We start from the raw sequence: 137846 nt of genomic DNA, 5'->3' as shown, positions 1-137846 counted from the left end.
ACCATTGTTTTCTATTATTATTCAGCTTTTTTTTTTTGCTACAAATTTTTTAAGCAAAGGGAGAAATCCCTCACAACTAAAATCCTAAAAATTTATATAAGTGCTTTGAGAAGGTTAAAGTGTCAGGTATTCTGAAAAGGAGAGAAAAGAAAGGAGGAGGAGATAGTATAAATTCCCAGGCTCCCTGTGGAAAATGAAAACCAGTTGTTTAGTATCAGCGATGCCCAGGCTGTCGTATTTTAAAATCTGCTGTTGGGTCTGCATGTGTCTGAAAGGGCAGGTTTTGATATTTGTTGAAATGACAGGACTAGGAAAGGCCTTAAACCTTGACCTTGATGAAAAAAGACAATTTGTGACCTTGACTTTTGACAGCTCATGAATTGGCCTCAGCTGGATTAGTAGATCAAGGGCGCCACCTCGCGTTGACAAGCTTCCTTGTAATTCTTCAGCTTCAAGGGAATCAAAAGGTCTTACCTCCTTGACTCCTTGTTTTAGAGATTTAGTACTCATTTCTTTGGCACCAGATGGAGCAAATTTGAATATATGTAAGTTATACACGTGCCTGTATATATGTGAATATATATCATATGTGTATACATGTATACATTTGCATATTAGTGCTTGTGTGTGCTTGTATATTTATTTGTAGAATCTGTACAGATAGAGTATCGTTAATTACTGATGACTCAAAATGGTGTAATTTAAGGTGATTTGAATGTTGAGGTCCAAAATGTACCTTACATGTTGAAGTTTTGCTCCTTTTCTTTAATGGCCGAGTTTGATTTGTATTCATAGCAGCTTCCTCTGCATCAGATTTCTGCAGATCTGCTTTAAAGCTGTACGTTTTTGTTACAGTCTAAGAGGTGTTCTTAAATAACCTTTCTTTCTTGGACCTCACCCTCCAAGGTGGTCTACCATCCTAACTAGAGCTGTAAGGGATCTCTATACGGTAAATAAAAAGTTTCAGATGCCTTGCTAACTCTAGAGCTCTAGAGTTACATTTCAGAAATTCAAAGAAACTCACCTCTTAAGAGGTCAGTATGGAGAGCTTAAAGATCTCATATCTATAAAATGACCATAATATGGATGCAGAAGGAGAGTTATCCTGGATAGCTCTGAGTCAAGTGCTGTGCCTGGGTGGTGTGCAATCTTATACTGATGTTTTCTAAGCTGCCATTTGGTTTATGGAAGAAATATATACATTTAATATGAACAACCACCATCAAAATTATACTGGCAATAACAATCATATCTACTACTTATTGACCCCTAACAACACATTGGATGCTATGTTTAGAGTCATAACTAAGACATATGTATGTTTCTATATTTGATATAAACATAAGGTGATGAGTTTTTGTCAAAAACATACTATGCTACGCATATATGCATTGAAATGTTGGTGGAACCAAGATCTTTAGGATGCAGAATTTTGAGATGAGGTGAATTTTGTCTTTATGTTAAGACGAAAGTAATTGTGAGCCGAGTAATCTTATTCATCATTTTATGGAAAATAATATCAGTTGATAACAAACTTGGCTGACGCTGACAGAAACCTCTCCAACCTGAAGACTTAGAACTCCTTTATAGATGGAGAATTATAGAAAGAATCTCTAAAGCTGTCTAAAAACAGCATGGTCTTGAAACATACACATAGAATGGTCTTGTGAAATGCAATCAAGTTTTGCTGCCCTGAGGATTTTCACTCCACTTGTGGAAACAAATGAAAATGGTGCTTCAAATCAACCTCCCCACATCTTGTTCTGCAGCACTCCATTTCTAAATGAGCTGCCACCCAGCCAAAGTAACAACTTTCTCCCAAAATGTTTAGAGTGGTGGAAAATCCCCTCAAAGCTGGATCAAACTGTGTGTTTACGAACAGCTCCAAAGGGGACTCTTCTGTTGATGGGGGATATTTTTCTTTAGATGTAAGGAATATTCTGAGCCTCAGGCCTAGGAAGAAGGCCAACAGCATCTCTGCAGCAGGAATACCACCCTTTTCACAAGCCATCGCCACTGCAGGAACTCTGGGTAAAGTAGTTTTCTTTTTTTTCTCCCTTCAGTTTTTGAAATTAATGACAGAAGATATTTCAGAGGTTGTTTTTTCTCTCTCTCTCTCTCTCTCTTTTTCTCTCTCTTCTGAAACAGTTATTGGTAATGTTGATTTTACCTTTTACTTAAAATTCTCATGGATCTACCGGATAACCTGAAGTAAGCATGGTGTGTGATGGTTCCCTAATACCCAAATAGCAATTAATCTAAACCTTTAGAAAATAGACACCCAGGAGGATGCCAGCCACCATATAGGTATAATAATGCCAGACACTGGGATGGTGTTGTTGAGTCCCTGATTCAAGTATAATTTTTTTTTCCCCCAAAAGGGATACATTTTCAGAGTAAGAAATTATAATATGGAAACAACTAGACACCATTTCCATCTATCAAATTAACAATGATTTTTAATCCTGTAATGGCCTGTCATGTTACCATTTTTTTAAAATTGTAAATATGGGACTTAAAAAAACTACTCTTTCCATCTGCTCTTAATACTGTCAAATTTATTAAGGTATTTTAAGTGGATGATTGTAAAATGCCACTTTGCATTTCACTACTATTTATGCCTGATACAGAGCTTAAGCCATCTATTTAAACTGGTGGTTTTTTTTTTTTTTAACAGAAAACTAAAATTTTCAAGAAAGGGTGAGAAAATTAATCTTTTTAAAAATTCAACCTATTTGAGATATTTTCTTAAAACTTCACGAGGCAGCGACATTCAGCTGAGGGTGATAACATACGTGTGCGGGTAACTAATGACACATTTCACCGTATAATATATGTGTGGATTACATCCTGCTGAGTGTGTTTGGAGGGTTTGTTGAGGATGCGGGTTCTCGCTCCCGTCTGCGAATTCCCGAGTTTCTTTCGTAGCGGAGACGGAGCCAGCCCGGGACTGCTAAGCCCCAGACCGGGTGGGTTCAGAGGCGCCCTTCCGGATTTGCGAACTTCTATGGAGGAGACGCTAGGGGCTCGCTGATTTATGCGCATTCCTTTAAAGTTGATCGAATGCGTGTCAGCAGCCCAAGACCTGAAGAATCAGAGAAATGTGCAGCGAGTTGCTCACATCCCATTTTTCATAAGCAGAGATGTAACGTTATCCAAGAGGCCTGGGGAGATTTATGCTTCGGTTTAGGACACGCACACAATAATTAAGTTTTCATCCGCCAGGCCGCCGTGTAAATAACAGCCGGCTTCATTCTTTATGAAAATACCCACTTGCTGATCGGCTGCTTCAATCCTAGCGCATCTACCTAGCGCCCGACCAATGTCTGAAAGGTGTTTGCTATTTTTAATTTGATTTTCAAGGGAAAGGGAGAAAAAAAAAAAAAAAAAAAGGACGCTGGCACAGAAAAACTCCGTGGAAGCAGCCAAGGCCTCGCCACAGTTGATTTCATTTCTGCCTGGCTCCGTCGCGCCGCCGAAGAGCTGGATCCACCGGGGAGCGGTCATCACAGCGAGGCCTTGGAGATGTGCGAACCTTGGCGGGCAGTCGCGCAGCGGCGCGGGGGCCGCCCGACACCCCTCGCTCGGTGCAGGGACCGAGGACGTGCGGGAGAGGCGCCGCAGCGGACCCGGGAAGCCACCCGATGCCGCGCCCCTCGTGGGCCGAGGAGGCTCAGAAGCCTCCGCGCGTCCCTAGGAACACTCTCCTCAAAATGGAGGCGCAAAGCTTTAGAGAGCCTGCCTCGCCCGGACGGCCAGTGGCCGGAGGGGGCGTGCAGCGGGACGCTAGCCGAGGTCCAGGCCCAGGCCCCCCAGTCCCGCGCGGCGCCCCGCAGCTGCAGGCTGACGTCACCGCTGCCCGCGCGAGCCTTCGCGGGTCTCGCTGGGCATTATTTGATGCAGACAAACCGAGTCCAACGAAAGTGTTGGTGCGGGTCCCTCTTCTCCGCTCCTGCCCCTCCCTCCCCACGAGAATAATCGGCTATTTAATCTCTCCCGGTCTTAATTCTTGGCAGCGTGGAAGGTGGTTTGCAACGGGAAATAAAACTTGACAGGAGCATTTGCTCTAAAAGGGGTTCTGAAACGGGCTGAAAAGAAACCGTGTTTTTCTCCACCAAATACTTCCGCTTTCTGAGCCCCGGCCTGATGGGTGGGGTGGGATCCGAGGGAACCCAGAGCGAGCCGGGCACGTTGCGGACCCAGGCGGCCTAATTCGGGTCTCCCTCCTCGGGGCCGGAAAGCAGGCTCGGCCTCGCTGCGCCCCGCGCCTCGGCCGCGCTGGACTCGGCTGTAGGTAGGCCCGGCGCCGCCCGCAGTCCGAGGCCAGGACGGGGCGCATGGGAGGGAGGTTGGCACGGGCAGGGGCCCGGCTGGCATGCAGAGTAGTACCCTGGCTTTGGCTGAGGGCGGCTGGGGCTAAGGGAAAGAAGAGGGCGCTGGGGTGGGAGGTGGGGGGTGGACTTAGACCGCTCGACTTAAGCTCCGAGCCTTTTGGCCCAGGGGAGATAGGGACAAGAGCTCTCGAAGGCGATGGAGAGACCACTGCTGGGGGCTTTGTTCTGGCTGCGGGTCTGCGGACAATGCACAAAAAGGAGGGGGAAACAGGGGCGAGAGGCATGCGTGGGTGTCTGGGCTGCTATTGGGTGGGAGAGGTTGGAAACCTCAGAACCCCCCTCCTGGCAGCTTAGAGAGCGCTCTCCTCTCGCGCCATAAAGGTCAGGTCCTCTGCGCCACCGCCGTCTCCACGGCCAGGGCCGGTCGCCGCGAGAAGACACAGGACACGCAACCGGCCGGCTGCAAGCAGGTTCTGATAACCGGGGATCGCGGACTGAAGGCAGCCCTTTCCTGGTGACCAACTCCTTCGCCTCCAGCCATATTGAAGCGGAGTTCGCGCAGCCAGAGGTGGCCCAGGCTATGTTCCCGTCGAGTCCCAGAAGAACTGAGCCCGCGGAGGCCTAGCCGGGGTGAGAGGCAAAACCTGCAAGCTCAGTAGAGTGGATGCGGCTGGATCTGAGTTCTGAGCTCTGGGAGAGACAGGGACCTGGCAGGGGCCACCAGGCCAGGTGGGCGTAGAATAGGATGGGGAAGCAAGGAACCTGCTGGGAGCTTCTCTTGAGGTCCCTGAGTCGAGGTCTGCTCCCTCAGTGTATGGCAGGCCTTTGGTGAGAACTTGCCTGTGCTTCTCCTGCCTAAAATATGGGCCACCCTGAGGTGCACTCTGCCAAAGGTAAAACTCTCTGACTCCCAGCCACCCCCCACCCCAACAATCCCGTCACTGTACTGAGGAGGGGTGGGGGTCCCTTCCCTCTGCCCATTGCCTGCTAGCAGCAGGTCATGACTTCAGGCCTAGTGGTCAATCGCTTAAATCTGGTCCTCCTCTGAGCTTATTGCTCCAGGTGAATCAAAGAGGCCCTGTAAATGATTTTGTCTTTTTTTCACAGCATATAGAAAAGCAGGGCTTTATCCCTAGGGCTGCACGTGTGGAGCAGGGTCTTCAGGGGACAGTAGGCAGAAGGACTGTCTGTGAATAGGTACCATCACAGAACTGAGTATTAGGGCCTATGGGGAAGACTCCTAGGGCAGGGTTTGAGGAGGCAGGGGCTAGCTCTTCTCCAGCCTGGAATGTGAGCCATGGATTCAGGCTAAGAAGAACCAGAGGAGCCTGGGGGAACTGCCCTCAGTGGTAGCTGAAGCTTGGGGTAGGGGAGCTTCCTGTGAGCCACAGTGATCAAGACTAAGACACACCCCCCTACCCCAACCCCAGGACCAGAGCTGGCCTTTGGGTTGGGCTGCCCTCTGCCTTTTGTCCTCTTTATTACAGATATCCTTGGCTGGGGAAACCCCGTTTGGGGCGAAGTTGCAGGGAGAATGGAAGGCAGACACTGAGAACCAGGGCTTTGCCCTTCAGCCCCCACGCCCTCATCTATTCCCACTCAGTAGGGGAAAAAATCTTATTTAATGAGTCCACAACAATAAAAATAAAAATAGTTCTTCTCAAAGGAAGTAACTCTCTTTTTCCCATCACTTTGGGACACACTAAACTAAATAGTAACCAGATTGCTTGGGTGTCTGAGACCCTCTGCTAAACCTGATGCCTCAGTAGCCACGGGAAGGATGTGGACTTCTTCAGATGTTTAAGGACCTTGGAGATTTAAACTATGAGTCAGAAAAGAGTCAACTGTAAGTTCAAGTTCAAGGCATTACCTGTTTCTGTGCTTTAGGGAAGGGAGGAAGAGCTTGAGGGAGAGGGGGAACAGGTGTCTCTTCTAGCCAGGGAGATAAATTAACCCCAACATCCTTCGTGATAGAAGGGGGTCTCTTGATATTTTATTGAAGCCTCAGTGTCTCCTCTAGAGAGTGTCTTGAAATGTGATAAGTTGGCCATGATCTGCCAATAGACCATTTCCTAAGAACAAATTCTAGGAGATCTCCTGGGCTTTACCAAGGAAGACAGATGTACCTCCAGGGTATCTCCCACTTGGACACAGAAAGCCTCCAAATGGGAACCTGGCCTCCAACCCTGTGAAGGGCTTGATAGCCATTTTCATCCTGGGTCCTCCATCTGGCTCTTGCACCTGTGTACAATGTGCAAGGGTTGCCACAGTTTTTGCTATGGTTTTCTAGAAACAGGTGTGACATTTGGGAACAGAGGAAGGTAGGGGCTCAGTTCAGCAATTAAAAAAAAAAAAAAGGTACCTTATGTGATCCACAAACAACCACAGATCTTTAGGAGTGAATTTTGGTCTGTCAGGTGGGCCTTGCCCCTCCCAGGCCAGCTGCCATCCAAGATTGCCAGGCCTAGAAAAGCAGGAGCTGAGTTCCAAGAAGAGAAGAAGGGAATGTTGATGAGAGAGGGAGGGAGAGAAAAAGAGCCTGGTAGGGCCTTGGAATAGAATGTTCAGAAGAAGGAGGTGAGAGGTCCAATTCAGACCCCTGGTGGAGGCCTGAACTGGGAGAAGAGTCAGGAACCTAACCAGCTTCCAGAGAAACTGTGTTTTCCGAACCGAGTGGCCTCCAGTGGCACCTCAGCTCTGGCTCAGCATAGGGGAAGTATCAGAAGAGGCAAGAGGCCACAGAAAGGGAGACTTGGCTGGAAAGGGGCAGGGCAGACGACTGGCAAGCAGGAGCCGCAGGGAGATAGAGACAGACGATGGTTAGAGAGGAAACAAAGTGAGCGGGCAGCCTGCTGTTGGCATTCATGTTAAGGGTTATGCACTGAGCAGTCTGAGGGCTGCAAGTGCAGGCGCTGAGACATCGCATTCTCAGATTCAGGGACAATGAGCCACTGCCAGAGTCCAAGTCAGCCCCAGAGAGAGAAGAAGGTGACCCAGGAGCATGATCAGTTAGGGATGAGTCTGAGTCTCCAGAGTCTGGAGGCACTCCCTGCCCCCCAATTCTATCCTCCCTTGGAGTGAACAGTTGTTAGGCTGCCTATCAAGTGACGGTCCTTTCTGCTCATGTCCCTTGAATGACTATGCTTGAAACAACTCTCCGTCCCCCCCCACACACACACACACATGCACACACAGGATAACTCAGGTGAAAAGGCTCACTTTGCCCTGATGTGCACTGACCATGCCAAGGTTACCTAGCCTGGGCACGGCCAGCAGGCACCCTCCAGCTGCTTCCCAGACCCCTCGGCTGCAAGAAGAAGGGGAGGCGGCAGTGCTGGGTAGATGCACCTGGACACACTTTATTCCCATATCCCACCTGGGAAGAGGCGTGGAGTGGAGTGCAGAGCTTAGGAATCCCCGGCAAGGCGCACTCAGCCCGCCTGCCGAGGAAGGTCTGGGAGGCGTTGCAGAATCCCCCAACCCCTGACTTTTAGGGCCAAATCAAATGAAATTTGGAAAGACTTGGTTTACTCTGCTGAGCAAATCGCCTCGTTAGCCGTTTCCGCCTGACGAGGCTGGCTCGGGCGCCAGCCTTCGCCTGTCCGGGTGGCCATCTCCAAATGCTGCACCGGGAGCGACGGGCCGGCCCTGCTAGGGCTGCCTAGACCTTGAAGTTTGGAAAAACAAGAAGAGATTGAAATGGCTCCCTCCCTTCTCCGCAGACACACACGCACCGTCAGGCCGCCGCCACTTCCTGCCTTTGTTTTTCTTCCTCCAAAACATTTTTGGCCTCTCGCAATAGCTGCCGTTGGGCTCCGGGTTGACGATAAAAGGAAATACACGCTAAAGACTGTTTTCTGGAGATGGTCCTGCACTGTGGAGCTTCTGAGAAAGAACAGCTCGTGGGAAATCAGTCTCCAGGGCCAATGTCACAGCCGTGCCCATCTTGGACTCCTCAAAAAAACAAAACAAAACACAACTCGCACTTGGCCTTCCAGGGCGGACTTATACCCCATCGGGTGTTCTCTTGAGCCGGGTGGGCTCAACTTGGCTATTGGTCCTCCTGCAAAGTGGAAGAGTCAATTAGGCTCAGAGCAAAGTTAAAACCAAGGACCCAAAGCTCTGCCTCCCCAAGATTTGGTCTGATCCTCAGAGCTGCGCCCACCTCCGAACACCTCCCCCCCAAAAAACATTCACAGCATGAGTATATTCCAGGCCAGAGGGGGAGAAGCATGCAAAGCTGGGAACTGTTGGCAGCACTGGGGATCTGAGCACCCCCTCCTGTCCCTGCTGCAGAACTAAAAAGCATTCACCGCTCCAGGCAGTTTCCCTTCTTCTGGCATCAAAAGCTTTTATTCTCAACTATCTTCACGGCAGCGCCCCCACTTGCCCCCTTCCAGGCTGCAAGACCCTACCTGCACCCCGTTTCAGTTCTGCCAGCAGCTCCCAGAGCACCTTCCCTATCCCCGCCTCTCCTCGGGAATTCGCCTTTGTCTCCTGCAGACACCCATGGGATCCAGACTGACCAGCACCCTCTTAGCTCGGCTCTCAAGAAAGTGGAAGGCACTGGCTCTGTGGAAGAGAAGGTCCCTATACCGACCTTTCTGGGGTGACCCCCTCCCCCTGGCATCAAGGGGAAAACTGATCTAATTGGGAGAGGGGCTGTGTGCAGCCAGGGTTGATAGCCTGGCGTCCCCCGCTGGCGGGCCACCGCAGCCGGTCTGCTCAGGCACAAGCTGAAGTTGACTGCCAACACTGCTATAAAACCCCAGGTCTGTCTAGAACTGTTTTCGGTTCTCCGAGACGCCCCCAGGCTCAATTATAGTCTTAAAAGCCCTAATACAAGTGCAAGAATTTGTTTGCCTTCACCCAGGGGCGGGGCAAGCCCCGCAGTGGTGGCGCCTTTGTTATGGCAAAGTCACTGAAACCCCTCAAGCATTCCTTTTGTCCGAGGGTCGGGGTGGCGGGGACTGGGTGGGCTGCTGGGAGAGAGTTGGAGAGAGCCAAAATAAGCCTAGGTATGACTTAAATACTGCTGTTTGAAAACCTCTCCTCTCTTTTATATTCAGTCTTCAAGAAAGATGCTGTAGGGAAATAAATATTTTGCCTTGTTGGTCGCCGCTGGAAATAGAAGTTGTTTTTTTTTTTGCTGTAGGGCAATCCTGCAACTGTGATCCCCAGCTTTAGGAGGTCTCAAGCTACCCTTCCCAAACGACGTTCTTTCCCACCAGACCTTCTCACTCTCACCGATACTGCCCTCTGCACAAGCCACTGTGGACAAATATGTCAAGCTGAAGATGCACAAATAATTTTAAGTTCAGCTCTCAGGGATTCAAGGGGCATGGAAGTTCTTGCAGCAAATCCTGAATAAAGAGTTCATTAAACCAATGTGTCCCAGTAGTTTGATTTGTGATATGCAACCCCTGTAAAGGAGGGGGTAGGAGCCACATAAACATGAATGCTAATAAATTAGTTTACTCCACTACAGAGTAATTACCCGATATTATTGATATTTACAGCGGGTATTCAAATGCAATGGTGGGCCATCATTTGGAGAAAATACATAATGAGAAATTTCTTTTCCAGTGCAATACATGATTAGATTTGTTATTGAGTCAGTTACAGTCAGCTCAGCAATAAATAAATAAATCGATGTTGACACTTAAATACCAAAGATCTTAGAATTTATACTCTAAATCTCCCCAAGATATATAAATACCTTCAGCTATTTCCTGGATGGGGAAAGGGAAAAGGTTATCCTTTTTCATTTTTCAACTTTCCTTCAGCGGCATCCAGTTCCTTCCAAGAAGATAGCTGTGGGGAGGCCTCAAAGCTGGACCCCTCCCAGCTCCTGGCCCTGCCTGGCTGCTCTATGCCCTCCTCTTCTTCTTCTCCCAAATATTGTTCATTCAGTCCTGGAGGATGGAAAGCAGTTTTCACCATCTCAAGTTTCTGTCTTTCCTCTTCCCAAGAAACCTAGACTCATCCTAGCCGCCATGACCTCTGTATCTTTAGTTCAGACCTAGCCTTTTCAAAGCGTTCTTTTCATCCAAAGTGCTGGGAGTTTCGGAAGGACATCTCTTTTCTTTGGCATTGTGTCCCTTCCGTGGGATGAGTAGCAGGAAAGGCCTCGGTCCTTTTGAGTTTTTGCCCTGCACATCCCTGGCCCTCAGGCTTTGCAGAGGAAAGGAGGCGCGTTACCTCTTTCTCAGCCACGGCTCCCGGGCCCTCGCCCTACGCTCACTGGCCCCCACTCTCCCTGCAGCTCTGGAGCTTGGATGTGGGCTCCGGGAAGGTGCAGCATACCCAGGAGTAGTCTCCTCGGATGTCAGCGCCTGTGAAGCCGCCCAAGGCTCGCCTCAACCGCATGGTTTCCCGAGTCCTCAGCTCCGGAAGACCCGGCTGGCGGATCAGTGCGCAGCGGCGCAGCCCCCGCGCCTCTGGCTCTGTTGAGTCCCTCCGAACCCCGGCAGACAGCGAGAAGGAGCGGGTTTCTCCAAGGGCAGGGCGTGGGGGGGTGAGGAGGCCAGCAGGGAGAACGAAAGAGAGGTGGATCCCGGGTGAGACGAAGGCCCTTCCGGGACCTGCGGATCCCTGACAAACCGCGGGGGAAGCCGCCCTGGTTGTTGGCGGTTTAGGGACGGAAGGCACTAAAGCGCTTCGGAAGTGACCATGAATGCGAGCGTGTAATCAAGTCACCGTGCAAATCGGGCAAGCCACGAGGCAGTCACATCCACGGCTGCGAACCCTGGCCCCGAAGGGGGTCCAGCCAGGATCGGAGGCAGAGGTGGTTCCCAGAGCAAGCCTGTGGGAGGGGGACAGAGCAGAAGGAGGTGCGAACGCGAGCCTCCAGGCGGATAGATTCCAAGACCACGCACGGGCCACGCAGCGACGAGCTCCCACCCGGCCACCCCCAGCGTGTGGCATCCCTCACCCGGGGAGAGGTGGGTGGCAGTTGAGCTCTCTCATCGCCCTCGGCGCACTCAAAGGCCAGCACCGTGCAGCTGAGCACAAGCAATTGGCACGGGGTAGCACCCAGCCTCGCCGCGCGCCGGGAGGCCCCCCAGCCAACATGAGTTACACCGGCGATTACGTGCTTTCGGTGAGAACACCGAGTGACGATCTGTTGCTTCCCCTGAGGTGGCTACAAAGAAAGGAAGCCGGGGAGGGAGGGGCGGGGGGGAGGAAAGGAAAGGGGGAAAAAAAAAAAAACCCGGACTCGCTCGCAGCTTGTCAATTTCAACATCGGGTCACATGACCAGCACCTCCCTGCTAAGGATGGGGATAGATTTCCACGTCAGCTTACGTCTCCAAATTTCTACTTCACGGATCCGCTTCAAAGAGGCAGCTGCAGTGGAGAATCATGTTAAGCTCGGCTACTGCGGAGAGCCCAAGGTAGCCCAATGATGGATTTTGATGAGCGTGGTCCCTGCTCCTCTAACATGTATTTGCCAAGTTGTACTTACTACGTCTCGGGTCCAGATTTCTCCAGCCTCCCTTCTTTTCTACCCCAGACCCCGTCTTCGCGCCCAATGACATACTCCTACTCTTCCAACCTGCCCCAGGTCCAACCCGTGCGCGAAGTGACCTTCAGAGAATACGCCATTGAGCCCGCCAGTAAATGGCACCCCCGCGGCAATCTGGCCCACTGCTACTCCGCGGAGGAGCTCGTGCACAGAGATTGCCTGCAGGCGCCCAGCGCAGCCGGCGTGCCTGGCGACGTGCTGGCCAAGAGCTCGGCCAACGTCTACCACCACCCCACCCCCGCCGTCTCGTCCAATTTCTATAGCACCGTGGGCAGGAACGGCGTCCTGCCGCAGGCTTTCGACCAGTTTTTCGAGACGGCCTACGGCACCCCGGAAAACCTCGCCTCCTCCGACTACCCCGGGGACAAGAGCGCCGAGAAGGGGCCCCCGGCGGCCGCGGCGACCTCCGCGGCGGCGGCGGCGGCGGCGGCAGCGGCCACGGGCACGCCGGCAACTTCAAGTTCGGACAGCGGCGCCGGCGGCTGCCGGGAGGCGGCGGCGGCAGCGGAGGAAAAGGAGCGGCGGCGGCGCCCCGAGAGCAGCAGCAGCCCCGAGTCGTCTTCCGGCCACACTGAGGACAAGGCCGGCGGCTCCAGTACGTATAAAAGGCAGCGCGCCCAGCGCTTTATGAAAGGGGAGTTGGAAATCTAGCGCAGCACCGCTGTTAAATTTTTATATGCTGTTTTATAAGCATATAAGGTTTATGAAGGGCCTTTAGGTTTCCCCCCAACAAAACTTTGTTATAAAAGGCGGGATCACGTGGCGAGTGCTGAAATTGGCCGTGAAATACCCACCGGCCAAGGCATGCCTGCAAAAAAAAAAAAACAAAACAAAACAAAAAACCTCCCTTTTCCCCTTTTTTTCCCTTCTCGGCTCCAAAGCCCAGCAGCTCGACCCCGCTCAGGGCCAGCTCAGGGCTGGGGAGCCGGAGGTGGGCGCCTGTAAATTCTCCCTGCAAGGGTTCGGGAGCCTTTGATAGCGAGGTAATCCGGAGATTTTTATAAAAGCCATGTGTTGCGCCGGGACTCCAGTCCCGGCCGGGATTCAAAGGCATCGCTGTTTAACGATGGCGCTAGGAGCGTGTTTAACAGATAAAATAGCCCGCTTAGCTCGAGCAATATATTAAAAGAAACAAATTAACCCAAAGTTGGCCTTTTTGTCCAAAGGAAGCCATTTTCCTTGGGCGCAGTGGCAATTGCGTGTGCTGCCTTGTGTCCGACTGCATGTTAGAATTGTTATTCAATCTGTCAAAAGCGGGTTTTGTCTTTACTTCTAGTGGCGTTTTACTGAAAGGGGTGCAAGTCGAGCCTGCCCGCAGCTCTGGGAAACCCCTCTGTCCTCCAGCCTATCGGGGACAGCACCCCAGCCCTGCCAGAGCACCAGGGTGGCTGGGTGGCCTTGGTCCTTAGGGAAGGTCCGGAGTAGGGGGCTTCCGCTGCCACCTCCCCACCCCGCGGAAGCCAGGGTGCTGGCCGGAGAGGCAGGAGCTGGTGGCCAGGACTTAGGCTGACAAAGACCCGGCAGCTGCCCCCAGATGTTAAGGAGGGCCGAGTGCCGCCAAAGCCGGTAAAGTCTGGGGCTGGGGCCGCCTTTACTGCCTCGGGACTCGGCCTCCCAGGTGCTGGAAGGTGAAATGGTCGCGGGCGGCTGTTTGTTTAGTCTGGCTGGGCTGGAGGCAGCCGGCAACCCCCACTCGCCGCTTTGAAAGCGGTTTCCGCGGCACTAACTCGCCTGTTGCAGTGAGGAACCCTCCTTTCTGCTTCGGAGCAGAGTAAGCAGCTTCCCTGGGGGCCTATCTAGGGAGCTGGCTTTTATCCGGAGCTGAGCCTCCTCCCGCAGCCTCTCCCCCAGCCGGCAGTAAGAGCCTGAAGGCAGGGACTTAGTGGGGGAAGCTTGCTTGGGCGTGAGGCAGGGCTTCCAGTCCCTGGGGCCGGCCCTTTCCCTTCACTTGGGGCTCTGGGATGGATTGCAACCGTCACACCTGGCTCACTCCCTGCCTCTTTCGGCCTTCACAGGTGGCCAACGAACCCGAAAGAAACGCTGCCCCTACACCAAGTACCAGATCCGGGAGCTGGAGCGCGAATTCTTCTTCAGTGTGTACATCAACAAAGAGAAACGCCTGCAACTATCCCGCATGCTCAACCTCACCGACCGTCAGGTCAAAATCTGGTTTCAGAACAGAAGAATGAAGGAAAAAAAAATTAACAGAGACCGTTTACAGTACTACTCGGCCAATCCGCTTCTCTAAAGGCTCCAGCCAGCTGGACCTGGGAGGGGGGCTTCATACACAGGAGATTATATGCAGATTTTGCCCTTGACAAGGTCAAGGCATGCGGTGACTTTTGAAGAAAGGAGATGTGCAAGAGAAGGAAGGCAATACACGCAGACAGCCTGGAAGGAGACCGCCCGGTGGTGGTTAAGATTTCTAATGATACTTGGATTCAGAGAGTTGTGCATCAACGAGAATGAATGGTTTGGGGCCTCTGGTGGTTCACCTTTGGAGACTGCTAGAGCTATGGGCTGGGTGTGGTCTCCATCAGGGACTGGGCCCCCTTCCCGCCCCCCCGGGGAAAATTATCCCAACCCAGGACCCTCCACACGGAGCCTGGTCACCTCTAGGACCCCTGTGTCAAGATCGCCAAACCCAATTCAGTTTGGGAAAAGGAGCAGAAGGAAAGGAGAGGATTCCTAGATGTCTGGATTGGGACTGCTTTCCAAAGTTAATGTGAAAGAGGACTGGATTAAGAGGTCGATGGGAGGTGGGAGAAGGCTGTTGATCCTTGAGGGGAAAAATAATCTACCATCCCAGGTGGCATCAGTGGCTCTCCACTCCTCCTAGCCACTCACCGCACTGTCCTAGGCCCGAGCTTCTAGCAGTCAACTGCCTTCTGCAACCCACCTAGTTTTTCCTATCGACGAGGGTCTTCGTCTGGCCTGCCACTTTGGGCCTAAAGCCTGGTAGCAGAGCAGACCATTCCCTGAGGTGGAAGATATCAAAAAGCCTAGAGGCTGCACCCAGGCCGCTGGCCCCCGGATCCCTGCAGGAAATGCCTGTGGAGTGCGGCAATTTGGCAAAGTCTATGCCACACTTAATTCAAGCTTGGATTTGCTCAGTGGAGCAGCGGGCCTGGCCAGCAGTCCCCAGCTATGAGGAGCTTGAGTCCCCCAAACACCCAGTTTCAACGTCGCACTCTGCCCTTCGCCACCCTAGAACTGAGCCTGGAAGCTTTCGGTGACCTTCTAAGAGCTCAAGAGTGATTTGGAATTATTTTAAAAGATAAATATTATATTATATATATATATATATTTCCCTGCAAGAACCAAAGTGAATTTTAAAAGATGCAATGTAGAGGGGGGGAGAAAGATGATGAAGAGAATATTTAAAGGCTCTATCTGTTTACAGTGTTCCACGGTTAAACTCACTCACTGCTAAAAATATTTGAATGTACGCTTCATACAGGGATGGTGTTCAAAAGACTTGTAAATAAAGGAACCATAACCTATTTTGTTTCAATACTTTTTTTTTTTTTTGCCATTAGTAGATTGCCTTTGGGGTATTGGAGGGGACGGGAAGGGTGTTGGGAATGGTCTTTTTAATTTTTTGCAATATTTGAAAAGCATTAGGGAGATACTCTGAGGTAGTTCAGCCAGTCAGGGTCTGGGGAACTCAGCTGAGAAAGGTAGACACCCTCCCATTAAATCTCCTCTGCCTCCCCATGTGAAGAAGCATCTGGTGGCTCTGTGTATAAAGGGAGTGATGGCCTGTCCTCTGTTCTAGCCCACCGCGTAAGTCGCAGCATGTATATAGGCGACAGGGCACAAGGAAAATAAAGACTGTGGAAACTTGAGTATTGGGTCCTGGTGTGACATTCCTCTCCCTACTCGCCTTTTACTGCCAAATGTCACCCCCCCCCACACCACTACCCCCCTTAGGAAAGAGGCAAGTTACTAGGCCCCTGAGGAGGTGGGGAGGTGGCTTATTCAGGGTTTAACTCCATTAGAAGCCAGGCTTAGGAAGTCAAGATGAATGGCCAGGTCCTTTGGGGAAGTGGGGTCTCAGGAATGGGGTATCCCAGGGCCTGGAATATGGCGCTTCATCCCCTCAGACAGACACAGCCCTGGGAGAAAGCCTTGGGACTTGAGTTGGCCAATGGGTCTGATCCCAGGCTGGGCTCACCCATTTCCAGACTAGAAGGCCTGAAGTGGAAGCACTCGGGGGTGCCCTGGGGAGTCCTTCAGTAGGGGGAGACTGGTCTGGGTGCAAGGAGCAGACCCACAGGAGTATCTAAGGGCGCCTTCTCCCCAGCTCCCAGCTGAGGCTGCCTTTCCCCTTTGGGGAAAGAAAGATGCTGGTTTTCTTTGTTTCCTGCCTTTGAACTTCTGCCTTAAATTTGGACATCACCCATAACCTTGAGGGGCAGGGTGAAAGGCCAGTGCCTTTTGTTTGTCCACCCCACCCCCACCCTCCACCCTCCACCCCCCCACCCCCACTGCCCCCCACTCCCACCCCCACCCCACCCCACCCCATCCCATCCCATTCCACCCCATCCCATTCTCTCTCCCTAGCCACCCAGGCAGGATCAGAGACAGCAGCAGAGGGGATGGAATTTGGAGAGAGGCCCCAGACCCCAGACCCCCGCTTTGTTTATTTGTTTGCGTGTTTGTCTAACTGGCGCGACTGGGGAAATCAAGCTCAAAGGGGAATGGGACAGACCCCGAGATGAATGTCTAGGTTGATAGACAGACACACAGAGGTGAACAAGAACTCTCCTGCGGGGCAGGGAGGGAGCGGGCAGGGAAGCCAAAGATTTAAGGAAAGACTTCCTTTGGGACGGTTAAAGATTAACCGAAGTCTCACAAGTTGCTAGGGAGAGTCTAGCCAGGAGGACTGTTCGAGGGCGGGCGGCGGCGAGCGGGCGCGGGTTTGATTTCTGAGCCCTATAAAAGCCCATCCTCCGATGGCTGTGACAATGTGGTCGTAAACCCGTCCGGGGCCGGCCAATTTGCATATTTGGAATGCGCCGCTATAAACCCGGCTGGGGTTTTGCAGCAATTTCTTAGATGTAAAAATGAGATCTCTTTAGCAGCGGGCTGGGCACATTCTCTCCTTGTCTCTGCCTTGAGCCTGCTCTCCTCTCCCGGCTGCGGGCAGGAGTTCGGGCCGGGTCTAGGCGCTCGGCCACCACGAGATGGCGCACTTCCGATCAATGTCAAAGCCGCCGGGGAGCTGGGAACCCCAGCGCGATTCTTGGCCTTTGTTCGCTTCTGATACTAAGAGCAGCACGTTACCTTATTTCACTTGTCCCGCTCTCCTCCGTATCAAAAAAAGGGGGGGCTCACCTTCAAGAAGTGGTTGGTGTTGTAATTTAAAGCAATGCGCCTTCTCTAGGCCTCGCAGGCGTCGCGGCGCGGAGAAGCCAGCTGTCCCTTGGCAGTGATTTCGGAAATGTGTCAAGGTAAGAGGCCACAAGTTTAGCAATTTCAATCTGGCTGGGGCGGGAGCGGGGCCGGGTGTCTGAGCAGGGCTGGGGAAAGTGGCTGGGTGTGTGAGCTTGGGGGTGACGCTATAGGCGCTCAACCCACCCCACCCCCCTTCTCCCATCGCTCCCTAAGGTTGGAAAGCAGGGGGAGGCCCCAGTGGAGAAGTTGACGGTTTTAACTCTCTGCGCCAGCATTTCACCTGAGGCGATCTTTAGATTTTGTAGAAATACTCAGAACGGGATGAACCAGGGATGGGGAACATCCTCCTGGCTGTACTGGCATACCGGCTTATGGTGGTTTAAAAAAAGGGGGGGGGGGAGGAGATGGCGGGATTGGGGAAAACAGAGTTTCTCCTCGAAACAATGAAGTGGTCAGCGACTGTGGTCACTGGGGCGGGCTTATTCCCTTGGGCAGAAGTCAGGGAAGTAGCTGATTTCCTACTAGGTGTGTTCTCTAGGTTTGCCCAACAGACTGGAGGTAACCTTTGTTCTGAAAAAGACTAATACAGAGAAGTCGCATTATATTTTTGAGGCTACCAGAGAAACCTGTGTTGCTTATTTGGACTGTACCGCTATAAACCTGGCTGGAGGTTTGCAGCAATTTCTTAGATGTAAAAATGAAATATTTTGCATATTTTGCAAATGTGCAAAAATTGTATTGGTAAATACCTATACATTTTCCCAAGGCTGGCAGTGAGGATAAACTCTGATCAAACAATCTCTCCACCAGAGTTGTCATAAAACAAGTTTAAAATAATCATATCACTTACATTTTGGAAGTCAAACTCAAATTCCCACTTTTCCTATATTTCATTTTTTTATTCCAGTATGTTTTCATTAGTTTCTTGAAATGGTTATTTTCTTTTTACAAATATACCATGCATGGGTGAGTGGGGTGGGGGGGGGAAATCTCAGAGAAAGTAGACGCTGCCGTGGATGAGTGTATACTTTTGCGATCACAGTCACCAGTCTTTGTTGAGTATGGTCTCTCAAACTCTGCCAGAATAAAGCAAGGAGTGGGTGCCCACACGTTGCTCTTTGCAGCCCAAGCCTTTCCTAATATCGTTTCCAGGCCAGAGGCAGTTTATGATGGACAAAACTGAGGATACTGCAATTGAGGGGTGTATGTGAGGGGTGTACGAAAAGTCTCCAACACTTCCCCCATCAGGAGAGAAGGGCCAGTTCAGTGGTTGGATTTAGAAAAAACTTTTAAGCAGATTATTTAGGGATAGACTGATTCTAAAAGACACATCAAATACTGTATTCCTGAAAATGTTGACATTCTTAAAGACGAATGGGAGAAGCAAGTCTTTGCTCCTTCCAAAATTTAAACTATGGGGTAAATACATGAATCGAAACAGTCCAGAATTTTTGTTAAAGCCGAATATGTCAAAGTAGCATTTATTTTCCCTCTCCGGGGCTGCATCTCAACTCCACAGCCGATCAGATAATACTGCGCCCAGAAAGCACTGAGAGCAATCTCCAGATACAAATTGTTTACTAGCTAGCTCAATCTCAGTACCTGGTACTCTTTGTAAGAATTTTTTTTGTAATAACAGTTTATTATTTCTCGTGGTTTGCAAGGGCCTACTCAGGAGAGGGAATCCACTATCTGGTAAACTGCAGGGTAATTCTCAACAGAGGGCTTATTTCACTAGCCTGGCATTTACTTCAGCTCCATAGCTGAATGGGGGTGTAATGAACCAGGTAGAAATGAGCAATATTTACTCCTAAATAAAATGTGGGCCTCCGGCAACTGCACAGGCCTGGTTGAAGCAGGCAGATACCAAAGAGTTTTAGGTCAAAGGCATTCTGACCACCAAGAGAGAAATTCGGCAGCTGGGAAAGAGGAGGAAAGAGAGAAAAAGAAGGCAAATGGGCGAGAGGGAGAGTGTCCAGAAGCCGCCCATTGAATTGCTTTTCTTAATTTCTTGGGGGTGGGGAACCCTAAGAAAGTTGAGATGATCAATAAATGGAATATTTTATTGAGGAAGCTAACACCTCGGTGTTACAGTCTGGGGAGTATGGAGCCTTGGGGCCGATCGGGATGCTGGGAGCTCCGAGACTAACTGAGAAGGCAGCAGGCATTTGACTTGAGCTTCTGCTGTGTGGATATCTTCTTGTCCAAACCAGTGGGGCAAGCCAATCTGTGTCCCAAGTGCACCCATGGGCTCTCCATTCACTCTCACTCTCGGCTCAGCAGTGGAGGTAGAATGGCAGACGTGGGCCAGAGAGAAGATCCCACGCGGGCTTACATGTATTCTGTTTTGTTTTGTTTTCAAGCAAGAAACAGCACAAACTCAACATTCTATTTGGCTTATTACAAGGGGGAAAGACACTAGGGAGAAACATCCAACTCTCCCCAAAGGTCTGTGAAGACCCAAGTGCCAATGCCATGGTCTGTGAGCCCACAGCCAGCTTTCCACCTCCTCTACTCCTCAGCTGCAGTGGCCTTCTCATAACAGACACGGCACCAAACTGATATTTGTAACCTTGGTTGGAGTGTGCATGCTCTTGGATCCCATTCAGCCTAGAAGGCCATTTGGCCACCCTACAGAGCTCTGACTAGACGGGGCCTGATCTGCCTAAGCCGGGAACCCAGCTTGTCTTACCAGTCAAACTGGCAGGGCTACTGAATTCCCAGAGTCTTGGAACATTCTGGAGAGGCCAAGGAAAAGGCTTTGAGGGGGTCTGTGAATTCCCTGAAAATGACTGGGTCAAATTGTGGGAATGCACAGATTCGCATTTTTCACAGGGTAAGAGAACATGGCCTTAGATTTACCAAAGGGGGTCCAACTTTCAAAAATATTAAGAAAGACAAGTTTAGATCATTGTCTTTCACTTTATTTTATTTAGCCTCCACTATCTCAAGCATTTTTCTCCTGTGGTCACTGGCCCTTTGGAACCTGTGGCCTGGGAAGTTGCTTCCTGCCTCATTTTGACTGAAAAAGCACCCAGTCCTGGCCCACTTGCCTGCTGGGGCTCATTCTTCTCAAGGGACCCTCTCATATACTTGGAACCTACTTCCCCCTGGGCAGAAATTTCCTGATAGGTATGAACAGTACTAAGGGGCGAAGCCCCCTTCTCAGGCAGCCCTTGGCTTTGTGGCATTTCCCAGTAGCACTGCTGAACACAACAGTCCTAGTCAGTTTCACTCTCCTGACAAGCCGGGTAAGGACCAAGCCCATCTGGGGAAAGGTCCTAGGCTGCCTTATTCTGAAACTTCTGCTCCTCAAGTTCGTTGACCTCGTGGGCCTAGCCTGATGAAAATTTGCCTTGGCCTTGTGCGTTCGAGCAATATGGAGAGCGAGGGACATTTCCTGATCTCGGCAACGACCCCTCACTTGATTCTGCGGCGGCGGCGATGCTACTGCCGCTTCAAGATCCTGTCGGATTGGAGAGAGTTGGCTCTCTCCTTTTCTACCTCTCTTTTCTCTCCCTCTGTCCTCTCCTCTTTTCCTTTCTCTTTCTGTTCCTCTCTTCTCCACCCCAGAGGCCCAGTCCGCGGAGCCGGTCACCGCGGGGCGCAGAGGTAGAAGTGGCTGGAGCGCAGCGCAAGCGGTGGCGCGGCCTCCGGGTGCTGCGCGCCGAGCTCAGCAGCCGCTGCCGGCAGAGACCGCAACTGCGTGCTTACATCTCAGAAGCCGGCGCCGGGACTCTGCCGCCTGCTCTCCCGTACGCTCTCTCTGGGTCCTCTCAGGCTCGGCTTCCTCCTCCGACTGGGTCCATATTGGGAAGAACAAGGCCAAGTGCCTGGCAAATCACCCGGGATGCATGGGTCGTTCCCCGCCGCCGCCCGCCGAGGCCTGAGCGGTCTGCTTCCCGGGATGCTGGCGTGCAGTCGCTTGAGTCAAGCCTGCTGCAGGGGCCGGAGCTGGCGGAGTGGGCAGGCCTGGGGGCATCCTGGAGAGCTCTAGCCCTAGCCCGAAGGCCCGGGACAAGGCAGCGACCTCCTGGGCTCCCTGGATCCGGCCGGAAAAGGTCGCGTTTCCTGAGACATGTATGAGGCCCACACTTGGGGGCTAGCGCCCTGGGCCGGCCGTTTCCAATTCACTAAGAGCGCGGTCCCTACGACCAGGGAAGGAGGAGGCCTGGGTGTCTGTTGAGCAAAGGGCCTGGCCTCCGAACGCGCCTATAACTGGGCCACGAGCCCAGCCAGGCCTCACAGGGAACGGATTTCCTCACCGCGGGCCTCGTTAAAATGCTCACACCACGGGAGTGAGTGCTGCCCCATCCGTGGGTTTGGAGGGGAGGGGGGAGGAGGGGAGGGGACAGAAGCAGGAGTGTGGTGACACTGGTTCTTGTCGTAGCCTCTGTGTGCAAATGCCAAGGCTAAAGGGAGAATTTGAGAATTGGGTGGCAGAGGTGCTTGTTGGCCGTCCCCCACCCAAGTTTCCCCCTCCAGGTCTTCCCCTCTGGGTAAGCCAAAGACCCTCAAGATCAACACTTCTTTCACTTCCCCTCAAAGGCATATGAGCTTGGAGGCTGCCAGGGTGATGTGGCTGTGGGGTGCCTGGACCTGGCTCTGGCCTTGGAGTAAGGGTGGGGAAGTCTTTCAGCCAAAGCTGTCAGTCGCCTCGACCCACCCCCCCCTCACTGATGCCAGCCCACCAAGGTTTCACCAACAGGAGCTGCAGAGAAGGCAAGCCAGGTGAGCACACTATAGGCAAAGATCCTAACTGGATCAACCCACTGGTGGAGGAGGAGTGGAGCGGGTTTGGGGCTGAGAGACCAGGGCATTGCATTTTGGGGAAAGTTCGGTGAGGGATGCTAGAAAGAAGTAGCGATTGCCAGCTTCCAGTCTCCTCTGGATTTCGGAAACTCTGAAGATCCTGGCGATCTTAGGACTAGGTCCCCCACCTTGGGGACAGAGCTCCGGGTCTGGGGCTGAATGGGAAGAACTTGAGGCACTGATGGCCCCCCCACCTAAGTGTTTTAAGAGTGCACCCAAGTCTGGTGGTTGATTCGAAAAATTAAAACAGGGAGCCCCCAAAGAGGGCCGGGGTGCGCACCATAAACACCCCACTTGTTAACTGCACGGGGCCCAGGGGCCCTTCAAACAGACCCCAAAGGAGGGCGCGCGCCCGGGCATGGGCGGAGCGAGCCCAGGGGCCAGGCCCCCCACTAGCCACGTTGGGGCAGCCCCCGTCGCTTCTGGCCTTTGGGTTGAGGTATCGGGTGTGCGTCTTGCGGCCCATCAATACAGATTACATATTTATATCAATCGCGGGCTCGGAGGGCGCCCTCGGAGAGCGGCCCCGCGCCTACGAAACCAAACTGGGAGTGGTCGCGCGGAAACTCTGGCTCAGGATTGGCTGCGGGCGCCCGCCGTGGTGCGGGGGGATTGCTAATCGTATTCAGCATGTTTTGCACAAGAAATGTCAGCCAGAAAGGGCTATCTGCTCCCTTCGCCAAATTATCCCACAACAATGTCATGCTCGGAGAGCCCCGCCGCGAACTCTTTTTTGGTCGACTCGCTCATCAGCTCCGGCAGAGGCGAGGCTGGCGGTGGTGGCAGCGGCGCTGGGGGCGGCGGCGGTGGCGGCTACTACGCCCACGGCGGGGTCTACCTGCCGTCCGCCGCCGACCTGCCCTATGGGCTGCAGAGCTGCGGGATCTTCCCGGCTCTGGGAGGCAAGCGCAATGAGGCGGCGTCGCCGGGCAGCGGTGGTGGCAGCGGTGGCCTGGGTCCTGGGGCGCACGGCTACGCGCCGGCGCCTATAGACCTGTGGCTGGAAGCGCCCCGGTCGTGCCGTATGGAGCAGCCCGAAGGGCCGCCGCCGCCGCCGCAGCCCCAGCCGCCGCCCCCACCGCAACCACCCCAGCCCCCGCCGCAGGCCACCTCGTGCTCTTTCGCGCAGAACATCAAAGAGGAGAGCTCCTACTGCCTCTACGACTCGGCTGACAAATGCCCCAAAGGCTCGTCCGCCGCTGCCGAGCTGGCCCCCTTCCCGCGGGGCCCGCCGCCCGACGGCTGCACCCTGGGTACCGCCAGCGGAGTGCCAGTGCCCGGCTACTTCCGCCTCTCTCAGGCCTATGGCACCGCCAAGGGCTACGGCGGCGGCGGTGGTGGCGGCGCGCCGCAGCTCGGCGCCGGCCCGTTCCCCGCTCAGCCCCCGGGGCGCGGCTTCGACCCGCCACCCGCGCTCGCCTCCGGTTCGGTGGATGCAGCCCGGAAGGAGCGAGCCCTCGACTCGCCGCCGCCCCCCACGCTGGCTTGCGGTGGCGGCGGCGGCGGGGGCTCGCAGGGCGACGAGGAGGCGCACGCGTCGTCCTCGGCCGCGGAGGAGCTCTCCCCGGCCCCTTCCGAGAGCAGCAAAGCCTCGCCCGAGAAGGACTCCCTGGGTAAGCAGGGCGCGCTGAAGGGCTCCGCAGTCAGGCGGGCTAGCAGACAGGCAGACCCAGAGAAGGGAAGGAGCAGAGAGCCAGGAGTCGCACAGCAGCCGGCCGGCCTTGGCCCGAGCTGCAGGCAGGCTGACCTTGTGAACTTGCTTTTTTAATATTTGGGCGTGGGGACGCAGTAAAAATTCATGTCCCGGCTTAGCGCCCCACACCGAGACGTTCTCTGCTCTCGCCTCCCCTCACTCCGACTGGAGCCGAGGACACCGGCGAGCAACTCCCCTCTTGTGCATGCCCTTCTCCGTGCCCCGGAGCACCCAAAACCGAGTCTGGGCCCAGCCTGCGAGGCGCGGCCCACGCGAGGGGGAGGGGGAGGGAGGGAAAGTGGCTCGCCCGCAGATAGCGCGGATGTTTGTAAGGCATCCAAAATAAGCAGCCGCCAGCACCAATAAATAAGCCCATTAACCGGCGAAGTTCGAGTTTACGATCCCCCTTGCTTTTTTCAAACTTGCTTGAGGGGCGGGAATCCTCGTTGCGGGGAGAAGAAAAGGCAGATCCGTCCCGGACTCCTGGGCCCTGATCTGAGAGTCAGAGAGGGGTCATTTCGCTTCTCCTGGAACTCGAAACCGCCCAGACTACACGTCCCTGGTTCCTGGAGAGACGTGAGGGAGGGCCCTTGACCCCAATCAGTTTTTTGTGCCTTCCCTAGCTCCCAGCTCTGCCCTTCTCCCTCTCCTCAACAGGCCTTCTTGGGTAACCACGGGGCTGGAGTGAGACACAGCCACGTTGCCAGACCCCCTTCCAAGTGAGCACCCCTGTCCCCCCAGCCTGGGGGTTGCAGGAAATGCTTGTCTGCCTTGGGGCGAGAGGCAAAAAAAAAGGCGTTAAGTTCAAGATATACAGCCTGCCCTCCCAGTCCGTTCCTTCTGCAAGCGCATGGCAGCTTTGTGCTAAAACAGGTGTTTGGGGGGAAAAGTGGAGGAAAATGTAAGAGAGTAGGTGTAGATGGGAGGCCCGCTCGATTTTACACATGACTTCTGGAGGAACTGCTCTCCCTGGGAAAACTAAAAGGGGCGGGAGGGGGGGCATAACTCTCTCTGGGTGACTTAGGGCATCCCTCTTACTGTAGAGACAACCCGAATTACCCCCTGCATGCAGCCCGCATGGCCTCAATTTAACCTTCCCCTCTTTATTCTTTCAAATGCCAGGCAATTCCAAAGGCGAAAACGCAGCCAACTGGCTCACTGCAAAGAGCGGCCGGAAGAAGCGCTGCCCCTACACCAAGCACCAGACGCTGGAGCTGGAGAAGGAGTTTCTGTTCAACATGTACCTTACTCGAGAGCGGCGCCTAGAGATCAGCCGCAGCGTCCACCTCACGGACAGACAAGTTAAAATCTGGTTTCAGAACCGCAGGATGAAACTGAAGAAAATGAACCGAGAAAACCGGATCCGGGAGCTCACAGCCAACTTTAATTTTTCCTGATGAAGCTCCAGGCACTGTGGTTCTTTTCGCGTCCAGAGAACCGTTCTCCTCCCTCTTGTCTTCGGCTCTGCCCAGGAACTCGCACCTGTGCCGGAGCCCCCCACTCCTCCCTCCCACACTCGCCATCTCGCTGGCCGTTACATCTGTGCAGGGCTGGTTTGTTCTGACTTTTTTGTTTCTTTGTCTGTCTGCTTGGTGCTGGTTTATTTGTTGTTTTCTGGGGGAAAAAGCCATATCGCGCTAAAATTCTATAGAGAGATGCTGTCCTCAGTGTCAAGTGGTGACTGGGATGGTTTGCTGTCTCGGGGTTCCACTGCTTGAAATGGCCTCTGTCCTCCGGGTGCAGCTGGTTTCCTGCGGGGCCGGCGACCTAGCCGGAAGGCGGAGGTCCCATTGTAGGCAGCTGAGGTGTCTGGCCTGAGGTCAATGGTGCAAGGAGCCGCCACCGGGCTTGCCTGCCTGGAGTGCAGGGCTGTGTTTAATCAGGGGGCACAGGCCCCTGGGTTTCTTTTCTCTTTTTTCCTTGGCAAAGAGAAGGGCTTGCAGAAATGGACATGCAGGTTGGCAAAAGGGTTTGACTTGGGCTGATTGGTAAAATTTCAAAAGATTCATTTTTCCTTCCTCTGTAAGATAGCTCAGCTTTAAAAGAAGAAGAAATGACCAGGAGAAGGAAACGTCTCTTCCAGTTTGTGTAACGTCTTGCATTGTGGGACTAAATTATTTCAGTTACTTTGAATTTCCATGTCCTTCTGGCTGTAGATAAATAATAGAATGTAGCTTTGTTTATACATGCAGATTTAGTGCATTTTTTGTCATTAAATAATTGTTACCACTGGTAACATACGACAAGCACACCACAGTTCTCCCTATTCTGCAGAGGTCCCCCCCTTCCCCCCTTTTCTTTCCAAAATTAACAGAAGCCGAGGAGGGCTGGAGCAAGCGGAATAGACTAGAGAAGGGAGACATTGCTGGGTTTCCTTTATACTGTGAAGTTACATGCATAAAAGGGTCAAACCTGTAGGTGCAGAAAAAGAAAAAACTATAAAATACAAATCTGTATAAATGTCTATTATTATGAAAAATTGCCAATCTTGTTTTATGCAAATGCATTCTATCATTATTATAAATGTTAGTTCTAGCTCTATTTACTTCTAATCTTAAATCAGAATAAATTAATATTGTAATGCTGCTGTGCGTGGAAAAAAAAAAGATGATGTTTATGTTCTTATAGAAGAATAAAAGCTGTGGAATGAAGCTTTTTAATTTTACCTCTTTTTTTTACTTCTTATCTTCTCCCTCCACTTTATCCCGTCCACCGCTTTTACAACAGGAGGACTAGCCCGCGCCCCCTGCAATTACTTTAGGCATCTATTTAAATATTACCTAGACGGTCGTAATTTGTCTGGGCCCTATAGCCCTGGTGCCGTAAGGTTTGTCGGCTTTTGTTCAGTTTTATGACTTGCTAGTATATCTGGATTGTGGCTGTCTTGGACCAGTGGTTTCAGTTGAGACGGGAGCTGCATAGACAGAGGAAGCCAAACAGGATTTGTTTCGGGAGCCCCCTGGGAGGTTCGCAGAGGCTGACTATTTCTTGGGTCTCTTGGTCCTCGATGACTCCCAGCCTAGGATTCCGGGGAGCGGGATGGGCCCACAGCGGGTCGCTAGCGTCCGCGGCAGCGGTTAGGTAGACCGCGGCAGGGCTGCATGGGTCCTCCCGCCCCCAGCACGGCCTCCCCCACCTGGTCGCTCACGGCGGGGCCACGCGTTTCCTGCTCGCGGGAGGCGGGGGGGGGGGGGCGACAGCAGGGGGGAGGGGGCGCGGGAGCGCGCGCCCCGGCTGGCTGGCTGGCGGGAAGGGAGAGAGGGGGAGAGCGAGTGGCGGGGAGCGAGCGCGGGAGGCCGAGGCCAGACTGGGAGCCGGGCTCCGAGCTGTCCCTGGCGCATGCGAATCGCCCTGGGCTGCAGCCGCTCGGCGCCGCGCCGGCTCGCTGGGCTGCAAGATTTGGGAAACGAGCGCGCATGCTGCTCGTTCCCTCCTCTCTTCTGGCTTTCTCTCCTCCTTCCATCTTTCTCTCTCCTTTACCTTCCTTCTCCCAGGTTTACCTTACCGGGGCCGGCGGCTTCTTCCTCCGCGATGCCTTAGCGGCAGCCCCAGGGGCGCTCGGCGGCAGCGGCGGGAGCAGGTTGGCGAGGGGCCAGGCGCGATCGCAGGGTTCTCACTTGGCGGCGGTGGTGGCGGCGGCAGTAACGGCGGCGCCGGCGGCGGGCGAGGCAGCTCCAAGCGGGCAGCAACAGAACTGGTCGGTGATTTAGGTAGTTTCCTGTTGTTGGGATCCACCTTTCTCTCGACAGCACGACACTGCCTTCATTACTTCAGTTGAAATCGTCTCCAGGTACCTGTGCGCGCGGAGGCCGGGCCGGGATGGGCCGGGCGGGGCATCCAACCCCTGGTTGTGCCAGGCCTGCGGTGGCAACCTCGGCTTATCCCGCACAGGAGCCTGAACCCTGCCTCCTCAACGCTCTGCCAGGCTGCCGGCCTCACACCCCTCCCCCACTCGCCCTACCTGTCTGGTTACCTGCTCCTTCGCGGATGCCAGGGGCGTGGTAGGAATTCTGGGCCCCGGGCCATTCAAGGTCAGGGGCGCACGCCTCTGTCCTGGGCGTCTCCCGCTCCAGGCCTGCGCCTGGCCAGGGACTCTGCCATTCTCCTGCAAGGCTGGGGCACCTCCAGCCCAATCTGGGGTACCAGTTGAGGAAAGATCGCTTTGCCAGTGGAGATTCAGCCTAAATCAGGAAGCGGACAGGGCTGACAGGGGCTGGGATACTGGCCTTGTCACTTACCCTTCTCTCTGTAAACCTCTGTCTACTCCCAAGAGTTGCCTTTGACTCTTTCTTCCTTCTTTCCTTCCCTTCTCCCCTCTTTTTTTCTTGTTTATCCCTTCCTTTTTTCTTTCCTTAATTTTCTTTCACCTTCAGTCTGTGTCCAGTTTTCTTTCTGTCTCCTCCCCAACTATTCCTTGGGGAGGAACTGGGGGAAGAGATAACAGGGCTTGTTTGGGGAGAGTGGGGTGGGGGTGTCTTATTTTTCCATGCGCGTTCAAGCAGAGGTGGGAATCTGCTGAGGAAGAGCTGGAGGGGCGCGGCTGTCTAGGGCTGTGGATCTTGGCCTGGTGTGCCGTGGCCCAGACAAGGCCTCGGTTATGATCACGACCGGATGGCGGCGGCCTGGCGTTCCTACTCCGCGGGTCCTGAACGGCAGCTTAGGCGATCTAATTGGGGGGAATTCTCGCCGTTTTTGTGTGCCCATTCCGAGGGCAAGGAGGCCTTCGCTGACTTCAATGGGGAGATGAGGCTGAGTCCTGGGCTCAGCCAGGCCCGGTGGAACGACACGCAGGGAACTGCCACAAAGCTTCCTCTGCTTTCCCGGCCTGCTGGTCCAGGCTCCGGCTTTAATCGCGATAAGGGAGCCCCGCTAGGGCAAAGATTGGCTGTTTGCTTGCCAGTAGCTTCTATCAGGGTCAGAGGATGTTAGATATGGCATCCGTGTGGGGATATTACTAGAGAAGGGAATCGTTCCAGTGCCAGTGTGTTTCAAATAATAGGGGAAAGGAAGCCTAAATTCTAGACACCGAGTCGGCGTTCCAAGTTGTAGGCCACGGTTTGAAGCCAATGGGGCCATTCTTGCTTCCGAGAACTGAAAACAATTTCCACCCCTGGGAATCCAACATGCCTGCAGGCCTTCAGGCTCAAGCTCACGGAACAGTACTTACCTCCCCAGCTCCAGCAGCCCAGAAACTATTTTCAGTGCCCAGCCTGCCCTCCTGTTATCGGAAAGGCTGTCACAGGGCATTCTCCTCAATTCATCTCTGCCATTTTCAGGACTTGAGTAGTCGATTCGTTTTGGAGGCCAAGGTTTTTGAACTCTCAGTCTAGAAAAGGCAATTTGTAATTACACCCATTTATTGTTTCTTTATGCACACATAATCTCTTTCACCTCCAAAATAAAAGCAAACACAAAGGCCTGAATATTCTCTCCCCAATTCTGTGGGCTAAATAGGGATAATATTTAGTTTTGTGATTTCCCCCTTTTTCCTGACACTGCTTAATTCTTAACGCGGGATAATTATTTAGAAGCCATTCTATTGGGAAAGTCTAAGGTTATTTAAAACAACATAGCCTGTTTTATTTTAAACATTACTAACAATAATTGGTGTCTTCTCTGGTTACCAAAAAAAAAAAAAAAAGGAAAAGGCAACCAGGCGTGTCCAGCCTGTTCCTAGACAATTACAATTAGGGGTGAAGGTTTCCGCCAGAGTTAATTTTTCTTAATGAAAATCTAAGGGGTCGATATTTAGGACACCCTGGGCTGCAGTGGGGGTGGGGATACGGCGGAGGAATTTACAAGGAAAGGAAAATATTAGGGAGGAGGGGGCTGAGGCGGCCAGGACCGGCCACGTCGGAGTTCATTGTGTCGGCCACTTCCCTCTTCCGGCGCGGGCAGAGGAAGGGGCACCCGGTGGCTCTCGGCGCGGCTCCGCAGCCTCATTCTCCGGGAGAGCCTGGCATTTGCGGGTTCCCGCCTGGGACAGGGATGTATCAGGATTTGGGGGGATTACTGGAACTGTTGGGGAGGATGAAGGAAAAACAGAAGATGGAAGAGACCCATGCCGCTCGCCCGCCCTCGCCGCCAGGGAAGAGGGCTAATGAGAAACACACTCTTGCAGGCACAGTGTTCACACGTGAATTTAATTACCCCTTTTTAGGAGTCGCCTCTTTCTGTTCGGATTGGGGGTAGGTTTTGTTTTGTTTCTCAATTAACATACAGGCCGAGGCCTTTTAATTTACCTCTGAAAGACTCTAAGGAGTAAGAAATATCTTCCTCAATTTGGCCAAGCTAAGAAATAGGATTAAAAGTCAATGTCCTGTGCCCCTCCCTGTTTTAATTTCTAGCCCTGGACTTGATCGGCAGCCCGGAGTTTTGGGCCTTGTAACTGCAGAGCCTTGGGTCGGGTGGGTAACCTAGGCGGGTCCAGGATAGTGGTCAGAAAGGAAGGAGCCCAGAAGAACTCATACAGGGGGCCCAGAGGCAACCGCTCCGGTGCCGGCTTCCCAGCTACTAGAGTCAAGGGGTCTCTTAGGCGGAGCTGCTTTTTCGCCAGAAAACTCGCCTTTCATTGATCCTGCCTCGTGTTTTTTCGCAGCTCGGGTTCAGGGAATGACCCTGATAGAAGCTACGAGGCTTGCAGAGCTCAGCGTTAGGGCCTCCAAGGTCGGAACACAAGGCTGGGACGCCTGTTGGGTCTGCCGGGGGTGTGGATAGTGGTGCCGGCGGACCGCGAGCAGGGCGCGGTGGTCAGGCGTATACGCGGGGATGGAGCCGAGCGCGGGGCACAATCAGGTCCTCAAATCCATTGCCCCAGGGAGGACTGGCCGCTGTCTCCCAGGTCGTTCCTCGGTGGGGCCCTCGCTGGAGGATCAGCGGCGATTTTGGGAGCTGCCCGGGCGCCCTGCGCGCCAGTTGGGCAGATGCCGGGGGCGTTCACAATTGATGCTGCCTTCTCGGTGACCTGTCCCTGTCCAGCGCGCTCCAGCAGAGGTGGTGGTGGCTCAGTCTGGGACGGATACTGCGTTGAATTTGACTTTTCTCGACCAGCCCCGGGTAAACTCGCATCTCTAGGGACCGCAAGGATTATTTACAGGGAGCTCGCCAACCAAACACAACAGTCTAATTTAACCTTTCCAAGTCCTCGTAAATTTTTACAGCTGGGAGTCACGAGGAGGCAAACGAATCTGTTGGTCGTTCCCAATTTCCCACCAGCCTGTGTGGCTTCTGAAACAATAACTCCTTATGAAATATCATAAATATAGATTTAAATACAGTAGAGCGAGAATGCGATTTGGCTGCCTTTTTATGGCTTCAATTATTGTCTAATTTTATGTGAGGGGCTCTGCTGGCCGCACTCGCGCGCGGGACCCGCGTCTTGCTGATGGCGTGATTAATTGTGATATAAAATAGTCCGCTTAAGAAGTGTGTGTCTGGTGGTGGCGGTGGGAGGGGAGGGAGTACAGAGGCAAGGCCAGATTTGATCTTTTAATCTTCGTTGGCCACAATTAAAACAAACCCGATCGCGGAGCGCCGCGATCCCTTTGCATAAAAACATATGGCTTTTGCTATAAAAATTATGACTGCAAAACACCGGGCCATTAATAGCGTGCGGAGTGATTTACGCGTTATTGTTCTGCCGGGCGGGCACGTGACGCGCGCGGCCAATGGGGGCGCGGGCGCCGGCAACTTATTAGGTGACTGTACTCCCCCCCCCCCCCCACTGGTGGCACCAAGTTGTTACATGAAATCTGCAGTTTCATAATTTCCGCGGGTCGGGCCGGGCCGGCCGGGCGCGGGGCACGGCAATGGCCACCACCGGGGCCCTTGGCAACTACTACGTGGACTCATTCCTGCTGGGCGCCGATGCCGCGGATGAGCTGGGCGCGGGCCGCTACGCGCCGGGAGCCTTGGGCCAGCCCCCCAGGCAGGCCGCGGCGCTGGCCGAGCACCCCGACTTCAGCCCTTGCAGCTTCCAGTCCAAGGCGGCGGTGTTTGGCGCCTCGTGGAACCCGGTGCACGCGGCGGGCGCCAACGCGGTGCCCGCGGCCGTGTATCACCACCATCACCACCACCCCTACGTGCACCCCCAGGCGCCCGTGGCGGCGGCGGCGCCGGACGGCAGGTACATGCGCTCCTGGCTGGAGCCCACGCCCGGCGCGCTCTCCTTCGCGGGCTTGCCCTCCAGCCGGCCTTATGGCATTAAACCTGAACCGCTGTCGGCCAGAAGGGGTGACTGTCCCACGCTTGACACGCACACTTTGTCCCTGACTGACTATGCTTGTGGTTCTCCTCCAGTTGATAGAGAAAAACAGCCCAGCGAAGGCGCCTTCTCCGAAAACAATCCTGAGAATGAGAGCAGCGGAGACAAGCCCCCCATCGATCCCAGTAAGTGTCTCCTCCTTCCAGGCCGGCCACCGCCTCCACGCCGGCCACCCGGATCTGCCGGCCCTCCAGCTTTCTCCGGAGCCTGCCTTCGCCTTCGCTGGGAGCCTCCTGAGCAAAGGCCGGGAGCCAGAAGTTGCTCTTTGGGAAGCCTCCTCGGATGGGGCCCCCCAAGTCCAGAAAGCAGTGACAAGCCGGCCCGCCGGGCTTCGGGGGAGGGGAGGCGGCGGCTGCCTGGAGAGGGGGCGGGGCAGGCGCTGCGGGACGACCCGAGACCTGGTGACCCTCTCCTTGGCTTGCCCGGGACCAAGACAGAGATACTCTGGGCGAGATTCTTCGAAAGCGACGCGCCAGAGAAAGCCTTTTGTGCGGCTAGATTGTCCGGGAGCGGCGGTAGCAACTGCAGCCCGGGCAGCCTGACCCGGGACGCTGGGGAAGACGGCCGATTCTCTCCACTTCTTGCTTCAGCCAGTGGCGGCGTAAACCCTGCCCAAGATGCGGCTGCAGGCGACCGGGACGCGAGGGTCCCCGTGCTAGATTATTCAAATAAACTGGAGAAGTGATCAACGGCCTTGGGGTGCCTAGGGGCGCCATACCGGCCTGGCCAGCTCCCACGGCCTTCCCGGGAAGTCAAAATAAGGAATGGGGAGAGTAGATGGAAAGGTGGGAAGGAAAGAGAGTCAGTGAGAGGGAGAATAGAATATTAAGCTTGCTAAGGAACACAGGGCAGCGTTGTTTCCTCCTGTGTGGCAAGAAAGAGATCTGTTTGCAAATTTCACTTCTTACACAACGTGTGGAGAGTGGGAGGAAGCAGAGAAGGAGATAGGAGGGTCTGGGGTGGGGGTGGGGGGGAGCCGAGGTTTTCCGGCGTGCAATTGTAAGTGACCGTCCCTGCGTCTGTCTGCCAGGGTTCCATTGTATCCGAGGCTCGGCTGCCTTCCCTAACCAGTTCAGCAGCGCCCTGCACTTTGGCTGAAGACCCCAGGAGTTTTCCTAGCCCCCAGCGGAGGGGGGTGGATGTGCTTATTCGCCTCCTAAATCCCCCCTCTCTGTCCCCCACCCGCAGGTAACCCGGCTGCCAACTGGCTCCATGCTCGCTCCACGCGGAAGAAACGCTGCCCCTATACAAAACACCAAACGCTGGAACTGGAGAAGGAGTTTCTGTTCAACATGTACCTCACCCGGGACCGCAGGTACGAGGTGGCCCGACTGCTCAACCTTACGGAGAGGCAGGTCAAGATCTGGTTCCAGAACCGCAGGATGAAAATGAAGAAAATCAACAAGGACCGAGCAAAAGACGAGTGATGTGACTCGAGTTCATTTAGAAAAGAGAGAGTGAGCTAGAGAGAAAGAATTGCCCGTCCCCTTCTCCTACCCCCACCCCAGCCCACCTCAGCCTCCACCACCCCACACAAGGCGGTTGGAAACTCCAGGCCTCATGTCCTAGGCAAACCCTGTTCAGGCTGGTTCCTTGGCCTGCCACTTTGATGGAGGAGGTATTGTAAGCTTTCCATTTTCTATAAGATTAAAAAAAAAAAAAAAAGGTGGGGGCATTAGCGCTGATGGCTTTATGTGCTAGCTTGTATATATTAAAAAAAAAAAAATCTACCTGTTCCTGACTTCAAACAAACAAAAAAACTACCTTTTTATAATGCACAACTATTGACGGCGGGCTGTATAGTTTTTAGACTGTGTGTAGTTAATTTAATTTGCTCTTTGTGCGGCAGAGTGATCTGCCCAGATACTTGAATACTGTGTTTTATTGTGGTAATTATGTTTTGTGACTCAAACTTCTGTGATGGGTGACGCACCCGTTGTGATTGTGAAAGCTAGAATTCGATTTGAACTCAGGTTGTTTATGAGGGGAGAAAGCAGTTGCATAGAGTATAGCTCTGTAGTGGAATATGTCTTCTGTGTAACTAGGCTGTTAACCTTTGATTGTAAACTAGCTGTAAGGATTTCCCAGTGACATAAAATTTTAAAACAAGAAAAAGAAAGAAAGCATTCTCCGGGACGCATAGATTCATGGTTTTCTCCATTTTTGAAATGCAGACATTTTAGTTTCTACATGCTCTCTAGACTGGTCTTGTCCATTGTATATATACAATCCACATATTAAAGAAAAAGTAAACAAGCTTGAATATTGTTTTTGCACCAAACAGTGAGGAAATTTGGAGCTATACGTATGTGCAGATGGTTACTACCTATGGTTTACGTTTAATTTTAATTGGGGGAAAAATGAATGCTTATTGTAATGGAGTTAATTTTATTGATAATAAATTATACACTATGAAACCGCCATTGGGCTACTGTAGATTTGTATCCTTAATGAATCTGGGGTTTCCATCAGGCTGAACGCACACTGTATATTTTGCAATAGTTACCTCAAGGCCTACTGACCAAATCGTTGTGTTGAAATGATATTTAACTTTTTGCCAATAAAATATATTGATTCTTTTCTAATTTCTGCTGGTCAGCTCTTTGCACCTTCTTCTCCGGGGCAGGGGAGCCTGGGTAGGCTGGGGGTGGCAGAGCGGCTGAAATGCAGGAGGACAGAGCTCAGTTGTGTCTCTGACTTGGGAGCGTGAACCTGCAGCAGCCAGACCCAGGCGACCCTCCGCTCTAACTCCCGCGCTGGCTGCCTAGCGACTGCAGGCAGCGAGCAGAGGAAGGGTGGACAACAAGGGGCGGAGAGGCCCTGCTCCCGGCTTTGTGTCCGGTTGCGGGACTGCGGGGAGGTTTCAGAGAAGTTGGCAGGGCTGGGATGTCGCTTACGGCTGTCCAGTGGCTGGGAATGGCCATTCTTTCGTCTTGGCGCCCCAAGAATTCCCCAAACCCGGGTCCACCGCGACTGGAGGGGGGCCTGGACCTTCTTCTCTGGCAGGGTGGGTAGGGGGAGCTGGGAGGGCGGTGGCAGGACCGAGAGCTGCCTCCTAAGGCCTCTACCAGGAGGGAATCTGGAGCCCGGCCGCCCCAACGTGGCCGCGGGCACGGACAGTTGGCGGCTCCCAGGGGACTGGATTTTGCCCGCGCCCCCGCACCCCGCCCCCCGCATCCTGCCGGGCGGGCCCGCCCCGCACACCTCTCCCAAGCACAAGTCCTGTCAGAGGCAGAGCCGAGGCAACTGACCAGCCCCAAGCGCCATAAAAGAAAATGAGGGCTGTTACCGTTTATGGGGTGTAAAGGGCTGCGGGGGGAACGGCCGCAACTTCGGAGGCCGGAGCGCCTTCTAGATGTGGCGGAGGGTTCAGCCTCCTACCCCACTTCTCTTTTCTCGCCTCCCCGCCCCCCGCCCTCGATTTTTGCAAAGTTATCTGTGTTTGGGCGCGGAAAAGGGGAATGGGGACAACGGAGGATGGGGCGTCCGCTCACCCCCACCCCCACCCTGCCGCCAGGTTGGGACGCCCTCTGTTGTTGCAGACAGAGGAAACTTCAAAGAATGGGCAGTGAGGGTGTGCCATAAAGGCCGGGTCTGCGAACTGTCTGGAATTCGGCTCTTAATGGGTTTACAACTGTCCAGCCCCAATTAAGATTTTCCACCAAAGCCCTTTCATTTCTTGGCTCTGGCTGCCGCCGATAAAGCGGCTGCGGAAACAGCTCTCTTTTTTATGGGCACTGCCCTCTCGGTAGCGTAGATTCCGGGCTCCGTGCAGACCCCCTGGGGATGGGCCCTTGCCCGGCGTGGAGAGTGGTACCCCCGACCCGCGGCGGCTGCTGACGAAGTTCAGGCCGGGCGGGTGGGCTGCAGTGTCAAGGAGAGGCCAGCAGATGGCAGTATGGCTCCACGCAAGAGGCACCCGCGCCGCCATCTCCCGCCGCCGCGACCCCGGGAAGTTCCTAAAATGTCGACTTGATGCAGGCTCTTCTGGAATGGGAGCCCCAGATTTGAGCGAAAGGCGGTCGTATATTTTCGGTGCCGCTCACGCCTGGCCAGAAGCCTCGCTGGGAGACAAAAAAAAAGCAAGCGACTGGGTCTCGCCTGACCTGCACAGTTTGCGCCCGCGTCTCTCCCCATCCTGGGCGGGGGCCTAGCGCTGCGGTGCTGCCGCTGTCCCGAGGCTGCGGGGCGGTAGCTCCAGTCGCGGGGACCGATCTAGGGTGACCGTGCCCATCCTGGCGCAGACCTCGGGGCCTCACGACACTCGGAGAACGCGACCGACCGGCGGACAGACACCAGGATTAAGGCCTACAGCCCGTGGACCTGGTGACCCTCCAGAGGGCGCGCAGAGGGCATACACAGTGGCCAAGGGTCCTGTGGCGACCCGAGAGACCCCCCGAAGGCTGCGTCCCCGTGCAGGGAGAGTCAGCACTCGGAGGCGAGCCAGGACCCCGGGACCCCTCGGCCGCCTTAAAAACGTCACGGGACAATCAGGCGGCTGAGAATTGGGCGTAAAGGCGTATCTTGGTAACTGTCTAGTGTGGTTCTGGAAGGATGGGGAATCCCGGGACTGGGACCAGGAACTGCTTTGGTTATTCTAAAATACAGGATATTTAAAATAATCATATTTACATCCCAGCTCCAGGACAAGAGTTGACGTGGTGAAAGTCGCCCTTGCTTTCTCTCGCCTCCGAATTTCCTGGGTAGTGGAGGCATCAAGGCTACTCTGGCGTCCGTTCCCTGCTTCAGAGGCGAGGACGGGGAGGGAGGGAACCCCAATCCCATTCGAGCCTACCCTCGACCCTGGGCTGGGGTATACGCCTCAGACCCTTCCAGGAGGAGGGCCGGGTGCGTTCCTGCGTTTCCGAGGATCAGCCCCGGGTACAGAATGGTTGCAGGAGGAAAATGCAAAAGCAAACAGGGAACCCCGCCGAAGCAGTCCTGAGCCCTGTGAACACGCCACGCGGTGCGTTTATTTGGGTTGTAATAATCTCCGCCAAGCCCACAAAATGTTTACAACCTGTATCTCGGCGCTGTACACGCTGTAAAACCAGGGACTGCGTTTTTTTGGCTGACATCTCTCCTGGGCGCCACTATCCGTGTGTCTCTCTCTCCCCTCCTTTTTCTGTTTATATACACACGTTGGTATTACAGACACACGCCTTCATTATATTTCCTTACTTAATACATAAAATTTCACAGCCTTTGGTGAAAGGGGTTTTTTATAGTTTCCCCAAGAGTCACCCGTGGCCATGTCTCCAAGCCGCGGATACAAAGCTCGATTTATGTAACTTTAAATAAACGGCGAAGGAGCAGATCGGTGGTTACCAGTTACCGAGGCCCCAGGTCCCAGGTAGGTGCAAGCCGGTCGGGAACTCAGAGGCCTCGTGGACTACCCCGGGCAAGGCCTCTCTTGCCCTTGGCCGGCGGGTGTCCGGGAGGCGTGCAGACGGGACCCCGCCGGGACCCCGCGGCCGCCGGAGTGCCTCTGCACTGCGAGGAGTCGGTGTCCGAGTCTCGATGGAAGACTGCGCATTGGGTGCATAAGAGGCGCGCAACCTGAGCGCGGGTTGCATGTGGCAACGTTTATAGAAGCAAATCTTCACCCGGCCAACCCCTGGCAGGCTCCATTCACCGCCCCAGAGCTGGGTTTACCTTCTTAGCTGGATTTCAGTATTGAGGACCGTTTGGTAAAGAGAAGCAGGGGAAACACTTTGCTAGGTAGGTAGGACCCCAGCTCCAGGAGGGTCCTAGGAAAATGTCTTTATCTAAAGACGATTCGGCTGATAAGAAACCCGCCTTCACGTGGCCTGCTTCAGATTGAGTGTCAACGAGTATTTGTGTGAATATTATCACATTTAATCCAGCGCATGTGAATCTGATCGGCCAAATAAATAGAAAGCCGGAGGCTCGCGAACACGCATTTCAAGAGGCCATATTGAAAGCATAGTCTTGTCTGGCTTTTCCGCTTTAAAACCCCGCTGCAGAAGGCAAGAGATGAGAGAGAAGCTCAGAAACGAAAGGGAGATTTCAGCACCCGTGGGGCTCAGCGGGGTTGGCTGACTTGGGCCCAGAAAGACTGATGCCTTGCTGGCAGTATCTGGATCCTCTTTGGCCCAGGAGGAGAATCAGTGCATTCTGCCAGGATGGCTTGGACCTGCTCCTGACAAAACTCGGGCAGGGATGAGCTTGTGGCACGGGCTCTCAGACCTCTTGGCTGGGAACGGGTCCTTTCCTGCACTCCCAGAAATCGCTCCTCCTCAGCCTGTCGGGTCGCCTCACTAGGGCAGGTTCTACTACAAACGCCATAGCTGTCGGCTGCTCCAGCCCCCGGAGTCTAGACAGACGGCGGCGGCGGGGCCGGTCTTTCTCTTTGCATCTTGCTCTGTGTCACCCGAGGAACAATTTATTGGTCTAAAGCTGTCTAATTCCGCTTCTTTGATCTCCTAGCCTTCTTGTTTGTTTGGTCTTTCTTTAATTTTCTTAGGTTTTTACTTCCTACCGGAAAGTAATGCTATTTGGAATATTTGTTTTTTTCATTCCTACCAATCTTGCCCCCTCCATTCCCCAACGGGGACACGCTGTCACCCTGGTCCTCCATAAAGGGCATCCCTGGATATTGCCGCACCATGGCCCCTGCGCCCCCAGGGAAAACCACCAGGCACCCACCTGCTCAGACAGCCCCCACTTCCCCACCTATGCCTCAGGCAGTCTGTTAGGCCAGAGCTGGGACTCCGTTTTCATCCAAGCGTGAACCCTCCTGTCACCTTTTGTGCTTCTGGGACCCCCTGAGAGCGTGCGGTGAACGGGGACAGCCTGAACCCTCTGAAAGTGATGGGAAGTTCTTTGTACACAAGGAATCAAACTCTATAACTCAGAGGAGAATTTCCGGGGCAATTCCATTGTGAGGTCGGGTTTATGGTGTGCAATCGAGCTGAGCAGTAAAAGGCGTACTAACCCGGCCGCTGGCCTTCCATCGCAGTCTGGGCAGTTTATGAGGCATTTAGGGGAAGGGTCGCCCCACCACCCTCTGGGGTACTCCAACCCTGCACCGGAGATTGGAGGCTTGGGAAAGTAAGGTCCTAGAGTGGGGGCCCTGCGTGGAAGTGAGTGAGACTACTTTGTGCTCCAGTCTTGGAAAAGTAAAGCCAGTCCTTGGAAAGGTGAAGCTGCCAGAGCTGGGTGGCCTTTTGGAAAAGGTCTGAGGGGGGGGGTCCTCCCCTTTTGTTTGGGGGTCTCCAAAAGAAATGGAGGAACATAGGGGTTGTAGTCCCCAGGCCCCTGGGGCCTCTCTCCTCTCCAAATTGGCTCTAAAGCATGTTTGGCGCCCAGGAGAAGGTAGCCGAGGCCCAGGGATGTACCCAGTGAAGGCTACCAGAAACCTTATAGTAACATTGGCACCTGGAAAGGTGTGGGCCTGGGGGAAAAGAGATTTGGTTCCCTTTGAGCGAAGAGGAACCAAGAGTTGCACAGAGGACAAAAGTGTCCACGCATTTCTTCGGCTGCCAGAGGCCAGCCAGGTGCCCAGGAGAGAACGCACAGAACCTGCCCAGCCAGCGGTGTTCGGGAGGAGGGAGGGAAAGCGCATGTTAATAAATCTGCTGGCAAATGAGGCTCATTAATAGATAAATATTTCACTGTTTCCTTTAGGAGGATAAACAGTGCGCCGCCGATTTAGGAAAGGAAGCTGGGAGACCTTGACTTTATTCCAACCACATGGTTCCAGTCTGTGGTGGCCTTCCTGCTGCAGCTGCAAGCGTCGCTGCACCGGCCCCATCTGGATCGGAGTCTAAGTCGGCCTCTGGCCCGCTGGATTTGGGACGGGGAACGTAGGCAAAGAGTCGATTTGCCCAGAGCTGAGACTTGTCCGCTTGGCCACCGATACAGGGCCGGCACTTGGGAGCGCAGAGACCCTCCCTGGGTTGGGTGAGTGGGTAGAAAAGAGGGGCAGGGAGGACCCGCCAGCTTGGTCCAGCGTCCGGGAATAAGCAAGGAAGGGACTGCGCCCGGCCGATTCCACGCGGCCTCCGCCGGCCAGGGGTCCGGGCTGGCGGCGCGCGGAGCCTCCACGCGGCGCCTCGGGAGTCCTTTTCCCGCGGGATGCGCCAGGCCGGCTGGACGCGGACAGATTCGTTGGCCACATATTTGAGCCTGTTTCCCTTCCATTCTAGGCTGCCGCGGGCCCAGCCGGGCGAGACCACCTGTGAGGGCGGCTGAGATTGGCGGAGGCAGTCATGTGGGCGGTCACGTGCTGCGGCGAGCTCCGTCCAAAAGAAAATGGGGTTTGGTGTAAATCTGGGGGTGTAATGTTATCATATATCACGCTACCTCGTAAAACCGACACTGAAAGCTGCCGGACAACAAATCACAGGTCAAAATTATGAGTTCTTCGTATTATGTGAACGCGCTTTTTAGCAAATATACGGCGGGGGCTTCTCTGTTCCAAAATGCCGAGCCGACTTCTTGCTCCTTTGCGCCCAACTCGCAGAGAAGCGGCTACGGGGCGGCCGCCGGCGCCTTCCCTTCGACCGTACCGGGCTTGTACAATGTCAACAGCCCCCTCTATCAGAACCCCTTCGCGTCTGGCTACGGCCTGGGTGCCGACGCCTACGGCAACCTGCCCTGCGCCTCTTACGACCAAAACATCCCGGGGCTCTGCAGTGACCTCGCCAAAGGCGCCTGCGACAAGGCAGACGAAGGCGGGCTGCACGCCTCGGCCGAGGCCAATTTCCGCATTTACCCCTGGATGCGGTCTTCAGGTAGGCGCAGCCGCTAGGCGGGCCGGGTGGGCGGGCGGACTGGGAGCTGGGAGCGCCGGGCTGGGGGCGCGGAGCGCGGAACGAGGCGGCTGCGAGCCGGCGGCCCCGTGACTCCTGGCGGCGCTGCCTTTCTGGTTTTAATTAGAGCCGAGGCGCCATAGCTTGGAGAGCTCCTAGCATTGTATGTAAATGAGGCTCATAAAACTTTTTATGGCCCAATTAATGGGTTCGATCCTCGTAAATTTATTTAACTCCATTTGCCTTGGAATCTCAACATTAAGTTGGTTTGCTCTCTATTCTCTTATCCTCTCTCTTTCTCCCTCCCTTTCTTCTCTCTCCCTCCTCCTTTTCCTTTCAGCCTGGCTTTTCTTCTCAAAAGCAAGGAGAGCCAAACCCTTTAGGGTCCCTCAAGCGCCCTTGTGTCAGGGGCCATTTAAAGGCAGGGAGGGACGGATGGGTGGGAGTGGAGACAGAGAGCCCAGTGCCCTAGGAAGGTCCGGGGATGGGGGCGCGGGCTGCTGGGGAGGAAAGGCGCCCTTGGAGTGAGGGCCGCCGGAGAGGGTCTCCCACTTGCCTAGCTAGGCGGGGAAGCGGCTGGCTCGCCTTTGAATGGCAAAAGCGCAGCGTCTCCCACTTGCCCACACTCTATATTTACAATTTCCCTTTGTCAGGGGGAAGCAGGACATTGTGGAAGCCTAGCCGCCTGGAAAGAGCGGTTGTAAAGTTGGGATTCTGCGCCTTCCCCCCTCACAGAGCTGCCTGCGCAAGTGGCACCGCAGTCGGGGTCTCCCGCTAAGACTCCCGCTCCTCCCCCGGCTCAGGTTGGGGGAGCAGGGCGGAGGGGGACTCGGAGCGGGGTCAGGGCCCGGAGGGAGGTGCGCGCTCCTGGATGGCAGCCGGGTTGATGCCCTGGCCTGTGTCCCTGTCGGCTTGTCTGTCCTTGTGTCCATGTGTCCATGTGTCTGCTCGCAGGGCCGGACCGAAAGCGGGGCCGCCAGACCTACACGCGCTACCAGACGCTGGAGCTGGAGAAGGAGTTCCACTTCAACCGCTACCTGACGCGGCGCCGCCGCATCGAGATCGCCCACGCTCTCTGCCTGACCGAGCGCCAGATCAAGATCTGGTTCCAGAACCGCCGCATGAAGTGGAAGAAGGAGCATAAGGAGGAGGGTCCGGCCGCTTCCGGCGCCCCCGAGGGTGCCGCGCCCGCCGCCTCTGCAGCCGTGGCCGCCGCCACCGCCGCGGACAAGGCCGACGACGAGGACGACGACGAGGAGGAGGACGACGAGGACGAGGAGGAGGAGGAATGAGGGCCCTGGCTGCACCAGACAGTCTGGAAAGCGTCTTTAGAGACTGATTTTATTTACAAAAGTGGAAAAAGAAATAAAATGTTAAAAAAAAAACCACCCACTCCCCAACCTGCATCCAATCTACCCCATTACCCACTCCAGCTCCCAATTTTTTTTGGACTGAGCAGTCACCAGACTGCTGGGGATCCCCTCTGCCTCTGAGGACTCCCAACAGACACCCCCAACCCCAGGCCGACCAGCTCTGCGCTGGCACGGTTAAAATACTACCTAGCACAGGCCTCCTCCGGGAGAGGCACTCCCAAACTACCTATGGGCCCAGCCCCAGAGGGCCTCCACTCCCAGGAAGCCCAGAAGTGTCCCAACACTGTCAGACCCCCAGCACCTCCCCCGGTACCGGCAAGGACCTGATTCTCAGTACTACCTACTCGCCCCAAACTACCTATTTTATGCTCGCTGGCTCGCCTGCTACCTAGTGCCGAACCCTCCCCCCTCCTCGGCCAGGCCTCTGCTGCTTCCGGCTAGTAGCCTTTGGGGTCCCTGAGGCTGCGCTGAGAAGGCGCTGGGATCCGGGGACCAGGGCATTGGCTTCTATTTAAATGGAAAAATAATATATTTATTCCAAAGCATTCTAAGTGCTACAATCTATAATCCCTCCTTCTTTGGTCTGGGCACCTCATGTTCAGGCCCATCATCCCCTCCTTCTGGAGCATTCCCAAGCTAGCTGCCTGGGCCTCTGGGTTCGCTTCTGCTTAGTAGGACTGCAGAGATGCTCCCAGCCTCCCTGCCCCTCCCCTGGCCCTTGTGTCCTACTGTCCAGCCATGTTGAATATGTGTACCCTGACTTTTCCTACAATGGCAAATATTGTATATTTGAACACAATTTTTTTTTGGTCATTTATATAGTCTTGGAGCTCATTTGTAAGGCAATGTCCTGACTTGGGAAGGATGTGTTAATGGGGTGACTTTGTAGCATGGTGTGTTGTCTTGAGCTAACTCTATAGCCGGTGAGGGGACTGATGCCCTCCCCAGTGCCCTTCATCTCCTGTGTTGTCCTGTGTCCCCCTCATACCTCTCAGCTCTAGCCTGGGCTTCCAGGAACGGGAAGGTACATTTTCCTACACTTCCCGTCTTGCCCAGTTAACAGTGTTTTATGTAACAGAAAAATAAAGATGCTTGATGACAAAGAACTGTGGACTGCTTTATCTGGGAGTTGCGGTGTGCTGGGGAAGAGAGAGAGTGAAGCATGACTGGAGAGCAAGCCCTGGCTAGGTCTGTATGGCCAAAGGGGCTTTGAGACAGCAAAAATGGAAGGATAGATAGGGTTCAAGTGCTGGGTGTCATGTACTAGTGTATATGCCTGTTGAATCCCTTTTCACATGGATTGCTATGGAGATTTCTATAGGAGTGTGTACCTCTTTGTGTCTCTTTTTGTGAGTCCACAATTACGTATTTGTGTCCATAATTGTGTGCACACATTTCTGTGTGTCCATAATTGTACATGTACATTTCTGTGTGGAGATTTTTGTCTGGTTTGGGTGTGTATACAAACATCTTCCAGATCCCTTAAAAACGGAAATTTTCGATTGATACATTATAGTCTATTCTATGAACCTCCCCCAAACCCTCCATGGATTCCAGGAGAGAATCCCAAGTCCACCCTTTCCTCTAAGGTTATAGAGTGGGTTCCAGAAGGTATATCATCCTGCGACTGATTTCGAATTCCCCAGGAGCCCTGAACCCAGCCCAGGAAAGGACGCGGGATTCAGGGCCACTGATGCCGCCCCCAGCCTCACATTCAGGAAAAGCGAGACGGCCCCAGAACCCAGCCCTGAAGCTAAGGGGTAGGAAGGGGCACTAGCCACAGACCCCGCTGCAAAACCCTGGCAAGGGCATCTGGATGCGGAAAATGAGGGGCTGGGGCTGGGGAAGGGGCGAGGGGCGGTGGGGACAGCGCAGAACAGTGGCAGCTCGGCGGGCGAAGTCCTCGACTCCCGTCTCCTGCTTGCGCTGGACCCGCTTCTTATTACTCTTTTAATAAACCCCCGGCACAACTGGGTCTGTAAAACCTGCGGCCCCAACTCGGGGCCGCCTCGGTGGTAAGATGGCGCCGGTGTAGGAGCTGCCTCCTCTTAGTGATGGGGAAAGGGTCATAAATCCGTTGTTGTTTATGAAAATTTACAACTTTGCAATACAACTTTATGAGTTGTTCGGCCCTTCCATTGGCCGCTGTCGGTCATGTGGATGGGAACCGTGAACATGAACTTTTTTATAATTTCCCTTGCGAGAATAGAGCCGCATTCTTTTGCTCCGCTCCGTCCTGCCTGCTTCGGAGCTCAGCCTTCCAGCCAGGCTCGGCTGTGCTTTGTCCGGCGATGGCGAGCGAGATGAGGCCCCGGCCCGGCCCGGCCCGGCCGCTCCCGCTGGAGGTGGGGTGTGCCCAGTTCCCGGCGCCGCTGCGGCCGCTTTGCAACTCGCAACCTGGCTAATTTCCTGCGTCCTCTAGCACCACGAAGGACAATTCGTCTCCCCGGGCTGCCCAAGCGACAGCTGTCAGAGGGACCGGAGCTTCTGGGAACCGCCATCTGAAGGTGAGACACGTGGGGAGAAAGGAGCAAAGGTGGTGAGGGGGCAGCGGGCGCCGGCGGCATTGGGAGAGAGCACCCCAGGGCGGCCCTGGAAGGGGGCAGACCTAACCCTCTCCCACCCACTCACCCGTTCACACGCACCCCCATCACAAACCACAGTTCCCACACACCAACACACACACACACTCCCTCCCTCCCTCCCCTCTTCCCAGCGTGCTCACCTTGGCTCACCTTCCTTCCGTGCCACAGCTCCCTGGCACGGGGCAGCGCCAACTGAGGGCTTCTCTCCCCTTCCCCAGCGACCTCGCAGAGCCCCCAAAAGGAAGTGACCCTGCACCCTGCGTTCCCCTCCAGCCTCCCGGGTTTGGATTTTTTTTTTTTCTTTTCATTCATGACCCAACTGGCAGGATTGAATTCCCCCCAATAACTGGAGATAGTTCCCGAGGTGGGAAGATGGTAAGTGAGGAGGGCAAAGTGAATTCATCGACAGGCGTTTTTAATCACAGTACCTTCTATTCCTTGGGAAGTGGTGTCTAGACAGTAAAGGTAGAATGAGCAAAAAACCAAAAACTTACTAATTCAGCCAGAGTCCTCTGCTGAGTGCCTGCTTCGCTTCTCGTGGTTTTCCGATGAGAGAGATGTCTGGAGCGCGCGGGGAGAGGGAACAGGTTCGTGGGTGGAATTCTGTGTTGAAGGAGAGGATGGGGTTAATTGTTGGGTGTTGCTTGGCGGGAAGTTTCGGTGCAGAGGATGTAGTGGTGTTATTGTGAGTGGCAGGGGCCGCAGCTAAGGTTGAAGGAAGGATACAAACCGAGTCTGGGCGATAGGGGGACACCCCCCTCCCCAACCACCTCGGAGCAGCGGGTTGTCTGGCGACCGCTCTCCCCATCTCCCGAGAGAGCTGGGAGAGAACCGTGCAGCCGCCTGGGAGGAGGCGCGGAGGTGCGTCGGGCGTGGGCTTGGAGAGCGGGGGCACACAGCTGACTTGGCCTAGGTGAACCTCGGCCAGATTTGTCCCGGTAGCTTCCTGGGACAGCGAAATGACCCTGCCGTTCTGGGCCCGAGTTCTTTTTGTTTGTTTGTTTGATTTTGGTGGTTATTGTTTTCCCCACCTTAAGGTGATGCCTTGGTATGCATTCGATACTTGAGAAGGGTCTGTGGACGTTGGGGGCTTCCACCCGCGCCGGGGGTGGGGCGGGATGCGCTGGGGCGGATAAAGCGGCGTATTTGCATCGCGGGGCCGTGGGCTGCCTGACTGCGGCTGCCGCGGGCAGATAATTTATTGCGACCGCGCTGGGCGCTCGCTGCTGCCACGCTGTGGCCGTCTCTGGAACCGACGCCAATCGCAGCCCCGCGTCGTGCAGCCTGGCGCGACTGCTGCGCGGGCCCCTCAGAGATTTCCAAGCAACCCTAGGAGAGGGGGGTGAGGGAGGACCTGAAGGGCGGCCTCCCAGGGCCTGACTGGCCGGGAACCTCCCCCGCCTTGACCGCCCTTGACGGGAGCTGGATGCCCGACTAGACTCGGGTCCTGCTTCCACCCAGCAACCATGGAGACTGGTCGCACAGGCCGCCTGGCACGTCATGGCTGCTTCTCTCCAAACTGCGCGTTCCAAGGCGCCCCGGGGGCGCACGCTGGTTCGGGAAACGCGCGCGCTTTGGGATTTAGAAATTGGAGCTATCACTTCTAGTCCTGGGGCCTGCAGGCCTGGCTGGCTCTGAGGAGGACTGGCTATGGCAAGGAAGGCGGGCTTTGGCTCCACGCGAGGGCCTGTGACAAGCAGAGGCCGCACCTGTGTGCTATGGGCTCTGGCCTGGGCCAGCGAGCCCAGTGGACGCGGGGGCCCTCAAGGAGCCCCCCGCACGACAGCAGGCCTCCCTCCACACCCGCGGAGGTCGAGGAGCTCAGTGGGCAGCCCAGGGAAAGGGCGAAGTGTGAGGCTCTGCTCACCATCCCGTCCGCCTTGAAGAACAGCTGAAAGGTAAGTGGGTTTTCTGTGTGGCTTTGACCGAGGAAAGAACCCTGGTGGCCATTCTCACCTTCCCGAGAGGCTCCCTCCAGCGTCTGGGGCTTCTATTCTTGCCTGAAAGGAGTGCACGCGCGCTCTCTTTCTTTATATATATATATATATATATATGCAACTAATGCTGGTTGGAGAAATAAATTGGGCAGCTGCCAACATGATATGTACCAGCCTTGGCTAACACCTAGAGATTTCAGTGTAATATATTTTTTCCATCTTAGTGCCTATAGAAGCTAGAAATACGCTATTTTTACTGTTAGCTGAGAGATCAAATATTTTGTTGACTGAGACAATGATTAAATCGAGAATCCAGGTAAAACCATAACAGATACTAATAATAGTAGTAAATTGCCCCCAGTCCCAACACTATGTGGAACCTAGAAGAATAAAGCAGAAATGATAAACATAAACATTTATCAACATCTCCAAATGATTATTTTCATCTTAATAACTTGTTCGAAATCACTGTCATCTGATGGCATTGTTTAAAGAACAACTCAAACATTTTCTTCTAACACAGCTTTTTAAAAATCCCTTTAAAAATTTTGACTCTCAAGTTTTAATTTTCACCTATCAGATCCTTTTCATAAAGAAATTTGAGGGCAAGTTAAAATTATATCCTCTCCTACCAGGCCCTTATTTATATATGCAAAAGAGAAACTTTCCCAGGTTCAATTGATTGGGGCATAGGCAGAAAGCTTCTGGGTGCAGCCCCCATTCAGTGGGCAGCAGCTGATTTCAAGGATGCACCATAGTCTCTGGGAGGCCAATCAGAGCCCAGTCTTTCCTCAAATTTTTTTCCTTGGGGGAAGTGAGGGGAAAAAATTGAAAAGCAAGGAAGAGATTAAGGAAGTCGTTGCCAGATTCCTCGGGGGCCCTTGCCACCCCTCCCAAGTTCTGAACCCCATCAACCTGCATTCACCAGTTTTACAGATCTTATAAACATCCTCCGGAAACTCAACCAAATCATATAAATAAGTCTTTCTTCAAGCTCCACAGAATTGAGGACTTTAAAGCTAATTCAAGGGTTTTACAAGCCTAACAAATACAGTTGTAAAAATGCCATTGTAATGGTACCACATTGTACAAAATGAGATTGATCTATGCGCTGTAAAAGTCAACTATCTTGAAGGCACAGCTCTCAGGCAAGAGAGCACAGCCCAGGACAGGCTTTTCATGTCCTGTCTGGGGAAGGCCAGGCCTGCGACTGTGGTAAACGCAATTCAGATAATTTCTGGAGCTGGGGAGACAACTGTTTCTGGTTCTGGAGCCACAGTGGGTGGCAGGTTCCCCCAAAGTCCCAGAAAAGGCAGGAAAGGGGGATATTCCAGGACAGTGCCCTTTGGACAGGTGACCCAGAAACCAAGAGCGTTCGTTATTGCCACCGCCTTGGGCCAGCAGAGCTGCCCTCTCTGCTGGGTTGAGCCAGGCACCCTGGGTCACTAGCACCTCTGAAATGAGGGCAGAGTTTCCACATCTGGATCTGTCTCATCTCTGCCACCCAGCCCGGAGCGCGGGAGGGGAGCAGGTCCTAGGGCTGGTTTGGAACTCAGTCTCACAGCCATTCCTCTGTAGATTCCTTTCTTATTGAAACCAGTGGTTTCCAGCCTCTGCGTTCCTGGGTTCAGATGCAGCCAGAGCAGGGGCTCACAGCTTGTGTGTGTGTGTGTGTGTGCCTGCGTGTGCGCGCGCTTTGAGGCCAGGCAATAGCTGGCCATTGTAAGGAGGCCTCTGGAGACTCAAAGGAGGCATGTTGTACGTGGGAGTAGGGGGCCAGCAGGGGAAGAGACTAGCCTCATCCTAGCCCTGGTTGGCTGGAGGTGAACCTTTCCCTTTGGTGGCGAGGCCCAGGCCCTTGGTGGGACTGGGGAAAGAGAGGAGGAGATGATGCACCGATTCCTAACGTGTAGGAGACAACTGGGGCGCAGGCCTGGTCTCTCAGATCCCTTCTCCATGTCGGTAACCCGCACCCACGGGGAGAGGAGTGCAGGGGGAGGGGGCAAACTCGGGGCCCTGCCGATAGGGCAGGCCCGTCCGGAGTAGAGTCATCCTTGTCACCGCCTCTCCCGGCGCGGGGCTGTCAGGTTTCCTGTCTGGAGAGAAAAACCAGCAAAATCCAACAAGGCAAAAGGGAAGGAGGAGAGAGCGGGCCTGTCTGGGCCTTTGCGGTGGCCGGGACACCGGTGCCCCTGCCCGGGCTGTGCCCGCCGCAGGCGTTGGGGGAGAGAGCCGGGCGGGTTGGTTGTGCGCGCCCATCAATCTGCCGGGCGGGCGGGCGGCGGGCGGGCGGACTGGGGGCTGTTTGTAACTTTGCTGCCTCGGTCGCCGCGGTCCCCGGGGAGCGGGCTCCGGCGCTCGCTCCCATTGGCCGCCGCCGCGTCAGCTGGTGCGATTTGCTGCTGTCGCTTTTGGCGTTCGGCCATCCAGAAACAAACCAGTTCGATGACTACTAATAGTTATAGCCAGATGTACTAATACACAACAAATCACAGTCCTGCAGAGGGGCGCGCAAATGAGTTCCTATTTCGTGAATCCCACTTTCCCCGGGAGCCTGCCCAGCGGCCAGGACTCCTTCTTGGGCCAGCTGCCCCTCTACCCGGCCGGCTACGACGCGCTGAGGCCCTTCCCGGCCTCGTACGGCGCGTCGAGCCTCCCGGACAAGACGTACCCCTCACCTTGTTTCTACCAACAGTCCAACTCGGTCCTGGCCTGCAACCGGGCCTCCTACGAGTACGGGGCCTCGTGTTTCTATTCTGATAAGGACCTCAGTGGCGCCTCGCCCTCGGGCAGTGGCAAGCAGAGGGGCCCCGGGGACTACCTGCACTTTTCTCCCGAGCAGCAGTACAAACCCGACAGCAGCAGCGTGCCGGGCAAAGCCCTCCATGACGAAGGCACCGACCGGAAGTACACGAGCCCTGTTTACCCTTGGATGCAGCGGATGAACTCCTGCGCGGGTAAGGTGTTTCCCTGCAGCCCCTCAAAGAGAGTGGAGGGAGAGGGGGAAGGAGGCAGGGAAAGAAGGAAGGAAGGAGCAGACAGAGTAGAAAGAGGACACAGAAAGAAAGGAGGAAAGAATGAACAAAGTTTCTTGGGTTTTTAAAAAGGTGTTGTTTAAAAAAAAAATAATAAACCCAACCCATTCCCAATGGGACAATCAAGCTGTGAAAGACTGAAGGCAGGGCACTAGTGCCCATGTAAGGTGACACCTTAGGGGAGCGTGTGTTGGGGGGGAGTGTCACTCCATGCTCTGTGAGACCCAGTGACGGGGCAGTCTGACGAGAGAGCAAGGCTGGATGGGAGAGTGCCTGCCCACCCTGCACCCTGGTAACACCGTGCAAGGTTCCCCCAGTCGTGATGGCCTTCTGCACCCGGCCTGAGAACGCCTCTTTCACTCACTGGCTCCTCACCTTTCTGCCCTTCAGAAGCCCATCTAGAAAGAGGCCCTCATTTGGCCCCTTGCAGTGTCTCCCCAAAGCCTGGGAGGGCCACATCCCTGGCCTCAGGATTTTTCTGCTCTCTCCTCCCTCCTCTCCTCCCCCCTCCACTCAACTGCTCACTCACAGCCAACTTCTGCCTCCTTCTGAGGCCCTGCCTGAGTCTCACACACCCAACTTGGGGGGAGCCCCCAACCCATGGGTCTTTCTGGCATCAGAATAGATAGCCCATCACAGCCCTACATTCTAGAAGCCCCAGATGGCCCATATCTCCATCTCTTTGCCCCTGATTTCCAAAACTCCACAGGGGATTCTTGGAGAAGGACAGAGCCTAATGCAGATTTTAAAACTTAGTCTTTTGCTTTAAAATTCACGTGTTTTCAAGAGCTCTGCTTTTCTCAGAAGGGCCATACAATGGGAAGGCATTTGCAAAGATCTAAGAGGGCTGACCATTTAAAATTTTCCAAAAAGTATGTTGTGTCCTGAAGTACTGACCACAGTAATAACTCCACAGAGGTCGGTGTGTGAATTGGGAGTGTGTACCCTATTCACAGGGTTCCATACCCACCATTTCCAGACACACACACTGTACCCCCACAAAACAGACTTAGGTGCCTGGATTTAAGAATGCTGTTCTATTCTTTTTTCTTGTAATATTTTTACTGAGCAGATTTTGCAAAAACAATCATTTCCCACTCCAAGTCGTTTTAGGTGGAAAATATCTCGCTTGGTATGAAATAATCTTCTCCCATCCAGTCCACTTTCGGGCCCCAGACATAGTGGGAGAGGCGGGTGGTTTCCAGACCCGAGACCAGGGAGCGGGGTTCAGGGCTGACTGGTCAGGCTGCCTGGATCCTGGCTTACTGGCGTCCGGCTATTTCTGCCCGCAGGTGCTGTGTATGGGAGTCACGGGCGCCGAGGCCGCCAGACCTACACGCGCTACCAGACGCTGGAGCTGGAGAAGGAGTTCCACTTCAACCGCTACCTGACGCGGCGCCGCCGCATCGAAATAGCCAACGCGCTCTGCCTCACCGAGCGCCAGATCAAGATCTGGTTCCAGAACCGCCGCATGAAGTGGAAAAAGGAAAATAAACTCATCAATTCCACACAACCCAGCGGGGAGGACGCTGAGGCAAAGGCGGGCGAATAGACGCCTGGGCAGGGACCAGGCCCGCGCCGCAACCTCCCTTGGCTTTGCCCCCTTGCCTTCGCCTGCTCCCCAACTTTTCTTCCCGCCTGCTCTCATACGGGGGGCTTTCGAAGCTTCAGGGGAGCCCGGCGCTTTGCAAACGCCTGAGCATTTATTTCTTACAAGGAAAAAAAAAAAAAAAAATCCCACACAGCCAATCCCAGCGGTAGAGCGAGACGCACTGCACACGCAGTCCCGATCTCCCAGGCTGCCCAAGCCGGATCCGGATCTCCGGGCCCGCCCCGAATCCGTCCCCGGCTCTTGTATTAGCGCCTCTGCACGCCCCTCAGCTCGGGTCGCTGGGTTACTGGAGAGGAAAGAACCCGGGGACCGAGCCCGTTTTGGTGTCTGGGCGTGTTTCCGCCTCAGTTCCTCGCCACCAAGTCCCAGAGATCTTGATCACCAAATCAACCCCGACCACTGGGAAGAGGGGGCCTAAAGTCTGGGGCCCCAGCTCTGCCGTGGCCTTCTAGGCCGTCCCCAGACAGGAAGACGCGCGAGGAACAAAGGGGGACCGAGAGAGAGGCTTGTCTCTCGGCCCCGCGCACAACCGTCCGTGGAGAAGAAGCAACCTCAGCCCAGCCAAGCCAACCTGGGCATGGGTGGAACTTCCCAGCCCTGGAAGCGACTGGGCTCCCCGAAGGCTCTGAGCTCCGGATTCCGGCTCCCCGCCTCCGACAGCGCCGGCGCTGCCACCGCAACAGCTTTCAGGACCTAAGGAGACGGCCCAGAGCCATGGGAGCCGCAAGACTCCTGGTTTTCAAACGTGCCAGGGGCGCCTGAGATGCTTGGCCTCCAACGGAGAGACTCCCCCGCCTCGCCTTTAAGCTATATTTGTGATTTACTTTCATCTTTCAGAACCCAGAAAGATAACCACGGAGGTACTAGGCACTGCCACAAAATGCTTTCATTAGCGCCCTCATTTTACTCCTGGAGGTCTAAACAAGACCCTAATAATTCGGCCCACGGATCCCCAGCCCCAAACAGCTTCTGTGGCTATGAGGAGCCTGGGCCCACTCTCTGGGTTCACCGAGAACCCTCCGACTTGGGGCCCGGTTGGCTAGAGGAAAGGGACTGGGTGGTGAAGATTCTCCAAGCTGGATACTCAAAGCAAATCAAATAGCAAACTAATGACAGGAGAACCATATTTACACGCAAGAAAAATCGACTCTGGTTATAAAAGTGTATGGAATTTGACCTCGCCTCGGAGAAACACTACACAAAAGCTATCTTTAATAGACGCCTGTCATTTAAGAGCGGCAGGGACACTGCCCCTCACGCGCCCGAAAAAACAGAGCCATAATTGTAACTGCTGCTGCGGGTAGGATTTATTTCTCCAGTTGGCTAAATGGCCTCCCCCCTTCCCCGAAGGTGATATCTGTATTTTCAAATTTCAGAGCTGTCGGCACGACGGGCAGAACCGACCCCAATCTCGCCACAAAAAATGAGGGGCTACACAGCGGGGAAATAAAGTTGTTGTAAATAAAATTCAAGTCACCATCTTCCCCAGTCCTCTGCATCCTCGCCGGGCACGCGATCGGCAGCTGACGGCCTCACAATTGGTACATCCTAATGGAACTGCGAGGGAAATGCAATAATTTTGCCATAATGGGCTGTAACCTCAATTCGACCCCGGCCCTCGCAGCCCCGGGTCGGAAGCGGAGCGATGCGCTCTGCCTCCAGCGGGTGGCGCTCGAGTCCGACTGAACGACGGCGGCGGGCGGCGGGCACGCGCCTGGGGCGCGCGCGCCACCCCTCTCGCCTCCACCCAACTCCCCCATTAGTGCACGAGTTTACCTCTAGAGGTCATCAGGCAGGATTTACGACTGGACAACAAAAGCACGTGATTCGAAGTCGTACCCCATATTTGGGTGCCTACGTAGGAGGGAACCAAGTACATGTCCCAGTCATTTCCATAATTCATCATAAATTGTGCAAGGGTGCTATAGACGCACAAACGACCGCGAGCCACAAATCAAGCACACATATCAAAAAACAAATGAGCTCTTATTTTGTAAACTCATTTTGCGGTCGCTATCCAAATGGCCCGGACTACCAGTTGCATAATTATGGAGATCATAGTTCCGTGAGCGAGCAATTCAGGGACTCGGCGAGCATGCACTCCGGCAGGTACGGCTACGGCTACAATGGCATGGATCTCAGCGTCGGCCGCTCGGGCTCCGGCCACTTTGGCTCCGGGGAGCGCGCCCGCAGCTACGCGGCCGGCGCCAGCGCGGCGCCCGCCGAGCCCAGGTACAGCCAGCCGGCCACGTCCACGCACTCGCCTCCGCCCGACCCGCTTCCCTGCTCCGCCGTGGCCCCTTCGCCCGGCAGCGAGAGCCACCACGGCGGGAAAAACTCCCTGGGCAACTCCAGCGGCGCCTCGGCCAACGCCGGCAGCACCCACATCAGCAGCAGAGAGGGGGTTGGCACGGCGTCCGGAGCCGAGGAGGACGCCCCCGCCAGCAGCGAGCAGGCGAGCGCGCAGAGCGAGCCGAGCCCGGCGCCGCCCGCCCAACCCCAGATCTACCCCTGGATGCGCAAGCTGCACATAAGTCATGGTAAAGCCAGCCTTTTCCTAAATCCAGCCGCGGGGGTGCGACTCTCGGTCCCCCTCCCATCTCCTTTACCGCCCTCTCTCTCCCGGTCTCTCCTGGTTTCCCCTCTCCCAGCCCGGTGGAGCCTCTCCCCGCCGTTCTCCTTCCCCTGCCTTCCTTCTTCCTCCTCTTTGCAGCGCTGGGCGCTCACAAATGGGGGGTTGCGGGGGAAGGGGCCGTTGGCCAGGCAAGTTTAGACGTTGAAAGAGGGGGGAAAGGAAAAACAAGAACATATCGAAGCCCAGCGCCTCGGAACGCGCTGACGGGTCAGGCCAGTCGAGCAGGGAGCAGAGGGGTAGAGGATGGCAGTAGGGGCCGTGAATCGGGCTTGTCAGGGCGGATAATTTATGAGGAGGGCTACGCTGGGGAAACAGCGTTACTAATTAGAGTCCCCGAAAAGGGGCTTGGGGGAGAATCATCGAGGCGAGAGCTGGCGAGATTCTGAAGTTTGGGCGCAGGAGGATAGAGCAGAAAAGGAAAGGGAAGAAGAAGGGGGAGGAAAAAAAAAAAAAGAAAGCAGGCGCCCCAAGCGTGCAGGCTGGAACAGGAGGCGCCTCGCGGGGCTGGAACTTTGAGGGTGACCTGGAGGCCACTTGGGCGCACAGAAACGGGCCTTGCTTTGGTGGGTGTCTGAGTGTCGGGCAGCCTGAGAGGGCTGTGCCCTGCCTCGGGACGCCAGAGGCAGGTCCAAAGGGCAAGAGAGGGACGGGGGAAAGCCGGCTGAACCTCCGGGGACGCGGCTTCAACCTCGGATGGGCCGATTGTTCCCAGAGTCCAAACCGTATTGTTTTCTCTCTAGGAAGGAAGAGGGAAGGAAATTCGGGAGGGGTGGGCGGGCGGGCGAGGAGGGAGGACTTGTTGAGCTTTTTCCCCCTGTTCCCTGTCCAGGACCCTGGCAGTTCCAGCTGGTGGACTTTTTGGTAGCCAGAGGCTGAGGAGTGGGTGGCTAAACCGCTGACTTTTCTGTTGCAGACAACATAGGCGGCCCGGAAGGCAAAAGGGCCCGAACGGCCTACACGCGCTACCAGACCCTGGAGCTGGAGAAGGAGTTCCACTTCAACCGCTACCTGACCCGCCGAAGAAGGATTGAAATAGCACATGCTCTTTGCCTCTCGGAGAGACAAATTAAAATCTGGTTCCAAAACCGGAGAATGAAGTGGAAAAAAGATAATAAGCTGAAGAGCATGAGCATGGCGGCGGCGGGAGGGGCCTTCCGCCCCTGAGTATTTGAGCGTTTAAAGTACTGAGCAGTATTAGCGGGTCCCGCGCAGTGTCAGTACTGAGGTGACTTTCTGAAATTCCCTTGTGTTCCTTCTGTGAAGAAGCCCTGTTCTCGTTGCTCTAATTCATCTTTTAATCATGAGCCTGTTTATTGCCATTATAGCGCCTGTATAAGTAGATATGCTTTCTGTTCATCTCTTTGTCCTGAATGGCTTTGTCTTGAAAAAAAAAATAGATGTTTTAACTTATTTATATGAAGCAAGCTGTGTTACTTGAAGTAACTATAACAAAAAAGAAGAGAAAAAAACACACAAAAAGTCCCCCTTCGACCTCGTTTAGTGCCAATGTTGTGTGTTGCACTCCAGTTGTTTAACTGTGCATGTGAGTGGAAGTGTCCCTGTCTCAATAGCTCCAAGCTGTTAAAGATATTTTTATTCAAACTACCTATATTCCTTGTGTAATTAATGCTGTTGTAGAGGTGACTTGATGAGACACAACTTAACTTGTTCGACGTGTAGTGACTAGTGACTCTGTGACGAAAACTGTGACTCTGAGCGGTGTGTCCCTGCGTGCCTTTGTAGGACCCTTTGCACGAACTCTGGAAGTGGCTCTTATAAGCGCAGCTTCAGTGATGTATGTTTTTGTGAACAAAGTTACAAATATTGTCCAAGTCTGGCTGTTTAAGCAAACTGTGATCAGCTTTTTTTTTTTTTTTTTTTTTTTGGTATTTGTTTTTAAGGAAAAAATACTGACTGGAAACAAAAAATAAACTTTCTATTGTAAGTTCTCTTGGTCTGGTTTGTGCCAAATAGCAAGCGGCTCTTTCTGCTCTTCTGTCTGTCTGTCTGATGTGGGGAGGCAGTGAGTCTGTGGCTACCTGAGCAGCCTGCTTGTGCAAGGGGACCTCAAACCAGCAGCCTGACCCGCGGCCTCCCTAACTCTGACCCAGCAGAGAGTTCAGGGCAGGAGGTAGAAAAGCCTTAGGTGCTTGTAAAGCCTGAGTTTAACCTGCCCGTTTCTGAGGAAACCAAGTTAACTGGCTGGGTACCAAAAAAAAAAAAGAAAAAGGAGAAAAAGCCCAGGGCTTTGTTAGCGGCCCTCAGGGGCCCACACAGTTGCTGCCTCTCTCTGGAGGCCATCCTAGGCCTCCACTTGCTGAAAAGGCTGCTGTGTCAAGTTGTGGCCCCCAGACCCTCTACCCCTAACCCACCCAGGCACTCTTTCCCACTCCTCGCCCTCCTGAACCCAGTTGGCTTCTTTTGCTACAATTAATTTGCTACAAATGGAAGGTACTTACCCCATCCTAGCTTGAGTGGGAAACTCCTCAGAGCAGCTAAAGCAGCAACTAGAGATTTGCACATTTACCGACTGCTTACACTGATGCCGTCTTTCCTTTTAAAAGTTATAAAACAGTAAACTTTATAAGCCCCAGTTCCGGCTATATGACATTTGGGTGCCAAATGAATAGGGTTTTGTCTATGAATTAGATCGTAAAATCATCCATAGCACAGACAGATCGGCTCACTGGCTATAAAACGTCACGTGGGGCCATTAAAGTAAGTTTTATGGTTTTGGGGAGTTGACATCCAACATTATATACCACATAACATATAATCTCACTGACGCTGGACTCCATTTGACTCTTTTGCAGGCTACGTGTGCCGCCTGGTCATTCAAATTGTCAATTTTAGGTCCAGAAGTGTCCAAACCACAAGTTCTCAAAACTCTCTGAAAAATGGCTACCTCCGAGTTAAGGTAAGCTCGTCCCCTGAGCGCTTCAAGTTTATTTGTACTCTGAAAACTTTCTTTCTCCATCTTTCTTTCTCTCTCTGGTTCAGTAACTCTGGGGTTGCCTCAGAATTCCAAAGGGGAGAGCAGACTTTCCCTCGGCTCAAAGGAGCAGCGCCAGGAGCTAGCTTCGGAGGCACCACGGTGCAAGGCGCCAGTGGCCGCGCCGCATCCCCAGGCCTAACTTTAATTGCTGCACCAGCGCGGATGTTAATGACTTCCGCTGCTCTCGCCGGCGTGCAAAAAGATGATTTTTGTGTGTGAGTGGGCCTGCATGCGGAGACTGGGCAGGGTCGCCCCCATCCCGGGACTGGCGGGCCGGGCTCTGCGGGGTCTGCGGAGCCCTGGGTGGGGGCTGGGAGCCCCGGGGGGCGCGGGCCGCGGGCGCCGAGGCCGCGCTGCGCCCGGGCGCGCTGGGGAGTTTGAAAGAAAGGCCCGAGTAGGGCCGAGGAGGACTCTGGCGGGATTCCTTACGGGGCTGTGGCAATACGTCTTCGCGGACCGGGGTCATTTGGCAGCATTGAATCGAGGCGACGGCCTTCGCGGCCGGGTCGCAGGCCGGCTCGGTAGAGCCCGAGGGTGGCAGGGGCCGGCGGGGCACACCTCCGGGCTGGGCCCAGGGTTGCCAGGCCGAGGCCAGGCCGCGGGCACCCGCGGGACGCTGGGGACCGCAGGTCCCCACCTGGTGGGGAGGGCTCAGCACCCCCTCCCCGCCCCCACCCGGGATGAGGCCCTGAACCTTTCTTTGCCTGCACGTTCTTTTTATTTCGGGGAGATTGTTCTCACCCGCCTGTGAGTCTGAAGCAATAAACTTTATGGCCGGATTTAACTTTAGTCTTTGAATCCCCAGTCTAAATGAAAGGAGTTGCAGCGCTTTCTTTTCTTCCGCCTTGCCTTTCTTCGCCCTCTCTTCTTTCCTTTTCCTCTCCTACTTTGCAGAATTAAACCATCCAGGCACAGGACCCTCAAAAGGCAATTTAGTCATCTCCCTAGATAACACGTAAGATTAGAGAAATTTATTCCCCCTCAATATACAGGCAAAGTCTCTGTTGCAAACTGTGCCCTGAAGTTTGAGGGGAAATCGAAGTGTCTTCAATGCCCAACTTAAAAGCCCCAGAGCCATTAGGTTGTTTTTCCTCACACATCATAAAGGGTAGTTTAGGAGAGAAATTGGTCGTTTGTCAGTAGGAGATTTCCGCCTTTCTTTTGTTAGCTGCTCTTTCTGTTTGATCCCAGGAAATTTACATAATCTATGATTTCCAAAACAGTTCCCAATATTGCACCAATGGGTGAGATAAATTTTTCCTGGGTACAGTTGCAGCTTGGTCTCAGCCACCCTTTCTGGCCCCAACCCCCTACATTCTTCAGTGGCAAAGCCATGACTGGGGACCCTGTGGCCTATCCTGGGTCCTTTCTCTGAATGGGTACCCACAAGGGATTTAGCAGATTTTCCCCATCCTGGATGAAGAACTAAGCCAACTCCTCCAATCCAGAAATGAAACAGAAATTGGGATCTTCTGTCTCCAAATGCTTTTCTCCATAGGGAAATTTTCTGCAAGTGCTGACTGTAAAGTCCTTCAAGTGGAAACATTTAATGTGTAATTTGGAATTTCCACAAATTTTATTGTGCAGAGGCCACTTTGACTCAACCTAAGTCCAACAGATATCCCCAAACTCAGAGGTCCAGAAAGCAAAACCTCGAAAGTTTTTTGAAAAATTGAAACCCTCCCACAAGTGCCACTCCTCTTGAGTAGTGGGAAGGCAAATCTCTGAAGTCCTTTCATGTAACCTATTAAAGTGAGCATTGATAGTTCAGCACTTAGGAAGCTGGTTCTGTATCTTAGTCAGAACCAGAATATTAACTTTATTTGGGTTCTCTTTTATTATGTGTTAGTGAGAATTCTGGAGTCTTTGTTCTGCTGCTCTGAGTTTCAGGTTCTTTAATGGAAAACACTGGGTTAAGGGTTTTACTTTAGTTACTCATTTGGTGATCCTGCATGAGTGATTTCTTGGTGACTAAAATTAGTGGCAGAAAAAAGGGATAGGGCTCCTGACAGGTTCATTTAGGTAACTTGCCTGGAGGAAGTGTCCATACCACTTCCGTGATCGCATCCCACCCTGGGGTGTGGGAATGGGCAGAAAGTCTCTGGACCAGTATCACACAATATGGGGTAATCTTTCCCATGCATTAAAAAAATATATGGGCTATAAATATTGTCAGCTTGCTTATTTCTGTCTATTGTAATTATCATAAAACTTTAGAGTTTAAGAGAGCAGGCCAACGCACATGGGGTTAAACGACTTTAAAAAATACAGCATCCAGGCAGACCTATGTGAGCGGTATTGGAGGAATTTTTTTTCTTCCTATTTTCATAGGAAGCATCATAAAGAGGATGACTGGTTATCTGCTTGTTTTGTAGATAAAGTTGTTTTTTTTCTTGTGCATTCTTTTGGGGTTGTTTTGGCAGAGGAACTTACCTAGGAAAAAAAATCTCTGTCACCCTGAGGGCTTTATGAAGACATCTAGCCTCAGCCGAAGGCTGCAGAGTCTGTCTGTGATCCTAGCCTTGTAAAAGGAGAAGGCATCCGAAATGTGCCGGGGCCCATTTGTTTCTACAGGCTGAAGAGACAATATTTCCTGAACTATAAATATAATAGGAAGCTTCTGGTCACACTTACTTAGGGGTTTGTTAGGGTTTCCATGGTCTAATTTCACAACATTATGCCAAGATTCCTTCCCCCCACCACCACTCTTTCCCCCTGCTTCATTGTTGGCATTCTGAGAGAACAACACAGAAATCTCTACTAGAAACGGAGTCATGTTCAGTTGTTGAGATGTGAAGAATATTATATCCAAACAATTAATGAGGAGAGAGCAAATTACATCCTGAAAGATAGGCTATTAAAGAGGAAAACAATTCTTTTAGCTTAAAAGATGCCCTTCAAAGCCTCTCTCCCATCTTCACTCTGGAGTCTGTCTGAGGTTTGCCCACCATGGAGAGTGCAGAACGTTGTGGGCGCCATCCCTTTGGCTTCTAAGGCATGTCTTTCTAGACAATGACAAAACTATACACGGGGCTTCCAGACTGGGCTGAGGGGGTCTGCCTAGGCTCCCACCCACATAGGAGAGGGGAGCCACAGTCCTAGCCATTCTAAACCCCAGGACTAGAAGGTCTGCCTAGGTCTGTTTTATTTGGTGTTTTTCCTGCAAAGAAAGCTGCCTTTCCCCCACCAGTTCCCCTCCCCACAAACCGGTCTTTTCAATAATAATATTTGTTATGAAGGTTATTGGGTAATTATTGCGATTTTGTGAAGCAGCCCTTGCTGGAGGTGAAGTCTGTCATCGCCTAACAAATGACGCCCGTGCAGTTCACTGCCGGGTTAAGTAAATGCAGAGAAGATAAATCTGCACACCCTAGGAATCGCCAGCAGAGCACGCTTTAGTACAAGTTCACAGTCAACTCTCCTGCCTGGGCCAGCTCTCCCAACAATTAGGGCTGCATCTTTATTTTTAAATAAAGGAAAAGTCTCCAGCTTCCATTGCCTGTTTTCTCCCCCATCTTTTTCTTTCACTTTGTGCGAGGGTCCTCTCGAAAAAGTCTTCTGCTCCAAATTTTCCTAGTAAATGTAATGATGAGTGATTTTAAAATCATCTCATTCCTATTTAAGTGATGACAAAAGGAGGCAGGAGGCCGATTCAACGGGAAATACAGTTAAAAACACACAGAAATATCCAATTCGCCCTCTTATTCCAAAAGGCGGTGGCAGAAGCAAGGCGTCCCTGAGCTGCTCCGGTGGTGGGGGGCGCTTCCCCTGGAGAGAAGAGGCACAGAGTTGTGTATCTTTGTGGCTGTAACTGCAGGTCAGAAAGTTGAGGGTCAAAAGTTTACATCGTGCGGCACTCTTAGTCAGCTGCCCAGACAGAGTTTGATGTCAATGTTAGAGCTGCGATCTTGACTATCAGCACAAAAGATAAAATGGCTCGGAGTGACGCGTGTATCACGGCATGGACTCCAGGTGAACCCTAGTGGTTGAATGACCTCAATTACGAAGGGAAGGATAGAAAATTCCTCTTTTCAAGAGTAATACATGCTGTATTTCATCTTGAATGATCACTCCCATTCTAAGGGAATAGCAGCAGGTAAATAGGCACAGATTATTGAAACGCCAACACTTAGATGCTGGAGAATCCAGGAATCTGTGGGTTTGTCTCAAAATAAAAAAAGCTGAAAACTCATTAGTGGACCTTTAAAAAAATTATGTAGGAAGTTCCCAGTGTTCCATCATACCTTCAAAGGGAAAAGAGTGGAGAAGGAAACTTCCTCTCTTTGAAAACTGTGATGTTGATGGGCTAATTTTTTTTTCCTTTTTAGTACCTATAATGATCCCTAAAGTGTGTGAAAACAAGGGCAAACACAGGCACTGCTTGCAAAATGTATCCTTTGCCATTTTCAAGCACAGAATGCTTTTTTCCTGAAACTTCCACTCACTAAATGCTAAGAGCCGGGAAGGGGAGAAAGGAAGTGGAAACCCTCTACCTTCCCACCAATGAGAAAATGCTTATTGGTACCAGGAAAATACTCCTGTCGTCAAACGTTTTTCTTTATGCTTATTGTTAACCCTACACTGAACAGGAGAGAAATGCTACAATTTATGGGTGAATAAACTGTAAATAATATGCCATTTGGAAGGTGGAATCCATAAATGCCAGATCACTTCATGAGACCACTGTGACAGACTTCTATTCTCCAGAAAATACTCCTTAAAAATACATTTGGAATAAAAGCTAAGGAGAGGGGAAGCAAGCTAAGGAGGGAGGGCGGGAGAATAGGAAAGAAAGGGAATAGTGTGTGAGGGAAGCCAACTGGAACCATGCCTCGTGTGTGCGTTGCAGCTGGAGAGCTAAACAATATTTTATTTTTCATGCACCTATATTAACCTTAAGTGCTGGTGCCATTAGCATCTATTTTCTGGGGGACATGGTTTCCTTTTCTATGTATTGATCTTCAAAGTAATCTATGAAGAGAAACAGAAGAGAAAAATGAAATTTTTTCCCTAGGTTTTTCTTTTAACTTTGGAGATAAGCTAATTCAGCTACTCAGAATATAGATCCTTGCAGGGACATTTAAGATCATCCCACTATAATCTGGTTGATTGGGTTTGCTGGTGCCAGGTACCTTCAGTGGTATAAAGCAAATATTTCCCAAACACTGCCTTCCTGGAAGTAGTCAGATTGTTTCCACTGTGCAATGTGTAAAGTTTTTACTCTGGCCAAGAGCTTGAAGCCAAATGGGGGTGTGCCAGATGAGAGGAAAGGGAACAACTGTGGTGACTGCTATTACAGCAGCGAACCCTTCACCACATCTGGGCCAGTGAGATGAAGAAAGCGGAAACCCCATGTATTCCTCACTAAGACAAGTATGTGTCTCTTCGAGAAAACCTTGTTATTGGTTAAAAACGTGCCACACCTTAGGAACATGTCAGCTTCAATAATCACAGACACCTCTTAGCTAGTTTTTCAAGTCAAAGAAAAGGTACCTGCAGAAGTTATCATTTTTAGAGTGCTTTTTTTTTTAAATTTGGAGGATTTTAATCTTTAGGCCTCTGACACAATCCTGGTTAAAATTTATATCTAATCTGAATATGAGTTTCATATGCCTTATGCCTGGGTTGCGTTCATTAGTATAAACTACTGTTAAGGAAATTACCCCAAGACAACTGATTGATCAAATGGCTGATAAAGTATTGCTTCTCCAAAATCCTATCGAGTATAGGTAGGGGGGAAGCCCTCAAATGCCACTATCAGGCATTCTGAAATTCAGTCCCTCTCTTGAGCGCTCCGGAGACGTGCTTCAGATAGCGAACAGTCAGTCTGAGGGACTCTAGCTCTAGAGAACAAAGGACAAATACAGTCAATACATTCCATAACGTTTACATTTCCTTTGCTTCCCCCCACCCCCGCCCCCGCCTTGATTTTCCCTGAGAAGGAGTGACCTGGGCAAAGCATCCTGCTCTCTAAAAGGCACTGTATAGACCTTTTAGAAGCGCAAAGTCCAAGGCCGAGGTGAACTTCAGGTCAGCGCGTCTAACAAATATGAAAATGTCGGCTGGTGAAGGGCGCGCCTTGTGATTTAACAAAGACTGTCAATGTGTAAGATTAATAAGAAACAAAATGCACATGGTGTCACTGTTCGGTCACTTTGAAACTTGGGACAGGGTTGCATTCAAGAGGGAAGGCTGTTCCAAATATATTCAAAATAATTCAAATCAAATTCAAACTAGGCTGCAAAACACTGCCTCCCTCTTACCCTCTCTTTGCCTCGGACTCCCTTTGCTTTCCTTCTCCAGTTGGGATTTGAGGACATGATGAAAAGTTATTTCACTTAATGGGATTTTAAGAACGCTTTGGTTAGGAATATATATTATCCCTGCACATGGAAATGAAGAAATATGCTTACCAGTTTCCCAAGAAAAGGATAACGCTTTCACTGTGCTTGGGACTGGAGCCAGTTGGTGTACGAAGATTAGCATGTTCCCACTCTGCTTGATTTCAGGGCATCCCATCTTTTTTCGGGCAAGATTCTGCCGGTAAACTTCAGTTTATTTATTAATTGAGTTAGTTTCTTCCTGGCTTTACGTTGGTGTCTTCAATCTCATGTGAAGGCAAGAGGTTTTTTTGTTTGTTTGTTTGTTTTTTCAAAAGATTATTTCATTCAGTGGAATGATGCTATGGCTTGCAAAGAGAGATTGTGGAAGGATCAAAAAAGATACTGAGATTGTTTATTACAGCCATAAATCTTGCAGTAAAATGTCAAAATGTCGGTGTGGGAGATAACACTTGGTGGTCCTGGCTCCGTTTGTGTTTATGATAGGAACCACAAAGACAAGTTACAGGCCTTGGGGGGATTCTGTGTAAGCCCATCTTCCTAAAGGAATAGAGCCACACGAAACACAGGCGCAGTTAACTCGTTTAGGTTAACCATATACAAATCAGTGCCTGAGCCTCTTTAATACTTTTAAATAGAAACTGGGTGGAAGGTTCTGAGGCTAAACAACATGAATTTTGTGTTTTAGTGTCTGTAAATAATATTGAACAGACATGGTTAAACCCTAGTCTGATGACACGAGGAGGGAGGCAACATTTCCTTGTCAGGTTTTTTCTTCCCTGAAGCTCAGTGAGCAGTTTTGCTAATTACTTTATGAATGTATATATTATTCATGTTATATAGTATACATATGTAGACGTTATTTTTCCTTGCGGTACAGCGATATTGGTTTAGGCAGTTCTATCACAGGCTAGATATTTCCCTTGAGTCTAAAGAGGATGTCTAAAGATTACACTCAGTGTTGATTTCTGTCTGTGGCTTAGGTTTCATTTGTAAAAATTTTTAGGATGCCCCATGTCGATGGACATCTCTCTTCAAATGTGGAAAACCTCTTTGTACCACTTCAGGATGACTGCAGCTAGAAAGCTAACATGATCCCTTTTTTAACCTCTTTTCCTAAATTAGTTTAAAGATTAGCCCCATATAATAGGCTTTATGTGGCTAGGCATTAAAGACTATCCATCAAATGGATATATTCCAGCATTTAGTAACTCATATGAGTAACCCATATAAATGAAGATAGAATTGACATTCCTTTTGAAGTGTCTCCAGGCTTAGGCTATAACTTTCCTTGTCTGCGTTCCAGACTGTTGTGAGAAGGCTGTTTATATTGCTCTTTGAAAAATCAACTAAGGTGCACCAGCTGAAAAATACTTGCTTTGCATGCCAATATGAAAGTATTTTTAGAATGGTGACTATGGTACTTTGCACTGCTTTAATCTAGGCTGAAAAGAGGATCTAGGTGTGTCTATTACTCAGAAAAGGAAAGGGAAAATACACACTGTGAGGAAGGCATCAGTATTTACTTCAAAGATCAACATTAGGTGGAATTAATAAGTAATTTATTTGTTAATAATGGCGTAATTAGTTTACCCATCAAATTTCAATTACCAAATGGCAGGCAACAGCCCTCTCTCTCCTTTCCAAAGCTACTGACATCGTTAATATGCTAATTTTCAGCAATTCAGAAATTATAGATTATCTTTAAATATAACTTTAACGTCAGATACAGCCCGGAAAAGCAACACCCGAAGACAAAACAAAATTCTTAGCGGGAAAAGACCCGTCGACACAATGCCTATGCTATCCTTAGCTTGTTTTTGCTTTGAGATTGTTCTGAAGTAGGAAATTGTTGTTCTCAATGGTGGATTTGGTGAAGGCATCGTCGCTTCTATCTATCCCCACCCTTGGGCCACTTTCTTTCTCACAATCGCACCTACTACATTCAAGCATATTTAATTCTGAATCGACACTTCCATCAAATGAGACGCTATTAGGAAATTCTGGTTTTTCTTAGGGAAATAACCAAATCAATTCTGCTTCTGAAAGGAAAAAAAAAAAAAAGCTCACCCGCTTCTATTGGAACAGTCTTGTTTCAAATCTAGGGGCCGGTTTCCCTCAGCTGCTTGCCCACCCGCCCTTTTTGGCTCCTGCTTGAGTTCTCAAACAAGGTGCAACGGGCGAGGGTGCGGTGAGCACGATGTGGGGAAGGAATCAGTTGGTGAGAACACTGGTCTGTTGGCCCCATTCGTTTTATTCTGGGGCCAGGATGAAAAACGGAATACCACCCCATCTCGCCTTGGTCCCGACGCCATTCCCTCCCCTAGGCGGCCTCGAACTCTGGAGGACTCCAAGCCAAGCTAGGCTGGGGCCCGAGGTCAGCGCTGGGCCGCGGCCGCCTGGCTGCCCTGAGGCCTAGGCCAGAGCACGCGTAGGGCTCGGTCCCCGGCATGCGAGAGAACCAGAAGCCTGCGGTCCCCGAATTGCCAGCGGGACTCAAAGTTGGGGGGTTGGAGGGCCAAAGCGCGAGCTCCCTCCCTTCGGTTGAAGTTGGACAGCTGCATCCATCACCCGTCCGCGCGCTTCCTGATCCGGGTCCGCGCGCGCGGCGCGCACATTGGCGGGGGCGGGTCACGTGGAGGTACGGGGCGGGATGCGCGCCGGCTGGGACGCGCGCCGGCCGGGACAGAGGGCGCGCGCGCGCGCGCGCGCGGGGGGGAGGAGCGGCGCGAACTTCGGTGGCGTAGACAGCGGAGGGGGGGAGGGGTGGGCGCTTGACAGCGGGGGAGGGGAAGAGAGCGGAGGAAGGGGGGATGGGAAACGAGGCAGGAGGGGGAGGGGCCTCGGCGAGCCCAGAAAAACGACAACGCGAGAAAAATTAGTATTTTTGCACTTCACAAATTAATGACCATGAGCTCGTTTTTGATAAACTCCAACTACATCGAGCCCAAGTTCCCTCCCTTCGAGGAGTACGCGCAGCACAGCGGCCCGGGCGGCGGAGACGGCGGCCCGGGCGGGGGCCCCGGCTATCAGCAGCCCCCAGCGCCCGCGGCCCAGCACCTGCCGCCGCCGCAGCAGCAGCCCCAGCTCTCCCACGCGGGCGGCAGTCGCGAGCCCCCAGCCTCCTACTACGCGCCTCGGGCCGCCCGCGAGTCCTCCTATCCCGCGGCCGCGCTCTACCCCGCGCACGGGGCGGCCGACACCGCCTACCCCTATGGCTACCGCGGTGGCGCCAGTCCGGGGCAGCCGCCGCAGCCCGAGCAGCCCCCGGCGCACGCCAAGGCTCCTGCGCACGGCCTGCACGCGAGCCACGTCCTGCCGCCTCCTCCCCCGCAGCATCGTGCGGCGGCCCCCGCGCCCCCGCGGCGCTGCGAGGCGGCTCCCGCCACCCCGGGCGTCCCGTCAGGGGGCAGCGCCCCCGCGTGCCCGCTGCTCCTGGCAGACAAGAGCCCGCCGGGCCTGAAGGGCAAGGAGCCCGTGGTGTACCCCTGGATGAAGAAGATCCATGTCAGCGCCGGTACGTGGCGCCTCTGGGGAGGCGCGGAATGGTGGGCTGGGGCCGAGCCGGGTTCCAGGGCCGGGGCGGGGGTCAGGGGGAGAGGCCCCTTAGGGGAAGAGGGCCTTGGGAGGGGAGCACCCAACTGGCCCAAGCTACAGTGGGATGTGGGTGTGTGAGCGCCAGCCAGCAGCCTGATTCCAATGTGAGAACCCTTTTGTACCCGGGGTCCCTTTATCTGGAGATTTACGAGACGACAAACTGTTAGGGCAGTAATTATAGCCCCCATAAATTTAATTGCCCTGGCAGAGGCTTCAGGCCATGTGTCTTTGAAGCTTTTCTTCAGCCCCAATGCCCAGCACTATTCTTTATGGCTCTCGGGTGTTTCCCGTTGTCAATAGCCTGTGAAACATTTTCTTTGCCGTTTTATGTATCTTGCGTGAACTTGGTGTCAGGTTATTATATAATGATGATGTCCAATTGCTCTTCCCCACCCCACCTTCTCTTTCCTCCTCCTTTCCCTCTCCTTCACTCCCTCCTCCTTGGCTTTCTCCTTCGGGGTTATGGGCTTTCAGTCAACCCCAGTTATAATGGAGGGGAGCCCAAGCGCTCCCGAACCGCCTACACCCGGCAGCAGGTTTTGGAGCTGGAGAAAGAGTTCCACTTTAACCGCTACCTGACCCGGCGTCGCCGCATCGAGATCGCCCACACGCTCTGCTTGTCTGAGCGCCAGGTCAAGATTTGGTTTCAGAACCGAAGGATGAAGTGGAAGAAAGATCATAAACTGCCCAACACTAAGATGCGATCCTCCAACTCCAGCTCGGCTTCAGCAGGCCCGCCAGGAAAACCACAAACTCAGAGCCCGCATCCGCATCCTCACCCCCACCAGGGCTCCTCCGCACTCACTCCTTCCTCTCTGTAATCTTCCAGAGCTCTAGACCAGTTCTGTCCCTCACCTGCTTTTCTCCTCTCTTCTGCCCCCTTTCCCATCCACCTGTCCATATCTGGACTACGACTGACCCCCAAACAAAACTCAATTTTGTGAAAAGATAATAAAAAGAAGCTGTTTTGCGGGTAAGAAAGCGTGTGAACTGGTTGCCATGGAAGAGAAGGCAATGACCACTGACCAATGACCATCCCACCAGGATGCTGGCTGGTGGGACAACCTGCTGGCCTGGACAAGGCTGCCAGCTTTGGGTACCAGAGAAGGACCACTTGGCATCAAATACTTTTGAGATGGCTGAAGCCAGTCGCACAACTCATGTTGACTGGGGACATGTACATTTGTTGCAAGCAGAAGAAAACAGACCCTTTTCCTACCTTCCTTACCTTTCCCTCCCTCCTTAAGGCAGCTCATAAAAGCTTGTACTGAACTGAATAAATGAGTAGCCACTGTGGACCTCACAAGATTATTTAATTCTCAAAAATGAATAGACCTTGATGGTAGATGTGACACATGTTAGTTTCCTTTCCTTTCATTTATTTAAAATATTGTTATGGAGATATTGTCTTATTCTGAGGCACAATCTTGGAAGGGAGAGTGCATTTAGTCCCACGTGCAGCTGTACAAATTGTGGTGTGGCTCTGTAGAAAGCCATGTGCTAAGAATAAACTCTGTTTAAAAAACAAAGTTCTAAGACATATTTGTGTGTTTCCTACTTTTAATTAAAGAGAAGTTCTCTGAATTGAAATGGTTGACCTTTCGTGTAAAATTCCTGTAGATGGTTTGGGTTGCATTCACTTGGACTGACTGCTCACATAATTTGTTCAACTTGAGCTGAACTCTTGTCAAGTTTGACCCACTGTGGGAAAAGTTCCAAAGAGCAGGAAAGCTCTTGAGCTCTGAGAGCGCTCCTCTTCTTCCCAAACTTGGCCAGGCTTTCAAGCTTCAAGTCTCTGTAAGGCATAGAAACGTGTCCTTCTCTGCAATGAAAGGTGAAACCGCGCAATGCTGCGGGCCCACGAGTTTCTGCAGCTGTTCTACATGCTGAACTCTGAGCACACTTGGAAAGAAGTGGTCCCTTTGGCATTTATTGCACCTTCACACTTAATCTGCCTGTTTCCCTGGAGATAAAAAATAGTTTGTGCAAAGAGTTGAGATTGCTTTTTGTCTCTTGGATGTTTTTAAGGTTCTCTTCACTAACTGCAGCTTGGGATTTTTGTTTGTTTTTTCGTTTCTTTTTTTTCCAAGCAAGACCTTTAAAAATAAACTGAATTTTTCTGGCACACCCTCCAAAGTTTTTTTGGAGGAAAGAATAATGACACCTTAAGCAAGGTAGATCTGGGAGTATTAAGTGTTGGAAGAAAGCCAAACTCTGAACTAGGGACATCTTCCTTAAATACTCCCAGATCTCACTGTGTAACCTAGAGATCTAGATTCAAAAGGCTGAAATCAAACCCCACTTCTCAATCTTTATAGCCCTAGTATCTGCTTACTGATTTACAAATTTGTAAAGAGGATTTAGACTTGATTGTCACTGAAGGGAGTACTCTCCAACAAGACTGAGAAAACCAACAGCCCCTAGTCCCAGAATATTAGAACTATCACCTGACCTTGAATGAGTATGATTTTTAGTTCATGTAATAATTTTAGCAGAGATGGGAAAGGGGTCTCATCCACCTCTGCAGTATCAAAGGAGTTTTAGTCACATTTTCCCATCAGAGGCTAATTACCCTTAGCCAGTGGTCAGTGCTGTTAGACCTTCCTCCTCAACTGGTCTGTGTGCCACAGGCAAGGGTGATCCGTTTTCTACCTGGGAACAAACCAGATCTTAGAGGAAAGTGGACACCAGTCTCTGAGAGGCCTCCTTCTCTCCCCAGGAAAATTCAGGAGCAAACAAATACATTCCTTCCCAAGTCAGGCCAAACCTGGCATAAAGTGCATTTTATAAGGTGTGAACAGTGAACGGGTGCCAGGGAGCTCTGGAAGCCCTGCAACTACCGCTAAAACTTATTAACCCTCCCCCTACTACATGCACTTGTAAAACGAAATTAAATCATGCTGAAAATAGCAATTTTCCCAGGAATCATTAATCACCTCATACAATAAATACTTCTTTGTAATTCAACAGCAATTCTGAAAGGCATTCTCTGGGAAAAGTCTGTGGAGAAGCGAGGGATCTTCTTGCAAATAATGTGGTCTCGGGCAAAGACTCAGCATCTTGGCTGTCTGCTCAAAAAATGCCTAGACTCTTGGTGGAAATTGAGTGTCGAGCTGCAAAACCTCAATTGGCAGATTATCATCATTTAAGGTAAATTCTTATATTTCTCCTTGGTAGGAAAGGAGGGATACGGGGGCATTCATTAACTTCATAAGGAGGCACTTGTTTGGGGGTGGAAGGAGATTTTCTTAATCTATCCAAGAAAAGAGAGAAGATCAAGATTATTTTTCTAATACTCCCTGACCGAATGTCAGTTTTTGCCCAAGCTGTCTTGATTATTAAGGTATTGGTAAGGTTTACAAAGCCAAAATTACCCACAATGATTATGTCATTTCTTCAAATGATTTACCTGCTTCAGATTTGGTCTTTAAGGGAGCTTGTTATAACAGCTTAGAAAATCCCACTTTGTGTTTCAAAATCCTGCATTGTCTGCCCCTTGCTAGGGCAACCATAAGAGTTCACCCAGAGGACAAATTTTCTATCTCATTAAATGTTTTTTTTTTTTTTTTTAAGTGAACCCTATGGGCCCCACAAACCCTTGACCTTTAAAGACAGTATTTTGTGTAAGCTCTGTAAGTCTCATACCAAAATGACCCTTAAACATGCTCCCTTCTTCTTTTTCTCTTTCCCCCTCCTTCCCTCTAACACACACGCTCATCAGTTTTAGTCACAGAGCCACACTGTGCATGACTCCTGAGATAAAAGTTTTGTCAACATCTGAAATCAACCTAAATCGGATTGGAGACACTTTAATGGTCACAGTTTGAATTAAGTACTTAACACTATCCCCCCTGAAGAAAAATGGCACTTTGCAGGCTCTCTTTCCTAGTTTTGCTGAAATCTACGATATACCCGGTGTTTTATTACAGCAGGAATTCAACTGTGACAGGCATAGTAGAGTACTTAATACCCAGGATGGAGCTCCTGGGAAGATTACCTAGATATATGGTGAATGGGCCCTCCAGACAGCATCTCTGACTTTATATTCAGCTGTCCCAGGATGCCCACATTCCCCCCACCTCTCAGCTTCCTCCCCTTGGAGTGGGTATCACTCTCCCTCTATCCCTTTCCATTCCCTGAGCTTCCAAACTGTGCTGCTTTTCTCATCACTGCCTGTCCTACCACCCTTTCAACATAGAAACAGGCTCTTTGAAATGGAAAGAAAGAAAACCCCAAAGAATCTATGTAGCAAAGAGAAACCTGGGACTTCCGGTGTGGATGAGTTGGTTTCTGTGGGGCAATAGGCTGTTCTTTGTACTTCCTTAGTCTCTGCATCCCCAGCTGCCGTCAGGTATGGAAGAACTCAGTCTCACCTTTCCCAGCAGCTGCTCTTGTTGCCCCTTCTATGTACTGTACATCAGCCCGAGACTAATAATTCTTCCTTTCTCAAAGAGTATGGGCTGGGAAGGAGAAGGAAGAGAGCGTGTTCTGACTTCTTGACAGTAGCAGGGAGGCTGCAGGGGCTGCTGTAAAGCGTTTTAGCCTGAAACTTCAGTCTTGGAACTCTGGCATCTCTTCTTCCGGAGGCCCCAAACTCCGGGAATAACCACTCTCCCTACCCCCACTTTCAGGCCAGCCCTACTCTCTCTGTGATTGATTCCTGGGGCTAAAAGAGATTCCTTGATTGAAAGAATGTCCAAGGTGAAAGAGATCTGGATGCCATTTTGGTTCAGTCTTCTCAGTTTACCAATAAGGAAACTGAGGCAGCTGAATGCTTCCCTTTTATGTTCTTTATGTTAATTCTTATGTAGCTTGAATAGAGTCTGGTCTCATCTTGGATGGGTGAGTGTACAGACATCTTGTCTCTGCAGAAGCCTCTTCTGCCTGGAATGGACATGTGCATCTGGGCTTCACTTGAAACTGAGGGGAGGGCCTCAGGTGTCCAGGGCCAGGGAAGAAGGGTGGCTTCTTGCCTGATGAGCCATCAAAGCAGTTGGGGAAATTATGTAACCAAACTGCTGTAACCAGTGTGCTAAGACAGGTGGGTTGACCTCTGGACTCAGGAGGGAACGGATGTCAGGGCATCTGACTGTCCACAATTCTCCTAGTCCTGGAATGACTATTTCTAGTATGCTAGTCCTGAGATTTCTGTAGATGGTGCTGCCTCGGAGCCTGTCAAGGGCGTCTGGGTTCTGGAGGCCTAGGAACTAAAAAAGCCAAACAAGGACCCTGGTTGCAGCAGATAAAGGTGTAGCGCCTGTTCCAGGGAGATATTGAAATTGTAATCTTTGTGGTCACGTGGCTCATTAAATAATTAATGTGGATCGTCAGGAATGGATCGGAGTCGTCAGGGCCTCACTAGGAATGAATCTCAGAAGTGAGTCCCCCAACTTCCTATTTGATTTTTAAAAACACACACCGTCTGATTTATATCCAAAAGCTTTTTAACTGCTGCAGGAGGGGTGGAGAGAGCCCGTCAGCGGGCAGGACCCGGAGCTGGCCGACCCACACTGGGTCGTGGGCTTTTCCCGTAGGGTTTCTGCGAGTCTGGGAGCGCTGCGCGACCAGGGAAACGTGAGTTCGGTTTCGGGATTTCTGCGGTCACGTCTTGGCTTTTGTGATGAAGTGGGACTGATGCTCAGACAGTTGGTAATGTTCTGATTCACACTGGGGAAGGCTGCAGAGATACCACAGGACGGGCGCGCGGCTTTGTTCAATTTTCCCGGTGTTCATAAATCACCCGCGCCCGGCGAGCGAGGGAGCAAGCGAGCGCCAAAAACGCCAGAGAGAGAGGCCGCGGCGGCGGCGGCGGCGGCGGCGGCAGCGGCAGCCATTGCAGGGGAGAGACCTGGGCAGCGTCTCTTTGTGACTCATTAGTCTGAACGATTTATGGTGGAACAGCAGCCATGAATATTTGACTTGGGGATAAGGAAACAGCAACAATAATAATAACCATAATAATTACAATGCTCCTAAGAGTCAGGGGGTGAGTGGGTGGGTGGCGGTGGATGGCGGCATAGTGGATCTTTCTGGGACTGTGTTGAGTGGCAACTGCAGGGTAGCTAAGCCCCACCTTGCTTAGGGTCAGGCCACTGTCCCCAAGGCCAGGGGGCACTCCCTTTGGGGACACAGAGAACAAGTTTGAATAGAGGAAAGGGGCCCAGCATGGATTCGGAGTTCCAAGTGCTTGATGGACACTGGGGGCTCCAGGTCGAGGTGGTGGCAGAGAGCATCTAGGGGCTGGTGTGCAGCCACTTGTTCAGTATATTAGGGATCCATGAAGCCTGAGGGTCAGGGGACTTGTCGGCTATTTGGTAGCCCCTTTTGGCACCCTTAGCAGGATTGCATGGATGCAGGACAGCCACTGGGGCTGATTTGGGCAGGCTGGAGTGTGAGGAGGAGGCTGCCATGACGTGGGTGAAAGGATAGTGGGGCAGGAACAGGGCTATGGAAGCAACTGGACCTCAGAATCCCAGCCCAGCGGAGAATTTCCCTAAGCCAGGGACCCAGCGCCCAGGAGGATTCTTTGCCCCTCCTCAGTGTCGTCTTTGCCAGTTAGAGAGCAAGAGAGAGCTGCAAATATCTGGAGGGAGGCGGCAGCAACAGAGTTAGGGCCTGGAGGGACTGGCCGCTGCTGTGCAAAGGGAGGCTGGATAGGGTCCCCAGATGGGGTATTTATTGGCTAATACCTGCATCCTCCCCAACTTTCTCCACTTTCAGCAACCATAGCTAGCCTACTCAGAGGGACTGGGTGCTGTGGTAATCCCGCCAGCCCACTGGGACTGAGAGGGCGCCCCAGGGCTTTAATGAACCAGAAGACAAAACCTTCCAACACTGCCCCTGGCTCATGGACTGAGCCAGAGTCTGATTTCGCGCCAAACAGAAATGAACACTATTAGTGAGGTTTCAGGAGAGCCCGTGATTGAATGCTCCCAGGCAAGCCTTCCCTTTGTTAGCAGAAGAAAATAAAGCGTGCATTCACACTCCCAAGTTGAGGTGCGAGAACAGCTCTCCATGCAGAGTGAGGGCACCAACAGAAAGCCTCTTCCACCTTCCCCCGTCTTCGTCTGCCTGGTCCACCCCTCCCCCCCCCAATAAAAAGAAAGAAAGAAAAAAATAAAAAGAGTGTGGGTGCGGAGATGGAGTATGTATTTATTTTACAAAAATAAATCACCATCTTCAGGCCATTTGTAGACCGGAACCTTTCGAGCAATGAGTGCGCCACATGGACGAGTGTCCTGGCGACTCCTCCGTGTCCGCGTCACCCCGGGGGCCACCCCGGCACCCGCACCGCCGGCGCCTCCAACTCTGCTCCTCCAACTCCCTTCTTCCGCGGCCGCCGTTCACCCTCTGCTGTTTGTTTGTCCGCAGAGCCACCGGATGCCGGAAACGGGGAGTCCCTGAGCGCCCAGAGCTGGAGAGACACTCGGCTTCAGCCTTGGACATCTTTCGAGGTAAGCGCGCTGCGTCCCAACTCTTCACCGCGTCAGCCCTAGCACCGGTGAAGGAGTTTACTTTCCCTGGCAGCTGCCACCCCTTGCAGCTGGTCAGTATTGAAAGAGGTGCTGGTCAATATATAACTTCGGAGGAGTTCCCCTCAGCTGCGCGCCCCGCCAGCGAGGGCTTCGGCGACAAAGCTCTGCCCCAGACCGGCTTCGTGCCGGAGGGGCGGTTGCAGAAACCAGAGCTGTGTGTTCCTGGGGGGCGGGGGCGGGTGGGGGGCTCAGAAGGGTGTGTGTTTTCCTTCGGGCATGCCTCAGACGAACCGAACCGCCCCACGGAACAGCAGGGCCAAAGTCAGTGGAGGCCACGGGCGCGGTGGCCGCCGCGTGGGCCGCTCTCCTTGTGGACTGTTTGCGAAGCCTGGGGGTTCTGCCGTTGTGGTCGGCCTCAGCTCTGTGCGCAGAAAACGCACCTCGCCGCCTTGCAGTTTCTCCTATCGTTTTGCCTTCCCTTGGCAAGAGGGAAGTTGCTGTATTTCATATGTGTAGACCATCGTTGGCAGCTGGGCTTCTCGGTTTCTTTAGCGGACTGATCCACTGATCTTCCTGTGGGAAAAGCACGGGTTTTCTGTGTCTCGGCGTTTTCTTTTCCTATTTAGAACAAGAGAAAACTCTTTAAAATTCTTTCCAAGTTCTGGCTTAATTTGTTCTCTTAGTTTGGGATGCAGGGAGGTAATTACTGTGGTTTATTACCTTGTAAAAGATCCATAAATTTCATGCCTATTTGGGGGAGGGGCCGCTGGAATAGCTTTCAAAAACGTGGGATGAAGGAATGGATTTGCTTTGTTCTTTCAGGAATTATTTATTTTAAAAAGTTTTCTGAGGTTTTTTTTAAAATCTTCTATTCTCTAGGCCTCAGTCTTCCCTAAAATCTGCTCCTACAATAGATATCAGGTTGTTAATTAATTGAAACACTATTCAGTGATACTCTGGGGCTGATAAGGTGTTCTGGATACAATTATTACTTTATCAGATAGGAAGTAAACAGGGTAATAGTAAAGCTGGTACTTTCTCAGCTACTGTATGTTTATTTATCCCAAGTATAGATTGAGCATTTCAGAAATTTGTAACTCAGGTGTACTTAGGATTTGCATTTCCGAAGTAACAGAACCACCGCATGTGTAAATAGTTGCAGAGGTCTGTGGCCATGTGTATAAAATGATACACACATCCAAGAGAACTTGGAGCCCATTTGTACTGTAGTTGCACCCACAGGAAATATCTCATGTTAAATAATGATCTATAACCTCCCCCCGCCCCCCCACACACAGTGGGCTAAGGGCCTTACCTGACACTGAATAGAAAAAACCACTACAGTTAAGTAAAGGGAGAAAAATGTTAAGTGTATTTTTGACAGAGAAATTAGATTACAGTGTTTGAATACAGATATAGCTAATCTGCCAACAGCCTTGCAAATATTGACTAAAGCTCTGTATCCTTGGTCACTTGCTCCTTCTAAGACAACTTTGTGCTATTTTGGCTCCACTGCATGGATCTAGGGCATGTGTCCGAGCCCTGGCCAGGTTGAGTGGAGGAGTCAGTAAAGGGGGAATTGGCAGCTGGGTTGCCCAACTCGGGCCTAGATACTTGAGCATCTCTATTCTTGTTCTCTGGAACAAAACCGAACCATAAAAGGCCCATAGCCTTACTACAGGAAAGTGGGTTTCAGAGTGGTGAAGGACTCTCAGCTGCTGGTTCCCTGGGGGCTTGCCCAGACCAAGATCTCTCTTAAGGAAGCCATTTTCACTTCAAAAGTTACACTTCCTTTGACTTGTTCAGATTTTTCCCTTCACATCCCACCCAATCACCCCATCCCACCCCAAGTCGTTAATGTTAATTGTTAAACAGCAGTTGAAGCATTAACTGGATTGTTAATAGAGGTATAGAGGCTCCTAGTTGAAGCTGAGATGCTGCTGGGCCTTGCTGGCGTTAAGGCATTTCTCTGAAGCAGGACCAAAGACTTCTCCCATTGATTTATGGCCTCGGGAGTTTCGGTTTGCTCCAGATTGCTCTGAGAGTTCTAAAGGGGGCCTCTTCTCATTTTTGAGTTGAAGCCTCTGCAGAAACTTTAGTTGGCAAGCAAGGGAGTTTGCCAGGCTATCTGGAGAGCTCGGGGTGAAATTATAAGGATGGATGGAGTAAGGGGAGCAGAGGACAGTGTATTAGTTGTCTGAGTCCTTGGGAAACCAGAGAGTGCTTTTAAAAACAGCCTTTGGTCCTGTCCCCTACCCCCCAAACCTGAGAAAAGCTGGTTTTCACTTTGGGTTCTCACTTTGTAGCCTGTGACTTAGGTCAGAGCTGGGAAGGTTCACATAAAGGTTCTCTCCCAGCTATTCTGTAGACAGAACCTTATCCAGCTTAGGCCGGGACTTACTTCCAAGGAATTAGGTCTCCTCCTCTTTTATTGCCTTTCTCATTTGGACACCCCCATGACCAGGCCTCTGCTGAGGTCCTTATTTTCTCACCAGGCCCCTTCTGTCCCTCTGCAGGGGAGAAGGGGAGGGAAGGAACCATGCACAGCTTTCTACAGCTGCTACAAGTAAGTGAGCCCTCATGCTTAGAGAGTCATAGCCAGCTAAAGACCCACTCTTAAGGAACAAAAGAATATGGCAGGAGGATCGTACCACCTCAGAGCATAACCCCAGCTTAGAAACAAAGACCTGAAAAGAGGGAGTTTTTCGATGGCTTCTGAGAACATGAAGTGTTGAAGTCGTGGACAGAGTCCCCAAGCAGAAGGCAGGAGTTGGAGTGGGATGAGGAGGGGGAATGCCAGGTTCCTCGTGAACAGAGTTGGTCCTGTTCAGTTTCTCATGGTGGACACAGGGTTGTCTTGGAGGAGAGTGGACACACTTATCTGCAGAGAGGGTCTTAGATTGTCTTGTAGGTTAATTCAAGGGATGCCAGCAAACATTGGTTCTTTTTTTTTTTCCCTCTCTTGCAGAGACAATTAGATCATTTCCCCTTACATTTTTCATCATTAGAAGCCTATAATTTCTTGTATCACTCAGCTATGCACTAAGGAAATGTGTAAGTGCAGATTTGGCCAGGACACTTGGGCCCTCCAGATTTTGCAAACCCTGACCCACCACTCTAGAGCCAAGCATCTCTCTTGTAGGGGGATCCCATCAAACAAAGCCAGCTGGACTTGGAGGAGGTGCTTCGGCCTTTTGTCAGGTAATTATGGGCCTTTTGGGTTTCTCCAGTGGCTGTGGTGTATGGTGTGGGTGTTAGCAAACTCCATACAATGGCAGGCCATTAGGGAGTCCACTGACTAGGCCAGTCAGTACTGGGTTTTCTTCTGGAAACAGGGCCAGCACCTTTTGCCTTTTGATGTACTGGCCAGTTGGCCAGGGGAGACTGGAGAGCTTGGGCGTTTTGGGTTCAGCTTGTGTGTGAGTGGGAGACTGTAAGGAAAGTTCTGCGGACTATGAGAATGGGAATAGAACTGCTGTTCCCTTGTGTTGACTTGTGTGTAGAAATGTAAATGGTGCTAAGTGGCCTTGTGTAACACGTGTTGGGATGGGGGGAGATGCCCCCAGTGTCCTACTGTCCTGGATAAAACTTCCCCATTGCTGGCCAAGGTCCCCCAGTTCACCTCCCTGAAAGCTAAATGTTCTGATTGGAAACCTAGTTCCTTCAGTGATTCCCTATTTCAAATAAAAGGATTTAAGTTGACGTATGACCACGTGAGCACATAATACAGCGCATTATTGTGGCATTTGGAGCGGAGACCCAGACGGGCTTTGCCTGTGATTACGTTTTCTAGATTCTCTACAGAGCGAGAGCTTTCCCCCCACCCCCACGCACCCACCTCCTCCTTCTTCCCCTTCTCCGGAGAGCGCTCTCCTAGCGGGTTGCAGTTTTCAGCGCTCATGGAGCGGTTCTGGGCGAGCTAGCCGATGGGACTCCAGGCCACACCGGGAGAATGGCATTTATTTTAAGGTATTTCTGTTGATTGTTCATATCTAGAGTGAGTTATGGCTGTGAGAGAGACAAAGGTCAGGCGAGGAGACCCTGGTTCGTGGACAGGACCCTCAGCGCCTCTCGTCCTTTGTTTCTCCCTTAGAATCGAAAGCATTTGAGAGATCCCCAGTGGCGCCTCAGGCTGAATTTAATTCCCTGGCAAGTGTTGGGGGGTGTGAAGGAAAGGGCATTTGGGGGCTACTAGGTGGGCCTGGTGGCCTCCAACATTCGAGTGGCTTTGTCCACTGCAGCGGGAATTGAGTCCCAGAAGCTGAGCCCCTGGCGGACGCGAGTCCTGGAGCACGGCCGGCTCCAGCCAAGGTGGCCCGAGCACAGCTCACAGCTCGCTGGATGGAACTGCCTGGAGAGGGTGGGCGCTGAGTGAAGGAGAAGGGGAATTGCTCCCTGTTCAGCCGTGTTTGCTGGCTAGGATGGAGAGTGAAGGCTGACCTGGACAGCCAGAGCAGCTGGGAGAGAGAAATCAATGAGTGTCCAGATGCGCTGCCATTTTATTGATGATGCTTCGGGCCACTTTGTTCAGTGCTAGGTGGTTGCATGCGCTTCCCCACTTGCCAGACTGAAGGAGCCAGACCCTGAGGACTAGCCATTGTTTGCCTGAGTACTCTCTGTCTGAGCAGGGGTGGAGAAGGACAGCTCAAATCTAGGAGAGGCTTGGGCTGGGGGCAAGCATGCTGAATGCCCAGAAGCTCTGTTATTCTAATTCAGGAGACAGAAAGGAGGGAGCTGGAGCTAGCTGAGCTTCGTAGGACACAAGGCTGGGGCGCCCCCTGTTTCACCCCCAGCTGGCTAGGAGAGTTGGAGAACTGGCCGGTGTGCCCTGGGCTGGAGGGAAGTCTGAAAGCAAAGTCTGCAGAAAGCAGAGGCAGACATCTTCAGAGTCCCAGGAGCGGTGCTGTAGTCAGAATGGGGGCAGATGAGAGTTAAATAGTATGCTTCCAAATTACTGGGAAAGCCCGAGCTAATTGGGCTTTAGGGACCCCATAGGAAGGATGGAAACTCCCTAAAAAGGTGAGGGAAACTTCATTTCCTCTGCTCTTGAAGTTCTTGGAGCAGAGAAAAGGGATGCCTACAAAGCAGCTGGGAATCCGATCTGACTCCTGACTTAAAAAAGCAAACAAACAAAAAAAAACTTTTCTGCACTGGGGGGTAAAAAAAGAAATCAAATCAGATTTCCCCTACTTGAGTGAGATTTACTTCCCCAGACAGAAGGGCTGCTTCAGCCCTCCCCGCTACTGGCCCAGGCACTAACCGTGTTTAACTGAGGCCATTTCAAGTGCTCTAAAACACCCCTTGGAAATAAAATGTAAGCTTTAATTGCTGTTCAATTACTTGTCAGCATTTCATATGATTTATGACCCAGTTCTGGCGCATTTTTGACCCAGTTAAAGACTCATAAATAATATAGTTTCACTAGAAAGAATGAGAGAAGGAATAGAGGTTTGATAAACGCATCTTTTTATTGTCGCTTCAGTGCCAGCAAACAGAATAAATATCTAAGGATGGACTCCCAAGCTGGTTCTGTATAAAAGTGCACACAGACAGAAGCCAATAGAGGTGTTTATAGAGAACTGGTTGGTTTTTCCCCCATGGAAAGAGCCAGAGCCTCTCCATCATAGCTAACCTACAGCCATTAAAAAAATAAAGGCTAGTCTCCCCCTTTACCCTCAAAATGCCAACCTCACCCTCAGAAGCAAGCTTATTTCCTCATTGATATCTTCCCCAGTCTGCGATTTCTGTGCCTCTTCTAGCCAACAGTTATCCCCCACCTTCCTCCCTGGCTGCTCAGCCACCCACAGGCTCTCACAGATAAGTTCATAAAGATACTCCTGTAAAGGATAGGAAGGCACCAGGCACTTCTGATGTTCCAGACACTCTTCTAGTGCTGAAAATATGTTTTCTTCTAGTCTTCATGGGTGAGAGGTGGGGGCAGGGAACAGGGCATAAGAGCACTGGTGGAGCCAAGGGGTCCTCTCCCCAGAGAGAACCTCAGTGGTTTTGGCGGAGGCGGGTGAATGGCTGCGCGATTTACTTAGGGCGCTTGAGTAGGGGCGGAAATCGACAGGCGATATTTTCCTTTTAAAAAGCAGTAACAAACAAAAATCCTTCAGCTATTATACATTATTATTTTTAATCAACTCGCCCGCCTGGCTCCAAAGGTCAGTCCTTTGGATTTTAGCAGAGAGGCCTGGGCCCCGGCAATCTGCGTGCCAGGTTTCCAGACCCTAGTCTTGAGGTCCGAGCCCCACTTCTGCCCGCTGCCCAGAGGAGGTCCTGGCCCAAGCTCCCGCCCTGTCTTTCCCTGGGCTCCCTGCTTGGCGGCTCCCGGCCCCTCTGGGCGCCGGCGGAAAGGTATGCGTCCCGGGTGCCCCAGCCCTCACCTCGGCGCCCTGGGCCGTCCCCTCCCCTGGCAGGTTCTCACGGAGAGCGGGCCTTCCCGGCAGCTGGCTTAGCTGAGAAGGCGGTGAGTCGCGTCAGCAGTTTGGAGGAGAAAGTGCGGGTTGATTATTGACCCACGCCTTCTTTCTTCAAATGCTACATCCGACCCAGCCGGTTTGAAGAGAAAATGCCGCCGAGCGGATTTTTGCGGCAGGCTCTTGCCTCCTACGCTGCCTCGCTCCCCCTTTCAAGTCGCGCTGCAGCAGTATGCCATAAGGAGCAAGTGTTTGCTGTTTTGTGCTCTGTTTACAGCTTTGGGGCGCCGAGTCATAAATCTTGCCCAGCCATAAATGACAAAAACCATTGGTATGCATGAGGCCACCCTGGCCCGGAGTGCTTTTTGATTTCTCCCTTTCCCTTGGCTTTGTTTTTGCTCTAAGGTGACACTTTGGCTCCCTGACAGTTTAAACATACTACTTATATTTTTAACACCTTCTTTTGAGAAGGACCGGCCGTTGACACCTTGGAATTGCACAAACGCGCTATTTCTCTCTTTTGCCACACACATATCCTTACAGAGTTCACTTCCGAATCTGGGAAGTTGAGGGAGCCATTAGGAGGGAGAAAGACTATCCTCCTTAAAGTTTTGGCAATATTGCTGGGCATATTGGGCCTTTCCTCTGCTCAGCGTCCCTATCTGCCACTAATTAGGGCAAAAAATATAGACGCGGTTTCCTACTGGGGTCAGAGCTATCTGTCTTAGCCCGAGAGTGAGCCGCGTGTTTGTACTGTGAAATGGGTACAGAAGGGTTGAACACCTAGAATTCTAACACCTTTGTGCGTACCTGAACCCAGAGCGGCCCGTTTCACTGCCTGGACAAACCGTATCTCCCCCAGGCTACCTCCCTCCCGGCTGCCAGGATTTCAAGGATTTCCACCTAAAAAAATGCAACCAAAGAGAGCCCAGTCGGCTCTGGGGGAGGACTCCCAAGAAAGGAGGCCCTGTCCCAGCCCCCAGAGACTGGCTTTGAGGTTCTCAGCTCGGGGGTGGCAGGTAAGGTAAACTGCCCAAAGTCTGGGGAACTCTCTTCTCCTGGTTCTGTTCCCTTTGCCCCGCAACTGCAAATGTTCAGAGCACGGGGTAAGGTAGTTTCTCAAACGGATTCCTAAGAAATAGAGCCCAGCAAGAGAGCCCCTTTGTGAGAGCCGTTTGTCCTCATTAGCATAATTTTCCTGGACTTTAGTGACGCTTAGGAGTGGGGAGAGGGAGGGCGTTGGGGGTTGGGGGGAGACTGCCCTACCCCCCCCCCCCAGCCGCCGAGCTCCCCCTCTCGCTCGCCTCCGCCCCATCCCCCACGCCGGCGGCGTCCCCCCCCCCCCCACCCGGCCGCCTTGGCCTCCCTTCCCGCCCGCCCCCAGCACCCCCACCGCACCCCCCGACCAGACGCTGCTCCGCGTGTAATATTCATAAGAAACATACCCAAGTCGGTGCCACTAGCCCAGGCAGAGCCCCGCGCCGCGCTAGCTCTTATCTCCGGGCCGCGGCTGCTGCCCTCGGGAAGGGCAGGGGGCGGGGGTGTGGGGGAGGGGAGGGTGGGTGGGGTGGGTGGGAGGGGGGGTCCGAGCCGCCCCAGTCCGCCCTGGGCTAGCCGTGCCGGAGCAGCGAGGCGGCCACGCTCTGCACCGCGACGTCCGGGCCTCGGGGTCTCCCTCCCGCCCGCCGTCTCGGCCGATGCTGAGGGTCGGTGCCCATCCCGCGCGGAGGGGACCCGGCCGGGCCGCCGAGCCGGGCCGGGGGCCGGAGCCCGAGCCTGCGCCCGAGCCCGAGCTCGTCAGAAGTTAAGGTAAGCAGGGCTCCAACCGGCCGCGCTCAGCGCTGAATGGTGGAGTTTACGTCTCGGTGATTTATGGCTGCAGACTTAAATCTCGGTTCAAGAAGAGTTCACAAGCCGGAGCTTCCTTCCCGGCAGTGACTGATACCCTTACACTTCGAGTTCAGGCCGCTTTCCCATCCCCGCCCCCACCTCTTCCCTCTCGAAAGCCCAGCCTCAACTTTTCGGGGTTAGGAAGGAGAGGAAGGGGTGGGCGAGGGGACGCGGGGTCTCTTACCCGCCGTTCCCGCTTGAACTCGGGGTGAGGGCAGGCCGAGGAAGGGGCGGGAGTGGAAAAAGAGAGCGGTGTCTGAAGGAAGGAGGTTGAATTTGGGCAGATCTTCCAGAGAGACAATAGGGCTTGCTTCCTGCAGTCAGTTTAGCCTCCTCAACTCTTTCAGTTCGTGCACCTGGGGGTTATTCTCCAGAAACGGAGCTTTTCAGAGGAATCTCCTCCCATCCCCAACCTTTGCTTGGGGGTGCAAAGCAAAGTTTCCTACCTGGCAAATCTCCAACTTCTTTACCAGGTTGCAAACTTTGGGGGCTGGGTTGGGGTAGAGAGGAGGTTTGTGGATTATGTGGGCCCCACCGTGGTTATCTGCTGACCTCAAACAATAGGAAGGGCTTTGGTGGGTGAGTTCACATTTTAAGATTATGGAGTTTGTTGTTTGCTCTTAGAGGTTTAAAGGTATTTTAAATTATTTTACAAGGCAATGAATAACTTGATGAAAAGACTTAAGCCGCAGGCGGGTGTAGCCTTTGATAATGGATTAGCAAGTCACTTGAAATATTGCATGTTCAAGATCAGCTTAATTTTGTTTTATCTAATATCTTGCTGTTCAAGTGTCTGGAGTAATTTTCTTAACCTGACGTTTTATTTTACAAAGAGATACAAGCCCAGTATCTTAAAAATTTATAATGGCAGACATTAACACTGCCAAATGTAATTGTAACTATTTTCAGTGAAAGAACAGGAAACAGAGACATTAAATTGCTATTCTGTTTTAAATTTTATTTTATCCTTTATTTACTTTTGATCATGGGATCTGTAGCTTCCTATCTATTTCCAAAAGAGAAACCGTACAGGCTCAAGATCACATACAATAACTCTGGATAAGGGATGCTGTAATTTTTAATTGTGGTTCTGGAAAATTAATTGTGCTTGTTTTCCAGATGTTGGTCAGATTGTTGGTTTAATAATGAAATCCAAAAGTCTTACTATTAAAACCAAAATTATAATCATTCACTGGTAGATGTTTATTACACTAATTTTTTTCTAGTTAACAAAGGGTCTGCTATTTCTGGAAATCTTGAATAACTTCAGGGCACAAATACACATAGTTGAGGTATGAAGTGTAAACCCTTTTCTTCATGAATTTATTATTGTAATTGTCTTAAATGGTCAGAGAGACTAACATTCTGATTGCGTGGTGGGAGGGTGACTATATGAACTCACATGAAAGTTTTCTGAGCTGAGAGCCAGAGGTTGACCATACAAAGGTAAAAACATAAAACATAGATTTCACTTTTACAACATGCTTTCTAAATGAAAAGGGATTGAGAAGGCTTTCAGTTGCTTTTAGATGTCCAGGTTTGTCCTTTACTTTGTATTTCTGAAGCAGGTAAATAGGGCAGGTAGCACATAACAACAACAACAACAACATCACACAAAGATCAGAGAACTCTGGCAGGATTTTATGGCTTGCGCTTCTGTCCCTCGTCCGGAGCCAAATGACCCCCATACATCAAATTACATAGCAGTTTCTAAGACAGAACCTATTATCGTTAAGTTGGAAGGAGAGTTCAAGCGGTGGTCATGGAGATGACGCTGGTTTTTCAGGTTCCTGATGGTTTTTTTTCTCTCTCTCTAATCCATCATGTTTTAACAGGTAGAATTTGATAGTTGTCCTGAATAACAGGACCTCAGAAAGTCCAAGGCAGGAGGCTCTGGGGACTTCTGTAACAGGGGGAAAGAGGTGGGAGTGGCCTGCTAGGACCTGCCTGAGAAACAGAGGGAGGAGTAAAGAACTGTTCCAAGATTTGAGTTTGACTTTCTGGAGAGGGTCTTGTCTGTCTCTTCCCACCCAGAATGTTCCATCCAGCGTTTTCTCTCCCCTTTTTGACCACAGAGGTCTCATTAGGAGGAGGTGGGTCATATCCTTACACAAGGGTAGATTAATTGTCTAACAAGCTCAGCTTCTGAAATCAACAAGGGTCCAGTAGAGCTATTGCCTGAAAAGATTTTGTGCGTACCTCTCTTGGGTGCTGGAAAGTCCAAGAAGGGCCGGGATGGGAAGTCACCCCGCGTCATGGTTCTTTTGGCAAATATTAGTCCTAAAGAGAATACTGGAGGAAAAGTTGGCGACCCAAACTCTCCTTTGCCCCTCCCCATGATCTCCAGAAGGGAGGAATGCAAGGAACGGAGACCCCAAGTTTCTTCTTCCCTGGAAAATAAGGGATTCAGATGCTGTTCCTTTCTAGCCCATCAGGCCTTTCTCCTTTTGAACTCCAGCCCCGGCTTCCCGACCTCTCTCTCTCCTCTCTCCCTGGAAAACCCCCCAACTCCAGACGCAAGTTAAGCAAATATTTGTAGCTGCCAGTAAATTCCAGCGGCTTTTTATAGCGCGGCTCTCTGCGCCCGGGGCCAAGTCGTGCTGCTAAATATTGCTGACCACTTTTTCTTTTATGGCTTTCATGTCACTTAGCTATTGAGAGTAAGATGGATTTGCGCGGAGCCCTCACGGCGCTGCGATTCTCGCCCCCCCAGGTCTGCGCGGGGCGGCCATTGGCTGCGGAGTGTCACGTGACCGCGGGGGCGTGCCAATGTGCGCCCTCACGGGTGTCAAGCCCCTGTCAGAGTGTGCGATCAAGATCGTGAAACAACGCGATGCAAAAAGCGACCTACTACGACAGTTCGGCGATCTACGGTGGCTACCCTTACCAGGCAGCCAACGGGTTCGGTTATAATGCCAATCAGCAGCCGTACCCGGCATCCACAGCGTTGGGCGCCGATGGCGAGTACCACCGACCCGCCTGTTCACTCCAGTCGCCTGCAAATGCTGGGAGCCACCCCAAGGCGCACGAGCTGAGCGAGGCCTGTCTGCGCACCCTGAGCGGTCCGGCCAGCCAGCCTCCGGTTCTCAGCGAGCCGCCCCTGGCCCCACCGCCACCCCAGGCTGCGCCCCCTGCCCCACCGCAGCCTCCAGCTCCGCCTCAGCCCCCTGCACCCACCCCTGCCGCGCCCCCGCCCCCCTCTTCAGTCTCCCCACCTCAGAATGGCAGCAGCAACCCCACCCCCGCCAGTGCAGCCAAGAGCCCCCTACTCAACTCGCCGACCGTGGCCAAACAAATCTTCCCCTGGATGAAAGAGTCTCGGCAAAACACAAAGCAGAAAACCAGCGGCTCCAGCTCAGGTAAAGAGGTGCCTTCTGCAAGAGGGTCCCTCCGTCCTGGCTTCCAGCCCCCCCAAGCCGCCTCCAGCCACAGCCAGCAGGGTCTGGAAGTACTGGAATATTTCCAGAATTCACTGCTCCTCCTCCCCCCAATCCTCAAAGGTTTCCAGAGTCTTTGCAACTAGGGAAAGGATTGGACTCTGTGTGCCTGGGAAACCCTAAAGGGAGACTTGATGGGAGTCTTTCTGGATCTCTCTAAGAGCAAGTGGGCCCTAGTGACTTTGGAATACCTCCTTGTAGAGTTAGGACCTTTGGGCAGAACAGACATGGGCACCACTGTTTCTCTTTTTAGCATACCTCCTCATTTCTAATGAAACAGTGGTACCTACCCCACAAGGAAATGTGGCAGAATAAAAGCAGGCCTCCAAGTCAGAATCAATGGTCTGCCTATAATCAGAGCCTATTTTTAATTTTTGCTCCAGCAGATGGAGTGGCTGCCTTACCTCTGGGAAGGCCCTACTCAGACTTAGTACAATGAAGGTCGCCAGGGATTTCCTGGGGGAGGAGATTCAGACTTGTCATCCTAATGGGAACCACATGGGCCTTCTGGAACCAGATTCCAGGACAGGCTCTGGGCCTTGTGCTTCCCAGCATCTTGGTTTCCTTCGCCACTGCCTTCTCCAGTTGCTGGTGCTCTGTTCTGAACCTGAGCATCTGGAGCCGTCTGGAGCCAGGAATAGGGGCAGGGGGAGGTGGGGAGCAGGGAGAAAAGGAGGGAAAAGGAGGGTCAGGATTAGTGGGCATAGCTGGGGCATGCTGCTTGGTGACATGAAGAACCCTAATTAATGGCATCCAACACCAGATGCTTGGGCCTCCCCACCAGAAACAGGATCTCTCTTCAATGGGATCTCCTTCTTTGGCCAGAGAAAGTCTTCCAGAGTGGAGCTTCCACTCCTGTCCTCTTTACTGGACAGATTAAATAAGAGGCCAGTGGAGGCAACCGTCCAATCCTTCAGTGAGATAGTAATGGACGTAAAGTTTATTGAGTGTATATTAGGTGCCTCATATTCCAGTTACTGTGAAGGGAATAAACAGGATGAGACCTGCCCACGCAGAGCTTGTAGTCTGATAGGGCAAAGGATCAGGAAATCAGAAACTGAATAGCTCCAGAAGAGAAACAGACTAGGAATGCAAACAGGGCATTCTGCTTTTCTGTTCCTTGCCCCTTTGGAGAGGCTTATGACTTGCAGCTTTAGTCAGTGAGAAACTGCTGACACTTTCCCCACCAGTACAGAAAATAGTACTTAAGTCCTTCTTCCTCTTTCTGGGCCCTGATAGATGGAGGGGTCTTTGGGGCCTGGAGGAAGGAGGGGCCTGGCTAGGTCAGGGCCTGGGCGGGGCCGCCCCTGATGCCACTCTTCCTCTCTCCTCTGATCTCGCAGGGGAGAGCTGCGCAGGTGACAAGAGCCCACCTGGGCAGGCATCATCCAAGAGGGCGCGCACGGCCTACACAAGCGCACAGCTGGTGGAACTAGAGAAGGAATTTCACTTCAACCGCTACCTGTGCCGGCCGCGCAGGGTGGAGATGGCCAACCTGCTGAACCTCACTGAGCGCCAGATCAAGATCTGGTTCCAGAATCGACGCATGAAGTACAAGAAGGATCAGAAGGGCAAGGGCATGCTGACGTCATCAGGGGGTCAGTCCCCAAGTCGCAGTCCCGTGCCCCCCGGCCCTGGCGGTTATCTGAACTCTATGCATTCGCTGGTTAACAGCGTCCCATACGAGCCCCAGTCGCCCCCGCCTTTCTCCAAGCCCCCTCAGGGCGCCTATGGGTTGCCCCCTGCCTCCTACCCCGCACCCCTGCCCAGCTGCGCACCGCCGCCTCCACAGAAGCGCTACACGGCGGCAGGGGCGGCCGCGGGGGGCACACCCGACTATGATCCACACGCGCATGGCCTGCAGGGCAACGGCAGCTATGGGACTCCACACTTACAGGGAAGCCCCGTCTTCGTGGGGGGCAGCTATGTGGAGCCCATGAGCAACTCTGGCCCGCCCCTCTTTGGCCTAACTCACCTGCCCCACGCCGCCTCGGCTGCCATGGACTACGGGGGCGCTGGGCCACTGGGTAGCGGTCACCATCACGGGCCCGGGCCAGGGGAACCGCATCCAACCTACACGGACCTTACCGCCCACCATCCTTCTCAGGGAAGAATTCAGGAAGCCCCCAAGCTCACCCATCTGTGATGGTGGGCTTTGGGCTGCGCGCCAGGAGAGTCCCCCCACCCCACCCCACCCCACCCCACCGCACCATCTTTCTTCATTTGCTTTTTTTAAGTTTCTTTCTGCACCTCCCTTTCCTCTCTTCTCCACCCGCCCCCGCTCTCCCCCCACCCGTTTTGTTTTCTTTGTTAACACGTTTTTATGGTTTATGTGACGTAGCAATCTTGGTTGCTGGAATGGCTGTCGGTATCAGTAGTGATATGTATCTGCTCCCGCCCCTCGCTGGGCCGCTGGCCTTGCACCCTTTACCTTCTCTATTCTTTGATCAGAAACAGGGTATATGAACAAATTTTCTAGCCAAGTTGTTCAATGTGAATTTGTTCGTACATTATGGCTCCCGAGGGGAAGCAATTACTTTTAATTTTTAGTTTTTTTTTTTATTGCACTTCTTGTAAAGAGCGAGAAAAAAATCAAAGGCGCTTTGAGACAGGGGCTCCCTGTACAAGGATGACTAAGTGTACGTCTTTCCGTGTGTGTATGCTGGTGAAGTCAGATTTATTTATATTTTTTTTGCAAGCATTGAATAATCTAAGTTTTAAATATTATTTATCCCCATCCGTCTGTATTTATATTAAAGAAATTCTGTACCCTGATTGTTCAGAAGGTTTCTTGGGCCTTTTGTTCAATGGTGTATTGGCATACATAGAAAAAAAAATTTTATTCGAAAGGGAAATATAATTCCTTTATAAAGATGGTAATGATGCAATAATACCAGAGAGGATCCAGCTTTTGAAAACAGTGATTTAGGTTTGTAACATCCGGCGAAACTGGGAAAAAAAATCTGTAAACGCGAAAAATGCTAGATTTGTTTTGAGAGTTATACATTCCTTGCTGCTCACATTCTGAGAAACAAAACAAAAAAAAAAATAAAGTTTTTATTCTGAATAATATCCGTGTTCAAGAGATTCTTTGGCCGAAGAGAAGGGTCTGCATGGAGTCCAGGCGGAGGCGAATTGGCGGAGCAGGCCGCGGCAGCCCTCCAGCTCCAGCGTGAGGCCTGGCCAGGCGGCTCGCCGGGAGCGCGGCGAATTCTCGGGAAAGGCAGCCGGAGCTTCTGGCGGCGGCCGTTCTGGAAGCGCCGAGTTGGCAGCTCGCTGGGCTGCCCGGTTCCCAGCTGCCACCGTGGCCAGCCTCTGGCGCAGGGGCGGCGGCGGAGTGCTGAGTGCCGAAGGAACAAAGGCGGCCCGGCTGAGACGCGGCGGGGAGCGCACAGGTGACCCGGCAGCCCCGCCAGGGAGTAAGGTAGGGCTGTCTTCTCCACTGTCTTTTTCGGATCAAAGCGGACCAGGCAACGCCTTAACACGGGGAATCGCCGGCCGCGCTGAGGATGCATTTTCTAGGAGCAACCGAACGCTCCGCGGATGCTTCGCTGTTCCTTACCACGCCAAGAGGAACCACAGGAATCACAGCTAAAATCGCCCCTGGGAGTGGGGCGGTTCGGAAGAGACCCACGACTCCAGCAAAAGAACGGCTGAACTCCGAGGAGCCTGCTCAAGTCCTTCCATAGACTGTTTGAGTCTTAGCATTGGCTTCTTCCCGGAATATAGGATTTGGCATTCTCTGGATTTATTTCCTCTCCTTCCCTCCCTGCTTTCCTTTTATGGCCCAGGGGGAGGGGGAGAGAGAGGAGATTGGTATCTTTCTAATAAAAATGCAGTTTTACAAGTACTTCTTTTATTTGATGCTACAGGAGCTAAACATTATATTTCTACCGCTGGATTTAAGAGAGGGCTGCCTACTGACTGGCTGGCAGAGGCAAAGGCAGGCACAGGAAAGGAATATATTTTCATCTTCAGATTAAAGAATTGCTCAGAGAAGAAACCAAAATCAGAAAGTGCAAACCTCGGAACTGCATCCCCATCAGCAGCTCCCCCCCCTCCAAAGCAGAAAGTGAGGAACCACCTGTGTCTGGTATCAGGAGCATCTGATGTGAGAAATGTATCCCCATCTCCCCGGATTGTATCTTTCAGAGGCAGAGATGGGAAATGTCGCCATTTTGTTTGCAATCCAAAATATACATCATCATGGCCTCTATCTTTCCCCTGAGAAACTCCGGAAGATGAGCTTTCAAAACAGGCGATGGAGCCATTTTAGGGGTACCTACTGGGCCTGGAGGAGCTGCTTTTAGGGAACCTCCTGAAGTCTCAAAGAAAAGAAAAAGACTGGGAAGATGCAAAGTCAGGCAGCTGTAAAGAGCTGGGTGTTTCACTGCTAGAGGTGCTTCCCCTAAATCTGTCCTGGAGCTCCTGCTACATTTTTTTTTTTTCTTTTCAAAAGAGTTTAGGATGTAGAAGTAGATTTTACTCTCTACCCCACTCCAACATCCCTGCTGAAATATGGTGCAACCCAGAAATGCAGAGTTGGAAAACCAGTGTTTTCTCCAGTGAGGACTGGAGCTTTCACCCTTTTGCTTGTTCAGATATGAACACAGTAGGCTGAGCAGACAAGGGAGGCTTCTGTTAAGTAATAATTTTAGAGGAGTGTGTAAAATTACCTGGGAGAATACAGGGGAGTAGGGGGAGGGGAGAAAGAGAAGGCAGAGAGAGAGAAAGCTACCCATCCAGAGAGAAAAAAAATCTTTCAGGGATACCACTATTTGTAGTTTCTAAAATCTGCCCTTTAGCTGAGGAAGAACTGGCTTGGAGACATCCACCTTCCCTCAGGGCAGATTTTTAAAGTGAGATTCCAATATGATTTCCCTTATCTTGCCAGTCAAGATGTTCATTTTGACTTTCAGAGAAAAAATATCAATCTCAACCTCCATTTTCTAGATATTAAACAGAAATCTGTATTAAAATATCTCCTGAGTTAAAGTAATAGATTTGGGGAAGATTTCAGTGTTGAGTGGTTTAAAAAGGGGGGGGGGGTTCCTTCCAGATGGTATTTGAATTAAGGCCGCTGAGGCGAGCAGAAAGCTCTCACCCACGCAGCCCCTGACAAAGCCTCAGCGATATGGGGGCAGCGTTGCTTCCTTTCCGCACTCCTCCTCCCCTTAACCCCTCAATATTTTCTGGTAAAAGCAAATGCCAAAAGCCACCATCCCAGAGTCCGCAAAGCACCTTTCCTAAAAGCAGCCCTCGAACTCTGCTGCCAAAAATATCTTTAAAGAGACTAGTTTTCCTTGTTTCCTTGGTTTCCTGCTCTCCTCTTTGCTCGACCACATTTGATCTTGGAAAGAGCTCGAAGCTGAAATGTGTTCTTAAGGGCCAGAAGCTGTCAAGGCTTTTGGTGAGCAAGATTGATCGCACCCAGACTTCCTTCAGAGCTTTGTTTGGAATAAAAGCAAGAAAACTGAAAAAACCTCACATTTTCCAAAATAGCATCTCTATCTGTAAGGCATTGCTCTGGGCTAGTCAATGATGGAGGCCACTTTCTAATTTCCAACCCAAGCCCCTTTGATGCCAGCCTCAGAGATGGAGTCCTGTCCTTGTGACTTGCTCAGCCTTTCTTGTTTTCTACGTAAATTTTTCTCCCCCAACAATCTTTCTCTCCCTGGCCATCAGAATGATTTATTTTCCTGCCACCGATGCCTGCCGGCCAGGGGGAGTCTGATCACTTGGTCCATTTCAAAGGAAGCAAAAGCGAATCATCATCCTCGGTGTGGGGGAAAAGAGATACCTTCAGATTGCTCTCTCAGCCTCCTTCCCTTTTTCTGGCTTGGTGGATTTTTGCAGAGTTATTGTTTGGTATCTAAAGGTGTTATCTTTTGAACCCTCCAGCACAGTCCAAGATGCGCTCAGTTTCAAGTCTCCGAATTGGAAAAAAGGAGTGAACAGAGAAACAGAACCTTTATAATTCCTCCTTGGGTCGCCCTTTTTCACCCGCGGTGCTGTTTCCCACAGCAGACCCCGAGTGCAAACATCCCTGGTGGCCAAGAAGCGGGACAGTTCAGGAGACGATTCTGGCTGCCAAGGAGCACTCACTGCATCTGAATCAACAAGCCCCATCAGAGCGACAAGGATGAGAAGAAGGGAAGGAGAAGAAAAAGAAAGAACAAGCAAGCGCCTTCTCCCTCCGTGCTGCTAACTTCCAACAGACTTCCTGGAAATCAGAAATACTTACCGCACCCGAGCCCTACGGGTATGAAACCCAGAATGCCAGGAGCCGCACGCGCCTGCTCGGGGCGGCATTTCTTTGGCTGGCCGCCGCCCTGGCTACAGGGATTTGGGCACATGGATCTGGGGTTGTCTCGCTTGGCACATGCCTCTATCTTTCTCGAGCCACTCCTGAAAAGTTGATGGCGCAGGAGGGTCGGGAAGCCTGGAGAGCCGCCTCCCGTTTTCCGCTTTCCGCTGGAGCCAGATGCGAAGCTGTCGTGGAAAAGCCGGCTAACAATGGACCCCGGTCCGGGGTCCGGGGGGCGCGGACTCAGAGCTGGGCTTTGGGAGGGGGGTTGAGGGCCGGAGGGAAGTGGGGGGAGGAGAGGTGAACAGAGGGGAGAGGGAGGAGGAAGACAGAAGAAGAGGGAAAAAAGAGGAAAAGAGGGAAAGACGGGAAGGAAATCAGAGGCAGATCAGTTCTGAGATCCAGAAACTGGTTTTAGAAAAAGCGGAGGAGGAAAAGGGAAATAAAATGGGGGAGCCCCCTAAATAGTCCTTTTTCTGTCCCCGACCCCTTACTCTGTCTCATCTCCCCTCTCCCTCTGCTTCTTCTTCCTGCTTTAGCAGAACTTATGTGGCTGGGATGCGTGGCCCTCGGGTGTCAAAACTTTGAAGATTAATGGATTACTTTGTTAATGACTGCAGGCATCAGACTGAGGTGCTTAAATGATTTGTGAGGTGCGAGGCGTCTTCCCGACGTCCCAAACAATGCGCGGAGTGTGCGGGGGAGGCAGAGGGCGGCCGCCGGCGGGACCGGCAGCAGGGCTAAGCACTCGCATGCACTCACACACTCACACACACTCCCAGGCGCACACACCACCTCCGTGTGGATCAGGAGGCAGGCAGGCACCCTCGCCCTCACGCATTGCCACGCATCCCCAACCCACACCCACATATATGTATTTTTGCCCTGAAAAAAGTGTAAATAAAGCCTCGCTGGCCCCCAATGAGGCGTTCCTTCCCGACTTTTTTGGATCAATCAAACAGACAGTGGCTTCTTTTGATTAAAGCCCAAATTGTCATTGGGCAGAAGCAATCATGTGACAGCCAATTCGGTCCAATTTCAACCTTGTCTCCATGAATTCAATAGTTTAATAGTAGCGCGGTCCCCATACGGCTGTAATCAGTGAATTAGAAAAAAAACACCCCAGCAGCGATCTTCTATGATAGATTTTTTTTTTCCCCTCCGCGCTCGCCTTTTTCCTGGGCCTTGCCCCCCCAAACCCCTCCAGAAGAGGGAACTTTTTCTCCGAGGGGGCTCCAAGGAGAAGGCCATGAATTACGAATTTGAGCGAGAGATTGGTTTTATCAATAGCCAGCCGTCGCTCGCTGAGTGCCTGACATCTTTTCCCCCTGTCGCTGATACATTTCAAAGTTCATCAATCAAGACCTCGACGCTTTCACACTCGACACTGATTCCTCCTCCTTTTGAGCAGACCATTCCCAGCCTGAACCCGGGCAGTCACCCTCGCCACGGCGCTGGCGGCCGCCCCAAGCCGAGCCCCGCGGGCAGCCGCGGCAGCCCAGTGCCCGCCGGCGCCCTGCAGCCGCCCGAGTACCCCTGGATGAAGGAGAAGAAGGCGGCCAAGAAAACCGTGCTGCCGCCTGCCTCGGCCGCCGCCGCCACCGGCCCTGCCTGCCTCAGCCACAAAGGTCAGTCCAAAGACCTGGCCCCAGGTCCTGGGACCCTCTTCACCTTCTGGGCTGCCCCGAGAGCGGTTATGGGGGAAGGGAGAGTGGGTTGGGAGAGAAGGGGGAGAGGGAGAGATGCTTGGCTGCTTTCCCTTCCCCTGTGGGCTCAGGAGTGGGTTTGATGTGGAGACAAGAGATCCACAATGAGACATACATATATTTTTAAGAAGGGGGTGGGGGAACTTTCCCTAACTTGTGTAATGTGGGATGATTTATTTGAGTTGGAACTGACCTCCTCTTGTCTAGTTGTCCTAGAGTTTGGCTTTTTGACAGTAATGAAGAGTGATAGATCGCTCTTGCTCAGCTAAGCAGCTGATGCATTAATTATAAATTGTGGTGTGGCTAATATAAAGTTTGCTCCCGGATGGAGAGGTTGGGGGGAGCTACAGGCAGGAATCTGATGGAGGTGGAAGAGATGGGGTCTCCCCAGGCTAGGCTCCCAGGAAGGGCAGCACAATAGCTTTACTGCATCCAGGGGCGGCCATTTTGTTGCAGTTGATCTTTTCTGCTATATTTATTCTCCAGTGGAATAACCCCGCTCGGACCCCTCCACCTCCAACTGTGCGTGTGTCTCTTGTTGGTTTCCCTTTCCTCAGAATCCCTGGAAATCGCCGATGGCAGCGGCGGGGGCTCTCGGCGCCTGAGAACTGCTTACACCAACACGCAGCTTTTAGAGCTGGAAAAAGAATTTCATTTCAACAAGTACCTTTGCAGACCCCGAAGGGTGGAAATTGCCGCGCTGCTGGACTTGACTGAGAGACAAGTGAAAGTGTGGTTTCAGAACCGGAGGATGAAGCACAAGAGGCAGACCCAGTGCAAGGAGAACCAAAACAGCGAAGGAAAATTTAAAAGCCTGGAAGACTCTGAGAAAGTGGACGAGGATGAGGAAGAGAAGTCGCTCTTTGAGCAAGCCCTCAGCGTCTCTGGGGCCCTTCTGGAGAGGGAAGGTTACACTTTTCAGCAAAATGCCCTCTCTCAGCAGCAGGCTTCCAATGGACACAATGGTGACTCCCAAAGTTTCCCAGTTTCGCCTTTAACCAGCAATGAGAAAAATCTGAAACATTTTCAGCACCAGTCACCCACTGTTCCTAACTGCTTGTCAACAATGGGCCAGAACTGTGGCTCTGGCCTAAACAATGACAGTCCCGAGGCCCTCGAGGTCCCCTCTTTGCAGGACTTTAACGTTTTTTCCACAGATTCCTGCCTGCAGCTTTCAGATGCAGTTTCGCCCAGTTTGCCGGGTTCCCTCGACAGTCCAGTAGATATTTCAGCTGACAGCTTTGACTTTTTTACAGACACACTCACCACAATCGACTTGCAGCATCTGAATTACTAAAAACATTAAAGCAAAACAAAGCATCACAAAAAAAAAAAAAAAAACCCCTTTGACCAGGTGGTTTTGCTTTCCTTTATTCTAATTTTTATTTTATTTTCTTCTTGACTTACCCTCTCCCTCTTTTAAATGTTGGAAGATTTTTCTGTTTAGTGATTCCCTTGACCCAGTTTCAGAGTCATCTTTTCTCCAGACTATTTTGGAGTTTTAGTTGTTTTAAATCTAATCCAACAACCCTCTATGTGATTTCCTGAAAGCAATATATGAGGCCTGCAAGAAAGTGATCATATATAATTGTATCTTCACTTTCTTTTTATTTTTGTATTACGTTAGGGTGCATTGTCATGCGTATTTTTGGTAGAATAAATTCTCCTTTGCTATAAGTAGCTTTCTTATTTTTTTCCTCCCCCTCTTTCTCAAGGCTCATAACAGTTTCTTTTTCCTCTTTTAGTCTAACTTGGTAAATAAAATTCTGGTCACAATCCACTTTCTTTTCCAATTTTAATATATTTATTGAATGGGCATGTTCAAAGTCTTCAATAGAAACATCAACAAAAAGGAAAGCCAGAAAAGGGTTAGGGCTTCTGAGAAGTGTGTTTTGTTTTTTGTTTTTTTTTTTAAGGGAATGGATTAGGTTTTCAACGTAGAGGTTCAAGCCATAGATTTAAATTGGTAATAGAAACAGGATTGGGCAACCTCAGAGTTGGGCCAAGCCCAAGCTTTTGAAAGTGGAGAAATAAAGTGCCTACAGAAACCTCCAACTCCAGGAAGGAGGAACATGGAGTTTCTTTAACAAGCTACCAGTCTCCAGGTCAATAACTAAGTATACAACAATTCATTTATTTATACATGTTTGTTTCAAATATCTACATTCCAACCCCCTCCCCCACAAATCCCCAAACATTTTCAGTGTGGTTGATTATAGTCTCCCAGCTGTTGATGGGTCCAGGCAAACAGGTCTAAAACAGAAAAACAAAAATAAAACAAAACAATGGTTACTAGCTGGAAAAAGCACTTCAGAAAGGGTTCTTTCCAATCCTCTGGTTCAGTCATTCTAGGATTCTTCCCCCCACCCAGGGTCAGAAAAATCAATATTTCATTCTTAAATCTGTTTACATGGCAAATAATGGATCATTAAAGCTTTGAAGTCAGGTTAGCAAGATGAGATTTAAAGTGGAGTGTTTCTACACCCCAGGTTATAGATTAACCCAGTTTATAGAGAAAGAGAAAAAGCACTTTAAATGAAATATCAATAAAATGTGATCTAGGGATGTTGCTGGGTTGTTCTGTTTTTTTTTTCCCCTCCCTTCTTATGTCTTCCCATGTTTATTTTTCCCTTACTGAGCTCTGTTCTGATGGCTACTTACCGTGAGAAAACGCAGAGTGTAAGCAACATGTGTGGGGGGTGGGTTGATTTAAGAACCCGGCTCTTAATAGCAAAGGATTGGAAGTTATGAGGAAATCGCGATCTTTCTCCACGGGTTTACTGCCTACCTCCCCCACCCTTTTGCCCCCTAAATCCTGGCAGCGGCGGAGGCGAGTGAGGACCCGGGCAGGTCTCCTGCACTCGGCGCAGCGCGGCACGGCGCGGAACGGAGCAAGCGGCCGGGCCGCGGCCAGGGCTAAGCCGCTGCTGTTTGCGATTCATCCTCCACTCATAAATCAAACGCTTTCTATGAATGAGAATGTCATCAAAGAGATCAATTGCAGGAACACATGCACAAATAAAAATCCTCTTACGTATTTGCCGGGGATCCCCGTCCGAAAGCATTAAGTTAGAAGGCGTTTAGTCATAATTCATTTTTATTGCTCTTTTAAAACAACAGCAGCTTGGCTGAGCTGCGGGTGCCATGAACAGCTCCGGGCCTCGGCGGCGTTTTGTCTCTTCCTCGCTCCTTCCCTTTCTAGTAGAGCCATGAAAGAGGCGCTTTGAGCCCAACAAGCGGCTTGCAAGTGACCGGGCTCGCCTTTCATCCAGTCTTCACGGGCGGTTTAAGAGATTTTGGCTCGAGTCGCGGGGCACTGGCCTACTTGCCCCCACGGACCTCGGGTCTCCTACCCGGCCGAATGAGCCCTGGGATTTCGTGGGGGTGGGGAAGGAACTGCGCTACGGAAGCCCCCGGGCTCGAGGCCAGAGGAGGCTGCCTTTGTGAGCCGCACGGGGAGAGCGGCGCTCTGGGCGACCAGCCTGGGCGGAGTCGGCTCGGCCGCGGGAGCCTGCCTGCCGGGAGCGGTGCGCGGAGGCGGGTCGGTCGCCCGCCGCTGTGCAGCGGCCTTAAGCGCGAGCGCAAGCTTCTGTGTGATCCCAAGAAAAACATTCCACCCACGAAGGCCGGGAAAAGAAGCCCGGAGGGAGGAAGAGAGGTGGAGGGAGAGGAGCTCAGAGGCCCAGAACTAGCAGAGGAAGGAGAGCGGTTGCAGACTGGGGTGGCTCTGTGGTGCGAGCCTGCGGCGGAGGGGGCCGTGCAGACCAGGGCCGAGAAAGCCAACAAAGGGACCGGAGTGAGACAAGGGCCAGAACCTACGACGAGCTTAGGCTGGAGGAGCAGGTCGTCCGCAAAGCCAGCCGGGACCCCTAAAGTCCTGTCTCCTCCCCCGCAAGAGCCCCTTCTCTCCCCCTGGCTGGACGCCTGGCACTCCCAAGGAAGCCACCTCCAGGAGGGCCTCCTTGCCTTTTCCCTTCTCCAGGGTGAGGTTCTCCAGGTGCTGAAATTGGGGGGCAGGAGTGACCTTTCCGCCCCCCTCTCAACTATGATTGGGGATAGGTCACAGGTCACAGGAAAATACCTTTCAAAAGGAAATGTGTAGGGGGAAATGCGCCTTTGCTTCTGAGGGAATCCACAGTCAAACGTCTGTCCGTTTTCCCTCTTGGGGACAGGTTAGTATGGAACTGGTATAGGTGGAGAACAGAACACATAAACCTGAAAGGCTAACACCTCTGAAATGTGCCTACCTCAAGCAAAACTTCCTTCTTTTACCCGGGGAGGGAAAGCTGGAGGGAAGTGGGAACCCCAAAGCCACACACAATCATCAGATAAATTTGATCCGTTGGATCCCCATGTGGTGAACATGGTCAGAGTAAAATCTATACCGCATTGGCTGCAAAATTCTTGTATGATGTCTGGACTTCTTTTACCTAAGAATGCATCAATTCTTGGCCTCTGTTTGGCCTTTTCTCTCTACAAGCCAAAGGCTGACACGAGGCCTAATAGTAAAGAGCAATTAACGACCCCGTGGGCATCGGGCTAAGAGGAAAGTGATGGAGAACAGGAACGCTGTCCTGGGATGACGCTCGGATTTGCAAGTGCCTCTCTAGGGGTAGACTTGCAGGTTTACAGAAGGAACTACACAGTCAGTTACAAAAGGGAGGAGGTGTTGCTGGGGAAGAAGAGAATGTCCCGTCCACCATCAGCCATCTGTCCCCCGCCCCTCCCACCTGCCAGCTCACACCCCCACATAAGCTGTGCAGTAGAATGAGGGGGGGGGTGTGGATAAAAGAGGCTCTACCACTTCTAACGACCCCCTCCAGAAAACAAGAAACCTTGCGGGGGTGGATGGGGGTGGGAAGGAAGAGTTCGTCGTACTTCGCCGGAGCTGTGGTCTAACCCTTTGAGGCCCGGGTGGGAGCCTGCAGGCTCCTGGTTCTTAGAGAGCCGGCAGATGGCCTGCAGCGCAGGGCCCGGCCCCCACGCCGGCCACGTCCGCTATCGTCATCTCTCTCCCCGCTCCTCCTACCCCTCAAAATCCAGCCGCGTAGTTACTCCGGATCCCGTAGGGCTCCCAGAGCAAAGCTGAATGGGGAGGAGAAAGGGGCGGAGAGCGAGGAGAGAGGGAGGGCGAAGAGCCAGGCCACCCCCAGCCTTGGCCAGCAAGCCTAGCTCCCAAGGCTCGGACCCCCTCTCCCGGGCGTCGAATTACAGAAGCTCCCGGTTGCCACACTAATAGCCAGAGGGTGGGGAGGATGGGGGGGGGGGGGGGGCGTGAGGAAAGGAGGCTTCAGGACCCTCCTTGAGGAAGGGAAGTTTCCTTTCTTGCCCTCGTACCCTCCACGCCCACTCGGGTTCCTCCCAGCCAGCCCTCTGCGTACTTCCCTCTCCATCCCGACTTTAGAGACCTGGTGTCCTAACCGCGTCCTACGCCACCGTTCTCGGCCCTCCTCAAGACACCACAGAAGGGACGGAAGGGAAAGAGCCCGGAGAGCGACCCTTTCAGTTCCTGGCTTTCCGGGCTCGGCCAGTGTGCTAGTGGCGGCCCAGCGAGCTCCTCCTCCCCACAGATTCCCAGCCCGAGAGATCGCGGAGCCTCCGTGCTTCTCACCTTTTGCCAATTCATCTTTTGTGCGCGGTGGGGAGGGGGGCGGTGACGGGGGATGCCTTCCAGCCCCCACCTCCCGGAGGGGGGAGGGCGATCGGAGTCGGCGCGCGCAGAAAGCGGCCTCTGCTCCCCTTCGCCTTAGCGCTCCGCTTCTGCCCCTGCGGCCGCCGCAGCTGCTGCTGCCGCCCAGGCTGCCTGGGGGGGCGACTGCGCGTCACCTAGACTGAGGAGCGCCGGGGATTTAAATGCCACTGAAACGGTGATCCATCACCGCAGGAGCCAACAAACTTTCTCAGGAGGCTCCGCCATTGGCTGATAGAATCACGTGCCCCTCCCGTAGCGCCCTCCGCCCTCCCGCCCCCCCTCTTGCGCACTGTACATTCATATCATTTTTCTTCTCGGGCCCCATGGAGGAAGTGAGAAAGTTGGCACGGTCACCCAGGACTTCGCAGGACCCGGTCACTCAGTGACAGATGGACAATGCAAGAATGAGCTCCTTCCTGGAATACCCCATCCTCAGCGGTGGCGACTCGGGGACCTGCTCAGCGCGAGCCTACCCCTCCGACCACGGAATTACAACTTTCCAGTCGTGCGCGGTCAGTGCCAACAGCTGTGGCAGCGACGACCGCTTCCTAGTGGGCAGGGGTGTGCAGATCAGCCCGCCCCACCACCACCACCACCATCACCACCCCCAGCCGACCACCTATCAGACTTCTGGGAACCTGGGAGTGTCCTACTCCCACTCGAGTTGTGGTCCAAGCTACGGCGCGCAGAACTTCGGCGCGCCTTACAGCCCCTACGCGTTAAATCAGGAAGCAGAAGTAAGTGGTGGGTACCCCTCGTGCGCTCCCGCTGTTTACTCTGGAAACCTCTCATCTCCCATGGTCCAGCATCACCACCACCACCAGGGTTATGCCGGGGGCGCGGTGGGCTCGCCTCAGTACATTCACCACTCATATGGACAAGAGCACCAGAGCCTGGCCCTGGCCACGTATAATAACTCCTTGTCCCCTCTCCACGCCAGCCACCAAGAAGCCTGTCGCTCCCCTCCATCAGAGACCTCTTCTCCAGCACAGACCTTTGACTGGATGAAAGTGAAAAGAAACCCTCCCAAAACAGGTCAGTCTTGCCATTCCATGAATGCTCCTTTATGATTCTGGAAGGAGCTGGTATGCTTAGTTTCCAAGGAAAATTAACCTTTTTTTCCCCCTTAAGAAAAGCTCTTGCTTCTCACTTCTGTTCTAGGGTGTGGAGAGATTGCCCAGGTGCTTTGAGGGCAAAGGAGCATCTGGGACTGTTGTGTTTCCAAAGGGGCTGAATTTTAGAGGTTTAGGAAGTAGGAAGTGAGTAGGGGTGTGTGTGTGTGTGTGTGTGTGTGTGTGTGTGTGTGTGTGTGTGTGTGTGTGTAGGGCTTTCTGTTAATATCTCCAGGCTCCATTAATCACGGTCTGATCATGCTAATGGTTGACTTCAGATCAACACTTTACACCTCATCACTCACCCTCCCAAGCCCTGATTAGGTTGAGAAAGTCTTGATTCCCCCCTTTACCTGAAGGTTGCTCTGAAGCGTGTAGGGAATCTGATATGATTATAAACATTTTTACCTTTTCCTCTCATTGCCCCCAGGGAAAATTGGAGAGTATGGCTACGTGGGTCAGCCCAATGTGGTGCGCACCAACTTCACCACCAAGCAGCTCACGGAGCTGGAGAAGGAGTTTCACTTCAACAAGTACCTGACACGCGCCCGCAGGGTGGAAATTGCCGCGTCCCTGCAGCTCAATGAGACCCAGGTGAAGATCTGGTTCCAGAACCGCCGAATGAAGCAGAAGAAACGGGAGAAGGAGGGTCTCTTGCCCATCTCTCCAGCCACTCCGACAGGAAGCGAGGAGAAGGCTGAAGAATCCTCAGAGAAGTCCAGCTCCTCGCCCTGCGTTCCTTCCCCGGGTTCTTCTACCTCAGACACTCTACCTACCTCCCACTGAGGCTGCCCCAGCCCCACTCAGCAGCCTGGGCTACTCCTCAGGCTGGGACTTCTTACCCAAAGCACATTCTTAGCTTATCTTCCTTTCCATTTACAATCTCTCTCTTCCTTTCTGATCCTATCTGGGGAACTCCTGGCTGGGGATAATGTGTTTCCAGAGAATTCTGGATGAGAGACTTGATGGGGGGGGAGGGGAAGGGGTGTTAGCTCCCTAATGCAGCTGGAGTGCCAGCATCAATTTTCAGATGGCCCCTAACACCCCTACTTTCAGGAGATTTCGACTGAACCTACTGCTCCTTTCAGATGCTCTTTGGAAAATGGTCTCCTTTGCCAGCAGAAATATATGAGGAAGGCCTCTCATCCTTTATCTATCTGTATATTTACAGTTCTCTCCTACTTTGCCCTGAAAGTAGGCTGGAGAGAGAGAAGAGAGTCCAAGAGCTCATGAAGAAGAGATTCTCTATGAGCGTGTTTACACAATTAATTCATCCCTTAATTTAATTTAATTCCACGTGCGTGAGTTTGCTGGTTGTAAATACTTTGTCCTGAAAGATTTATCTTTATACAGATTTTCTAGAAATGTTTAGATTAATGTTTAGATTAAAACAGGGTGGGCAAACTCTCAAAGCTGGTACAACTTTGTATGTGATTATAGGTTAAAGAATAAAAGTTCTCACTTAAAATCAATCAGATGCCTCAGAGGGTAGCCTCAGTTTGTTCTTTCAGTGAGTTAAGAAGGCCTACAGAATACAAGGGTCAGAAACCTTGCTTCCTGGGCTAAGTCTCTCCCCATCCCCACCCCTTTCTTGTTTCTCTGGCCACACTCTGTTTAAAATTTGTGCTGGATTATCTGGGACCTAAAAGTATTATTCAAACCAGCTTCTTCCTTCCACAGTTATCTTAGCTGGATATGATGTATTTTCAGCTCAATTGTTAATGTGATGGATGGCACAATGAATGTATATTTTGTGTGATTCGTGAATAGTCTTTTGCATGTCGCACAATGTTTTGGTGTCCCCGAAGTACCACACTGAGTTCTATCAGTTATCCTTTTGTGATATTTACCATTTCCTGTACAATCATGAACAGCTCTGGGATCCTGGGGGTGGTGTGATCCAGAGCAGAGTTTACGGGTCTTAAGATGTCTGTAATAAATATATTCAAGTTTCAGACATGCTTCAGCATGGCTACAATTTGCTGGTTTCTCCAAAGTTGGCTCATTTCACCTGGGTAAGGGGAGAAGTGTGGTGTGTATTTTCAAAGAGGTGGGCCTTTTCTTGAAAAAAAAGTAAAAGCTTTTCATCATGTAGCTGAAACTTCCCCTATGAGTGTAATTGCACCTAACACTGTCTATGAAATAGGTTGGTTTTCTCTAAAAGAGCAGCAGTTGTTATATTATAATCAACGTTCATCATGGAAAAAAAATGAATGGTGAAGAAATTTATGAAGCAGATCTATTTTTGAAACAAACATGGATACTTCCTGGGTCAAGTACTAACCTTTTCACCTCCAACTCAATGTTGACATATATATAAACAGAATCTCCTTCAAAAGCGAAACTCTTCAGTCAGTCTTTCCTCACATCAGTGAACCAAGAGATTCGCATTTAATTGGCTCCAGTATAAAGCTGTTTGAGGATGAGGTCCCCACCCCACCCCTCTTCCTTCTTTTTGGGTTGTCAGTATCCCAAAATATTCCACTGTTTAAACTCAGTGTGGTCTGTACTGAGTAAACCCCACATCCCTCCTCCAATTCCTCCTGTCAATATCCACCTCTTCCTGTCACTTTTTAAACCCCTGCTCCCAATTCCTTCTGGGTTACACATCTCATTCCCATCAGATTCAGCTTTGATTTCACAGCCCTCATGGCTCTAAAGGGTCTACCGCTTTAATTTCATGCCATATAACCCAGACAAAAAAATTAATTTTCTCTAGGTTCAACAGGTTCTTCCAGGTGAACTTGTGGAAGCTGCCCTGAAGTTGGTCAGTATTCAAGTTGCTTCTGACCAACACTTGTTTCTGCTGCTCTCAAATAGAGGAAGCCAGCAAAGCAAAGAGTTCTAAGTGACCCTCCTCCCAGACCTGTTACCATGTTCCCTTTCCTTTCACACATTTTGGAGGCTGTAATTTAGCCCCAAGAGCAGAGCAGAAATTTTACAGCATCACAAATAAATACAGACATATGACTTCCTTCCTTTCCGAAGGGTGTTTTACAAAGGATGGGCTGGGGTTCTGGGTGGGAGGGGAGAAATCCTACAAAAGCTTATAATTTGCAGGCCTCCTAGAGCATCCTTGAGATTTCCTGTAGTTCCCAGTCAAAGGCAGCAAGCCTGGACTCTGCAGGCGCAGTTGGCGCGGCCATATCAAGAGCACCCGATACCCAGCGGCATCCCCCACCCCCCCAGCTCCTGGGTTTTGGGGTTGCTTCTAAAAGACTCAAGTGGATGGAAGAGAACTTCAAAGTCAGTCAACTCTTTCTTTCATTTCCTGCCTGGCCATATACAGTATCTTTTGTTTATTAGTATAAGACCACACAGCAAAACAGATGGCTGGTTTTGAAATACTTTAATGTGTTAAAGTGTCATTTGCATGCCGCTGCTGAGATTTCAATATCTAAAAGCAGAGCCGACCCACTGGAATCCCAGAGATTCCAATCTTCAAGGTGCTGGTTTGTTTTAATGTAGCTGAGAGGAGAACAATGAATTATGGCAAAACATCCCAAGCCTTCTCTAGGTCGTGGAATAAGTCAGTTAGCAAGCAATGCATTTAGGAAGCATTAATAAACCTTTCAACGAGGAAAACATTTGTATCTTTTTAGTTGTCCCTATCGATTAAATCAAAGGCGCTTAACACATCTTATTTCAAGGTCTCTCTTTTTCTGTTTAGGTCTCTGAAGAGCACAGTTAGCTCCTTGAAAAAATGACAGCCATGGTAACTGAAATGACAGAGGATGGAAAATAGAAAATAACATTTTAATGATAAATTTAAAAAGGACAAGGGTCTCAATTAGGGAGTTGGGCTAATCGCAGTATAAAATTCCACTTTTCAAATGCTTTTCCTCTCTTCTCTCACCTTCATTCAAAGCACCCCAGAAATTCAGGGTGTCCTCAAATGAGACTGAGTTGAAATTGTGCTGTGAGTCTGAAGTCTGTTCTCGGATTCACCTTTGAAAGTTTACTTTTGGAGGCTATTCAGATGCCCTGGTGTTTTCCTCTGGGGCAATCAGATTCAAACCGATCAATATTTACTCAGTCTGAAAGGGTTGTTGAAAAGGCTGCTAACAACAAACTGCTTAGCTGCTCACCCCTGTTTAATCTCAGGTTCACCGAAAGTTCAAGAAGAGATGAATGCAGTGATGGGTCACTGTAGAATGAGTCCCAGCGGTTTATCTGAGCTCTCCGCTAAAGGCAACAATTATAGTTCCATCCCTCTTTGAGAAAGGGATAACTTTCCTATTATTCTTTTGCTAAACGGTGTTTACTAGAAACTTAAAACACTTTCCTCTGCCTTCCTGGCTTTTCTTTTGGCGGGGGGGTGGCGGGGTGAGGGATGGAGCACATGGAGACGGGCTTTTCAGCGGGTCTCCTGCCACCTCCTCTAGCTTTCTGCCAAGCCACTAGGTTTCATTTGACTTAAAATAAATTACATTGAATATTTAAAAAATGTTAAATTAGCCTGACAGAAGAGATCCGATTTATTTCAGATGCCACGAGCTATGAAATGAAACTCTTTGGGCCATTAGAGTTTATCTTCTTTGTGAAAGTACAGGGCAAGATTGAATTGGAATCCATTTGCGTTTGAGTAATATCAACGATCAGAGCCCCAATATCCATCTGAGATGGCTGTTTAGACAGGAGTGGGGGGAGCAGAGAGGGAAGTGACTTGTGCGGAAGCAAATACCTCAGGTGGAAAGTCAACTTTAAAACAGTATGTTTCCTAGCACACAAACTGCTGAAATGAGAAAGGAAGACCCAAGGAAGCCAGTGGGAAATGGTGGGAGAAGATGCTGGACACTGAAGCTAATTGCTACAGCTCTTCAGAGGTCGAAGTTCATGTAATCACTGCATAAATGCATACTAAATAGGGATTTATTAAGCTTTTCTAATGGCTGAGCACGTCTGTGAAGAAAAACGGTCACTGCAGATTGTGTTTCTTCCTGAAGAATAATCATCCTTGCAGTTGAAGTCTGAGTAGGAGTCTGAGTCTTTAATTTACTATTTTGAATGACAGGCAACACTTCTATTTTAAAATTTTGAAATTGGTACATGAACAGTATCTTTGTTTATATTGGTTGGGACTGAACAATACCTCTCTTGGATATGCTATGGTTTTTCAATACACACAAGAACATGAATTAGCATGCCCCTATCAGATAAGCTACTCACTAGATGGCTAAGTTTGGTGACGCTCTGCTGTAAATAATCACCTTTTTGCCTGCATTTCTGAGAACACCTAGAAGTTCTGTCTTAGGAATTCTTGTACCTAGGTGACCAGAACAGAAAGAAATCCATCTACCCAAACTCCCATTTTATGAATCAGAGAGATAAGTCACCCAACGGTGTATTGATTTGCCACAGAGCCCATAATATCAATATTCTTACTTCCTAAATGAAAACCAGAGTGGCTTAGCACCTGAAGTCAGTGCTCTGAATTCTGAATTCCTAATTTTATTTTGTTTCTTCCTATTTTATTCAATATGATTAGTTTCAGGCTGGATATTGTTTAAATTTTTTTACTTCTGGCTTACTAACCATACACTCAGTCAAGTTTTTGATTTTGAGGCCATCAGTATAACAGAATCTTTGAAACAAATCTCCCAGTATGGCAGATGGAATGTTTTCGCCATCTTGTTTGAACAACAAAATGTTGAGCTACTTGCTGTTAAAAACATGTGTTCTTAAAATATAAAGATAGAAGTAGAGCAGGCAATGTTCAACATACATGTATTTTTGTTGTTTTAAAATCTATACTAGGGAAGAGTAAATGAAAAAGGAGTTGCCTAAACCCAAGTTCAACCTCCCTTAAATTGCAAGAGGTATCACTCAGAAAGGGCTTAGAGATGCAGGAACATTCCAGGGGATGTCTTAACCCTGACTCGTTTTTTTGGTGTGTGTACTTGTTTGTTTCTGTTTGTTTTGTGGCACAGCATATCCTCCTAAATGGTTCTGGTCCAAACTTCTTTATTTTCTCCAGGACTCACTCATGAACCTAAGATTCAGACACAGATACAGACACACAAGCACACACTCTAAGCCCAAACAATTAACATCAGGTTTCCTTGCATCACAACATGCCTCGCTTTCCTTCCTCAGTAGGGTCCTTCTGATCTCAGCAGAACTTGCTGCCCAAAGAAACATCTATGCCTGTCAGTGTTTGAAGGACTGAACTGGAATCCCTAGCGTTTTAGAGCCTTATTTTAAATAAAACCAATTATCCAGTATAGCTGCCTTTCTGGCTGCAGAACTGAAAACCAAGTATCAATCGAGCAAAGCTGCTCAGTAGACTCTAGCCTATGGTCCGCCCCCACCCCATCCCCAATCCCAGTTATAATACCATGCAAAATAGTCTAGAAAGACTGTGTTTTTAGCTTATTTCAAATAAATGAAAAGGCCAATTTTTTTCAACATTTCCAGACACATCTAAAATGTCTCCATTTGAAAACATCCCATTATATTTTTCTTGTTAAAAATGTGTTTGTAAAACGTCTAGTCACAGGGCTAATCAATAGAAATCAGATTGTTTTACGGTTTCCTTTTAGGTTTGGGTGGTTATTTGGGTTTTAGGTGTTCTTTGTTTTTTCTTTTTTAAGCATTAAGCAACTGTTTGCAACAGAAAACAAAGGAAAAACTATTGAATGGTTTTTTTCTTTTTAAGTCGGGAAACATTTTAACCGTGCTAGACATTTCACAAATTACGACCTGCTGCCTTTTAAAAGAAAAATCGCCCAGACCCATAACATAAAGGCAGAAAGCAATGACTTAAGATGGTAGGGATCCTTCCCCCGCCCTCACCCAATATCAGCAATGTTCTTGGACAGGAATTTTCCATTCTGAGGAGCAAATGGGTCCTTGCTTCAAGGTTCACGGGAAGCAGCTGCCTGAACCTCGGGGAGAGCATCGCGGGCGCGGAGACCTGGCCTCCGGGGACCGTGTTGGCTGAGGCCGGGGAGGGGGGGCAGTGCCGACCGGTCTCCGCGGGTCTGCGGGGGTGGAGAGAGCCCAGACCGTCACAGCTACTACTACTTTTCCCCCTGGGCTTCCCTGCCTTTTCGCTCTGAGATCCGGAGCGAACGCGGCGGCTGCCTTTCGCGCCCTCGCGGGACCCACGCGGATCAGGAGGCGGCAGCAGCCGGGTCTCCGGGGTTTGCGGGGAGCTGCCGATCCCGGCCGAGCGCCCGCGGGGTTGACAGTGAACGCTTAGGGAGTCGGGGCGCGTTCCGCAGTGCCTCTAGGGACCATCTCGCCTCCCGTCTCCGCCTTCTTTCCCAGCCAGCACCCCCGCGTCTGGGCTCCTGGGGGCGAGTCCCAGGGGCTGAGCTGCGGCCTACGATGCCGATGCCGCGGGCGGCCGCCTAACTCCTCGCGGCCTAGGTGAGGGCCTTGTGTCCCGCCCGCGAACCCACCTGGGTGCTGGACAGGACATTCTCCCCGAGGAGAAGAAATCCAGGTCGGAAGCCTAGGCTTCACCTCTTTGATTTGAAAGCGGAGGGAGGCTTTACTCCCGGCCTGTCTCCTCTTCCCAGATTTTCAAATTGAGTAATATATTAATTCCCCTTCTGGTTCAACTCAGATGCTTTGAGGGTTAGAGGTGGGGGGTTGCAGGTGTGGTGAGTTTCTAAGCAGTTCCTCAATAGTGAATGTTCCTAGAGAGACAAGTACTTCTCTGCTCAGGGAAGCATCCTTGGTTCTCAAATGTCGTCTTCTCATTCAGTTGTAGGGTCAAATTTCGCCTTGCTTCTGGTCCCATTCCTCTCTAGAAGGTTCCCTGGACTACTTCTCACTCTTTCTGCCTAGTACCTCAGTACTCCATCTTTTGTTATAGAACAGCTAACCGGAGTTGTGTGTTAGTTTTGACTCCCCCTAAGAGATCTTATGCTTCCTGAGGGCAGGGCTCTTGACGTTTAATAAAGATGAAATAGTCTCTTCGGAAAGTGCTCTGGACTGGAATTCAAGACACCTGTGTTTACTCTTTTGTCCTTCACGGTATAGGCTTAGGTAGGGTACTTAATGTTTCTGTGCTTTGAGATTCTTAAATTATAAAATAAGATGTATGTTTTTGTTGACTTTTAAGTTAGTCTCTAAAATTTATGCAGTTTTTCAGAGTTTTGTAAATCTGGTATTTATTTACGGTTACCCTGAGCCAGGTCCTATGTCAGATACTTTACAGACAGTAATTCATTTAATCAGCCCTGAAAAGGAAGTATTTTGTTATTTTGATTTTCAGATAAGGAAATGGAGAATTCTAAGATGTTAAGTGACTTGTCCACTGAATCCAGAGCCTAAATTCTTATCCATTTTTTTGTAGTGCTTCTCCAGATAGCTAACCACATAAGTCCTCTGCAAAGAGTTATCAGACTATCAGTGTTTGATACAGGTACGAGCATGGATGATTGCCCACTGGTAAAGAATTAGAGAGTTGGGAAACTAATATCAGATGTATATGCAAACTGTGGCTGTACATTCTTGGGAAAGTTAGCAAATGGCAAATATTTGAATGAAAGCAAAGCTAAAGAGAGGTCAAATTTAACAATTCAGTCAGTGAGAGGATTGATTTAAGAATAAAAGATGTTTTTTTCATATCTTACAGTAATTGGTTAAGGTAATTATTTGCAAGGAAAGAAAAGATACCACTTATATTCACAAATTATGTCTGTGGCATGCCTAACATGTGGACAAAATTTGAAATATTTAATGTAAATTATAGATGTGTTTTCTCTATGAAAGCTAGCATCCATACAGCTGGAAACATTTGAATGCATGATGTCCCACACCCCAGTTTGCATTTGTTTATTTTATATACCGAAAATACAGTCACAATTTGCACTAAAGAAAAAAGGAAAAGAATAATTCATCCTCACCCATAGGGGTTACTCCTGTTATTTTACCACTTAACACTTGCTGACTGAGAATAACAAGAGGAACCAGATTCAACAGGAACTTAGAGGCATATGTTATGAAGCCTCAGCTCAGTTCAGTTCAGTTCAGTCACTCGGTTGTGTCCGACTCTTTGCAACCCCATGAATCACAGCATGCCAGACCTCCCTATCCATCACCAACTCCCAGAGTTTACCTGAACTCTATTGTCCATCGAGTTGGTGATGCCATCCAGCCATCTCATCCTCTGTCGTCCCCTTCTCCTCCTGCCCCCAATCCCTCCCAGCATCAGGGTCTTTTCCAATGAGTCAACTCTTCACATGAGGTGGCCAAAATATTGGAGTTTCAGCTTTAGTATCAGTCCTTCCAGTGAACACCCAGGACTGATCTCCTTTAGGATGGACTGGTTGGATCTCCTTGCAGTTCAAGGGACTATCAAGAGTCTTCTCCAGCACCACAGTTCAAAAGCATCAATTCTTTGGCACTCAGCTTTCTTTACAGTCCAACTCTCACATCCATACATGACTACTGGGAAAACCATAGTCTTGACTAGACAGTCCTTTGTTGGCAAAGTAATGTTTCTTCTTTTTAATATGCTATCTAGATTGGTCATAACTTTCCTTCCAAGGAGTAAGCGTCTTTTAATTTCATGGCTGCAATCACCATCTGCAGTGATTTTGGAGCCCAAAGAAATAAAGTCAGCCACTGTTTCCACTGTTTCCCCATCTATTTCCCATGAGGTGATGGGACCAGATGCCATGATCTTAGTTTTCTGAATGTTGAACTTTGAGCAACTTTTCACTCTCCTCTTTCACTTTTATCAAGAGGCTTTTTAGTTCCTCTTCACTTTCTGCCATAAGGGTGGTGTCATCTGCATATCTGAGGTTATTGATATTTCTCCCAGCAATCTTGATTCCAGCTTGTGCTTCCTCCAGCCCAGCGTTTCTCATGATGTACTCTGCACATAAGTTAAATAAACAGGGTGACAATATACAGCCTTGATGTACTCCTTTTCCTATTTGGAACCAGTCTGTTGTTCCATGTCCAGTTCTAACTGTTGCTTCCTGACCTGCATATAGGTTTATCAAGAGACAGGTCAGGTGGTCTGGTATTCCCATCTCTTTCAGAATTTTTAACAGTTTGTTGTGATTCACACAGTCAAAGGCTTTGGCATAGTCAATAAAGCAGAAATAGATGCTTTTCTGGAACTCTCTTGCTTTTTTTTTTGATGATCCAGAGGATGTTGGCAATTTGATCTCTGGTTCCTCTGCCTTTTCTAAAACCAGCTTGAACATCTGAAAGTTCATTGTTCACATATTGCTGATGCCGGGCTTGGAGAATTTTGAGCATTACTTTATTAGTATGTGAGATGAGTGCAATTGTGTGGTAGTTTGAGCATTCTTTGGTATTGCCTTTCTTTGGGATTGGAATGAAAACTGACCTTTTCCAGTCCTGTGGCCACTGCCTAAAGAGAGCTAATCTTTAGAAGCCAGTTATTCCCAGAACTCAATATTGCATGAAGTCAGGCTGAGTTGTAGGTAGAAAAGTGCTACATTTGCTACAATTTACTTCCTCTTACTTTTCTCACTTCCATAAGTGAACAAGGACTTGACATATAATTACAAACATTACAATGTTACTGATGTTATTTAGTTTTGAATCATAGAATATAAGGTAAGAAGAGACATTAAGTGAAGTGAGTAAAGTCACTCAGTCCTGTCTGACTCTTTGTGACCCCATGGACTGTAGTCTACCAGGCTCCTCCGTCCATGGGATTTTCCAGACAAGAGTACTGGAGTGGGTTGCTATCTAACTTGATTTCTCCACTTTACAGGTGAAGAACCCAAGGCCCAGAAAGGTGCTAGCAGCGCTAGTGGTAAGAAAAAAAAAAAAAAAAATATATATATATATATATCTTTAATATGTACTTAAGTGGGTATTAAAACTGGCAGGCAAAAGTTAATCTCAAGCTAGATATATTAATAGCATTAATAATTACTATGTTAAGTACTGTAATTGTAGTAATTAATTTCAAAATGCTGAAGATCCAAAAGTTGTTAAGAATAAGTAGGTTTGGATAACTAGATATATGGCCAGAGGGTTTCTTCCTTCCTGCTTACTTCCTAGAATCCTACAGAAAAGGTGACTGCTTAGATTCTTCCTATCCCACGGATAAAGAACTGGCTGATCCACTTTATTTTTTCCATTTCAGAAATTTTTTTTTATTGAAACAGAGACAAAATCAAGAAAAGATCAGGCTTCTAATTGCCTTGCCCAAGCCACTCAGATGGCACATTAACTCCTTGGTTGTTCCCTGATTCAGGCACCATGGAAGTTGAGTGCATTCTGGCTCCTATGAACCATAAGGACTTCATTTGCAATTCATTATCTTATTAATACATATACAGTCCTTCTATGAGAGAGATCCAGAGTTTAGCAAGTTGTGAGAACTTATTCTTTTTATGTTAATATTTATTATTCATTTCCTTAGTACCAGATGCTGAGCTAAAAATTTTATTTTTATTATATCTAAGTTAGTCTTCATAACAGCCTTGTGATGTGGGTTTTTAAAATTTCTTTTTAATTGAAGAAAAATTGCTTTACAATGTTGTATTGGTTTCTGCTGTACAACAATGCAAATCAGCAGTAATTATACATATATTCCCTCCCTCTTGAGCCTCCCTCCCCTCTATCTCCTCCCTCCATCCCACCCCTCTAGGTCATCATGGAGAGCCAGGCTGGGCTCCCTGTGTTATATAGCAACTTCTCACCAGCTATCTGTTTTACACATGATATATATGTCAATGCTAGTTTCTTCATTTGTCCCACTCTTTCCTTCCCTCATTGTGTCCACAAATCCATTCTCTATATCTGCATCTCCATTTCCTCCTTGTAAATATGTTCATCAATACCATTTTTCTAGATTCCATATATATGCATTAATATACTGTATTTGTTTTTCCCTTTCTGACTTCACTCTGTATAACAAGCTCTACCTCACTAGGACTGACAAATTTTTGTTCTTTTTTATAGCTGAGTAATATTCTACTGTATATATGTACTGTATCTTCTTTATATATTTATCTGTTGATGAATATCTAGGTTTCTTCCATGTCTTAGCTATTGTAAATAGTGCTGCTACAAACATTGGGGTTTATATTCCTTTTTCAATTATGCTTTTTTCAGTTGTATATGCCCAGTAGTGGGATTGCTGGGTCATGTGGTAGTTTTATTCCTAGTTTTTAAAGGAATCACTATACTGTTCTCCATAGTGACTGTATCAATTTACATTCCCACCATCAGTGCAAGAGGGTTACCTTTTGTACACGTCCTCTTCAGCATTTATTGTTTGTAGGTATATATATATATATATATATATATATATATATATATACATACGTATATATATATATATATATATGATGGTCATTCTGACTGGTGTGAGGTGATACTTCTTTGTATTTTTTTTTCCTCTTTTTTTTTCTTTGTAGTTTTGATCTACATTTTTCTATGATTATCATCTTTCTCTTTGTTGAGCATCTTTTCATGTCTTTATTGGCCGTCATGATATCCATTTTATTATACCCATTACAGATAGAGAACAGGCTTTCCTTGTTGCTCAGACGGTAAAGAATTTGTCTGCAATGTAGGAGACCAGGGTTCAGTCCTTGGGTCGGGAGGATCCGCTGGAGAAGGCAATGGCAACCCACTCCCATATCCTTGCCTGGAGAATTCCATGGACAGAGGAGCCTGTCAGGCTATAGTCATGGCGTTGCAAAGAGTGGGACCTGACCGAGTGACTAACACACACACAGATCAAGAAGCTGAAGCTTAGAGAAGTTCTCTAAGTTTCTCTCCATTACATAGTGAGTGGTCAGTAAAGCTGAAATTTACAGCCCATGTATTTAATTCTCACGTGTTGAAGCCTCATATTACTCTCATACGTGGCAGTAATAATGTAATTAAGACTAACCTTGGGGAAAAAAAAGACTAACCTTGAAATTAATTTCAGATATAAGATGTTTATATTTTAGAAGACTAGTGTCAGATTGTTATAAGTCTATATATACACTATGAATGATCTTCTGTTAAAAATATATAATTATGCACATGCACAGAGAAAAGTTAATTTTTCTATTTGGGGTTTTATTCCTGATAGAATTAAAGTGCTCCGAATAACAATGATTTGCTTGTAATACTCATAGCCTAGTAAAGAAATAGCATGGTTCTATAATAGCATACAGATACAATTGTTAATAAAGAAAACAAGCCAGTTACCATCACATTCCTCCTAATATAGCTTTTCTCTATAGTTCAGTGTTTGACCTTATCCCATACTTTACCTGGGCTCCCCTGGTGGCTCAGACAGTAAAGGATCCACCTGCACTGCAGGAGACCTGAGTTTGATCCCTGGGTTGGGAAGATCCCCTGGAGGAGGGCATGGCAACCCACTCCAGTATTCTTGCCTGAAGAATCCCCATGGATAGAGGAGCCTGGTGGGTTACAGTCCATAGGGCCGCAAAGAGCTGGACATGACTGAGCAATTAAGCGTGGCACATACTTAAAGACAATTATTGTGCCTCACAATTTTGAATTCTGCTTTTTCCCCTCTTGAAGTGAAATGAAGTGAAAGTCGCTCAGTCATGTCCGACTCTTTGCAACCCCATGGAATTCTCTAGGCCAGAATACTGGAGTGGGTAGTCCCATATCCAGGGGATCTTCCCAACCCAGGGATCGAACCCACGTCTCCTGCATTGCAGGCAGATTCTTTACCAACTGAGCTATCAGGGAAGCCCACTTTTCCCCTCTTACGTTATATCATAAACATCTGTGTTTATGCAGTATAATTTTTATTTGATGTTTAGGTAAAACAATGGAAGTATCATTACTTATTATATAAGATATTTTTCTTTCTTTTCCTTCCTCCCCCTCCTCCCCCTTTTTTTTTTTTTTTGAGTAGGATTGGCCAAGCATGTGAACCTTTTATGTTTAGGGAATTTTTCATTACAAGCCAGAAAAGGCCGTATCCTTACTTTCTCCATTTCCTCTCCTATTTCCAACATAGCCATGGTGAAGGTGCAGGAGATTGTATCCAGCAGCAGTCAGGCCTAGTGGCTTGGTGGCATCAGGGTTTGTGGTGAGGGTAGTTGTCTCCTCACCAGACTGGTTGTGTGGATGTTTAGCTATGGCTCTGGCTGCCAAATATTCCATATTTGAAGTTTGATTTCCAGTCTTCCTAGCAATTTTCTGAGGTATCCGTGTGTCCCTTTTCCAATTAAATAATCAATAGTTAGTTTCTGTTGCTTATAAAGAAGAATCCTAATAATGTGCCATGTGACATTGGTGCTTTGAATTTTTTTAGAGATTGTGACCTATGGCCTGGGATTGTGGGAGGGAAGTTGGACTGTATGGTTTAGAGAGTATCTATGTAAGGTGGCCAGATGGCAACTTCTTTTAATCCCATTTTCTCTCCTTCCCCAGCTTTGGACTCTTTTCACACTTCCTTTTCACCTTGTGAAATCTGAACAAGTACCGAAAAGAGCCAAAGTTGGCCCTTTGTTTGTCCACCAAGAAAACAGAAGTTTACCTAATTGAGTTGTAGAGCAGAACTTATTTCCTATTTTATTTTGCAGCTTTCCTGTCTTATCACCTCGAGTGGTTATTCTGAGGCTGAGCCTATATGTAGCAGAGTAGCTGACATGTACTGATAGCTCACGTTTTGCTAGGCACTGGCCTAAGCACTTTACCTGGATTGTCTCCCTAAACTCCTCTCCACATTATGCGATGTAGATACTAGACCCCATCCTGCTTTAAAGAAGGAAAAACTAAGAGGAGGGGTCACCCAGCTAGAAAATCGAATAGCACTTATTTTTCAACTTTGCAGTCTGATTCCTGAGGATTCATTCTTAATAACATTGTATATGCTATTTCTCCTGACTTGCTTGACTCATCCAGTTGTTCTTTTTCTTACTTTTCCTCTTTCTCATCTTCTAATTTTTTCTTTCTTATTTGAGAATGACACACAGGCATCCTATGCAGTCTCTAACTGAGCATCTGTAATTGTGGGAGGTGAGTGATTCAGTACCTATGAGTTTCAGGTGCTCTTGAGAATACCTCTGGTTTTGCTCTCCTGGCTCCAGGAATTCCTCTGGCTTCACCTCTTCCTGACCTCCATCCCTCCCCCCACGTGGAACTTCTGCTGTCTTGTCATCTGGTTTCTTTCTTGCTGCCTTCTATTTGAATCCTCTCTTATGAGTCTGCTCCTTCATTAATTAAAATGTTTATTCAGAGATGGTGCAAAAGTTTACAGAGAGAAGATGCCATCTCCTTTCAAGGAGTTTACAAATCATAATGAAGTGTATAACCTGACTTATGTTATATAACATTTTAAATTAACATTTTTATTAGAATTTAGTTATACGTTTAAACTTTTAGGATTTTATTGTAAAAGTCTCATAGAGTAATAGCTGGTGACATTCTTTTCTCCCCAAAATGTGTAACTTGAGAGTAAGCCTTTAATTCTGGTTGGGACTGTGATCAACATGTCATTTGGGTCAAATGCTAAGGTTTTTATGATGACCTTTGCTGGAGAAGACAAGATGTTGGGGAAATGTCAACATAAGCTTCATGCCCCCTATTTGACTGTGACAACCAAGGGAATGGGAAGAGGAGAGGGTCAGAGTTGTATAAACTTGGGGTTTTTAGGATTTTGTGAGTTAGAAAGGATGAAAATGGAGGATGAGATAGATGGAACTGATCCTGGTGAATCTGTGTGCTTAGGAAAAAGAGGATTTAATTTGGGGAAGATTCTATAGATAGAATCTAGGGATGCTACCAAGTAAGACAGGATTCTTATGACTTCAAGGTGATCCAGTGCTGAAATATGTGAGTGACTAGAAGAAGTTTAAAAAAAAAACCTGCTTCAAAAAAAGAACATAGAGTTAGGAACAACTCTAAAAGCAAGATAATTTAATATATCTATGCAGCAATACATATATGTAGGTATCTCTTTAGGAAAACCTTTCCTTCTAATGCCACACTACTCACATTGTTCACTTGCCTTGAATTCTGTACAAAGAGCCAATCTCTTTCTTGTCTCAGGGACTTGCAACCTGGAATCAATGTTGTCCCATTTTTTCCTAAGATCTTGAGGCCTTAGCTAAAAATATATTTGTAACAAAATAAATATATAAATAAAAATATATTTATGTTTAATAAATATGAAAGTGAAAGTGTTAGGCACTCAGTTGTGTCTGACTCTTTGTGATCCCAGGGACTGTAGCCCACCAGGCTCCTCTGCCCACTGGAGTGGGTTGCCATTCCCTTCTCCAGAGGGTCTTCCTGACCCAGGGATCGAACCCAGGTCTTCTGCATTGCAGGCAGATTCTTTACTGTCTGAGCCACCAGGAAAGCCCATCTAAATAAAATAAAAATATATTTATATATATAAATAAATATATATTTTTAATTAGTGTTAGTCATATCTAACTCTTTGCAACCCCATGGATACACACACACACACACACACACACACACACACATATGTCTCTTCTTCGAGACCGTGGTGACCTATGCACAGAGAGCTTTTCTATCCATTCATTACTTTATGTTTCCTCAGCATACTGTTCTTGTCATATAGTAAATGGACATTGAACATTTATATCAACTATGGTCTAGCTAAGTTGCTGTTGCAAAGAAATCTAAAAATACAGTGGTTTAAATGTGGCTAAATTTAATTCTGTTGCGTGTAAATTTTCAGAGAAATGTAAGAGCTCAGACTGCTGCGTGCTTTAGTTTCATGAAGCCATTCACAAGCTGGGTTTCCTCTCTGTGCTGTTCCTACCTTCCTTAGGTCTTTCCTGCGTAGTTGAAGCTGTGTTACCTTCACATTTCAGTTTTTAGCAAGAGTAATAGTGGGAAAGGGGAAGACAAGCAATTTCCTACGAAGTAAGTGACTTGTAAGTGGCATACAAACATAATTTCAAGTCACTTACAAGTGACTTGTAAGTGGCACATTTTATTGTGATGAACTTAGTCACAGGGCCACACCTAGCTGCAAAGGATACTGGAAAATGCTGTCTTTGGGTGGTGCCCATAGCCATCTAAAATGGAAGAAAAAGAGAATGGGTATTGGGGGGAGAACTAATCATTTGCATCACTGTTGGCTAAATGTTGAAAGAATGAATATTCATTCTTACATTATCAGAGTTGGAATAACATAAGGGTTTGAGGGCTATGTTTTAGAACTCTAGAAAAATATTTGTGATACAAAAACATTAGATACAGACTAAGATAACAGCAAATAGGTTTCGTGACACAACCTATTCACCTGCAAATTTTGGAACAAGGGAGTTTAAAGGTCTAAGAAATTTGTTCAGGCCAAGAAATCGAGCAGAGAGAGCATGGGCAGCTCTGGGTATCATGGGTGTGCACCTGGCTTTGCTTCAGTTGGGGGATGGATTCTCTATCTTCAGCAAGTGCCCAGAAACACACTTTTAGCTGCTATAGTTAGGGGCCAGAAGGGAGCTTCTCTGTGGCTCAGACAGTAAAAGAATCCTCCTGCACTGTAGGAGACCTGGGTTCAATCCCTGGATTGGGAAGATCCCCTGGAGAAGGGAATGGCAACCTACTCCGGTATTCTTGCCTGGAGAATTCCATGGATGGAGGAGCCTGGTGGGCTACAGTCCATGGGGTCACAAAGGGTCAAACACGACTGAGTGACTAACACTCCCTGATCAGAAAGGAACTGGTTTGAAGCAAGGGGATTACTTGATTACCAACTTTTTCTCTTTGTTAACTTAGACTTGACTCTAACAAAGGCTTTCAATTTCTAAGGACCAAAATAGAGCAAAACAAAATAGTAACTATTTTTAAAAATGATTTCATTCATTTTTGACTGTTTGGGTCTTCGTTAGTGGTGGCTGCTCTTTAGCTGTAGTGTGCAGGCTTCTCACTGTGGTGGCTTCTCTTGTTGGGGAGCATGGGTTGTAGACTCGTGGGCTCAGTAGTTGGGGCCTCCAGGCTCTGGAGCACAGGCTCAGTAGTTGTGGCGTGTAGGCTTAGTTGCTCTGTTAATTTCATGTGGGATCTTCTGGGATCAGGGATCAAACCCATGTCTATTGCATTGGCATGTGCATTCTTTACTATTGAGCCACCAGGGAAGCCCCCAGACAGTAATTATTTTAAAGAATATGGATAAAATTTATGTTTCAGTGATGTGTCCTGATAGAGAAATCACATTTTTACAAGTGTGGCTTGAGTGTGGAGCTGTATGACAGTCCTTGCACCTGTCCTTCACTTTGAGTGACTCAGAGCATCTTGACTTATCATCAGCTGGCCTGGTCAGGTGACTAGAGATGAAAGGAAGGGGCCCAGCTGCTGCCACAGCCCAAGTCCTCTTTGTTTGTGGCGGCGGGAGACCCTTCCTGCCTTCAATGCTCCTTGCACAAAAAAAGGTTACCATTCCCCTCCCATCTCCCCAATATATTTGGCTAAAAGATTTAGGGAATCCATTTTACCCCCTTTCTGCCTTGTGACCTGTCCAACTCCTTCCAACTGAGCTCATGGGTCTGTCTTCTGTGAAACCTGCCCCAGGAAGAGTGAATCATCCTCCTGCAGCATTTTATTTGTTAGAGCACTTCTTACTTTTGGGCATTAAATTCTTTTAAGCAGTCTGTTACTCTTCTTTGTAAATTACTGCAAGATAAAGACCATATCTTATTAATCATTCTCTCTGCCTTGTACAATCCCTCGCACACGGTAGACACTTGATAAATATTTGCTGAATGCATGAATGGGTGAATGAGTGAGTGGATGAGGGAAAAATTCTTTGGGTTCTTTCTATAGCCTCTCAACTATTCTAATGTGGCTCATGGCTTACCAAGGCTGAGTCCACGGAGTGCGATCTCAAGTTCTTCCATGCTTCCAAAGTATTTTCTTACTTGCTTCCTAAAGTTAAATAGAAGTTCAGAATACTTTCATGCTTCATTATACAATGAAATGTAAAATGGTTTAAGTGTAAATGCTGCTTGAATTAACATACTCACCAAAACTTATTGAAGCTAAAGTGTAGCCAATCAGTCAAAAAGTGTAAATAACTGATACTAGAGCCTTTTCTGTTTTGACAGGGATTGGGGGGTGAGGAAGGTGGGGGGGTGGAGTGGAAGTTAGAAGCTGGTGCTCTGGCCTTAGAGGTGGCAGGAAAGGGTGGGAGGTCAAAGGGTCATCTAGGTAGAAGCGGAGCACAGAAAGCGGAACTAGGGGTCACTGACTGAGCACTTCCTTAATGTCTCAGCTTTAGAGAGAAGCATGGCCACGCATGTTTGTGCTTTTGTTAGGACAGTGTTGGACCCTATGGGGTATGTGAGCACTGCTTTCTAAGATTTGTTAAGATCTGTATGTGTATGCATGTGTGTATGTAAACAAGTTGACTTTGTTGCAGAGGAATTGCATTTTCATAGGAGTTGATTAACGGTCATACCACCTGGATTATACCCTAAAATAACTCTCTGAGGAGTAGAGCAGTTTGTGTACTTTGCGTGACTGACTAAGCGGTTTTGGAGATGGCCCTGGACACGTAGGGGATATGCCAAGACTGGATTTTGAGTTGAAGCTCCCTAAATGGGGACTGCCATCCTGTACATTTTTATGGTAAATTGCTGTTATCAAAGGATCTCTGATACCTCAGATTATTCAGGTAGAGCTGCTTAAATAGCTCAAGGCACTTTGCAAACTTCTGATTGCTTCTCTTAGTATCTTTGGAAGTAGAGTGCAAATATGTGCCAACAGAGACCCAGTGCTGTGCAATTGGTTGAAAATGTGCAGCTTATGCAGTGCCAGATAATCTTCTTTCTTTTCTTTTTAAAATCTCCGTTTAACTGGAATTGAACTGGAGTATCAGTTTGAGAGTCAGATGTCTTAGTTTTTAGACATTGGACACTTGTGTTATTTCTATGTTTTAACTTTTATGAGCAATACTGCTAAAAATAAACATGGACATACAGATATCTCTTTGAGACCTTGCTTTCACTTCCTTTGAGTATATACTCAGAAATGGAATTGCTGGATTATATGATAATTCTATTTTTAATGTTTTTGAGAAACCGCCATACTATTTTCCACAAAGGCCCATTTTACATTCCCACCAACAGTGCACAAGATTTCTAATTTTTCCATATCCTTGTCAATACTTGTTTTCTGGGACTTTTAAATAGTAGTCATCCTAATGAATGTGAGGTGGTATCTCATTGTAGTTTTTTTAAATTAATTAATTTATTTTAATTGGAGGCTAATTACTTTACAATATTGTAGTGGTTTTTGCCATACATTGACATGAATCAGCCATGGGTGTACACATGTCCCCCATCCTGAACCCCCCTCCCACCTCCCTCCCCATCCCATCCCTCAGGATTGTCCCAGTGCACTGGCTTTGAATGCCCTGTTTCATGCATCGAACTTGGACTGTTAATCTATTTCACATATGGTAATATACATGTTTCAGTGCTATTCTCTTAAATTATCCCACCCTCGCCTTCTCTCATAGAGTCCAAAAGTCTGTTCTTTATATCTGTGTCTCTTTTTCTGTCTTGTATATAAGGTCATTGTTACCATCTTTTTAAATTCCATATATATGCTTTAGTATACTATATTGGTGCTTTTCTTTCTGACTTACTTCACTCTGTATAATAGGCTCCAGTTTTATCCACCTCATTAGAACTGATTCAAATGTGTTCTTTTTAATAGCCAGGTAATATTCCATTATGTATATGTATATGCCTTATCCATTCATCTGTTGATGGACACCTTGGTTGCTTCCATCATTGTAGTTTTGATTTGAATTTCCCCGATAATTAGTGATATTGAGCATCTTTTCATGTACTTATTGGTAACTTGTATATCTTCTTTGTAGAAATGTGTGCCAAGTCCTTTGCTCATTTTTGAATTGTCTTTCATTGTTGAGTTTTAGCAATTCTCTATAATCTGGATATTAGTTACAATTACTTTTAAATAGAGTTAAATTGCATGTGCAACACCAGTAGTGCAATTCAGACATGTGGAGAATCTGGAGTGATCAGTAGTAAGACAACCAGCAAGGGTAAGCCATGGTGGAGCTACCATGTGTACCAAGAAGACCCGAGGGTTTTTTTTTTTTTTTTATCATTTTTGTGTCACTAAGAAGTAACAGTGGTGGTAGTGAGCCTTGCCTCCCTGATTCAATCATACTTCATCCCTTTTAATTAATTATTTAATCCCATTTTCCCTGGGGGAAAATATCTGGGCAGCTGGTTGCTAGGGATCCCCCTCTTTCAGCCTTATCAAAAGAAATAGATGAGTTTATTCCTCCTTCATTTGAGATGGTCTTTAGAAGCCTATATCAAACCTCCACTGAAATCAGAGTAATAATTATTCAAGAGTGGCAAAGCAAATGTAGAGAATCCACAAATGGAGTATGGGTCCATATGCATGTCTGCAGCAAAAATTTGCTTTATATTGTCAATGACAATAGTTTTCCAAGAAACACAGTGAAGCTGAAGGGTCCTTTTAGGATTCAGCAGTTACTCTTTTTTAAAAAAAGTTTTGTATTTATTTGTTTATTTTGGGCTGCATTGGGTCTTCGTTGTGGGTGTGCAGTCTTCTCTCTAGTTGCGACATGTAGCCTCTGTAGTTGCAGCATGCTGACTTAGTTGCCCTGCTGCATGTGGGATCTTAGTTCCCTGAGCAGGGATTGAACCCATGTCTCCTGCATTGGAAGGCAGATTGTTAACCATTGGACCACCAAGGAAGTCCCCATCAGCTATTATTCTTGATTCTGCTAGCACAGCAGATTTGAGCTTGTGGGCTGTGGGTGGGCCTTGCGATGTGATTGTTCATCTAATAACATATCTATGAAAGTACACCCAAAACTGCCTGATTTTTTGTACTCTAAACCTAATGTAACTGGTATAATGGAGTTTTTATGTGTACCTAAGAATCACTATGCATTTTAGTGTATTTCTGGCTACTCTACAAATACATGAATCAGATTAAGGAATAGTCAGTCAGATGTGAATTAAATATATATTCCCATAATGGTGATTATCTTTTTTTTTTTTCATGGCTTGACATTATTATAGCAAGCTAAAATAATAGGAGATAAGTAGCTATTATAAATGAACCATTAAAAGCAAGAGTAAGCCAGAGATATCATTGATCTCTCCCTGTCTCTTACTTTATAAAAACTAATGTAGTGAATTGCCATGGAGTTGCCTACTTTAATAATAAATCTGTTGTGTCAGGGCAATGACCTGATGTTTTCTTTTACATATAATTTATAGTCTATTGATTTAATTCTCTGAATATCTCATTCTATGGGTGTAGCATAAAACCATTTCTTAATTGAAAGACAAAGGAAGCTTGGGATGAAACCAAATGGCAGAATATTTTTATTGAAGATTTCTACTTGATCAATAGCCAAATAAATATGAGCTTATTTTCAATGACAGTTTCAAGTTTAAAAGACCAAAAAAATGCTTTGATTCATCATCTATTTGAGTAATCGATTTATAGATTTACTTAGAAACTTAGATTTTCTCCATGGGCTGAGGAAGGAGGATTATGGAGACATTTTAAGAAGACACTAGCTCCTATTTTTAGTGAGTCATAAACTAGAATGTGGAAAATGAACTCAAGTAGCAGACAGTTTAGTGTGGCCAAATAAAGCATTGATGTTTTGCTGCTAAAGCCCTTCCCTCGACTGGTAGAAGGGAAAGCCAGCTCTTTATGCTCTTCCAGCCAGTATCTGGCACCTTTCCACTTGGCTACATGTGCCAAGATGCCAGGCGCCTCACCACCACTCTCTCTTGAATAGAGCTGCTGATGTCCTCTTGTCAGTTTAAAATTTATGGTGATGACTGTTACCATAGCCATGTCATACCTCCTGTTCATCTGTACACATCTTAAGCTTAGTGCCTAGTTCCTGAGATATTTATTCACTTGTTTCAGGCAAAAGTATAATGAGTACCATTAAATATTGTTGAGAAAAAGCTGAGGAATAGCAAATATGTCAAAAATTAAGCATAGGATTCATTTGGCAGAAAACTTTTTTCCAGTTTTGTCCATTGACCCTTTATTTATTTGTTTTTCTATGTCTGTCACAGACCTTACCCAGGCATCATTGTCATGTCACAGTCACAGCTCAGTTTGGAAGGAAGAAGTTTGAGGATGGGTATCCTATTACCATGCTTTATTTTCCCGTCTCCTAATGCAGATAGCTGCAGAGAATATGGAAGAACACCTTAATACTCACCCCTTGAGGAGAAAGCAGTGATTTTTTATGGTGCTCATAACCCATGCCATCAATTTTATCTGTGGTAGGTCCATGTCAAAATTGGAGTAATTAAATGGAATGACAATCCTATTAAATGTGTTCATGCCATTGCATTGGCAATAAAGCATGTGCAAATTTACAATTAAAGTTCATCTTTCTCCTTAGTCATAGAGAATTGTGACAACCATTAAGTTGTGCAGGCCTAAGGACCCAAAAGGGTATTCATCAAAATAAAAACACAAGGTCCTCTTATGCAATTATTCTTTTCACTGCATATTTTTTGACTGAATAATAATTACTTTTGTACCGAGAAAAGGCAAAATCAGCTAGTTTCAACTTGTTTTATTACAACCCCCCCTCCTTTAAAAAATTTGCAAGGCAGCATAGAACCATACGGTTTATTCAGACAAAAGGGTGTGTTTGTTCCAGTTCTTAGCTTTCAAAGGGTAACAGGCTCAAATACAGCACACTGTGCTTTAAATACACTCACTTTGGTGCTACAAAACACACCATTAAGATGCATATTGATGGTGTGGTTAAGTTCCCAAGATATCACTAGGAATCATCAATATGACAGAGATAAAGGAGACTTGGAATGCTGCCCATGCAGTGAATTGACAGCCATCTTTAACCACTGTGACCTAGGAATGACCCTGAGCTCTGCTGGATGCAGGAGTTAGATATGTCGCAGAGCACCGGAATCAGATATCTTAACAGACTTGGAGGGCCCCACTGTGAGGCGACTGCAGAATCACTTGCAAGGCCTGATGTACATGTAGGTGATAAGGATGCCAACTCCATGCCAACTCCGTGAAATAAATTTCTGAGGGTTTAATGTTGACTTGAGATGCTCCCTGCTTTGTAAAGTTAAGATTCATAGAGGAACAATTAATAAGTTTTTAGTGTATTTAAAATATTCTGATTTAACCATGTCTTCAAATACTTGTACTTGAGTGTGTATATGTTTTACACATACATACATCAAGAGTTAATTTTACAGTGGTGGAACAACATGTTCTAAGGTGCTTAAAATTACAAATGGCATTTTATGGTAAAATTTAGCCTTTGTTTTGTTTTTGGTAGCTCTTTATCCCTCAAAGTTGCTTGCATTTTAAATTTCTTGCTTAAATCTTTATAGCCTGGTTAAAAATGATAGTTTAGAGGAAGCACAGCAAGCATACCAAAGACTGCAGAATATGGATTTAGGCTTGACTGTCATGCTCCCCTGCTATAGAAATGGCATGTGAAATAGTTATTTTCATAAAGCACCATTGTTAGTAAGAGGATAGGCATTTGGAGGAGCTAAACAACAGGAATGTAGGTTACTGCATTAGCTTTCAATGACTAAAGTGGAGACTTTTCTGTTGTTTTCTCTTGTAACACTTTTCCCCTCACATTCTCATGCATGAAAAGTAGATACACTCACCTTAAAAAATGAGATGAGAAGATTGGATGGCATTATACCAACTCAATGGACATGAGTTTGAGCAAACTCCGTGAGATAGTGAAGGACAGGGAAGCCTGGTGTGCTGCAGTCCGTGGGACACGATTGTGCTGCAAAGAGTGGGACACGACTTAGCAACTGAACAGCCACAGCACCTTAAAAAAATATAAATTATTAGCATATGCATAATTACTAAAATGTTTACAATCAATTGGTAAAAATACAAATATCATATATGTACAATCTCCTCCAGGTGTAAAATGCACTTAACAATTATTCACAAAAAACTGTGGTGATGGTTTAGTCGCTAAGTCGTGTCCAACTCTTGCGACCCCAAGGACTGTAACCTGCCAGGATCCTCTGTCCATGGGATTCTCCAGGCAAGAATACTGGAGTGGGTTGCTGTTTCCTTCTCCAGGGGATCTTCCTGACCCAGGAGTTGAAACTGGGTCTCCTGCATTGCAGGCAGATTCTTTACCGACTTGAGCTGTGAGGGAAGCCCTAGTCGCCAAAAAAAAAAAAAAAAAAAAAAAATCATAAAAATCCTGTTTCTCTGAAGTTTCTCTCATTTTTAGCTTTTCAAAGACCATGCAGCTCACAAATTGACCCTGCTTTTAGAATTTGCCAGAGTCACTTTGAAAGTTCCACTGCAGCAGCACTGTAGGGACTGGACTCCCAGGTCTTTTAGAGGTCCTTGACTCTGAGTCAGTGCTAAACACAGGACAGAGCTGGAGCTCCCATCTGATTCCACTGGAAAAAAGAAAAAAGCCCTCTGTGTCCTACTTGCAGTGCTGAAAAATGGTATAGGTTTTGAGTCAGATCTTCACAAATACCAAGTTTTAGCTGAATTACTTTCCCTCCAGGGCCATGACAGGACTCCAAATTCAACTGCTGTATTTACTTTCAAGCCTGTGCTTTTCCCAGGATATTTCATGGTTATTATTCCCTGCTGTGCTCTTAATGAGAGAAACAGGTAGTGATCTGCATACTCCAACTGGCAATGTTTTCTAATAATATTGTAATCTGGGTTTATATAATTAGTTTTCTGAAAAGTGTGGCGGGATCTGTAGCTAAGGGAAGAGTATTATCTCCCTGGCTCTGTGACAAATGAGGATTTTAATCTGATTCATAATCTTTTATAAACAGCTCCATCTTGATGAGATCAGTGTATTTGGTAACCTATTCAATTTATTAATATTCCACATTGGGTCTAAGTGCCTACAATGGGGAAATGACAAGTGAGGACCAGTAACCTCATTAACTTGGCTAACACTTCTAAACGGATGGCTTGGCATTAGGGAAGTTTGCCTCATGGAAACCCTTCTACTTGAGGACAAAGATAGAAGAGTAAGACCCTATCAGCTGCTGCAGAGGTATGTATGTTTTGCTACTTTGCTCATTTGCATACACCCCAGTGCTTTTTCTTTTATGAGTATTATCATTTGTGTCCAAATGACCCCTCCCTATAAGTGGGATTCATATTTGGCTTGACTTGTTTATCATCACAAACCTGTAATGCTTTAAGAAGTAGACTATTTCATGGTTCAATTTCAGGAAACAGAAACCATTTTCCTCTTTTAAGGAGAGATTTAAATATAAGGTGTTTTGTTTTTTTAAGTTTGGAGTTGTGAGCACATTGCTGGGCCTGCAGGAGTGACTCCCAGAACTGCTGAATTGGTGTGAAATTTTAGCTGCTGTTTGATCAGGAAGATGGGGAATCAGTATGGAACTGTGGAATTCAAGAACACCTCATAACAGCTTCACAGGTTTTGTGACTGCACACTGGGATTACGCTGCAGAAAAACCCAACATGTCCCCCCTATGACCACCCCCCCACCCCCCAATCCTACTTATCAGCAGCTAGCAAAACAAGAGCAGAGTGATTGCTCTCATCTCCCTCCACCTTCCAAATCTCATGTAGTTGCATCTGTTTGGTGGGTCCTGATTCCAGAACTCTCGCTACAAGGGAATGTAGGGAGATATGCTTTTGAGTTTTCTAGTCTCTCCACAACTGGAAGGCACACTAGAGGGGAACTGGGGTAGATGTTGATTGCTAATCCACCTTTTTCACCTCATGGTCTGAAGAAGCAAAAAATGTGTAACAGGATAGAAAATCTTTTCTCTTTCTGATGTCAATTTATTTTCATTTTGACAAATGAATGTTTTTTCACTAGCATAGTTAAAATAATGATGATTCTACAATATTTTTCTTACTGTTCATCTGAGACAGCTTAGTACCTTCATAATCCTTCTCCAGGTGTAAAACCTGGGTCTCGGAGACTTTCCATCTTCCATCTTCTGTTCCAACCCAGTTGCTCCTGATTTCTCCATCAGCTCCCATTTGTTTTTGTCTCACTCTGTGCCCGTCCCCCTCAATTTATTGCTTTGGTGGGATTGTGTTGCTTGGTGTCAGCTTTCTTTCTGGAAATTATCTTCCTTGTTCCAGGGTCACACGCCAGAGGAAATCTTAAGAAAAGGTCTACTCCTATTCCTCTAGCCCCATGCTGGATGTCACAGAGACTCCCAGTTATCTAGGGGGAGATATGAAGTCAAGAACCATCCTGAAATTCTGGCTATGTTTCAGTGTTCTGGGCCACAGGTCCAATTGGCTCTCTGAAAGCACTTTTTTTTCTTTTTTTCCCCATGAAACAAATGATATCAAAGCTGACAGTCAGCTTTAAAGACATGAGTCTAGAATCAAATTGAGGTGACCCATAATGCAACACACCCCGCAGTTCTCAAGGATGATTCAGGACTCTGGGCACAATTTATCTGGATTTTAATTTTTAATTTAAAATTGCTTTTACAATAATGTAATACTTAAAAATTCAAACATACACAAATGTTGAAAGGTGGTGTTATGAATCCCTGTAAACTCACTACCCAAATTAAATCACCATCTAGATTTTGTCATCTTCTTCATCTATTATCTCTTTTTCCCCCTTGCTGAAATATTTTAAAGGAGATCCTGAATTCATGTCATTTTATCCCTAAATACTTCAGTATCAAATGCCCCCTCGTTAATAGCCTTGTTTTGTTATTGTTATTTAATACAAATTGAAATGATTCGGCTATAAACCCAAGTATTCTGGGGTTTAAGGATCTTAAACTGCTTTCTCCTAAAACCACAGAAGCCAAATACACCTCTTACTCAGTACCAGGCCTACAGAATATTCATAATACTGAAAGATTGCAGCATTCCATACAATAAGAAACGAATTTTAAAAATAGGTATGTTCTAGGCCTACATGGGCAGGACTTTGGCTAGCTTCCTGTTGAAGCAGGCTAGACATCTGAAAGATACCATAGCTGCCACATGTGTGGGTCTCATCATCTTCATTCTTTTTGTTATAGGATGGAAGTTTTCTTTTTTGAGGTTTTGATGTGATTGTTTTCCTTTCTAGAAATTGCTATCCTTAGGAAACCACTTATAAAATAAATGTGAAGCTCCAAGTTTATTTTAATGTTAATAGTCACTTGGGTTTCAATACATACACCCCAGTCTGGTTATCTTGAGCCATTTTCTTATGTATAGTTTGATATGTGGGAATTGAAAGAAAGTAGAAAGTATTAGTTGCTCAGTTGTGCCCAGCTCTTTGCAATCCCATGGACTGTAGCCCGCCAGGCTTCTCTGTCCATGGAATTCTCCAGGCAAGAATACTGGAGAGGGTTGGCATTTCCTTCTCCAGGGGGTCTTCCCAACCCAGGGATTAAACCCTGGTCTCCTGCATTGCAGGCAGGTTCTTTACCATCTGAGCCACCAGGGAAGAGAAACTGGTGGTTAGAATTTTTATGCTAAAATATTCAGTTGGGATTGTTGTCTGAGAGACTATAAATAAAAGTTTAGAGGTGGTTTAGCAGCATCTTTTTAAGTGAAATAGCCGATATAGTTTGTACAAAGTTGCCAGTGAACCTTGTTCGCTGAACCTATAATTCAGAAGATCCCATGAGGCTTTGATCTCTGGCAACATTTCCATTGCTATTGATCTAGGTGAAACAAGGCAGTGGTGGAAAGAGCAGCTGGAAATAGCTATTGATTTATTCATTTGACAAATATGTATGGAGATTTTGTTATATGCCAGGCACTATGCTAAGTACCTGGCATAGGAGAGATGATAAAGACCCTGGTTACAGATAGCTTATAGTCTACATTAGAAAAGAGCTTTACACAAAGTAGTACATGAAGTGTAATAAAAGAAGTATGGGAATTCTGTAGGGGAAAAGATTTATTACTTACAGATTCTGGGATCTGAGACAGCTGCAGGGCGGAGAGATGGCATATAAAATGAGCTGGGGGTATATTTTGGATTTGGTCAGGCAGTCTTGGTCAGGAAAGAAAATAAAAGGCTTGAAGACCATTATGAACCTTTTATCTTTTACAGAGGAGCCTAGGAAGGCTCCTGCCATGGTCCTTTGGTTGTACAGACAAACAAGGGTATTGCTCTTTGTCAACTTGTGTCTTATATGTTACTTATGTATTAGGTACAACTTATACCATAGCTGCCACATGTGTGGGTCTGATCATTTTCAGTCTTTTTATTATGGGATTTAAGTTTTCTTTTTCAAGGTTTTGACATGATTGTTTTCTTTTCTAGAAATTCCTAGAAAAATAACTTATGTAAAATTCATAACAAGGACATTGTAAAAAGAACAAAAGAAATTACATGTCAAATATTCTGATGCTTTATCTGATCAATATCCTGTGAATCGGTTATAGCTTTGCTTTTGTAACTCTTCCAAGATTTGGGGATGAACAGGGAGCAAGATAAGATATTGCTTCCATCAGTCTTTAATGTAAAATAAGTTTAATTCACAAACTTTGAACCCCTCCCCTTATGTAAAATACACAAAAAGTATAAATAAAAGGGGACATGATATAGTAAATGGCAATGATTAAGTTCTGTTTTATCCCCTTAAGTCTGTCTTGAATCTGTTTGTTTTTCCTCATGTTTATTGTCACTGTTGGGCTTCCCTTGTGGCTTAACTGGTAGAGAATCACCCTGCAGTGTGGGACACCTGGGTTTGATCCTTGGGTTGGGAAGATCCGTGGAGAAGAGAAAGGGTACCTATTCCAGTATTATAGACTGGAGAATTCCGTGGACTATATGGTCCATAGGGGATGCAAAGAGTTGGGCACAACTGAGCAACGTTCACACACACACATGTTGTCACTATCAAATTCTAGATCAATAGTTCTTCCTGCCTTTAGCTCTGATCTCTTCTATTCCATTCACCATCCAGTGGAGTGAAATTTCTAAGACACCAACCTGATGATCTTCTCCTTGCTTAAGAACCAACCCCTCAATGGCACTGCATTGCTCTTAAAATAAAATTTGAACTTTGTCACCATTGTTTGAAAGGTCCTCCATGATTATTTGATCAGGGTTGATGTGCGTGATCAAAAATATAAGCAACTGCAAAAAAATAGTTGAGTATTACATTGCTGCTGCTCCTAAGTCATTTCAGTCATGTCCCACTCCGTGCAACCCCGTAGACGGCAGCCCACCAGACTCCCCCGTCCCTGGGATTCTCCAGGCAAGATCACTGGAGTGGGTTGCCATTTCCTTCTCCAATGCGTGAAAGTGAAAAGAGAAAGTGAAGTCACTCAGTCATGTTCGACTCTCTGTGACCTCATGGACCACAGCCCACTAGGCTCCTCCATCCATGGGATTTTCCAGGCAAGGGTACTGGAGTGGGGTGTCATTGCCTTCTCCAGAGTATTATGTTGCAGAATAGTAAGTAGTAATAGATACCACATGATGATACATTTACTCTGGCTATAGTTTGTTAATATTTTTTCCTATCTTGTTTCTTACATGAGCTATTTAGGTAAAGTTTGCTTTATGGAAAAAATGAATTCTTTCTTCTATAAAGTGAATTTTTACATTTTAAGTGCTTCCCATACCAAATCTCACTATAGAATTAGAAATTGATCCTTCTGAAAGCACTGTTGTCTTTAAGATTTGAAATTTTAACTTTCAAACATTATCTGTTGAAGGGAAATGAAAATATAATAGTTTAATTCAAGTTTAATATGTACCTTTATGTATACTTAATATATAAATTTAAATAAGTTAGGATTATTTCTATTTTTAAGACAATGAAATAAAGGTAATTCTAGAAAGATGCCAATGACTTGATTGACTATAGTACAGCAGAAAAATAATCTAAATAATTAATCAGCCTCCAGATCTCAATAATCTACAGCAGGATGGCATGTGGTTTTCCATATTGTGTTTCTTGATGACTTTAGGAAACAGAAGTTAATCTGGGCAAAAAAAGGAGGAAGTTACAGAAAAATCTAATGCAATGATTTAAAATAAAGAATGCTTGTAAGTGGAATAATACACTTATTGACACATTTTCGAAGGGAAACAAAGTGATAAGAAAATAACATCAAAAAGATACTACTAAAACATAGGCTAAGAAGTCATGACTTTTGAACAGTCTGCTTGGTTGATGCTTTCATTCATTCAAATGCTTATTCAGTTCAGTTCAGTTCAGTAGCTCAGTCCTGTCTGACTCTTTGCTACCTCATGGACTGCAGCACGGCAGACCTCCCTATACATCACCAACTCCCGGAGTTTACTCAAACTCAACGTCCATTGAGTCGGTGATACCATCCAACCATCTCATCCTCTGTCGTCCCCTTCTCCTCCTGCCTTCAATCTTCCCCAGCATCAGGGTCTTTTTAAATGAGTCAGTTCTTCACATCAGGTGGCCAAAGTGTTGGAGTGTCAGCTTCAACATCAGTCCTTCCAATGAATATTCAGGACTGATTTCCTTTAGGATGGACTGGTTGGATCTCCTTGACATCCAGGGGCCTCTCAAGAGTCTTCTTCAACACCACAATTCAAAAGCATCAATTCTTCGATGCTCAGATTTCTTTACAGTCCAACTCTCACACCCATATGTGACTAATGGAAAAACCATAGCTTTGACTAGATGGACCTTTGTTGGCAAAGTAACATCTTTGCTTTTTAATATGCTGTCTAGGTTGGTCATAACTTTTCTTCCAAGGAGCAAGCATCTTTTAATTTCATGGCTGCAGTCACCATCTGCAGTGATTTTGGAGCCCCCCAAAATAAAATCTCTCACTGTTTCCACTGTTTCCCCATCTATTTACCATGAAGGGATGGGACTGGATGCCATGATCTTAGCTTTCTGAATGTTGAGTTTTAAGCCAACTTTTTCACTCTCCTCTTTCATTTTCATCAAGAGGCTCTTCAGTTCTTTGCTTTCTGCCATAAGGGTGGTGTCATCTGCATATCTGAGGTTATTGATATTTTTCCCAGCAATCTTGATTCCAGCTTGTGCTTCATCCAGTCCAACATTTCTCATGATGTACTCTGCATATAAGTTAAATAAGCAGGGTGACACTATATAGCCTTGATGTACTTCTTTCCTGATTTGGAACCAGTCTTTTATTCCATGTCTAGTTCTAACTGTTGCTTCTTGTCCTGCATACGGATTTCTTAGGAGGCAGGTTAGGTGGTCTGGTTTCCCATATCTTGAAGAATTTTTAACAGTTTGTTGTGATTCACACAGTCAAAGGCTTTGGCATAGTCAATAAAGCAGAAGTAGGTGTTTTTCTGGAACTCTTGCTTTTTCGATGATCCAGAGAATGTTAGCAATTTGATCTCTGGTTTCTCTGCCTTTCTAAATCCAGCTTGAACATCTGGAAGTTCATGGTTCACGCACTGTTGAAGCCTGGCTTGGAGAATTTTGAACATTACTTTGCTAATGTGTGAGATGAGTGCAATTGTGCAGTAGTTTGAACATTCTTTGGCATTGCCTTTCTTTGGGATTGGAGTGAAAACTGAGCTTTTCCAGTACTGTGGCCACTGCTGAGTTTTCGAAATTTGCTGGCATGTTAAGCATAACACTTTAACAGCATCATCGTTTAGGATTTGAAATAGCTCAACTGGAATTCCATCACCTCCACTGGCTTTGTTCGTCGTGATGCTTCCTAAGGCCCACTTGACTTCACATTCCAGGATGTCTGGCTCTAGGTGGGTGATCACACCATCATGGTTATCTGGGTCATGAAGATCTCTTTTGTATAGTTCTTCTGTGTATTCTTGCAGCCTCTTTTTAATATCTTCTGCTTCTGTTAGGTCCATATCATTTCTGTCTTTTATTTATTTATTTAGTTAGTTCTATCAGTTTATTGCTACCAACCCATCTCCCTCCACCTTCATGCACACATGCTCAGTCATGTAACCCCATGGACTGCAGCCGGGGCCAGGCTCCTCTGTCCATGGACTTTTCCAGGCAAGAATACTGGAGTGGGTTGCCATTTCCTTCTCCACATTTCTGTCCTTTATTGTGCCCATCTTTGCATACAGTGTTCCCTTGGTATCTCTAATTTTCTTGGAGAGATCTCTAGTCTTTCCCATTCTATTGTTTTCCTCTATTTCTTTCGATTGACCATTGAGGAATTCTTTCTTATCTCTCCTTGCTATTCTTTGGAACTCTGCATTCAAATGGGTATATCTTTCCTCTTCTCCTTTGCCTTTCACTTCTCTTCTTTTCACAGCTATTTGTAAGGCCTCCTCAGACAACCATTTTTTCCTTTTTGCATTTCTTTTTCTTAGGGATGGTCTTGATCACTGCCTCCTGTAATAAATGACCCAATAAAAAAATGGGCCAAAGAACTAAACAGACATTTCTCCAAGGAAGACATACAGATGGCACAAAAACACATGAAAAGATGCTCAACATCACTCATTATCAGAGAAATGCAAATCAAAACCACAATGAGGTACCATTACACGCCAGTCAGGATGGCTGCTATCCAAAAGTCTACAAGCAATAAATGCTGGAGAGAGTGTGGAGAAAAGGGAACCCTCTTACACTGTTGGTGGGAATGCAAATTAGTACAGCCACTATGGAAAACAGTGTGGAGATTTCTTAAAAAGGCTGCAAATAGAACTGCCATATGACCCAGCAATCCCACTTCTGGGCATACACACTGAGGAAGCCAGATCTGAAAGAGACACGTGCACCCCAATGTTCATCGCAGCACTGTTTATAATAGCCAGGACATGGAAGCAACCTAGATGCCCATCAGCAGACGAATGGATGAGGAAGCTGTGGTACATATACACCATGGAATATTACTCAGCCATTGAAAAGAATTCATTTGAATCAGTTCTAATGAGATGGATGAAACTGGAGCCCATTATACAGAGTGAAGTAAGCCAGAAAGATAAAGACCATTACCGTATACTAACACACATATATGGAATTTAGAAAGATGGTAACGATAACCCTATATGCAAAACAGAAAAAGAGACTCAGATGTATGGAACAGACTTGTGGACTCTGGGAGAAGGCGAGGGTGGGATGTTTCGGGAGAACAGCATCGAATCATGTATATTATCTAGGGTGAAACAGATCACCAGCCCAGGTTGGGTGCATGAGACAAGTGCTCGGGCCTGGTGCACTGGGAAGACCCAGAGGGATCGGGTGGAGAGGGAGGTGGGAGGGGGAACCGGGATGGGGAATACATGTAACTCCATGGCTAATTCATTTCAATGTATGACAAAAACCACTGCAATGATGTAAAGTAATTAGCCTCCAACTAATAAAAATAAATGGAAAAATAAATAAATAAATAAAATAAATTAAAAAATTAAAAAAAATGAATTTAGAAGCTTTAAATATATAATTAAAAGTAAATTTCTTCTTTATAACAAAAAAAAAAATGTCATGAACCTCCATCCATAGTTCTTCAGGCACTCTGTCTAAACAGATCTAATTCCTTGAATCTATTTGTCACTTCCACTAAATAATCATAAGGGATTTGATTTAGGTCATACCTGAATGGTCTAGTGGTTTTTCCTACTTTCTTCAATTTAGGTCTGAATTTGGCAATAAGGAGTTCATGATTTGAGCCACAGTCAGCTCCCGGTCTTGTTTTTGCTGACTGTATAGAGCTTCTTCATCTTTGGCTGCAAAGAATATAATCAATCTGCTTTCAGTATTTACTATCTTGTAATATCCATGTGTAGAGTCTTCTCTTGTGTTGTTAGAAGAGGGTGTTTGCTATGACCAATGCGTTTTCTTGGCAAAACTGTTAGCCTTTGTCCTGCTTCATTCTGTACTCCAAGGCCAAGTTTGCCTGTTACTCCATGTGTTTCTTGACTTCCTACTTTTGCATTCCAGTCCCCTATAATGAGAAGGACATCTGTTTGGGGTGTTAGTTCTAGAAGGTCTTGTAGGTCTTCATAGAACCATTGACCTTCCGCTTCTTCAGCATTACAAATCGGGGCATAGAGTTGGATTACTGTGATATTGAATGGTTTGCCTTGGAAACGAATAGAGATCATTCTGTTATTTTTGAGATTGCATCCCAGTACTGCATTTCAGACTCTTTTGTTGACTATGATGGCTACTCCATTTCTTCTAAGGGATTCTTGCCCACAGTAGTAGATATAATGGTCATCTGAGTTAAATTCACCCATTCCAGTCCATTTTAATTTGCTGATTCCTATAATGTCAATGTTCACTCTTGCCGTCTCCTGTTTGAGTACTTCCAATTTGCCTTGATTCATGGACCTAACAGTCTAGGTTCCTATGCAATATTATTCTTTACAGTATCAGACTTTACTTCCATCACCAGTCACATTCACAACTGGGTGTTGTTTTTGCTTTGGCTCCATCTCTTCTTTCTGGAATTAGTTCTCCACTGATCTCCAGTAGCATATTGGGCACCTACTGACCTGGGGAATTCATCTTTCAGTGTCTTATCTTTTTGCCTTTTCATACTGTTCATGGAATTCTCAAGGCAAGAATACCAAAGTGGTTTGCCATTCCCTTCTCCAGTGGACCACGTTTTATCAGAACTCTCCACCATGACCTGTCTGTCTTGGGTGGCCCTACACACTTCCATGCTTATTCAGTGTTCATTCAAAATATTTATTATTTTATTATCCAGTCCAAGCCCAGTAAGTAAGCTCTGGGGTTTTAATGGCAAAGAAGTCAAAGTTCTGACTCTTAGAAAATTTGGAATCCAGTATGGGGGTGAATGGAATGAGTGTATAGAAATAGTAAACAAGAACATAATAATAAGAATGTTAATTTTTTTAGAGGTGAGTAACATGAAGGAAATAAGGGTGAGAGATGATAGAAACTGTGGGGAGAGTGGTTATTTTGTATAGGTTGGTCAGGAAAGGACTTCCCAAAGAGAAATCAGAGAACTTTATGATGAAATAGAGTCATATAAATAAAGGACTGGGAGAAGAGTGTTTCTGGTTGGGGTTGGACAATGGGTAGTAAATGCAAAGGCCAGGAAGTAAGAATAAATTTGGAATGTTTACAAGAAACTCAGGGGTGAGGGTGGTGGTTATGAGGTGGACAGTCAGGAAGCAGATCACATCAGGTCCTGTAGGCCATGGTAAAGAGTTTGGATTTTTTTTAATTAAATTATTGAAAATCTGCTATACCAAATACTATCTTCAAGGGATTCAAACTCTAACAGAGGAGACAGACATACAAAGAAATAATGACAAGTCAATGAGATAACTTTGGAAATACTAGATAATTTCTACCTCTTTTTTTTAGTGTTTCTCAGTTCAGGCAAAGCAGAGAAAGTTAGAAACTGTTAATCCATATGCCTGGGTGCCATTGCCAGAATTTCTCATCTTAGTGGAACTGGGTTGAAGTTGGGCTCCGTGTGTTTAAGAAGCCATGTGTTTAAGGACTGAGCATAAATGCTCAGTCACTCAATTGTGTTCAACTCTTTGTGACTCCATGGACTGTATCCCTCCAGGCTCCTCTGTCCATGGAATTCTCCAGGCAAGAGTACTGTACTGGAGTAGGTTGCCATTTCCTCCTCCAAAGTAGCCACATGGGTGATTCTAATGCCATCAAGATTATGAACTACTGCTGAGGACAAAGGCTTGGCTTCAGTGGGCAAATGTTGGTAGTTTCCAGGCAGGTTCACACAGGAAATCACAAGTCCTGGAAAGTTTCCTTGAAGATCAAGGCTGGAATCAAATAGTTTATATTAATATAATATCCAGAAGTTCATGTTTATAAACAAATGTGTTCAGGGTATAATCACAAAGCCCAGAGCAGATAGCTTGATGAGTCTTGTGTAAAGAGAAAAAAATTAAAAGAGCAGCTTTTCAATAGAAAAATGATGCAAGAAGAAAATCAAAGGTAATGTACATATTTTAGAAGAGAAATAAAAATGAAGCTGTCAATTTGACAGTCAAATTATTGAGTCCTGATGTTCAGCCACTATTTGATGTTCCA

At 49.1% G+C, this 137846-nt stretch overlaps 11 protein-coding genes and 2 long non-coding RNA genes across 15 annotated transcripts in view; 11 read left to right on the top strand and 2 right to left on the bottom strand.

Moving 5' to 3' along the window:
• HOXA13 (homeobox A13) overlaps positions 1 to 285 on the top strand; it is a 3653-nt gene extending 3368 nt beyond the window's left edge. Inside the window, exon 2 of the mRNA XM_020880731.2 lies at positions 1 to 285. This exon is cut by the window's left edge and continues 1687 nt beyond it. The gene's annotated coding sequence lies outside the window, so the exon portion shown is untranslated.
• An 11358-nt stretch (positions 286 to 11643) lies between these two features.
• Positions 11644 to 15363, top strand: HOXA11 (homeobox A11). Its single transcript, XM_020880730.2, has 2 exons — positions 11644 to 12455; positions 13876 to 15363. Exons 1-2 carry the CDS (start codon positions 11738 to 11740, stop codon positions 14106 to 14108), a joined length of 951 nt encoding a protein of 316 aa, XP_020736389.2. The 5' UTR covers positions 11644 to 11737; the 3' UTR covers positions 14109 to 15363.
• Positions 15364 to 22718: 7355 nt separating this feature from the next.
• On the top strand, positions 22719 to 26416 carry HOXA10 (homeobox A10). Its single transcript, XM_020880728.2, has 2 exons — positions 22719 to 23685; positions 24888 to 26416. Exons 1-2 carry the CDS (start codon positions 22719 to 22721, stop codon positions 25160 to 25162), a joined length of 1242 nt encoding a protein of 413 aa, XP_020736387.1. The 3' UTR covers positions 25163 to 26416.
• Positions 26417 to 31561: 5145 nt separating this feature from the next.
• HOXA9 (homeobox A9) lies at positions 31562 to 34613 on the top strand. Its single transcript, XM_020880729.2, has 2 exons — positions 31562 to 32153; positions 33217 to 34613. The coding sequence occupies exons 1-2, from the start codon at positions 31574 to 31576 to the stop codon at positions 33453 to 33455; spliced, it is 819 nt and encodes a 272-aa protein (XP_020736388.1). The 5' UTR covers positions 31562 to 31573; the 3' UTR covers positions 33456 to 34613.
• A 5606-nt stretch (positions 34614 to 40219) lies between these two features.
• HOXA7 (homeobox A7) lies at positions 40220 to 43284 on the top strand. The gene is made up of 2 exons (XM_020880725.2): positions 40220 to 40787; positions 41760 to 43284. Exons 1-2 carry the CDS (start codon positions 40409 to 40411, stop codon positions 42095 to 42097), a joined length of 717 nt encoding a protein of 238 aa, XP_020736384.1. The 5' UTR covers positions 40220 to 40408; the 3' UTR covers positions 42098 to 43284.
• A 5741-nt stretch (positions 43285 to 49025) lies between these two features.
• On the top strand, positions 49026 to 52828 carry HOXA6 (homeobox A6). Its single transcript, XM_020880738.2, has 2 exons — positions 49026 to 49657; positions 51028 to 52828. The coding sequence occupies exons 1-2, from the start codon at positions 49216 to 49218 to the stop codon at positions 51285 to 51287; spliced, it is 702 nt and encodes a 233-aa protein (XP_020736397.1). The 5' UTR covers positions 49026 to 49215; the 3' UTR covers positions 51288 to 52828.
• A 99-nt stretch (positions 52829 to 52927) lies between these two features.
• Positions 52928 to 55931, top strand: HOXA5 (homeobox A5). The gene is made up of 2 exons (XM_020880736.2): positions 52928 to 53887; positions 54896 to 55931. Exons 1-2 carry the CDS (start codon positions 52993 to 52995, stop codon positions 55144 to 55146), a joined length of 1146 nt encoding a protein of 381 aa, XP_020736395.1. The 5' UTR covers positions 52928 to 52992; the 3' UTR covers positions 55147 to 55931.
• Positions 55932 to 66158: 10227 nt separating this feature from the next.
• On the top strand, positions 66159 to 74369 carry HOXA4 (homeobox A4). 2 transcript variants are annotated; one of them, XM_070467800.1, is made up of 3 exons: positions 66159 to 66835; positions 69886 to 70065; positions 74287 to 74369. In XM_070467800.1, exons 1-2 carry the CDS (start codon positions 66223 to 66225, stop codon positions 70062 to 70064), a joined length of 792 nt encoding a protein of 263 aa, XP_070323901.1. In that variant the 5' UTR covers positions 66159 to 66222; the 3' UTR covers position 70065; positions 74287 to 74369. The 2 variants fall into 2 exon arrangements, with proteins under 2 accessions (XP_070323901.1, XP_020736396.2); XM_020880737.2 differs by lacking the exons at positions 69886 to 70065; positions 74287 to 74369 and adding an exon at positions 67390 to 68455.
• LOC139035198 (uncharacterized) lies at positions 74048 to 82354 on the bottom strand. Its single transcript, XR_011487803.1, has 2 exons — positions 82258 to 82354; positions 74048 to 75008 (listed from the first exon to the last, which is right to left on the bottom strand). It is a non-coding gene; the product is annotated as an uncharacterized lncRNA (long non-coding RNA).
• HOXA3 (homeobox A3) lies at positions 74290 to 89209 on the top strand. Its single transcript, XM_020880735.2, has 3 exons — positions 74290 to 74369; positions 85416 to 86061; positions 87483 to 89209. The coding sequence occupies exons 2-3, from the start codon at positions 85536 to 85538 to the stop codon at positions 88283 to 88285; spliced, it is 1329 nt and encodes a 442-aa protein (XP_020736394.1). The 5' UTR covers positions 74290 to 74369; positions 85416 to 85535; the 3' UTR covers positions 88286 to 89209.
• Positions 89210 to 92725: 3516 nt separating this feature from the next.
• On the top strand, positions 92726 to 95932 carry HOXA2 (homeobox A2). The gene is made up of 2 exons (XM_020880739.2): positions 92726 to 94074; positions 94710 to 95932. Exons 1-2 carry the CDS (start codon positions 93585 to 93587, stop codon positions 95447 to 95449), a joined length of 1230 nt encoding a protein of 409 aa, XP_020736398.1. The 5' UTR covers positions 92726 to 93584; the 3' UTR covers positions 95450 to 95932.
• A 334-nt stretch (positions 95933 to 96266) lies between these two features.
• On the bottom strand, positions 96267 to 100050 carry LOC110129394 (uncharacterized). Its single transcript, XR_002311480.2, has 2 exons — positions 99764 to 100050; positions 96267 to 96405 (listed from the first exon to the last, which is right to left on the bottom strand). It is a non-coding gene; the product is annotated as an uncharacterized lncRNA (long non-coding RNA).
• Positions 99961 to 102934, top strand: HOXA1 (homeobox A1). Of its 2 annotated transcripts, XM_020880727.2 has the most exons (3): positions 99961 to 100581; positions 100785 to 100879; positions 101387 to 101466. In XM_020880727.2, the coding sequence occupies exons 1-2, from the start codon at positions 100234 to 100236 to the stop codon at positions 100842 to 100844; spliced, it is 408 nt and encodes a 135-aa protein (XP_020736386.2). In that variant the 5' UTR covers positions 99961 to 100233; the 3' UTR covers positions 100845 to 100879; positions 101387 to 101466. The 2 variants fall into 2 exon arrangements, with proteins under 2 accessions (XP_020736386.2, XP_020736385.2); XM_020880726.2 differs by having other exon boundaries at positions 99961 to 100879; positions 101387 to 102934.
• The last annotated feature ends 34912 nt before the right edge of the window (positions 102935 to 137846 follow it).

Source organism: Odocoileus virginianus, chromosome 1 (assembly GCF_023699985.2).
Source record: "Odocoileus virginianus isolate 20LAN1187 ecotype Illinois chromosome 1, Ovbor_1.2, whole genome shotgun sequence".
Lineage (NCBI taxonomy): Eukaryota > Metazoa > Chordata > Mammalia > Artiodactyla > Cervidae > Odocoileus > Odocoileus virginianus.
Note: the sequence above shows the minus strand (reverse complement) of the source record. Positions and strands in the feature narration are given on the sequence as shown.

Coding starts and splice junctions, on each gene's coding strand:
- HOXA3 (XM_020880735.2), top strand. CDS start 85,536: ATGCAAAAAGCGACCTACTACGACAGTTCGGCGATCTACGGTGGCTAC. Junction 86,062..87,482: donor AACCAGCGGCTCCAGCTCAG/GTAAAGAGGTGC, acceptor CTGATCTCGCAG/GGGAGAGCTGCGCAGGTGAC.
- HOXA9 (XM_020880729.2), top strand. CDS start 31,574: ATGGCCACCACCGGGGCCCTTGGCAACTACTACGTGGACTCATTCCTG. Junction 32,154..33,216: donor CAAGCCCCCCATCGATCCCA/GTAAGTGTCTCC, acceptor CCCCACCCGCAG/GTAACCCGGCTGCCAACTGG.
- HOXA1 (XM_020880726.2), top strand. CDS start 100,234: ATGGACAATGCAAGAATGAGCTCCTTCCTGGAATACCCCATCCTCAGC. Junction 100,880..101,386: donor AAGAAACCCTCCCAAAACAG/GTCAGTCTTGCC, acceptor CATTGCCCCCAG/GGAAAATTGGAGAGTATGGC.
- HOXA10 (XM_020880728.2), top strand. CDS start 22,719: ATGTCAGCCAGAAAGGGCTATCTGCTCCCTTCGCCAAATTATCCCACA. Junction 23,686..24,887: donor GCCCGAGAAGGACTCCCTGG/GTAAGCAGGGCG, acceptor TTCAAATGCCAG/GCAATTCCAAAGGCGAAAAC.
- HOXA4 (XM_020880737.2), top strand. CDS start 66,223: ATGACCATGAGCTCGTTTTTGATAAACTCCAACTACATCGAGCCCAAG. Junction 66,836..67,389: donor GAAGATCCATGTCAGCGCCG/GTACGTGGCGCC, acceptor ATGGGCTTTCAG/TCAACCCCAGTTATAATGGA.
- HOXA5 (XM_020880736.2), top strand. CDS start 52,993: ATGCGCTCTGCCTCCAGCGGGTGGCGCTCGAGTCCGACTGAACGACGG. Junction 53,888..54,895: donor CAAGCTGCACATAAGTCATG/GTAAAGCCAGCC, acceptor TTTCTGTTGCAG/ACAACATAGGCGGCCCGGAA.
- HOXA6 (XM_020880738.2), top strand. CDS start 49,216: ATGAGTTCCTATTTCGTGAATCCCACTTTCCCCGGGAGCCTGCCCAGC. Junction 49,658..51,027: donor GCGGATGAACTCCTGCGCGG/GTAAGGTGTTTC, acceptor TTCTGCCCGCAG/GTGCTGTGTATGGGAGTCAC.
- HOXA7 (XM_020880725.2), top strand. CDS start 40,409: ATGAGTTCTTCGTATTATGTGAACGCGCTTTTTAGCAAATATACGGCG. Junction 40,788..41,759: donor CCCCTGGATGCGGTCTTCAG/GTAGGCGCAGCC, acceptor GTCTGCTCGCAG/GGCCGGACCGAAAGCGGGGC.
- HOXA11 (XM_020880730.2), top strand. CDS start 11,738: ATGATGGATTTTGATGAGCGTGGTCCCTGCTCCTCTAACATGTATTTG. Junction 12,456..13,875: donor GGACAAGGCCGGCGGCTCCA/GTACGTATAAAA, acceptor CGGCCTTCACAG/GTGGCCAACGAACCCGAAAG.
- HOXA2 (XM_020880739.2), top strand. CDS start 93,585: ATGATAGATTTTTTTTTTCCCCTCCGCGCTCGCCTTTTTCCTGGGCCT. Junction 94,075..94,709: donor TGCCTGCCTCAGCCACAAAG/GTCAGTCCAAAG, acceptor CCCTTTCCTCAG/AATCCCTGGAAATCGCCGAT.